We start from the raw sequence: 144,179 nt of genomic DNA on the forward strand, positions 1-144,179 counted from the left end.
CTGTATACAACCAGAGATATAAAAAATTGTGCTCTATATGTATAATATGAATTGTAATGCATTCTGTTGTCATATATAACAAATTTAAATAAAAACAAATTTTAAAAAACAGCATACTTCAGAGACACAGCCACATCAATGTTTATTGCAGCACAATTCACAATAGCTAAACTGTGGAACCAAACTAGATGCTCTTCAGTAGATGAATGGATAAAGAAAATGTGGTATATATACACAATGGAATATTATTCAGTAATGAAAGAGAATAAAATCATGGCATTTGCAAGTAAATGGATGAAGCTGGAGAATATAATGCTAAGTGAAGCAAGCCAATCCTAAAACCCAAATGCCAAATGTTTTCTCTTTTATAAGGAGGCTGATTCATAGTGGAGTTGGGAGTGGGGGGCATGGCAAGATTAGACAAACTGTAGATAGGGCAAAGGGGAAGGAGGGGGAGGGAAGGAGCAAGGGGGTAAAAAAAGATGGTGGAATGAAATGGACATTACTATCCTAAGTACATGTATGAAAAAGACACATATGGTGTGAATATATTTTGTATACAAGCAGAGAGATGAAAAATTATGCTCTACATATGTAATATGAATTGTAAAGCATTCTGCTGTCATATATAACAAATTAGAATAAATTTTTTTTTAAAAAAAGATTGCATCTGTTTAAAAAAAGAGATTCTAAAAAAAATCAAGCAAAAATATCCAAAATGAGGAATCAATAAACCAAATTAAAAATTCAATAGAAATCATCACCAACAGACTATGACAAGTTGGAGTTTCAGGCAATGAAAACAAAATATACAATCTTGAAAATAATGACCATGGAGAAAAGATGTCTGAGACCATAACAGAAATTCTAAGAAATATGGGACAACGGGTAAAGACCAAACTTAAGATTTATCAGAGTAGATGAAGGCTTGGAGACACAAACCAAAGGAATGCACAATCTTTTTAATGAAATAATATTAAAAACTTTCCCAAAGTTTGTGGAACCAACAAACTTGGTTTCATAAACTTTAAGAAACTTTTCCCCAAACTTTAAGAATAAAATGGAAAATCAAATACAAGAGGCTTACAGGACCCCAAATATACAAAATTACAACAGACTCACACCCAGGCACATTATTATGAAAATGCCTAATATACAGAATAAGAATAAAATTTTAAAGGCTACAAAGAATAATGAGAGGTCATATTTAGAGAGAAACTAATCTGGATCTCAGCTGATTTATCAACCCATATTCTCAAAGCTAGAAAGTCTTGGAAAAATATAGGGAAGCACTGAAAGAAAATGAATACCAGCTAAGAATACTATACCCAGCAAAATTAAGTGTTCAGAATTGATGATGAAATAAAACTTTCACGATAAACAAAAGTTAAAAGAATTCACAACTAGAAAACCTGCACTACAAAACATACTCTGATAAATATTTCATGAAGAAGAAATGAAAAATAAAAGTGAAAACCAGCAAAGGGAGGAATTACAATAAAAGAATAGTCAATCTAAGAAGAAAATAAATCAAAAGGAGTCACAGGGAATAAAAATCATTTCTCAATAATAACATTGGATGTAAATGGCCTAAACTCTTTAATCAAAAGACATAGACTGGCAGATTAGATTAGAATAGAAAACAACCCAACAACATGCTATCTCCAGGAGACATCTCATAGACAAAGGCATCCACAGACTGAAGTTAAAAGGATGGGAAACATTTCATTCTCATGGATCTCATAAACAAGCAGGGGTTTCTATTATTATGTAAATCGAACTTCAAGCCAAAGTTAATCAGAAGGGACAAAGAAGGACATTTCATACTGCTTAAGGGAATTCTACATCAAAAAGACATGACAATCATAAATATTTATGCCCCAAACAATGGAGCATCTACATAATCAAACAAACTCTTCTCAATTTCAAGAACCAAAAAGACCACAACACAATAATACTGGGTGACTTTAACACACCTCTCTCACCACTAGATAGATCCTTCAAACAAAAACTAAATAAAGAAATTAAGGAACTAAAAATGCAATTAATAATTTAGACTTAACAGCCATTTATAGACTTATTTCATTGATCAATGACAAAATACACATTCTTCTTAGCAGCACATGGATCCTTCCCTAAAATAGACCATATCCTAGGTCACAAAGCAACTTGTAGCAAATACAAAAAAAAAAAAAAGAATAGAGATAATACCTTGCATTCTATCAGATTATAATATAGTAAAATCAGAAATAAATGATAAATCAAAAAATAGGAGCTATCCAAACACCTGAGAGACTAAATAATATGCTATTGAATAAACAATAAATAGCAGAAGAAATCAGGGATGAAATTTTTAAAATACTTAGAGGTAAATGAGAAATCAACAAAACTTATCAAAATCTTTGGGACACTATGAAGGCAGTTCTAAGAGGAAAGTTGATTGCATTGAACTCATTTATTAAAAGAATACAAAATCAAGAAATAAATAACCTAACAATATATCTCAAAGCCCTAGAGAAAGAAGAACAAATCAGCATCAAAAGCAGTAGAAGATAGGCAATAATTAAAATCAGAGCCAAAATCAATGAAATTAATTTTTTTTTTAAATTCAGGAAAAAAAAAGTTGGTTCTTTGAAAAAGTAAATAAAATTGATAAACCCTTAGCCAAAAAAGAGAGAGAAAAAACTCAAATTACTAAAATTCATAATGAAAAAAGAAATATTACAATGGAAACTACTGAAATACAGATGATAATCAGAAACAATTTTGAAAATTTATAGTCCAGGAAAATAGAAAATCTTGAAAACATCAACAAATTTCTAGAGATGTATGACCTACCCAAATTGAATCAGGAAGACATAGAAAATTTAAACATATCAATTTCAAGCAATGAAATTGAAGATGCCGTCAAAAGTCTAACAACAAAGAAAAGCCCAGAACCAGACAGATTCTCAGCAGAATTCTACCACACCTTCAAAGAAGAACTAACACCAATCCTCCTCAAATTATTCCAGGAAATACAAAAGGAAAGAACCCTTTCAAATTCATTCTATGAAGCAAGTAGCACCCTGATACCAAAACCAAACAAAGACATATCAAGGAAAAAAAAAAGTTTAGACCAATATCCCTGATAAACATAGATGCAAAAAAATTTAATAAAATACTAGCAAATCACAAGCAAAAACATATTAAAAAGATAATGCACCATGATCAAGTGGGGTTCATCCCAAGGATGCAAGATTGGTTCAACATATGGAAATCAATAAATGTAACTCATCACATCAACAGTCTTAAAGAAAAGGATCACATGATTATCTCAATAGATGCAGAAAAAGAATTTGACATAATATGGCACACCTTCATGTTCAAAACACTAGAAAAACTAGAGACAGTAGGAACATACATTGTAAAATTTATATATGTATAGCTTTTATGAATATATGTAAAATTTATATATGCTAAACCCAAGGCCAATATCATTCCAAATGGAGATAAATTGGAAGAATTACCTTTAAAAATTGGAAAAAGACAGGGATGTTCGCTTTCACCACTTCTATACAACATAGTCCTTGAAATTCTAGCCCAAGCAATTAGAAGAAATTAAAGGGATAAAAATAGGAAAAAAAAAAAAACTCTAACTATCCCTATTTGCCAATGACATGATTCTATATTTAGAAGACCCAAAAAACTCAACTAGAAAACTTCTTGAACTCATAAATGAATTCAGAAAATTAGCAGGATGTAAAATCAACACCTCAAAAATCAATTGCATTCCTACACATCAATGATGAATCAACTGAAGGAGAAATTAGGAAACTGTCCCATTCACAAAAAAAAAAAAAAAAACTGTCCCATTCTCAAAAAAGAAAAAAAAGAAAGAAAAAAATTTTGGAAAACAATCTAACAAAAGAGTTGAAAGACTGAAAGACCTGTACAATGAAAACTACAAAACACTTTTAAAAAGAAATTAAAGATGACCTTAGAAAATGGAATGATCACCTGTGTTCTTAGATAGGCAGAATTAATATTGTCAAATTGGCCATGCTACCAAAAGCACTATACAGATTTAATGCAATTCCTATTAAAATTACATTGACACTGAAGAGAAGATGGCGGCGGGAAGTGAGTAAGCCGCTCCGTGCTCCGCGCCGCCGCGCCCGCAGCGTATGTTGCCGCGTCTTAAAAAATGAAGTAAAGATCATTAAAGGAGATCTGTCGACAAAGACTCAGCACCGTGTCAAGAAAGGGGCCTAGGTGGAGTGAATCCGCCACGACTCCAGCCAAGGTAGAGTGAGTCCATCACGACTTCAGCGCGAGCAGTAAGGCTGCAGCCCCTGAGCTGCCTGGCTCCCTCGGCCCCTTCTCCTTCTCCTCTCTGCCTTTCCGCTTTGCTTCTCCCCCGACGTCTCTCCTCCCATGCTCAGTCCCTAAATCTAGATCTCAATTTCTTTCCCCCACCCTGCCCGCTCTCCCGCATGTCCAGTACCCAGCCCGCGCGGGCCCCGAGGCGCTGCGTCCCCTCCCCCAGCCCGCACCCCCTCCCCAGGGGTCCCGAAGGCCACAGCTGGGCCGCCACCGCTTCCCGCGGAGCACCATAGAGCAGACTCTTCACCGCGCGAGTGAGCTGCCAAGTAAAATGGAACAGCTGATAAGATGAGTGACAATTTAAAATCTAAGTGATCCAACATGGCAGCGGACGCGGAGAGATCAAGTCTCTAACCCCTTCAGCTGCGCGAGCATAGGGAGAAGTAAACTGTCAAAATACTGTTCGCTCAGGACCACTAGGCACTGTTGAGCTGAAGGGGATCCCGGGCGAACAGTCTGCCCCTCTCAGAACACACCGAGCCCGGATTGGGCTGCATTCTAGTTCTGGTTCGCCTGCTTCTAGTGACTCAGCACTAATGATCCCGCTGAAATAACTAGTCGGCCCACCTGAACTCACAGAGGTAAAAGCCAACTGAGCACGATAGTCAGACCCAGGGTATCCCTCTGCTGACAACAGAGGGCCCTTGCACCAGCTACCAGGGGAGTTGCTACCTGAGGGCAAACAAATTCGCTGGGGGTCCTCAGCCCCAAGCCCTACAAACATAGGGTCTGAGGGAGGCAAACAGAAAGGGTGTGCCCAGGCATCCATGGAAACAGGGCTCCCAGGAGCAGCAGACCCGGCGTGTAGCCAGTATTGTGGTGAGCGTCACAGGTGAGCGGGGCCTGGCTTGAGGAACCACAAGAGAAGGCCCTAGGCACTCAGGATTGGAGAACTGCACAGTCTGGGAAGAAGAGCTGAGGCACACTGATTGGTTCCCACCCATCAAGAAGAGAAGCCTGGCCCAGTGGGCATAGCTCCACCTACTGGAAGAGAAGTTAATTGAGCTCTATGACTGCATTTATTATTATTATTTTTTTAATGATTATTATTGGTATTTTTTTAAAATTTTATTTTCACTTTTTATTGTTGATGTTGTTGTTGTTCTTCAACTTTCTTATTAATGGTTTCAATTTTTTAAATTCTTTTTATTCTATTATTATTACTATTATTTTTTAAACTTTAATTTCCATTTGTTTATTATCATTATATTCTTTTTTTGTTTTAAATTTTTATTTTTTCGTTTTTTCCTTCTTTCTTTTCACTTTTTTTCTTCTGTCTTTTCATTTCTTTTCAATTTTCTTATTCCCCCTTTCTTGAATTCTACCTGCCTAACTCACTCTCTTTAGTGACTTCTTCCCTTCCCTTCTAATACCTCTCCTCCCAAGCATCAAATAAATTTATAAGAGTAAACAGTAACACAGCAGTCAAACAGAACAAGAAGTATCATGAGCATAAAAAAGCAAGAAAGAAAAGGAGTACAAACAATGAAGGACAGTATAAATATTCAGGAGGACCTGGAGTCATCAGAAAAATGGCCATATAAAGAACTCAAGGAACACCTTAGACAGATGGAAAAGAACCTTAAAGATCACATTGAAAATGAATTACATAAACAGATAAAAGAAGAAGTTAAGCATCTTTATCAGGAGATAGAGATTATAAAAAAAATCAAACAATAATTCTAGAAATGAAGGAAACGATAAACCAAATTAAAAACTCAATCGAGAGTATCACTAACAAAGTGGAGCAAGTAGAAGCCAGAACGTCAGATAATGAAGACAAAATATATCATCTTGAAAAGAGTCTAGCCAACTCAGATAGGCTGGTAAAAAAATCACAAAAAAAACATCCAAGAGATTTGGGATAACTTAAAAAAACCAAACTTACGAGTGATCGGGATAGAGGAAGGCACAGAGATTCATACCAAGGGAATGAGTAACCTGCTGAATGAAATAATTACAGAAAACTTTCCAGAAATAAAAAAGGAAACAGATATACAAATTGTAGATGCATACAGGACACCGAGCACACAAAATCACAGTAGACCAACGCCAAGACACATTGTTATGAAGATATCCAATATACAGAACAAAGAGAAAATATTAAAAGCTACAAGAGAAAAGAGGCAGATTACATTTAGTGGTAAACCAATAAGGTTAACAACGGATTTTTTATCACAGACGCTGAAAGCGAGAAAATCCTGGAACAACGTATTTCAAACACTGAAAGACAATGGATGCCAACCAAGAATTCTGTATCCAGCAAAATTAAGCTTCAGATATGACAACGAAATAAAAATCTTTCATGATAAACAAAAGCTAAAAGAATTTGTAGCCAGAAAACCAGCATTGCAAAGCATCTTGAGCAAAACTCTACGCGAGGAAGAAATGAAAAACAATAACCAAAACCATCAGCGAGAAATGCCTCGGTAAACACAGAGGACGGGGGAAAGCTAATCATGGAGAAACAAACTAAATTAGAAAAAAAAAGAGATAAATAATCAAACATGGCAGGAAGTACAAACCATATATCAATAGTAACTCTAAACGTTAATGGCTTAAACTCTCCAATAAAGCGACATAGGCTGGTATCATGGATTAAAAAAACAAATCCAACAATATGCTGCCTCCAGGAGACACATCTGATTGGAAAAGACATACACAGGGTCAAGGTAAAAGGTTGGGAAAAAATATACCACGCACACGGTCCTCGTAAGCAAGCAGGGGTGGCCATTCTCATATCGAATAAAATCAACTTCAAGACTAAGTTAATCAAAAGGAATAAGGAAGGACATTATATACTGTTAAAAGGAACCATTCACCAACAAGACATAACAATTATCAATATTTATGCACCAAATAATGGCGCTGCGACGTTCATAAAACAAACTCTCCTCAAGTTCAAGAATCAAATAGACCACAACACAATAATCATGGGTGACTTCAACACACCTCTCTCACCATTGGACAGATCCTCCAAACAAAAGTTGAATAAAGAAACTATTGACCTCAATATCACAATCAATAACCTAGACTTAACTGACATATATAGAATATATCAACCATCATCAAGTGGATATACTTTTTTCTCAGCAGCACATGGATCCTTCTCAAAAATAGACCATATATTATGCCATAGGGCAACCCTCAGTAATTATAAAGGGGTTAAGATAATACCATGCATTTTATCAGATCATAATGGAATGAAACTGGAAATCAATGATAAAAGAAGGAAGGAAAAATCCTACATCGCATGGAAAATGAACAATACGTTACTGAATGATCAATGGGTTACAGAAGACATAAAGGAGGAAATCAAAAAATTCTTAGAGATAAATGAAAATACAGACACAACATATCAGAATCTATGGGACACAATGAAAGCAGTTTTAAGAGGGAAATTCATCGCCTGGAGGTCATTCCTCAAAAAAAGGAAAAACCAACAAATAAATGAGCTCACACTTCATCTCAAAGCCCTAGAAAAGGAAGAGCAAAACAACAGCAAATGTAGCAGAAGGCAAGAATTAATTAAAATCAGAGCAGAAATCAATGAAATTGAAACAAAAGAAACTATTGAAAAAATTAACAAAACAAAAAGTTGGTTCTTTGAAAAAATAAACAAGATCGACAGACCCTTAGCCATGCTAACGAAGAGAAGAAGAGAGAGAACTCAAATTACTAACATACGAGATGAAAAAGGCAATATCACAACAGATGCTACAGAAATACAGAAGACAATTAGAAATTACTTTGAAAACCTATATTCCAATAAAATAGAAGATAGTGAAGACATTGATAAATTTCTTAGGTCATATGATTTGCCCAGACTGAGTCAGGAGGATACACACAATTTGAACAGACCAATTTCAATGGATGAAATAGAAGAAGCAATCAAAAGACTACCAACCAAGAAAAGCCCAGGACCAGATGGGTACACAGCGGAGTTTTACAAAACCTTTAAAGAAGAATTAATACTAATACTTTTCAAATTATTTCAGGAAATAGAAAAAGAAGGAGCTCTACCAAATTCATTCTATGAGGCCAACATCACCCTGATTCCGAAACCAGACAAAGACACCTCAAAGAAAGAAAACTACAGACCAATATCTCTAATGAACCTAGATGCAAAAATCCTCAATAAAATTCTGGCGAATCGGATACAAAGGCACATCAAAAAAATTGTGCACCATGATCAAGTAGGATTCATCCCTGGGATGCAAGGATGGTTCAATATACGGAAATCAATAAATGTTATTCACCACATCAATAGACTTAAAGATAAGAACCATATGATCATCTCGATAGACGCAGAAAAAGCATTCGACAAAGTACAGCATCCCTTTATGTTCAAAACATTAGAAAAACTAGGGATAACAGGAACTTACCTCAACATTGTAAAAGCTATCTATGCTAAGCCTCAGGCTAGCATCATTCTGAATGGAGAAAAATTGAAGGCATTCCCTCTAAAATCTGGAACAAGACAGGGATGCCCCCTATCACCACTTCTATTCAATATAGTTCTCGAAACACTGGCCAGAGCAATTAGACAGACAAAAGAAATTAAAGGCATAAAAATAGGAAAAGAAGAACTTAAATTATCCCTATTTGCGGATGACATGATTCTATACCTAGAAGACCCAAAAGGGTCTACAAAAAAACTACTAGAACTAATAAATGAATTCAGCAAAGTGGCAGGATATAAAATCAACACACATAAATCAAAGGCATTTCTGTATATCAGTGACAAAACTTCTGAAACGGAAATGAGGAAAAACACTCCATTCACAATATCCTCAAAAAAAATAAAATACTTGGGAATCAACCTAACAAAAGAGGTGAAAGACCTATACAATGAAAACTACAGAACCCTAAAGAGAGAAATAGAAGAGGATCTTAGAAGATGGAAAAATATACCTTGTTCATGGATAGGCAGAACTAACATCATCAAAATGGCAATATTACCAAAAGTTCTCTATAGGTTTAATGCAATGCCAATCAAAATCCCAATGGCATTTCTTGTAGAAATAGATAAAGCAATCGTGAAATTCATATGGAAAAATAAAAGACCCAGAATAGCAAAAGCAATTCTAAACAGGAAGTGTGAATCAGGTGGTATAGCGATACCAAATTTCAAACTATATTACAGAGCAATAGTGACAAAAACAGCATGGTACTGGTACCAAAACAGGCGGGTGGACCAATGGTATAGAATAGAGGACACAGAGACTAATCCTCAAAGTTACAACTATCTTATATTTGATAAAGGGGCTAAAAGCATGCAGTGGAGGAAGGATAGCATCTTCAACAAATGGTGTTGGGAAAACTGGAAATCCATATGCAACAAAATGAAACTGAATCCCTTTCTCTCGCCATGCACAAAAGTTAACTCAAAATGGATCAAGGAGCTTGATATCAAATCAGAGACTCTGCGTCTGATAGAAGAAAAAGTTGGCTCCGATCTACATATTGTGGGGTCGGGCTCCAAATTCCTTAATAGGACACTATAGCACAAGAGTTAATAACAAGAATCAACAAATGGGACTTACTTAAACTAAAAAGTTTTTTCTCAGCAAGAGAAACAATAAGAGAGGTAAATAGGGAGCCTACATCCTGGGAACAAATTTTTACTCCTCACACTTCAGATAGAGCCCTAATATCCAGAGTATACAAATAACTCAAAAAATTAGACAATAAGATAACAAATAACCCAATCAACAAATGGGCCAAGGACCTGAACAGACACTTCTCAGAGGAGGACATACAATCAATCAACAAGTACATGAAAAAATGCTCACCATCTCTAGCAGTCAGAGAAATGCAAATCAAAACCACCCTAAGATACCATCTCACTCCAGTAAGATTGGCAGCCACTATGAAGTCAAACAACAACAAGTGCTGGCGAGGATGTGGAGAAAAGGGTACACTTGTACATTGCTGGTGGGACTGCAAATTGGTGCGGCCAATTTGGAAAGCAGTTTGGAGATTCCTGGGAAAGCTGGGAATGGAACCACCATTTGACCCTGCTATTGCCCTTCTTGGACTATTCCCTGAAGACCTTAAAAGAGCATGCTACAGGGATACTGCCACATCGATGTTCATAGCAGCACAATTCACAATAGCTAGACTGTGGAACCAACCCAGATGCCCTTCAATAGATGAATGGATAAAAAAAAATGTGGCATCTATACACAATGGAGTACTATGCAGCAATAAAAAATTACAAAATCATAGAATTTGCAGGGAAATGGATGGCACTAGAGCAGATTATGCTTAGTGAAGCTAGCCAATCCCTAAAAAACAAATACCAAATGTCTTCTTTGATATAATGAGAGCAACTATGAACAGAGCAGGGAGGAAGAGCAAGAAGAAAAGATTAACATTAAACGGAGACATGAGATGGGAGGGAAAGGGAGAGAAAAGGGAAATTGCGTGGAAATGAAGGGATACCCTCATTGCTATACAAAATTACATATAAGAGGTTGTGAGGGGAATGGGAAAATAAACAAGGAGAGAAATGAATTACAATAGATGGGGTAGAGAGAGAAGATGGGAGGGGAGGGGAGGGGGGATAGTAGGGGATAGGAAAGGTAGCAGAATACAACAATTACTAATAGGTCATTATGTAAAATTGTGGATGTGTAACCAATATGATTCTGCAATCTGCATTTGGGGTAAAATTGGGGGTTCATAACCCACTTCAATCTAATGTATGAAATATGATATGTCAAGAGCTTTGTAATGTTGTGAACAACCAATAAAAAAAAGAAAAATAAATAAAACTTCACATGAATCTCAAGGGACCCCAAATAATCAGAACAATTTTGAAAAAGAACAAAGTTGGAAGTCCTCCTGATTTCAAAACTTACTACAAAGCTACAGCAATCAAAAATAGTGTGATAACAGCATAAAAACAAACACATAGACCAATGTAGTTAAATAACAGGTTCAGGCTTAAGCCCTCACATATATAATCAAGTGATTTTTAACCCGTGTGCCAAGACCATTTGATGAGGATAAAGGCAGTCCTATCAAGGAGTGGTGCTGGGAAAACTGGATATCCACATGCCAATGAAGTCGGATCCTTGATTTACACCATATACAAAATTAACTCAAATGCATCAAAGACCTATATGTAAGAATGGAAACTAAAAAACTTTTAGAAGAAAATGAGGAAGCTCCATGTCATTGAATTTGACAATGATTTGATGGACATAAAAACAGAAACACAGGTGACAAAATAAAAAATAAATTGAACTACATCAAAATTTAAAGTTTTGTGGTATCCAGGACACTGTCAACTGAATGAAAAGCAGCCCACGGGATGGGAGAACATGTTTGCAAACCCATGTATTTGATAAAGGATAGATATCTGAAATACATAAACTGCTCCTACAACTCCACAACGACAACGACAAAAAAATTCAATTAAAAGTTGCCAAAGGACATGAATATACATTTCTCCAAACAAATGAACATCACGAGAGTTTCCAATCTGGTTAGTGAGAGCAGGCACTATTCCCATCTCTGGGTAACCATGGGGCACTGATTACTATTCCCATCTCTGGGTAACCATGGGGCACTGATTACTATTCCCATCTCTGGGTAACCATGGGGCACTGATTACTATAACCGTTTCATGTGGTTCTTTCCCCAGTCTTTGGCATTTTTCTTAGACATAAACTCAAAAGCAATTCACTAAATATTGGAGAACCACCCTCCATACTCTCTGGAGTATGCTCCCTCTCTCTATGTAGGTCTCTCCTCTCAAGTACTATGCTCTGTAAATTCCATCCATCTTGGTTTCTTTGGTCTCTCAGCTCTGTCTCTTCAACTCACAGAGTCCACCAGGCTCACCTAGGGTCTCTCTCTCCTTTCTCCATGGCCTGGAAACTCTCTAGGCCATGAACTGACCACCAAATGGTTTATCTCATTTCTTTCCTGGCTCTCAGGGCGTACAGTCCTTCATTGCCTGATTCCCACTGTCTTAAAAACTGTCATATGCTGGGATCCTAATTAGAATAAGATGTACTACACGTTTGTACAAATATGTCAGAATATACTGCACTGTCATGTATAACTAAAAAGAACAAATAAAAACTGTCACTTCATATATTTTGTCTTTACTTTTTTTTTCAGGTAGGAATATAAATCCAGGCCCTGTCACTTCATCTTGTCCAGAGACAGAGTTCTACCCCTGAGTCTTTACATTATGAATAAAAAAGGGTCCCCCTTACCCCACATGGGAAAAAAATGTCATTTTAGTAGGAGCTTTTCTTTCTCTTGGTGACATTTCAAAAGAAATGTGTGTCCAAGCATGTTACGGGATCTCCATATGGGGGAACTTTATCTGGGCTTGGGGACTGACTATTAGTGGCATGAAAGAAAAGCTTTATATAAATTGATGCTGTGTGAAAAAACAATATCCAAAGAGCCAGTAGTCAGCAGCCCCACTGTTCAAAAATAGTGGGGAGCTGATTGCCCACATCTGACCACTCTTAGTTCCACAGAAGAAATTGCATCTCCTGCATGGAGAAGTTAAGACTTTTACCCTGTGACAGACAGCAGGCCATTCATCCCTATAGCCCTGGTGTTGAATCATAGAAATCAACTAATCCTTGCAGACAAGTAAATTCAACCTTTTTTGCTTTTATAGAAAATGTCACAAAATGTCAACAGAGACTCACATATCGTGATGTCAAAAAATTCCGTGAAGCCCTAGTGCTTGTAACAATGCTTAAGAGGACTCTACAAAAGATGGGTAAATCAGAGAGGATCAGATATAGACTTCAGCTGGGTGTGGTGGGGCACACCTGTAATCCCAGTGGCTCAGGAGGCTGGAGGATCACAATTTCAAAGCCAACCTCAGCAAAAGATGCTAAGAAAAATCAGTTAGACCCTGTCTTTAAATAAAATACAAATTAGGGCTGGGGATATGACTCAGTGGTCAAGTGCCCTTGAGTTCAATCCCCAGTACCCCTCCCAATATATATATATATATATATATATATATATATATATATATATGACTTAATTTACATTATTCCATACTTTAATCCAAGCAGCTCATTTTCATACACTGAGAATATTTCATCTGAAAAATCACTGATTTGATCCAGCTTGCTTCAATCTTCAAAAATCAAAACTCCCAAAAGACTTACCAAGGTCACCCAGCAAAGTTCAGCATGCAACCAGGGATCAGAACCCAGATATCCTGTGTCATGACATGATACTCACATCTGGGCCACAGAAGGATGCTGCGGAGTGGAACAGAGAAGCAGGGTTAAGGGAATCCCTGATTCCTGCAGCAAGGCAAAACAGATGTCATAGATTCATCATAAGGAGTCAATAAGCAACTGAATGCAGGACGCTTTGTTGAGAGTAAGATGCTGTGAAAACTTCAGGCACTTATTTTTGATTGTTATTGTTAATATGTTTACCACCAAACTGGTCTGACAATTCCAACCAGGTTGGTTGTCAGTCTAATGAACATGGCACTCTGACAGCTCCACCACTAGCATTTTAAAACATGGTCTTGACGTTGGTTCTTTGTATAACAGCTTCATCTGGTGATAGTTCTGTCTCCTAAATGGCTTCAAAGATTCTCTAGACAATTTTCAAGGTAGAGTCTTTCCCAAGGGTCATCTTATGGGAAGCAAGGGGAACTGAGAAGGGAGAGATCCTGCATGTTTCAACGGATGCAGGAGTCCTGGAGAGAGGGCTGAGTTTCCTTTTGACGGCTCTTGGAGCATTAAGAGACACCTTGCTTATTTCAAGCCATCCCAGAACTATTAAAAAAAAAAAAAAAAGGCCACAGAGCAAAGCTCTACAGGTACCAAAAGACAGGTTTTATGTGCTCTCTGATCACTTTGCAATTAAATTAGAAATCAATGGGGAAAAAAATCAGTCCTTTATGATAAAGACAATTGTGGGAGCACATACTTGTACAATTCCAGAACTCAGCCCCAAAGATTTGGTTGAGTCCTTGGTTGAGTGGTTATTGATGAAAAGATGTAACATTTCAACTTATTTGTGTTTGTTGGCAGAAAACTTTCAGCCATGTTATGAGCCCTCCTTGGACTGTAAAAAGAAAAAAAAAACTCAGCAATGATCTGATTTTTTTTTAAATTGTAATCTACACCAAATGTCTTTATTTTTATTTTTTATAGACATTACTTTTTTACAGCAGTTTTAGGTTCACAGAAAAATTGAGCAGAATCTTTTTTTTATTGGTTGTTCAAAACATTACAAAGCTCTTGACATATCATATTTCATACATTAGAGAATCTTTTTAAAATACAAAGCACATTGAAAGTCAAATAAGCCTCAATGCTAGACCCAGTGAAAATTACCAGATATACAATTCAATCATCTATATGTCATTCCCTTCCTCACTCAACAAATGTGGAGGGAGAGCACTGCACTGCAAGGTGGAAGACTCACATGTGCCCATAGTGGATAAAAGAGGCCACATTGCTATTTGCACTACAATAGAATCCTGAGGCTGTGGAATTTGGGCACTGAAGCAACCACCCCATTACAGGGGCCCAGTTGAAACCTACATGTAAAGAGTGTGTAGTGCCTTCTGACATACGCTCAATCTGGAGTTATGGAGGTCTGGGCACTCAGGTACACTGATGGTGGGGGCTTCCTTCCCATGGGCAAATCATCAGGCCGTATGAGCACACCCACTGAGCAAACCTTGGCTACGGTAAAGATGTTCTCAGTTCATCAATCGTCAACACTGGGACAATCCTGAATGACACCCCCACACATACCTGGAGACTCCTGTCTGAACCATATCTAAGTCAGCAGAGAGGTGATAAAATGGAAAAGGTTCTGTCTTGATCAGCTTTCTCTTGCTGTTACAAAACACCTGAGATTGAATTCTAAAGGAAAGAAGTTTATCTAGCACACACTTTTGGAGGCTAGAAGTCTAAGATCAAGTAGCCACTTCTGGCAAAGACCTTACTTATCAACTGCATCATAGTGTGGCATAAAAGTAGAATGGTGAGTAGGCATGAGTAAAAAAGAGAAAACATAATAGGTTACCTCACTTTGTAACAACTCATTCTCGTGATAACTAATCAGGTCTCATTCAAGCAAGAACTCACTCACTCCCTTGAGAATTAACCCAGTCCCAAAGACAGCATTAATCCCTTCAGAAGGGCAGAGACCCGTGATCAAATCACTTCTTTTTTGTTTGGCTTCTTTTTTATTATTATTAATTTATTTTAATTTATATATGACAGTAGAATGTATTACAATTCATATTACACATATAGCACAATTTTTCATATCACTGGTTGTATACAAAGTATGTTCACACCAATCTGAGTCTTCGTACATGTACTTTGGATAATGCTGACCATCACATTCCACCATCATTTCTAATCCCGTGCCCCCTCTGTTCCCTTCCCACCCCTCTGCCCTATCTAGAGTTTGTCTCTTCCTCCCATATTCCCCCTCCCTACCCCACTATGAACCAGCCTCCTTATATTAGAGAAAACATTCCGCATTTGTTTTTTGGGGGATTGGCTAACTTCACTTAGCATTATCTCCTCCAACGCCATCCATTACCTGCAAATGCCATGATTTTATTCTCTTTTATTGCTGAGTAATATTCCATTGTGTGTAAATGCCACATTTTTTTTATCCATTCATCTATCAAGTCACTTCTTAATGGTCCTGCTGCCTCTTGATACTGTTACATTGGGGACCACATTTCAACAGTTCAAGATCTTGCTCCCCAGGTGAAGCACAGGGGGAGGTATCTAAAGGAGCTGCTGTTCTCTGCTAGAGATGGTGGACAGTCTAAGGGTCAGTGCCTGGAAGGAGAAAGCATGACACCTGGTGGAGACCAGGAGCCCAACAGCCAGAATCCAGCTCAGACATATCCCAGGTGTCCAGGAGCTGCTGCATTGACCCCACGATGCCCAGCAGGTATATGGCAGGAAGCAATGCCAGCCATGGGGATTTGACATAAGCACAAGTGAGGGACCCTCTTAGATTCACCAAAAATACTGGAGGAAACTTTAAGGAAGCCAACATCCTGCAAGAATAGTTGGAGGAAGATCTCTTGGCCTTGGGGTCACTCTTAATAGCAACTGTCCCAACAGATGTGGCAACTGATGGAATGTAGCTTAGTGTAATCATGTTGTTAACATTGGAGCCGGACTCCTCTTGAGATCCCACTGTGCTGTTTATGCCACATCACTACCATAGTGGCCCTGAATGTCAATGTCTGTCTGTCCAGGGGTGATAAATCAACCACTCTTTGGGGTGTTCTGAGAACTGAGTGAGATACAATATCAAGGACTTAGGACCCAGCATAAAGTGTTCAATAAGTAGCAGCCTGAGGTTTCCATCATTAGCCAGTGAAATTGTGGTCACTCTGAAAAATATTAATGGTCAAAGACACATTGCAGGTTGGGAATGAAGGGAACATGCCTGCTGCTTGGATGAGGTCAAAATGGTCCTTCACAGCCAGGTCTTGAAGGCTGAATTGAGTTCACCTAAGCAGGTGAAGAGGGAAAGATAATTCCAGGAAAAGTCCAGCCGGCAGGAATCAGCACGGACCTTCAGGGAGCTCCCATGTGACCAGGTTAGGAGACGGCAGGTAGGAAGGCTTCTAACCATGGATGCAAAATGCAGAAGTCAGGACTGAGCCTCTGCTCATATGTGGGGAGAACTATGGGCTTCTTCTTCCAGGTGCTGCTTAAAAACAAGTTGTTTTCCTTTTCAATACAGGCAACTTGTTTAACATATAGCCTGGACATTGGTTTGAGCTCCATATTACACAACCTCTCCAAGATTTCTGTCCATTCCCAGATATCTGTAATTTCAGGGTTCCTTCCCATTCTGCATTCTTGCTCCTGAGGAATTGGCTTCATTCATTGTGTTAGTCAGTATTCCCTCACTATAACACGTACCAAAGATAATAAACTTATAAAGAAAAAAGGTTTATTTTGGCTCAATTTTGGAGGTTCCAGCCATGAGCAAGTGACCTCCTTGTTTTGAACCTGAGATGAATAAGTACTTCACAGTGGAGCCTGAGGCAGAGCAAAATCGCTTCCTTCATAGGCAGAAAGAGGAAGAAGAAGAGACTAGGGTCCTACAATCCCCTTTAAACACCTCTCCTCTTCAAGTTTCCACCCCTTGTCAATAGCACCACTCTGAGGTCCAAGCCTTTAACATACAGGGAGCTTTGGGGAATATTCTACATCCAAATGATGGCACTCATTCACTCTTTTTATTACTATTATTGAACAAATATTATTAAATTCCTATTATATACCAGGCAACATTCTAAGAGTATTAATTAAAGAATAAAAATGTCCTCCCTCGTGGTGCTTACAATCTAGGTGGGAATGGGGAGACACGCACACATATAAAACACACTGAATATATAAAGTATATATTAAATGCATATGGTTATATGAAGAAAAAAATAGTCAAATAGTGAGGGTGAATGTACAGAAAATGAAGCCCCCTCCCCATTCCACCTCGTCACCTTGTCACCTCTCCTATGCAAAGCCTGTGTTCTCTACCCTCCTTTGCCTGCTTTATCCTCCTTTGGTGATATGATCCTACGTGAACATGTTCCATACCTACTGGAATATTGAGCTCAGTTACTCAGGGATCATGAATGTCTCACAAGGATTCCAAGAAAACACCTTCTCCATAAAAACATGGGCACTTAAATTATTTACAACACTGAAGGGTTTGCTGAGCGCAAACATCACATTATTGTTGATGTTTGAGCTGAAAAGATTACTAAATGATTCCTGTTTTCCAATATGATTGTTAAAACCTGATAAGTCAGCTTATTTTTGTTAACAAAATTGCTGGATTCCTCCAGCTACGTGATATTTAACTGAATTAACAGAGATTAGAAGCAAAAAAAAAAAAAAAATTGGACTCAAGAAGTAACTGGGCTCACAACAAGTTTCTATTAACAGAATAATTAAAGTGGGTTTTGATGGTTTTAGGAAGTGTGGCCCCATCTGGGTGTACAAACAAGGGCTTTGGGGTCATGGGAGAACTAATAATAGTCCCCTTGGCCGTACCTTGCCATAGAGCCTTCACACACCGGGTGACTGACAGAGTGTATTGTTCAGCCCTCAGAAAAATATTTTTGTTTTGAAACTTGCTACACTGTTTTTAGTCTGTGGAGTGATGTTAATAGAAACAGGCTCTTTTCCACCACCTTCATATTTTAAGGTTTCCCAAAATATTTCTTATGGAAAATCCAGGGGAATCAAACAACAAAATAACATCAACTTTCTCCTGCCAATGATTATAAAAAGAATGGACCTTAAATTCTGTTCTCCTTGATTACTTTTCTGGAATAATGCTTGATCAGATATGCTTTGAACCAGTCAGTTCATACAATTTTCTATGAATTTGGAGGATGTTATGGGGAAAAAAAAACATTTAAAATATAGATATAAAACCAAAAAGTGAGCAGCATGACTTTTTACTACCACATGGGCAAGGTTTAACAAGACCCCCAGGGACTATTTAATTATCTTGAAGGATGCACCTACATTTGATCTTTTACTTACTATTACTTGAGGTTAGGTACTGTGAAATTAATTGCACAGTATTTTGGAGATCTGGTATAGATGTAGAAAAATAATCCCAACTATTACAGCTTTATTGCCCTACAGGACATTAATTAGTCAGTGCTGTCTCCAACTGCACACTTATGTCAAGATTTTTTGGGGGGTGGGGTATTGAAACCCTATTCCTCTATTTCCTTTCAATTAAGGTTTTGCACTGAGTTTCTTACTAATAGGCAGCTAATCCTTAACATTCATTTTCTCTTTGTAGGAGTCTTGTTTTTAACTTTTAGGAAACTGCTCTCGCACAGGAATGACAAATTACAAAGACGCAGCCCATGCGTCAGGCAGAGACAGTGCTAACCTTTACCGGAGCCTGTGTCCATGGAGAGCAATGGAAGTTAAGAAATCCCACCCCCCCCACACCCTTTCATTCCTGGAGACAGTGTACTGCAAACAAACCAACCAAAAACCCTCCCCATGCAGCTTGGATAAGACACACTGAGGTCTCCTGTTTCCCTGTGACAAGCTCAGACGCAGACACTGGTCTCCGTGGCCAATTTAGACAAAACTCCTGCAGATTTGAATAATCAAATATGAGGTAAGTTTCTTTCTTTCCCTCAGTCTGCAACAGCAGCACATTGTGGGCAGCCCCTTCTGGAGGTTTCTGCCAGAGGAAGGGGAGGGAGGAGAGGAATTGTCTGGCCATTTCCTGTTCAACTGTCTTATCGCTGCCATCTGTTCATCCCTTTCCCACATTGGTTCTCCCTAGCTTAGCCTACTCCTCCCTGTCAACGAAAATTCCTTTCTGCCTATCTGACCTAGGAGAGTCTTGTAGATCCCAAGATTTACAAGAAATCTCAAGTCTGAGCTTTGTTCCAGTAGCAGTCGTCTCCCTCCCTTATTGCAGTACTGTGGTCTCTTCCAGTGAAATTTCTCTTTACCTAAGTCCTGATACGTTCCTGTCGGATCCCATTCTGACAATACAGAAAGAGAAAGGACCAACCTGACGCTTCCACCATAGCCTCCTCCTCCTCTCTGCCTTGAGACTCCCCAGGATCCAGACCTGGGCTCACCTGACTCCCAACCTACTTGCCATGTGCCTGATTTCCTTCAAGGATAATGCAATGCTACTGGTAAAACAGACTTCTATCACTTGTCCTCCACCCATACTCAGTGGCATTCTCTAGGACCTTATGACCCAAAATGTGGTTCATGAACCGAAACCTCAAGGAAACCCATCAACTTGTCAGAATTCAGAACCCCTCCTGGGCCCTACTCCAGAGTTCCATGATCAGAATCTGCAATTTAGCAAGGTTTTGGGGAGACGCATGTGTGCATTCAAGTGTGAGAAGTGCTGCTATGGAACACAGGAGCAGTGACCCAGGTAAGGGCCCAAAGCCTTGCTCTCTCAGGGCTCTGTATCCAAGGGCAATGTGCCCCAGTGCAAGGTATACTGGGCTTCTGATGCTTAGAGAGGCAGAGCCAAGTCTGAACACACCTTTTTACTTAAACGCCTTTTTATATGCAAATAAACTTCCCCATTTAAACAGCCATCTCTTTTATAGGCACAGTTCTTTTTATTTTTAGGAGAGATCATCACTGGGTTGCCTTTAGACAACTTTGGTTAATCTCTGCAAAATTTGTTCCTTGCAAAGAGAATCTTGAACTCCCCCAAAGCATTAAAAAGATACCATGCAGCTGCTTCCCAGGTTAAAGTCTTGACGGTTGGATTCACAATATTGTGCTCTGGTTCTTCATATTGTTCCTGAGCTAAGAATGACAGCCAGGATCTGCAGCCCAGACCTGCCAAACTGTAGGTGAGCAATCCTCCTTCACTGGGCTCATTTGCCTTTTTGCTTTCATTTCCTCCTCTCCAGCTTGGCCTGAACAAGGGATTTGTGCCTGTAGGAAGAAGTTGTAGAGAAAAGGATCATCAGTACAGCCCACCCTAGTTGCCTCTGTGTCTCCAAGTGACCAGGGGCCTGGACCCTGAGCAGGATTCTTGGAAGGGGAGCCAGTGGAATGATGGGATGACCAGAATAGACAGTGGGATTCCATTCCAACTCTGCCAATGGCTGATTGTGTGATGTCCTTTAACCTCTGGCCTTCGATGGACTTGTCTAAAAGATATTCTAGTGAGATGGTTCAAAATCTGAGTGTGCGTCAGTCTCCTGATGGGGACATATTAAAACCCACATGGATGGACCCAATCCAGAGTTTCACATTCAGTAGATCTGAGCCAAAGTCTGAGAATGGGCATTTCCAAGTTCACAGGTAATGCTGAAGGTCAGGAGAACTCCATTTTGAGGACTCTGTTCTCAGCCAGTCTGTTCATGGAACCCCTAGGGGATTCCATGGAACTTCCCGGGAGGTTCCCTTCTGAACAGGACAATTGTTTAGCTGTCAACGTGGAGAACTGAGCAGCAGCCCCTGCATCCCTTGAGAATGGGGAAAGGCAGATTCTCAGCCCCCACACCAGATGCCCTGGACCAGAACCTAGGTACAGGTACGGAATTGTGCTCTAACAAGCACTGGGGATAATTCCAGTGCATTTCTCACTGGAGAACCCCTGGGTTGGGAGAGGAACAATAGTTTCCTCACACCAAACTAGAACCAGATCCTCTCCTGGGAATACTCAATGTGAACTTTGACCCCAAATAGTCACTTCCCCCACGTCCCTTCCTCAGACCACGTGAGCCTGAAACACAGTTTAAGTGATCTTCTAATAAAACCAGCTCGGCCCTATTGCTTCATGGAGACTCCTCTTTGGATGAAAAGAAGAACCCTGTCTTTAGAAATGCCTTTTCAGGGACTCAAAGATTCAGAATCTTTGGACCTGAAGCTACATCACCTGGATAGGAAGAGACAGCTGGGTGATGGTGGATTAGAAGGACTCAGAGAAGTTGTGTGTGGACAGCATTTCTCACCTCTTTGGTGCATCAAGCTGGAGCTATCAGATATTTATTAGAAGTTGTTACCTGGAGAAAGATGGTTCATCAATTTGCTGTTATTTATCAACTGAAACAAAAAGACTCTACCATGGCTAAAAGGCCACTTGCCAGATCCATGCAGGCAGAGGCCTATGTACTCTGTAGAGCTCCCCGGGAGTTCCACTGTCAGACTAAGGTGGGGGCAAGGAAACCTGTGCTCTGCCAGCAGCCCTGGGTTAAGAGTCTCACTGGATGGCCCTGCCCTTGACTTCATCTCTTTAAGCCTCAGCATTCTTGTCTATTCTCCCCACCAGCCTGGGGACAGGCATCCTTCCTTCCTATTTACTATCAGCTGCCCAGTCCTGAGAAATGCTGGGCACGTTGTAGGTGCTCAGTTTCTTGAATAAATTGGATGGCTTGGGACAACAATCAGATGTGACTCACGGGGTATTTTAAAAGACTAAATGGGAAAAAGCATGAAAATTTATGACCATGCTTTCTGGCAAACAGTTGGCACTTATTAGTGTTAGCTATTGTTATTATTCTACATTACCATGTATGAGGTTGTCTCATATTGAATCCCACTGATATCTGTGGATATATCAGGGGTCAATGATAGACCCAGCTTGTACAAATCTGAAAAACTCAGTCAAAGGAAAATGCATCCAGATTTATATTTCCATAAAACATAACAGGAACTGCTATCAGATAGACAGTAACTCAATGAAACAAGGCAGAGGAAATGGAATCCTTGACCGCCCCCCGGTGGCCCTGGTGAGGTAACCCACATGGTTACCCTCAAATCTGGGCCATATACCCATCTGTCCTGCATGGCACATGCTACCTGAAAGGTGTCTGAGTTGTGTCCATAGATGAAAGCCCTTCTTCTGGGGTCACTGGCTGCCATCCAGAGAATGGGGCTTCCAGATAGTACTGTGCCAATGGGATTTTGCACATGAAAAATGGATTTCCAATCTAAAGGAGAGGTTTAGGAAAGCTACCAAAGTGTCATGGAGTCACCTGCCCATTCTTGGCACACACCTGACAGATGCCTTTCTGTGGTTGAACATCTCTATCCTTTGCATAACACCAGGTTCCTGTCATGCCACTTTTAAATCCATGACAATGGATTTAAAATGATCAAGCAGATCATCCCAGTGCAGCCTCCAGAGGTATTATTAGGGTATTATTGGTATTATTAGGGTATTATTGATCTCCACTCCTCTGTTGGACAAAGCAATTTTTTTAAAAAAAATTCAGAACAAATGAGTTTATCATTTAGCACCAGATAGTTATTTACCCAAAATATATGCTTGGGTAGAGTTTGAATGGGGCAGGGGTTGGGGAATGGGATTAGGAAAACATGTCTGCTCCAGTCCCATTCAGAAGCAATCTTATCCATATCTCTGCCATACTCAAACCAACTGATAGGAAGAAAACAGGTTTCTGGAACTAGATGGATGTGCATTCAGTTGTTGTCTTTACCATAGTGTTCTAGCTGTGTGACACTGGACAAGCTGATGGCTGTCCCAGCCATGGCATTTCTCACCTATGAGAGAACCATAATGGCTAATCCTGTGTAGGATATGCATGGAATGAATGTATGCGTCCTTCCAAAATTCACATTTAGAAACCTAATCCCCAAGTTGATGGTATTAGAGGTGAGGTCATTAATACACAGCATGAAATCGGAGTCCTCATGCATGGGATTTGTGGCATTATAAAAGAGACTCCAGAGAGCTCTGGTTCTCTTTTTCCATAATGTGAAGGTACAGGGAGAAGACAACATCCATAGGCTAGGAAGAAGGCCCTCACCAGACAGGGATTTTGCCAGTGCCTTGATATTGGAATTCCTAACTCCTAAAACTATGAGAGATAAACGTTTGTTAAAGTCACCCAATCTATGATAACTGATCATAGCAGCCAAAATGGACTAAGACAGGAATTAGCACTGCAAAGTGGAAGTGCTGTGAAAAATACCCAAAAATGTGGAAGTGACTTTGGAATTTGGTAATGGGAAGATGTTGAAAGAGACTTGAATGTGCATGTTAGAAGCAGCCAAGATTTAGGAGAGTGAGGAGAGTTTTTAAAAGTGATTCTAGTGAAAACTCAGAAAGAAAAGAGTTGAGTTGCAGAGAAGGCTTGAATCTTCTTAGAGAGCATCTAAGTAACTATGAACAGAGTATTGGAAGAAATGTGAATGATAAGGGGTATTCTGGTGAGGTCTCAGACAGAAATGAGGATTGTGTTTTGGGAAACTAGAAAAAAGACAACCGTGGTATAAGGTGGCAAAGAATTTGGTTGAGTGGTGTTCATGTTCTAGTGTTTTGTGGAAGGTAGAATTTGAGTGATGAAATCAGATATTTAACTGATGAAATCTCTAAGCAAAGTGTTGAAAGAGTGGCATGGTTCCTCTTGATTGTTTATCACAAATGCAAGAAGGAAGAAATGACTTCAGGATGAAGCAAAAAAGAAACTAGGCTCTCAAGATTTGGAAAATTCTCAGGCTATCCATATTGCAAAAAAAATGAGAAAGTATAACCAGAAAAGAATACTAAGAGGGTGGCCAAGTGACTCTTTGATGGAGAGATAATATGGATGGGAGCTGCAGACTTAATCAGCTACTCCAGCAAGGAAAGAAGGAAGGTCACCTGACTTAAAGATCATAGAGCTAATTGGCTCCAAAAATGTTTCAATATTGGGGAAGAATTGCCTCAAAGGAGATTCAGAGATTAAGGCTGCCTCCTCAGCTTCTAAGGGGAGGTGCCTTGACTCACCTTCAATAAGCCAGATGACCTTTGCCCTGGGGACAGAAAAAGCACAGCCCCAGTGGTTCTGGGAGGTAAAACATCAAGCAAAAAGAATTATTCTCTGAGCTTAAGATCTCATAAAACCTGCTTTGATGAGTATTAGACATTCTGAGAACCATTATTACTATTTTTCTTTCCTATTTTTCCCTTTTAAAGTGGAGATATCTATCCTACGGCTGTCCCATGTTGTATTTTGAAAGCACAAAACTAGTTTAGTCTGACAGGTTTATAGGTGAAGAGGGGTTTTGCCCCAAGACAAATCATGCCATGAGCCTCATCCGTATCTGATTTAGATATTTGGATGAGACTCTAGAACTCCAGCCAAAGACACTAGAATTGATATTGGAATGAGTTAAGACTTCAGAGGCTGTTAGGGTGGAAGTAATGCATTTTGTACACAGGAACATGAATTTGGGAAGGAAAAGGTACAGAGGTAGAATGATATAAACTGAATTTTGGGGTCTTTTTAAATTCATATATTTAAACCCTATCCCCCAGTGTGATAGTATTAGGAGGTCTGCCTTTAGGAGCTGATTAGATCATAAAGATGGAGCCCTTATGAGTGGGATTAATTTTGTGATTTAATGTTATATCACACAAAAGAGTCCAAAGAGAGCTCCCTGCCCTTCGATCATGTGATAACATAGTAAGAAGGTGGCGATCTGAAAACCAGGAGGTGGCTCCCACCAGAGATAGGAATCAGCCAGCACCTTGACCCTGGACTTCCCAACCTCCAGAACCATGAGAAGTAAATGTTCATTGTTTAAGCCAGCTAGCCTATAGTAATTTATTATAGCAGCCTGAACTGACTGAGAGAGCATCTTAGTGAGGTTTAAATGACACATGAGTGTGAAATTCTTAGTTTTTTATCAATAAATTGAAGAAAAATTTTAGGCCCAAATCTTCACCATGTCAAGCCTAGGATCTGATTTCCTTAACAAGACTCCTAAAGCACAAGAAGCAAAATCAAAATCAATTAATGGTATGGATTCAAATTTAAAAGCTTCTTCTCCCCAAAGGAAACAATTAATAACGTGAGGAGCGACCCTCAGATTGGAAGAAAATCTTTACCACATGCAACTCCAATAAAGCCTTAATCTTTAGGATATACAAAGAACTCAAAAAAAACTTAACACCAAAAAACAAATAACCCAATCAGTAAATGGGCTAAGGAACTGAACAGACACTTCACAGAAGAAGAAATACAATTGATCAACAAATATATGAAAAATTGTTCAACATCTCTAGCAATTAGAGAAATGCAAATCAAAACTACTCTAAGATTTCATCTCACTCCTGTCAGAATGTTAATCATCAAGAATACAGGCAACAAAAAATGTTGGCGAGGATGTGGTGAAAAAGGTACACTCATACATTGCTGGTGGAGTCTCACCAAATTGGTGCAACCATTATGGAAAGCAGGATGGAGATTCCTCAGAAAACTGGTAATGGAACCACCATTTGACCCAGTTATCCCACTCCTTGGTTTATACCCAAAGGACTTAAAATCAGCATACTATAGTGACACAACCATGTCAATGTTTATAGCAGCTCAATTCACAATAGCTAGGCCATGGAACCAACTGAGGTGTTCCTCAGTAGATGAATGGATAAAGAAAATGTGGTATATAATACTCAATGGAATATTACTCAGCTTTAAAGAAAAGTGAAATTATGGCATTTCCCAGTAAATGGTTGGAGTTAGAGAATATCATGCTAAGCAAAATAAGCCAATCCCACAAAACCAAAGACCCAATGTTTTCTCTAATATGCAGACGCTAATTCATAATAAGGTTGAGGGGCACAGAGTTGAATAGTCTTACCTTAGATTAGGTAGAGGGAAGTGATGGGGAGGGGAGGGGAGGGGTGTGGGGATAGGAAAGATAGTAGAATGAAACAGACATTATTACTGTATATATATATGTGACCGCATGACCAATATGATTCTGCAACATAAACAGACATTATTACTGTATATATATATATATATATATATATATATATATATATATATATATATGACTGCATGACCAATATGATTCTGCAACATGTGCACTCAGAAAAATGAGAAATTATATCCCATCTATGAGTGACATATCAAAGTGCATAAATGCATTCTAAACAAATTAAAAAATTTTTAAAAAGGATTATGAGTACTGATGAAGTTCTGAACTGTGAGAAGAAAGAGGGTCATGGTGCCTTGCTCTTGCAGCTTTAAAGAAGCAGGGGCTTTCTATGCCAGAGAACATGCTAAGCCATACAAGAAGACCGTGCTTGTTCAGTACAAGGGAATCCATCCCCACAATCTCCACCTAGAAGTCCTCAGCCCTTCCTCCACCCTCAAGGACTATTTTAATCTCCTCTCTGATTTTTCTGTTTCCCTCTTCCCACTTACAGTTTATTCCTCCTTCTTCCTATTATTCAGAGTGATCTTTTATATTAACAAACTAGATTATGTCATTCCTCCAGTTGAAGACCTCCAAATCATTCTTCCTAGTGGACTTATAATAAAATCCAAACTCTTCTCCATGGTCTCTAAGGCTGCATGTGATCTGACCTCTGCTGCCCTCAACAGCCTCCTCTCACACCCTCCTCTCTCATTCACTAAACACACTGAGGTCATCTGGCCCTGGGCTTTGCCCTGGCTGTCAGGGATGCCCCTCAACACTGTCACATACTGAGCTCCTTCTCACCCTTCTGAGAGCCTGTTTTTGGATAGGTCTTTCTAGAGTACTTGGCCCATTCTCTCACTGGCTGAGACCCCTCAGTCTCCTCTGTCTTTGCTCAACATCTTCTTCCTCAGTGCGAGCGGACCATGGAGACTCAGTCCTCATAAATGCTGTGCGTGAGGAGGGAACTTGACTTCCTGGGGAAGACAGGGGGGATCAAGGCATCCTTGTTCCTCCCCTAAACCTGACTTCTGGTACTGCTCACCCACTCCAGACTCTCCCAGTCCCCAACCCCAACCAAAGCACTCACACTGTCCTGGGACCCAACCTGTGCTGACTTATAAACTGACTCAACCTCAGGTGTCAACAGATGGTCATTGGTGGGTAGGTCTTCCTTTCCAGATAACATCTGAATTTCACAGGAGGTCTTTGGGATCTTGAGTTAAAAGCATATCATAATGTGGGGGGGGAAAAAAGAAGTGGGTCACATTAGATTGGGTAGAGAGAAGAGATGGGAGGGGAGGGGAGGGGAAGAGGGGAATGGAAGGACAGCAGAATAAAATAGACATTATTATTGCTGTGGGTATGTGCGTGAACGCATGACCAAAGTGATTCTGCAACCTGTGCACTCAGAGAAATGAGAAATTATATCCCATCTGATTTGAGTGTATGCTATGTCAAGATCATTATACTGTCATGTGTAACTAATTAAAACAAATAAATAAATAAATAAAAACCTTTAACAGTAAAAAAAAAAAAAGCATATCATAGGGAGCAAGGGAGAATTTCAGGCCTTTCTCCTCTGAATGGAGTTTGGCATAGAGGATATCCAGTGCTTTTTAACATGGATCTACAAATGATTCCCACTTTATGGCCATCAGAGTTCAATTTGCTCAACTGACCAGTCACCCATTCCCACTTGAGACCATCCCTGAGATCCAGGCCCAGATTCCAGCTCTGTCCTTGATCTACTTTGTGCCCTTGGAGTTGCTCCAGAACTCAACTTCTTTCATGTGACCTACAAGAGCCAGATATTGCTTTCTGGTGCTTGAAACTCCAGACTGAAGAAATAATGGAACTTGTGCTACAAAGAAATTGTTAAGTTCCCAAGAGATGATGACCATCCCTGTTGACATTTCAAAAAAAGTGACAATACATCAAAGATGTGCCCACCCTAGGAATTGGGTTCTCATTTTATCTTTCATTTTGTTTATTTACTTATGTCTTGGCCTAGGACATTCCATGAAGTCTGGAGTGATGACATTCATGCTGAAAGGATGGCGTTAGTTTGGAATTCATGCTGGCAGGGTAAATAGAAAACACTTCACTATTTGATTATCTAGCAAGAAATTAATGGCTATCCATAAAATGTCTAATAAAATGATCTGTTTGTTCTAGAAACTGCAGGAACAATCCTTTGTTTGCTTTCCCCACCCTGTGCTCATACTCCTCAGTGTGAGATGATTAATTGGCTAAACGTCATTGTAAAACCACCAGCCTCCTCCTTTGACACCATGAAAGCCCTGCAGAACCAAAATAATGCACATACCATGATGAACAGTTAGTTGCCTTGAGGAAAAGTGAAATTATTTTCTGTGTATTGCATTGATTCCTCCTGTTTTCCTTTTGGTCGGTAGCCTAGGAGTACTCCAAATGTTGCTTGAAGAACTGAGGATAGAGCCATGGTAAAGACCTTCCGCTTGGTGGAAGAGATATCTCCCACCAACTTCTTCCTAAGATGGTGGGATGAGATGAACATCATTACCCTAGGTACATGTATGACTGTACATGTGGTGCAATTCTACATCATGTACAACCAGAGAAATGAAAATTGTGTACAACGAATTGAAATGCATACTGCTATCATGTATAACTAATTAGAACAATTTTAAAAAGAGTACAAAAAAAAAAGAACCATGAAAAGATCCAAAGTACAACCACATGTGGTAATTGAGTCCATTCATAGAGGGATTAGAAGAAGGTTCCCCAGAGCTCCCACATACTGGGAAGCTCAAAGCCCTTCCCAGACAATCCACTTCACACCTTTACTTCTTCCCAATCTTCATTCCTTTTCTGGCTCTAATGGAGTTATTTAATACCCAACTTTAATTGAAAAGCTGTTTTCAGTTGATTATGCATGTATTATTAATTATAATAATCAATTTTATTTTGTTCACTATATCTAAGATTTCACATATAAATTACAATTTCACATGTAAATTATTGAGATATTTTATACTCTTGTGCCATATGCTAAATCTTCAAAAGCCAGTGTGTTTCACACATTTACACCATGTCTCAATACTCACTAGCAACACTTCAAGTACTTAATAGCCACATGACTGGTGGCTACTGAACTGGACACAACAGTTCTAGGTAACAGAAAATACTCAAAAAGCTTTGAAAGAGTAACTATGCAAAAACAATAAGAAAATAGCAAATCACATACCTACTGTTCATGAACATAGACCCTCAACAAAATATTGGCCAAGGAATTCATTCAATACAGAAAATAACCTAATAAGTCAAGTCAAAATTGTCATATTTCAGGAATCCAAGGGTGGTTTGATATTAGAAAGTACACATATGTGCAAATATATAAAGACAGATGATATATATATGTGCATACTAGATTATGAAGGGAGAGAAGTATACTATTAACGGTTTTTTCTCTGATGATTTGGGGATGAATTGTACTTTTTACATATTAAAAAGCAATATTAGGGCTGGGGATGTGGCTCAAGTGGTAGCGCGCTCGCCTGGCATGCGTACAGCCTGGGTTCGATCCTCAGCACCACATACAAACAAAGATGTTGTGTCCGCCAAAAACTAAAAAATAAATATTAAAAAAAATTCTCTCTCTCTCTCCCTCTCTATCTTAAAAAAAAAAAAAAAAAGCAATATTAGCTCAGTAGTATGAGTGAGCATGAGTGAGGCCCTGGGTTTGAGTCTCAGCACCATGTAAAAACAAATAAAATAAAATAAACTTTAAATTCCAAAAAAAAAAAAAGCAACAAAACTATTTACACAGCAGGCAACAGGAGGAGAAAAGGATAGCACAAGTTCCAAAATTAAAAATAAAAATAAAGAACTAAGAATCAGAGGAAAATAAAATAATTGTTAAAGAATAATTGTTTAACCTTCTATAAAAAATATTATTCTAGAAATGCATATAGTATATGTATTTTCTTATCTACAAAAAAAAATACTGCTGACCTCAGAAAAAAATGAACTATTGAAATGAACAAGTTACCATGGAAAAATTGAGAACGTTATAAAGACATGAATCTATTCCCTAGTTCCAGATAATTTCTATTAAATCTAATAAGACTTTGGAATTTAGGTAGCTAAATTCTAACACCATTTCAAAGTTTAGATAATTCTAACACCATTTAAAGTTTTAGACCATCCTTGTTCCTCCCCTAAACCAGCTGAGCACATATTTGGTACGTACAAGTATGGTTCAATCCCCACCACAACAAATAAATAAAATTGTAGATAAATAAAAGGAAAAATCTCCATAATTACTTTTATTTAGCATATAGATACACACTCCTGAGAAAAGACAAAAAGAAAACATGAAGTGTTCTTCCTTGTAATTATTCATAGAAATATCATAAGTGAAATAGTAATAAACACTATTAGGGAATACATTAAGGAAACAAAAGCCCGCCACGGATGGTCTATTCTAGAAATGCAAGAATCGGCCACATCCTAAAACCAATAGCCATTCACATGACTTTCTGGACATCTGGCTTCAGTTAGTTCCCTGGAGGCAGAGTCTGAGATGGGGTTTTTGAGGCAGAAAATTGATCCAGAAAAGGTGTCAGGAAGCAGGAATGGAAGGGGAAGAAAGGAGCAAACAGGAAGTTCCCTAGAGTCTGATGTTGTTGACATCACTGGGAGCAGAAGCACAGATTGCCACACACTGTCTGTTTCACCCGCAGGCCAGCGACTGACTTGCTATGACTTTTACAGCCATGAGGATATGTCTGTTCCCCCTCCAAGAGATCTCTAGGTGGGCCAAAAGGCCCCCATGGGTTGAGGGCTGTTTCTGGAGTAGGTGGCTTTGAGCCATCTGCAGCTCCAATTATAGCAGCTGGTAAATGAGGGCACCCACCTTAAAAGGGGACCTGAGGTGGGAACTCCAACGGCAGATTCTACTAAGTCAAGAAAGAGATAGATGCTTGATTAAATTTTAAATTAATACATAATTTATTAAAGATGCAACGCTTTAAAAACCCTATTTTCCTCCTTAAACTTTAATTTTGACTTATCAATTATTATTCAGTTAATAGTTTTTGTAAAATTTGTGTACATTCACTAGACTTTCATTTCCTCTTTGGTTAATGTTTAGGTAGCTTCAGATGAACTGCTAAATTTCTTTCAACAGCAAATACTTTTGTAAGGTTTGTTTCAATGACGTATTTCTGTGAAACAAACTACCCCAAAACTTGACATAATAGACCCCTGTTATCCATGGGGGATACATTCCAAGATTCCCAGTGGATGCCTGAAACTAGAGACAGTACCAAACTCTATATATACTGGGTTTTTTTCTACATATAAATGCCTATGATAAGGTATTTAGAAGTAATTAACAACAACTAATAATAAAATAGAACAATTATAACCATATGCTATAATAAAAGTTATCTAAAACTTCTGAATTATTTCTGGAATTTTCCATTTAATATTTTCAGACCACAGTTGACCACAAATAACTGAAACCATGGAATGCAAAACCTCAGATAAGGGGAGACTGCGGTAATGAATAGTTATTTCTACAATTCTGTGGGTTGGCCATCTGAGAGTTCTATTGCTGGTCTCCTCTGGGCTTATTTGTACAGTTGTATTGTTGACATCTTGACTGGCCCCACTCACAAGTCTGGCAGGTAGTACTGGTTTGGGCTCTCACTTTCCCTCCATGTGGGCACTCCAGCAGGCTAGCTTGGGTTTCTGCACTATATGGAGGTCTCAGTTTCCAAGACAGGGAGGCAGACACTTCAAAGTGACTGAGGTATATAGGGTTCAGCCACTTTCTATTAGTCAAAGTTAGTCATGAGTCCAGCTCAGATTCACAGAAGTAAAGAAATTATCTTCATTTGTTGATAAAAGGAACAGCAATGTCACATTGCCAAAGGGAGGTCCTCACAGATAGTAGTCATTTATTTGGGGGACGAAAACATTTAAAAATCACATTATCTAATTATATCTCTTTCACTTCTTAAACTACATTTTTAAGTGAAATATATATCGCATGCCTGTTGAAGCATGCTATAAACCTCAGCAAAATTTCCTAAGCATTTGTGATAGGCAGAATAATGTTCTCCCCAAGGAGATCTATATCTTAATCCCAGAACCTGGGAATCGGTAGGTTAGGTGGAAAGGGGGAATGAAGTGGCACAAGAAACTAAGTTTCCTGAACAAGTGACCATAAAATAAGGAGATTACCCTGAATTATCTAGGTGGGATCAATATGAATCACAAGAGTTCCTAAATATGGAAGAAACAGCAGACATGAGATGGGAAGCAGACTCAGAGAGACGCTCTTTCACTGGCTTTGAAGATGGCCCAGGGGCTACAGACAAGGAAACCAGAGCCACTCTAGAAGCCAGAAAAGTCAAGGAAACAGATTGTTCCTAGAGCTTCCAGAGAGAGAGATGTCCTGTCAACACTTTGACTTTAGCCCAAGGCGGCCCACATTGGCCTCCTGAACAACAAAAGTGGAAGATAACACATTTCGGTTGTATTAAGCCACTAAGTTTGTGATAATTTATAATGGTGGCCATCAAAAACTATTATAGTCCTTAAGCAATCCTTTTAAATCTAATAAATCAAACTCAGAACTATAGAAAATCAATGGCCTTCTTAAGTTTTGTGATACTGATTTATCATCTTTATAATGTTCCTACAAATATTTATCAACTTAAAAGCCATAAGTCTAAAATCAATTTCACATTTCACATTTAAACCACAGCCTGCTGTGTCAAGTAGGCCACATTTCATTTTACAAGACCAAAATGCAAACCCTGAGATTGTCCTAATGGTAAGGAAACATTTTCTTAAATTCAGTCTCCCCTATTCCCCCAGGAACCCCTGCCTGGAAGTCCTGGCCAGCTCTGCCTTGATTCCCTCTGGTGCACAGGACTCTGCTATTCACTTCTCATTCATTTATGGGGCTGATATTACCAGCTCCCATCTACGCTGCAAGAACCCAGAAGTCAAGAATTCTGATTTACACCCTTCCATTCCTTTCAGCATTCTGTCTGAAAGGAATGTCTTTCGTTCTGTCTGAAAGCAATGTAGGCTTGATAGCTGCTTGCTGGTTGATCAGTCATTCGTAAGGAATTATCAATTATCTCAGTTACCAGTATAGTTATTCACAAATGTTAGATTATTCTCTAAATACTACTTTGTGGTTTTACAAAGGAAAACCTGAGGCAATATTGTGGGCCCTGATGCTCACTTCCCTCCCTCCTAATGAAATCACAATTGTTTGGGGTTCTATACTCCCTTCACCTGGGGAGGAAGATCCACCCAGCTCCAGGGCTGGTCCAATGATCCAAGTTCAGTCTTGAGAATCCCACCTCCTCTTTACCACTGAATATCTCATGCATCTAAACCATGGCCAATTAATGCACAGCATCTCCCATGTGGTTGGTCTAAGTGGGCCATGACTTAATTTGGCCAATTCATCTGAAAGAAGAGTTCAGTATTCCATGGCTAGGAGACAAATCCTCTTTCCTACTGGCTATGAAAAAGAAAGTCTTAGGTCTTATTGTGGTTGGTGGCCATCTTCTGACAAAGAGGGGAACTGGACCCAGAGCAAATCCAACAAAGAAGGGAGAGATAGGCAGGATTCACATAGATGTGAAGACCAGTCCTAACCCCACCTCACTGGGGCCATCTTACACTTGAACTCCTCTGGTGTGAACAAAAAGAGGTTAGGAAATTTCCCTCTTTCACAAAAGAAATAAGGGCATGTATGACTCTAGGAAGGACCTCTCAAGGCCCTCATCCTGATCTAGGACACGGGTCTTCCGAACCTAATCTCCTACATTCTCCCCTCCCATAAATTGCCTTAGACTTTTGAGATGAATGCCACTGTATTTTAACTTGTGTCCTCTCAGGTGGCCAGTGTGCTAATAAAATAGTCAGGAATTGTCATTTACCTTATATTGGTAAAAATTCTAAACATTTTCCAAAGGGCAAGACCCTCGTTGCCATTGGGAAGAACAGATACCACAGGTTGGAGGAATGCAAAGAATATAAGAATAGTCCTGCTGTCCTTTTCCCTTGAAGAAAAAGGACACTTTGTCCAAGTCTTAAAATCTATTTTAAAGAACTCTTCCCTTTCACAACTGGCCCCACATTTAGCAAAAAGCAGGAAGACTAAGCCTCACTCATGATCTCAGACAATGTCATCACCTCAGTTTTTCGTCAGAGGACTGACTTTACTAAGTGCTCGTGGGGATCACAGTGTTCTTGATTTCCCCTCGCCAGGACAAGGCTTGTTTCAGAGGAAGCCACAAAGAAATGAGTTAATGCTGATATCAGATATTCATAAAGGCAATATCTCCCTGTTCTGAAACCCCAAATGCTCTGTGCCTCCTCTGTAGTGAACAGGTGCTCAGGAAATGCCTCACAGGCCCTAACAGACCATAGCAGATGCACAGCTCATGCTGAAATATAGGGCTCATCCATCCCAGATGACCAGTACTGTGAGCTGCAGTAACACCAACCTCACCATCCAGGCTGTGTGCCTGCTGCCCCAAGTCATGCTCAACACTCTCCAAGCTGAACTGAATGGAGTGCTACTCTTCATTGTTCTCAGTTGACCCCAGACCCCATATCCAACTCCACCTGCAACTACAGGGGCCAAAATCATCTGATGTGTCTTCCCCAACTATCTTGCAACTATAGATAGCCAGCAGACAGGAAGGGAATTCTTCTGGGGACTTCCTTGGCCTTCTAGAACTAATTCATTCATATTCTCTCTCTCTCTCTCTCTCTCTCTCTCTCTCTCATCCCAATGATGCTGGCACAAGGGGGAGCAATCATATTGTAACTGAGCTGCAAACTTGCAAACAGAACCCTCAGGTTGGAGAAAGCCATGTCCTAAGAAGGTGACCTGAAACTTTTCCTGATCTAGACAGCTCACTTAAAGAATTTTTTAGGAAGTAAATTATGAGTGTCTTTGAGCAATCAGTGTTAATTTGGGATTATTTGTATGTAATTGCAGGAGGCTATACATTTTTGTTTAGGTGGCTCATTGTCCTTCCACTGTGGGACTCTTACTGGCACTGGGTGGTCCTCAATACATGTTTGTCAAATGAATGGCCTTGTGGGCCTATTACCCTAGCCTCTCTGCCTGGGCACTTGTCCATGCTGCTTAGGGTTGGAAGTCTTCCAAGCTCACATCAAATGTATCTCCTGGTCCCCGTGTGTCCCTTGTACACACTTACCCTCCTAAAAACCCTTCAGGACTCAGAGTCTCTGCATTGCCCACTCTCAGATGTGCTATAGGGACATTGCACAAGCTGTATCTAAACCTGCTCATCTTCCATTGTTCCTACTCCATCTCCCAGAGCTTTGACAAGGCACATACCCTGTTCAACACTTGGACAGTGAGTAGGTGGTGAGTGACACAATTGCACACACCAGAACATGGTAAATCTGACAACTCCCTCCACCAGGGATCTTTCAGTTTTTTCAATCTGCCTAAATAGCAAAGTCAAGTGGAGTTTCAATTTTCAAAAATGAAGATCAGAAAAATAACTTTAACTGAGCGGTCTTGACCTGTTTCAGTAACTCTCCAGGAGAACAGAGGATGGTAGCTGTTTGGAGACAAGGCTTTAAAAGAGGTAATTAAATTAAAATGGGGTGTAAGTGTGGGGCCCAAGCCCATAGTACTGGTATCTTTATAAAAAGGGATTAAGATACAGACTCACACAGACCGACATAGGAAGACCATGGGAAGTCATGGGAAGACCATGGGAATTCATAGGAAGAACATGCCATCTTTAAGCAGAGAAGATAGGCCTCAGGAGAAACCAACAGTGTGGGTACCTTGATTTTGCACTTCTAGCCTCCAGAATCATAAGGAAATAATTTTCTGTAGTTTAAGCCATCCAGTTCAGTACTTTGTTGTGGCAACCTGGATTAACAAAGGCAGCTCCCTATAGCCCCTGCCATCTAGAGAGGGATAGAAGGAGGAGGAGAGGAGCTAGGGAGGAGATCTGGGGGTTAAGGCCACCTATAGGGGGCACATCAATCTAAGAAGTCCATATACAGTGCTGCCTTGAACTGGGCTTTCACGACTGGATGGCAGCAATACCCTTCCTCTACTATCCTGCAAGTTATGGCTTGAGTGAATCTCTCATGCAAAAAAAATAAATAAATAAATGGTAGTGCCTAAATCTAAGATGCCTCCCAACCTAAAGAATATAGACCTAAAAAGCACTACTAATCCCTTTTTAGAACAAGGAAGGAACTAGGAGGGAAGGAGGATGAAGAAAGGCCAAGAAGGAGGGGAATGGGAAACATTCTCCCTTGCTGTACCCTGCCAAGCCATGGAGACATGGAAGTCCAGTCACTTTAAATTGAGAGACAAAACACGGTAGAAGAACTAGATGCCCACTGAGGCTTTAGGAGGCCCACATCTCTCCTTACTTCCCTCAGAAAAAAAAACTCCACTAAAGCAAGAGTCCCACACAGACATCTGACTCACACTGGGTCATAGCAAGGATCCAGTACCACCAAGCCCCATGCCAGCCTGTGAGGTGCTCAGCAATCTCTTTTCTCTGGTCTCCACAAGATGGTGAAATGAGCTACTTACTCAACTGCACACTGATGGGCTAAATATGCATGGGGCCCACCATTGAGACTGACTTCCTGGTTGCACAACCTCTAAGCAAGACAACAGCTTTGCCTTGATAGATGAGGCCAAAGCTGAACTTACCCCTTCCCCCCCCCCCAAAAAAAAAGCAGCTGAAGGTGACTCAGGGCTTGCTGGGAAGAGCCACCATCCTGCCCATGTGGGTGCTGAGGTGTCACACACAACTGTCTTGTGTCTAATCAGCTCAGAGCTCACCAAAGCCTGTCTTCTCCCCATTGGTATCAGGGACCTCAGGAGTATCCCAGAAATTCAGTATCCCAGTGTCATTCAGTCACAGATTGCATCCCTTTGCTGCAAGAGGCTCTGTACTAAAGTGTCTTGACCATGGAACTGAACTGCCTAGAACAATCGCATGGTCCTCTTAATCCTCTGGGAAGAGCAGAGCACGCATCTCCCAGCCTTAGGCTGCAATTCCTTGGTGGAAACTTTCATGCTTCAGTTTCCCTCTTGTGAAATGGTAATAACAACAAATGATACAATAACAGCACCTCATGGCGTTTTGTGTAGATTAAAATAACACATAGAAAATCCTTAGACCAGTCCTAGGTTATATAACAAATCATTAGCTATTGTTTGATTAGCTATTATCATTCAAAATAAATGCATATTTCTCCAAAGAAAGAGGATATACAATCAATCAACAAGTACATGAAAAAATGCTCACCATCTCTAGCAGTCAGAGAAATGCAAATCAAAACCACCCTAAGATACCATCTTACTCCAGTAAGATTGGCAGCCACTATGAAGTCAAACAACAACAAATGCTGGCGAGGATGTGGAGAAAAGGGTACACTTGTACATTGCTGATGGGACTGCAAATTGGTGCGGCTAATTTGGAAAGCAGTTTGGAGATTCCTGGGAAAGCTGGGAATGGAACCACCATTTGACCCTGCTATTGCCCTTCTTGGACTATTCCCTGAAGACCTTAAAAGAGCATGCTACAGGGATACTGCCACATCGATGTTCATAGCAGCACAATTCACAATAGCTAGACTGTGGAACCAACCCAGATGCCCTTCAATAGATGAATGGATAAAAAAAAATGTGGCATCTATACACAATGGAGTACTATGCAGCAATAAAAAATGACAAAATCATAGAATTTGCAGGGAAATGGATGGCACTAGAGCAGATTATGCTTAGTGAAGCTAGCCAATCCCTAAAAAACAAATACCAAATGTCTTCTTTGATATAATGAGAGCAACTATGAACAGAGCAGGGAGGAAGAGCAGGAAAAAAAGATTAACATTAAACAGAGACATGAGATGGGAGGGAAAGGGAGAGAAAAGGGAAATTGCATGGAAATGAAGGGAGACCCTCATTGCTATACAAAATTACATATAAGAGGTTGTAAGGGGAATGGGAAAATAAACAAGGAGAGAAATGAATTACAGTAGATGGGGTAGAGAGAGAAGATGGGAGGGGAGGGGAGGGGGGATAGTAGGGGATAGGAAAGGTAGCAGAATACAACAATTACTAATAGGGCATTATGTAAAATTGTGGATGTGTAACCGATGTGATTCTGCAATCTGCATTTGGGGTAAAATTGGGGGTTCATAACCCACTTAAATCTAATGTATGAAATATGATATGTCAAGAGCTTTGTAATGTTGTGAACAACCAATAAAAAAAAGAAAGAAAGAAAGAAAGAAAGAAAGAAAGAAGAATGGAAGAAAGAAGGATGGAAGGGAGGGAGGGAGGGAGAAAAAGAGGTAGTGCTTTAATAAATCAATAAAACCACAGATGCCATATAATGGTAAGGAGTTTGATGAGGAATACTTGGTGAACATATCTAGTTTTTTAAGGTTGAAAACACAGAAGGCAAGTCACTTCCTGTGACTAGGAATAGGCTGTCCTACCCTGGAACCCAACATCCTATCTCTGGGAGTCTGGACCATAAACTTAACATTCAGAGATGGGGCCATATCCTGGCCACCATGGCTGCCTAGATGAGAGGTCAGAACTGCCTACTCAACTTTTTCTCAAATTCCTTCTCTCCCATAAGTTCCCTTTCTGTTTTAACTGCCTTGTGCGGGTATTTTTTTTTTCATAGAAACAAAGAATAACCTGATGTGAATCCTTAACATTCCTTTATATTTTTAAGTGCTTTCTCCTTCCACTTGCATCAGTGTATGTGCAACAGAAATGTGGTAGTAATCCACAGGCTGGGAGCCAAGTTCACACTTTAGCAAAATCGTCCCTTCTCCAGATGCCCCTTTCTGAGGCTTTCAGCCCCGCTCTTACAGAGTGGATTATAAGACTGAAACCAAGTTTTCTCAACATAAAACAATTGTCCTATGGGAGACTAGAACATGGAGAATGTTTTTATCAGCATGCTAGCCTCAAAAATAGCATTTAGATGACATAATTAACTACTAAAAAATGAAATAAAATAATGAGGTTCAATCATTTTTCCAGATATTTTCCCACTCAGCAAGAATCCAGGATGTACTTTCCAAGCCCCTTTCCTCTGAAATGTGTATATTTTTGAAGGAAATGCAGCCCACTTCTTGCTTATTCATGATTCACACAAAATTCTCTTAGGGAATATTTACTTGAGGTCCAAAACAACCTTCATTTGTTTATGATTTTAAAGAAACTCCCAGAACTTAAAAACAGGAAGTCCTAGTTGGCCCAGTAGATATGGATTTGTGTTCTACATGTTTTTGGTGATTTGGGAATTCAGCACCCATGGTGAGATAAGAAGGGCTTTTCCAATTCACAGAGGTGTGTTGACCACCTTGGACCTGGGAGACAAGCTCTGAATTTATTCAAGTTAGGGACAGCTCAGTCTGTGTTTCCGAGGACAGTTATCTGCAGGAGGGTAAGGAAGGGCCAAAGCCTTCTTAAAATATCAGCGTTGACCCAGTGTCCCTACCAAGGTTTTTCCTGCAATTCCTACATCCCCTCCCCTGAGCTTGAGTAGGAAGGGATAGGACATTTGGGGATCAGCTCTTGCAAAACTAGGGAAATGTTTCATTACAGCAAAGCAGGAGATTATTCTATGCTGGCAGGATGTCCTGTCCCACTGCCAAGTAAAATGTGCAGACCAGAGAAGAGGTAACAAGATGGCCATGTGGGACTCGTGGGAAGGGAGGGGCAATTAGAGGCAGCGAGTTTCATCTTCTGCTTCTGCCATCTTCTAGCATAAGATCCTAAACCTTTCAAAGTTCAGTTCCATTATCTGTAAAATGGGAATAATTTATCTTTCTTATAAAGAGATAAGAATCGGAAACGTACATCTAATAAACCAAGCTCAGTACCTGGTGACCCATAAATAGGTACCTTTGGCGGAGGAAAAGTCTGAAAGCAACTTCCTTGTCAATGTGACAATGGTAGTCATGATTTCTGTGGTGGTCTGAATGTTTATGTTCCCTCAAAATCATATGTTAAAACCTAGTCCCCAAAATGATGGTATTTGGAGGTGGGACATTTGGGAACACATTAGGTTATGAAGGTGGGGTGCTTGTGTTTGGGATTAGTGCCTGCTATGGTTTGAATATAGTGCGTCCTTCTGAAACTCATGTTGAAATTTGCTTGACATTGTGGCAGTGTTAGGAGGTGGGGGCCTTTCAGAGGTAACTAGATCACTAAGAGGGATTAATGTCTGTGCCTCTTCCACACATGCCCTTTCCCCCTCCCAATTTCCAACATGTTATAGAGCAACATGAACCATCATCAGTAACCAGGCTGATGCTCTTAGATTTCTCAGCCTTTAAAAATATGAAGCAAAATAAACTTCTATTTTTAATAAGCTACCCAGTTTTAGGTATACTAAATGGAACAGAAAATGGACTAAGAAAATGCCCTTATAAAGGAGACTCCAGAGATACTCTTTACCCTTTCCACCATGTAAGGAAATGCTGTCTATAAACCAGGAAGTGGGCCTTCACCAGACACCAAATCTGCCAGCACCTTGATCTTAAAATTTCCAGCCTTCAGAACTGTGAGGAATAAATTTCTGATGTTTATAAGCCAGTCTATGACATTTTGTTAGAGCAGCCCACAAGGACTAAGACATCTGCCCTGAGAGTGTTATGGAGTTTCTGGATTAGTTTTCAGAAGATACTAGTGTGCACGTGGGGCCTCAGGCCATAAAGACAGCCCAAGGTATATTCCTATAAGCCCTAAGCTTGTCTCAGTGCTCTCCAAGTTGGGTGCATGATCCCAAGATGGTGCAAGACAATCCAACAAGGTATGGGAAGGATATGCAGACTGTTCTCTATGTTCATTTCACTGGAATATAATAAAGACTGTTTTCTGATACTGGGTGTAAGCATGAGCTCTCTCCAGTCCAGTGTTGCAGTTTTGGAAGTCCATACACTATCCTGAGGTAAGAGAGGGAATTCCCCAGCAACTACAGGAAATCCTGAGACCCCTCCCAACAACTTGCGTGCACCTGGTTGCATGAATCGACTTACATAAAAGAATCTTTGCATCACTCTGCTAGTGACTCCCTATATATCTGATGTACTCAGGCCACTAGGTGCATGGTTATATTTTACAAAAATACAGCTACTTCTTTGGTTGATCTGTTTCCTGCAAACAAGGGCTAGTCATGACACGTAACTCAACAGAATTTCTAAAACTGCTATCTCAAGATAAAGGTAACTTTTAGTACTGCATGAGAAAGGAACAACTTCTCAAAGTAACTCACCCTAAATAGAAATTGAAAATTCATTTTGGGGGCTTTTATAAACCTTATGCAGTTTTGTCACCAACAAAAATATGTCATGTATTTAAAAAAAAAAAAAACCTCTGTTCATATACTGAAGAAACTTGCAAACAGAATATTCTAACCTGTTTTAAATGCTCCCAGAGTGCTTTGGTGTATATTGAAGGTGATTGTTTTAAAATGTTTTTTAAGGGCTGGGGATGTGGCTCAAGCGGTAGCGCGCTCGCCTGGCATGCGTGCGGCCCGGGTTCGATCCTCAGCACCACATACCAACAAAGATGTTGTGTCCGCCGAGAACTAAAAAATAAATATTAAAAACAATCCTCAAAAAAAATAAAATATTTTTTAATGTATATTTTTTTAGTTGTTGATAAACTTTTATTTTTATTTGTTTATATGCAGTGCTGAGAATAAAACCTATTACCTCACACGTGCAAGGCAAGTGCACTACTGCTGAGTCATGGCCCCAGCCCTGTTTTTAAATATTTGTTTAAATATATAAGATGTGAGAAAAAGTGACATCAAAAACAGTTGAAAGTTTAATAGGCACTTTTTTTTTGGGGGGGGGCAGGGCTGGGAATGGAACCAGGGCCTCTGGCATGATAGACAAGTGGTCTGCCACTGAGTTATATCACTAGTCCCTAATAGTTTTAATTAAATAGTGTAAATTAATAGTTTCATTCAGTCCCTAAATGTTTCAACTCAATACTGTATTGTTGGTGAATGGGACCAAAAACATGGATGTTGATTTAGAAAGTATGGCCAACATGCTCCCCTTGGGTCCCTTGGGAACCTCTTGTGTCAGATGGGGTCCTCTCCAGCCAAGGAAGCCTTTAAATTTAGATCCCAAACTTGGTAGCTCAAACTGCTGCAGGTGTGGACCAAGATTTACAAAACCAATGAAGTAAGGTCAACCATATTACTAATACTCTAATACTATTTTAGTAAAGGAAAAAGATTGCATCTGTAATTAAACCAATTTAAAAATTATTTATTTCAACTCTTTTATTTTTCTTTATTAGTTTGATGTATATTCTATTATCAGAATATCATACTTCAGTGTCATGGGTATAGAATACGTACAGATGGTTCTCCACCTACAGGATGGTTACACACCAATAACCCAGGCAGAAGTTGAAATATTGAGCAGGGTGTGGTGGTGTACACCTGTAATCCCAGAAATTCAGGAGGCTGAGGCAGGACTGTAAATTCAAGACCTGCCTCAACATTTAATTTAAGGATGATTTAAGGATGATTCAAAGTGTAGAGGCGGCTGTGGGTAGGTTACATATGAGTCCTATTTTATATAAGGGACTTGAGCATCCATAGATTACATAGCCAAGCGGGATCCTAGAACTAATCCCTGGAGACAGCAAAGGACAACAGTAAAACAAATGTTCCACTTAGTAAAACATGTGAGGTCCACTTAGGCATCCTCAGATGAGTAGATGAGTGAACTAGCAAATGACTGAAGGTGAATAGATGCCCAGGCTCCCTGTCCCACTGTAGGACAGCACTAGAGTGGGTGTTGTCTAGCTCTATTCACAAACACCCCATCCCACATTGTCTGTTCCTCCCCATCTCACTCCCCCAGCCCCCACCTCCCAAAGGCCATGTGTGGGTCTGTTTCGGAATGACCAAATAGACACATGGCAGCAGATTCCATGGACACAGTCTTCCAACCCATGGTGCACCATGGTGTGGTCTGTGCAGACTGGGTGCTTGCTTGTTCTCCTAAAAACTGAAGAATGTGCTGTGTTATATTACAGTTCTTTGCATCATATTTTTTGGAAGCATGTGTTTCAGAGCTGGGAGAGTGAGATTTCCATTGGCTCAAGGCCAGGTACCATTTCAGAATTATCCACCTGTGTTCCCTGCATCCAAGCCACCAGTTCCAGAATGTGCTGGGCAGGAAGGACTAGTCTGACCCCCTCAGGAAATGTCTCCACCTTATCCAGGAGATGGAACTTCCTGCCACCCAATGCCACAGACTGTGGCACCACTGTGTTTTCAACTTTGTTCCTTTGGGACTTGCTACAACAGTATTGCCATAGAACAGTCCTCACTCCAAAGGAAGGAAGAATTTGGGCATGCTCTTAAGATTTCTGATCCAAGACATTGGCCTATTCATACCCTGGACCACCTGGGACTTGTTTAGTCAACTTCCCAAACACCCTTCCTGGTTCAACTCCCAGACTAGGTGTCTTCTCCTTTCCTGTAAATAAAGAAGGTCTTGGGAATTTAGGGTGAGATACCAGTCATGTCAACCTGCTCTGACCAGCACTTCCTGCCTCTGCCATCTTTCCCACCTCTGTCCTTCCTGTTACATGCCAGTCAGCCCAGATGTTAGACCAATTCTGACTCCAGTATTTCCTTCAAAGCTTCCACTACATCCCTTTCACCACAATCTTCCTTCAAGTTTCATGGCCAACCTCTACACTTGGACTCCCTGCCTCCCTATGCCTACTCCCAGTCAGCCCAGTCCTCTACAACTACAAGATCCTCCTAAACCACCTGTCCAGTGGACCAGCTATGGGACTTGCTCAGGTGCTCAGAGTCCCCACTGGGAGCCACAGAACAGAGATTCAGCATGGCATGGTGCACAGGGCTCCATTAGCCTGCCCAGTATCCTCTGGCCAAATCTCTTTTCTCCTCCTATCCAGCCCCACTGGATTCCTGGCATCCACCAAACACATCTTCATTACAAAAAGTTGTCTAAAACATGCCTGCCTGAAGCTCCTTACGTCCTTTAGAGGGGAAGCAATGTGATGATCCTCAAAAAAAATGTCCACATACTCTTCAATAATTAAGAGTATGGAAGCTAATGCACCTCCCCTTGAGCGGACTGTACTTAGAGACTCAACTTGGAACACAGAACATGGCAGAAGAGATGACGTGTCATCTCTGAGACTATGACTTCCACCTCAGGTATTCCTTCTCCTCCTCTTCCTCTCTTTCCTCTCCCCATCTCCTTTCTCTTTATCACTCACTGGGGGAAAACAGCTGCCATGTCTTATGAACACCCCTAAAAAGAGTCTCCATTCATGTAAAGAGGAACCAGAACCTTCTCCCATGGCCACCTAAATAAGCTTGAAAGTGGATCCCCAGGGTCTTTGGATGGTTTCAGCCCAGGCTTACAGTGTGAGTCCAGCCTCATCCAAGACCCTGATCTAGGACCACCCAACCATGCTGCTTCCAAATTCCTGGTACTCAGAAACTGTTATAAGATAATAAATGTTGGTTGGCTTAAGCTAGTAAGTTTTGGGGGGATTTGTTACACAACATTAGAAAACTAATTTGTTTGTCTCACATTTACTGTTGATGAAGGACCAGGCTCTATGAGACCCAATGCTAACTTGTTGAATGTTGATAACTTTAAAAAGGTTTCTGCTAGTAGAGCTGATAAACTCAAAGATAGGTTTTTATTGACCTATATTAACCAGTTTTATAGCTAATTTTATCGTCTTGTCCCATCATTCTGTTATCCGCTAACTATTTTTCACATCTTTGAAACCAGTGTTATCCGCTTGGTTCCCTTATGAATGAGCTAAACAAATATTTGACACTAAAATATTTGAGCAAGAATCATGCCCTTCTAACTTTTTACAGTTACCCTTCACATCCTGTATCTTGCACTTTTGTAGTGTAGCATCTGCAGACAAAACACCCTTCCTGGTTTCAAACTTACTTACCATACAAAATCCACTCTGTTCCTATCTAGGGAGGCCTTACCTGACTCCTCAAAGAAACCGCCTTTTCTTCCCCATGTTCCCATGGCACTTTGCTCATGATGTTTCTAGAAAATTCATCCGATGATTTGCATCATGCCCCTGGCCAACCCCAGCATTTGACTTCCCTTCAGGCCTTTGCTTAGGATATGAGAGCAGGTGTTTTAGTCAGCTTGTTCACTGCTGTGACTAAATGACCCAATCAGCCCAGCTGTAGAGGAGGAAGAGTTTATTTGAGGGCTCTTGGTTTCAGAGATCTTAGTCCATAGAAGGCTGCCTCCATTCCTTGGGGCTCCAGGTGAGGCAGAACATCATGGCAGAAGAGTGTGGCAGAGGGAAGCAGCTCACATGTTGATCGAAAGCAGAGAGAGGGTCCACTGGCCAGATACAAATACAGACCCAAAGCCATGCCCTAATTCCCATCTCTTCCAGCCATACCCTGCCACTTCAGTTACCACGCAATTAATCCCTAGCAGGGGATTAAATCACTGATTGGGTTAAGACTCTTATAACCCAATCATTCCTCCTCTGAACCTTCTTGCAAAATCTCACATGTGAGTTTTGGGGGGACACCTCACATCCAAACCATAACAGCAGGTGGAAGAAGCCACATCCTCAGAAGAGGCTGGGTGTGGTCCTGAGACCTTTTAATATAAGAGGAGTCGTTTTCCCAGGAGTCATCCACCCACATGCTGAACCAAAGAGGAAAAATGAAGGTGCAGCTTAGGAGGAAGATGTGGCTGAAAAACTGGAGATAGGAGAGTGTGTTTAAAAAAAAAAATTTAAGGAGGAAGAAAAATGCCCCAGTCACAGAGGCAGAGAGGGGGGCAGCTATGAAGAGAGGCAGGGGGCAAAGAGGTGAGGCCAGGCCAATCAGGAAAGCCCCTGCCTGTGACCCTATCATATCTGCCTCTTAAATATCTCTGGGTGGAACCAACATGATTTTAATGAGGCATTATGTTAGTCAGGTTTCCATTGCTGAAAAAATAACTGAGAAAATCAACTTAAAAGTAGGAAAGATCTGTTTTGACTCATGGTTTCAGCCCATGGTTGCTTGGCTATGTTGCTTTAGGCTTGTGGTAAGGCAGCACACCACGGCAGAGAGCATGTAGCAGAGAAATCTGTTCACTTCATGGTGACCCAGAAGCAAACACAGAGACAGGAAGGATCCAAGGGTCTCAATGTCCCCTCAAGGGCATACCCCATGACCTAACTTTCTTCCCCTGAGCCCCATCTCCTAAAGTTCCCACCACCTCCCTAGTGCCACATGCTGAGCATCAAGCCTTCAACACATACACCTTGTAAAACATTTTCCTTAAAATGTCAAATAAAGCATTACTTTTACTCTTTGGCACGTCTAAACACATGCCCTTCCATTTTAGTCAGTTTTTCGCCACTATGACCAAAAGACCTGACAAGAACACTTTTAGAGAAGGTAAAGTTTATTTGGGTCTCAGTTTGCATAGATGACGGACTTCATTGCTCAGGGCCCAAGGTCAGACAGAACCTCATGGAGGAAAAGTGTAGCAGAAGAAAGCTGCTCAGGACATGACAATATGGAAGCAAAGAGAGGGAGTCCTGTTCCACAAAGACAAAAATATATACCACCAAAGGCACACTCCCAGGGACAACCCCACCAACCACACCCTACCTGCCTACAGTTACCACCCAGGTAATCCCTATCTGCAGATTAATGTACTGATTAGATTAAGGCTCCCATAATCCAATTATTTTACCTCTAAACTTTCTTGCATTGTCTCTCACATGAGCTTCTGGGGGACAACTCATATATAAACCATAACACCATCTGCTATAAATTTTATTGTCCTAAAGTTTCCACAAAGCTACAAGAACATATGTATCAGTTAACTTTTGCTGCACAACAGAACACCCCAAAGCTTACTGGCTATATAAGCTTCCCATCACTATTAAAACAAATTGACTGACTAAAGAGACCACACATTTATTCTTTCATAGCTTCAAAAGTCCTAAGTCCAAAATGAGTCTTGCGGGGCTCAAGTCAAGGTGTTTTCAGGCTGGTTTCTTTTGAGACTCCAGGGTAAAACCCATCCCTAGCCTTTTCCAGGTTCTAGAGCCTTCTGGAACTCATTGGAGCACCACTCCAATCTCTGTTTCATCCCAATTACTCCTTGTCTTCTATCTGACCTGCCTGTGTTTCTCATGCTTACATTGGGCCCACATAGATATTCCAGAATACCTTCTCCAGCTTGAAATCCTTAATGACTTTTACAAAGTTCCCTTCACCATGTAAGTAGATTCGGGGGGTATGCATTATTCAGCCCACAATCTAATTTAGAACATGGATATCTATTCCTCTTGTGATTTGAGCATTTTTTTAATCCCAGGACTAACTCATGGGTCTGCTGTCAGCTGCTGGGTCAGCTGGGGCTGGCTGGTCTTGGGTGGCCTCAGTGTGAACAGTTCCTCTCTACTGTTGGGGTCTCATCCTCTAACAGGCTAGGACAGGGAGGTCAGTTCAGATTCAAGGCAAGAGAAAATGAGCTGAACTGCAAGTCACATTGCAAAAGTCATGACACAGGGAGGAGTGAAGCATTGCAGCCATTTTGCAATATTGCCACAGAAAATGCCACGACACTGCAAAATCATTAATCTACTGAACATGAAGATGTGTCATGGGTTTAGCTTACAAATAGGCAAACACGCCCAGGAACATAAACTATCAAAGACCCCCAAATGAGCCCCCACCCTCTCTGTAAGAACTCTCTGTTCCTGGCCACCACATGTCACATTCAGTCTACAGTCAATACCTGGTATCAGGCAGGAACATGAACCGGCAAGTGGTTTCTGCTCCTCTCCTCCTAATCCAGCCTATCTCACCATCAAGGTCCAAACTAAACCAACATCAGGAAACCCAATCACATCCCCCCAAGGATGCTAATCACCCTCTCCTCTATACAGGGATGTGTACCTGCATATTAACCACTGTCCAGATCCAAAGTAGCTTTTACAGGAGCCTGAGCTCAGTGCAGCACAGAGGAATCTGCACACTCCATCTCCAACAGCGACACCATGTGGCAGGAACAGGAATGGCAGTTATGATATGAGCAGATTTAGGTCTTTGTGCACTGGGGTATGGAATGAAGACTTGCTCTCTTTTGTCATAAGCCTTATGATGGCTCAAGGAAGACATACTGTCCTTCCTATATTCAGACATCATGCAAATAATGACAATAAAATGTAGTAGGTGGAAGATAAATGGCAAGACCATATTTGATTACCCTGATAATATACCTTATATTGTGTGAACTGGTTACCCTGATAATATACCTTATAATTGCTTCCTGCACAGCACCCAAGGGTGCTCTTCCACTGAGCTATATCCCAGGTCCTTTTTATTTTATTTTGAGACAAGGTCTCTTTAAGTTGCCTAGACTGACTTTGAATTCCTGCCTCAACCTCCTAAGTCCCTGGGATTAAAAATCTGTTGTTATCTTTTTACGTTGATGTAATTTCAAGCATGAAAGATTATTAGAATAGAACAAGATAGTACAAGTACATATATACTTGTATATATACATAATCATGTATACATATAACAATTCAAGATAGTATAATAATGTGTGAGTATATTAATCTTGAAATGTTTGAGATAGTATGTTGAAAAATGTCCCCTAATTTATATATAGTTTATATATAGTATATAGTTCCTAAGAACAAAGACAAGTATTATTATCAAAATTAGAAAATTTACATTGAGGTAATATCATTACCTAATCCACAGTCTGTATTTAAATTCCACCAATTGTCCCCTTTAATGTCCTTTTTTGGCAATATTTTTCCAATAAATATAACTTTTTAAATTATTTAATGACCAAATACATAAGTACAGTTGACAGAATATTATAAGCCACAAATTAACAAATCAAACCTGTACAGAAATGCAAAGGAATAAGGAATTGTATGAATTGTGTAACCTGTGGGAAAGGATATGAGAATTAGAATGAAAATGTCCAGGAATTTTACCTGTGGTGAATTCAATGGTGAACCGCTAATAAACACCTCTTCAGTACCAAACCTTTCTTGTAAGTATGAAGTGTCTCCAGGCAATAGAGCAGGATTCCAGGCAAACTTACAGCAGACGCCATTCCAGAAGAGCCACACCTATCCATGTTAACCACAGGACACGAACAAGTAGAGAACAAGACAACCAAATAGCACATCAGCATCACGTGCCATTGCCCGTGTTTGCTCCAATGCAAAAGCAAGCTTCCAGCACTTTTCTGCTGCTGTCAAGAGAAAGCCAGCAGAGAATGGAGGTGAGGAGGTAGCCTGGCTGTTTCTAGGGTGCCCCAGAGGAAGGAGAGTGTGTCTCTCACTCTACACAGAAAACATGTTCTTTCTTGATTTGCCACCTACAGCAAATCTCACTATGTGCCTTGTGAATATGATGTCATTACTCAAAGATAAAAATGGGATATGCGGGGATGGCTGTCTTTGCCCAGGAACAGTGTTGGTGCCAGATTATGTAACCCCTCCCATGACATTCCATCAAATATAGAAAAAAAAATCACTCATAAATATGTCCACCAAGGGTTAGAGAGATTGCAACTTAAAATTATGCTGATTTGGTGGGAGAACCCATCAGGCCCAAGATGTCTCTATTGTTCATGATATATGATTTCTGTCTTCCTGTAAGTTCCCCAACCGAGACATTGTAATTAAAATCCCCTCATACTAAACTACTGTTTGTAAAATTCAGAGCATGGGTTGCAATCATCAGTGAATTGTATAGAGCCCTTTGGTCAAATTTTAATAGATCTGAAACAAAATAGCATCATTGGTGACCCTGTACTTTCAAGAAATTTTAGAATCTCACTGGATTAAAATCACTTGTGAGACACACTGCAACTCCAGGGTCTGACACAGTAGGTATTTTTATTAATGTGCTTAATGTGTACTAATTCCAGAAAAGAAAAAAAAATGTATACACTGAGTCACATACTTCCAAAATCTCTGATCAAAAAGTACTGTTTTGTCTTAGGAGTTCATGTCATTCTATAAGAATCAGGTCTGGCTATTGATATAATGTTAGTGTGATGAGAAATATATGAACTCTCTCAGCAGTTGCAAAAGGAGAGGTATGCACAATGACTTCTTCTGGAAGTCAAAAAACAAAGTGTTGTGATTTGTAGGTCCGAGTTAGCATATTTGCCAAACCTAGATGTTATGTTTCCAATGAGTCTGAATGTGGGTTCGTCAAGGTTCCCAGAGAACAACAAATAGGATGTATGTATTTACAGATTCATGTCAAGGAATTGGCTCATATGATTATGGAAGCTGACAAATCCCAAGATCTGCAGAGTAAATGGGCAGGATGGAGACCTAGGGGAGCCAAAAGTGTACTTCCAGTCCAAAAGCCTGCAGGCTTGAAATCCAAAAAGAGCCAATGCTTCCGTTTGAGTTCTGAGACATTGAAAAGTTGTTGTCCACATTTGAAGAGCATCAGACAAGAAGAATTCTCTTGCTTGGGGGAGGGTCAGCCTTTTTGGCCCTCTCAGGCCTTCAACTGATTGGAAAAGGCAGTCTGCTTTACTCCGTGCACTCTCAGTTGAAAAGCCCTCACAGAAGCATTCAGAACAATGCTTGACCAAACATCTGGATATCTTTTGGCCCAGTTAATTCACAAAATTAAACTTCCCAGAGTAGAACCAAATACTTTTGTTTAATCTAAATCAACTTGAGTTAGTCAGCTTTTCGTTGCTGTGACAAATACTTGAGAAAAACACTTAGAGGAGGAAAGATTTATGTTGGCTTATTGTTTCATAGGTTCAGTCCATGGTCAGCCTGCTCCATGGCTCTGGGCCTGAGTGAGGCAAAACATAATGGCAAAAAGTTGTAGAGAAGGAAAGCTTTTCAGCTAATGGAAGCTAGGAAGCAGAAAGAGTGAAAGGAAGAAGAAATACCCTTCCAGTGCACAACCCCACTGACCTCCTTCCAACTAGGTCCAAACTTCTATAGCTTCCAACCACCCAATAGTCCATTTAAGTGGACTATTTAATTATTAATCCATCAAATGCATTAATACACTGATGAGGTTAAGAGCCCTCATGGTCTAATAATTTCCTAAAGCCCCACCTCTGCATTGGAGCCCCATCTTCCCATTACTGTATTGGAGACCAAGGCTTTAGAACATGAGGCTTTGGGGGACATTCCAGATCCAAACAGAACACCAGTAATGATTTATCATTTAATTTACACAATATGTACCCAATTGTCTCCAGAAAGCATGACTGTCCTACCAAAATGAGATCAAAGAGATGTGGGGCCAACACCTCAGAAAGTTATTTCAGAACACTGTGCAAAAGGTAACCACATCCTGGAGTCTTATGGTCCTGTAAAGGGTCTTTGGTGAGAAGCAGCACACATTCAATGTCCAAATGGAGGAAAAATGGTAGTGCTTTTTTTAAAAAAATGCTTACCTGTGTCCTGCCTAGAGAGAACTGAACTTGGGCAAGGACATAAAATTCTTATCTACATACTCAGAAAAAAGAACTAGGAGTTCTTCCTCATCGATAACTCTTATTCTTATCATTATCCTATCCATTCTTTTTGTTACTATTGGCACTGTGAAGAACACTGTGCATTTTCCCATTTCCTCCCTGAAATATCATCTTGTTTACTCCTTGAGAAAAATCCCTGTGAGGTGGGTAGTATCGACATACCACTTATTGGGAGCTTTCAGAACTTGGGTTTCCTATCCAAAGACATAGTGGCAGTTCCAGAATTCTAATGCATTCCGGTCAACAAGAATAATCCCACAGAACTGCAAGTTAGTACAATCACTTTAGAAAGCAGTCTGGAGAGTCCTTAAAAGATTAGGAATGGAACCACCATATGACCCAGCTATCCACTCCTTGGTATTTATCCAAAAGAACTAAAATCAGTATACATTAGTGATATAGGCACATCAATATTTATAATGGCACAAATTGCAATAGACAATATATGACCCAGTTTTGGTGCCTATCAGCAGACAACTGGGTAAGAAAAATGTGGTGATTCATTAAGTAGAACACAACAGAGTTTTACTCAGTCCTAAAGAAGAATGAGAGTATGTCATTTGATAGTAAGTAGATGGAACTGAAGAACATTGTTCTAAATGAAATAAGCCAAACTCAGAAAGTCAAGGGTGGAATGGAAGAAAGAGACACAGAGACAGAGACAAAAATAAAAAATAGATTCTCATGGAAAGAGAAGAGTGACCAAGAGAGTAGAAGGAAGGGGGTCAAGACAGAAAGAGCAAAGGAAGTCCTTGGAAAGAAATGGAGAACAAAATCTACCAAATTATACTATGTCCATTCATACACCTATGAATATACCACAATGAATCATGCTTATATGTAAACATAATGCACTAATCAAAATAATATAATAATAAAATAATAATAATAATAATAATAGAAGGGAGAGCAATACAGTAGAGCAAGCAGATTGGGGGAAGCAAGGAGGGGAGAGGAAAGGGCAAATACAGTGGAATGAGCTAGATTAAATTACATGCATGTACAAATATGGCATAAAGAATCCCACTATTATATATAATTATATGCACCAACAAAAAAATTCAAAAGAAAGCACCCCCAACCAACTCCTGCTTTCCCACCTAAAACACTGCCTAGAATGGGAAGAAAAATCACTCTATTTTATTTTTCCATTTGAACGTGGATCAGTGATGTGGTCTGTGAGACAAATTTGCTAGGAACCAATAACTAACTAGTCTTGGCAGTTGGTGCCTGTAGTTCTCTGCTCCCCTCTCAGAGCTGAGTACCCAAGGTGACTCAGAAGACATCAGCTCATTGCAAAATGAGCCAAGTTCTTTCCTCAAGCTGGTTTGGGAGAAAGCCAAAGTTGTGTTTCAAATCATTTTCTTTCAATAACAAACCTTATTTATCCTTAAGTCGAGGTGTTTATTGTGAGGAAATAAGCTGTGTGGGTGAAAACAGAAGCTATTGTGTTCCCACATCAAATTCTAATTACACCTCTTTATGCGGTTGGCCTTGGCCAGAGGTTCCACAAGCCTGGGCCAGCACAGCCCAGCCAGAGCTGCTTGGAGGAAACCTTCTGAGTAAGTCTATTGGAGTCAGGTATTCCTGTGCATACAGTTTGAAGGATTCTAACAGACCTCCCTGTCTTTTTTTTTTTTTTTAATGTGGTGCTGAGGATGGAACCCAGGGCCTTGCACATGCTAGGTGATCACTCTACCACTGAGCCACAACCCCAGCCCCCAGACCTCCCCATCTTTATACTTTTCTTATTTTGTTTTGTTTTTGTTTTATTTGGTTCCTGTTGTAATGCATTAGCTGAGTCTTCTCGACATCTAGACAAATCACAATGATAATGCTATTATCAAACCTCAAAGTAGCTGCCCGACTTTTGCCTCCAACTTTCAAAAACAAAAACAACATAAGATAATTCCCCAAACTGGGAGCAAATTAAATATTCCTAAGGCAAATTCAATATTATTAATGCAATTTAAAAGATTAAAAAGTCCAGGTCTTATCCTGGTGCTTTGGTTTCATTTCTGATTCTGATTCTATTGGATCTGGGTCCTGGCATTTAAACCTAACCTTTCTCTATTCTCTAAAATAGTTTATCTCTCTCACTTAATCTTTATACCTTCACCATATCCTTCAAAAAGCTTCTGACAGTTCACACTAAAAATATACATCAAAATGGTGAAATATACAAAAGTATAATCATGTCCCTTGTCCCAGCATAAATAAACACACAAAGAATAGATAATCAAAATAATGAAAACATGGTTATTCTTTCTAATAAGAATTCTTAATTGCTCTATTAATTACTTAATATGACATTTCAAGACTTAGGAGAGGAAATCTACCAAGTTCCACACTAACAAAATGTTGGAGATATGATAGGCAAGTTTGAATTTTCATATACTTCTGGAAGCACATCTCTGAAATGCAAGCCGGGAATGTCTAGTAAAAATGAAAACTTAAGAGAAAGTGAGGGGGAAGGGAAAAAAAACAAGGGAGAGAAATGAATTACAGTAGATGGGGTAGAGAGAGAAGATGGGATGGGAGGGGAGGGGAGGGGAGGGGGGATAGTAGAGGATAGGAAAGGCCGCAGAATACAACAGTCACTAGTATGGCACTATGTAAAAACGTGGATGTGTAACCGATGTGATTCTGCAATCTGTATACAGGGTAAAAATGGGAGTTCATAACCCACTTGAATCAAATGTATGAAATATGATATGTCAAGAGCTTTGTAATGTTTTGAACAACCAATAATAAAAAATATCAATTATAGCATTAAATTTTGAAAAGAAAAAAAATGAAAACTGAGCTTACCCCAGGACCCAGCAACCCTATTCTGGATACTCTAAAAACTCAGTCTCTGAGATGCATGCACAAAAACATAAGCCTCTGATGTGTTTTTCTAAAGGACTACTTGGAACAAGTAAAAACCTGAAATGACCTAAATATCCACCAATAGTGAAATGAACAATGTGTGATATATCCATAGAGTAGAATGCTATATATTAATTAAAATCAACATGTTCTTCACATGTTATCAACAAGGATAAATCTTAAAAAGCAAATGGTGTTTGGGGGAGAGAAGAAGGAGACTTGTTGTTTAATGGGCATAAAGTTTAAGTTTGAGAAGAAAAGTTCTGAAGATGGTCAGTGGTAATGGTTGTACAACAATGTGAATTACAGAATACTACAGAACTAGATAATCAAAGGTGCTGGAATGGTAAATTATATATTATTCCAAGACATATATTTATCATATGTATGTATATTTTACTCTAAGATGGAAATGCTAATTAACCTGATTTGATCATACACATTGTATACATTGATTAAATCATAATACTTTACCCCATAAATAAGTATACATATGCCAATTAAAATTTAAAATTTCAAAAAAGATTTAAGGATTTTTGAAACACAAAATTTTATTTATTAATAATTTAAGGAGGAGAACATGGCCGCCGCAGAGAGCGGCTGAAATGCCTGTTCTTCAGGCCAGGCGAGCGGGAGACTGATGCTGCTTGTCGAGCCCTGTCCTCCAATGGCTGGACCGTGGCCTTGAGCGCCTGGGTCGCCTGTTGGCCGCTGCACCTTCAGGCAGAGCCTGCTCTGGGGTCGTTCTGCATCCCCCTGCGAGGGGACCCGTGCTCCGGAGGAGGGGGCCGGAGAGCCGCAGCTGCAGCCACCTGGGCCCTGGGGCTGGGCACCTGCCGAGGAGCGGCGCAGGCCATGGGAGTGCTGCTACAGTCGCGGACGAGCACGGCGCCCGTGAGCGCGGTGCCCGTGAGCGCGGAGCAGAGGCGGCGGCAACAACGGCAGATCTATCCATGCTAATGGAAATGTAACTGGAACTGACTCTGATGATAAAATCAAGGACCATCAGACAAGATCATGCACTAGGAAACTTTGCTTCCAAATGAAGGCACCAACATTTAGAATTTCTGCTTATTCTAAGAGGTAAAAGCCAACCGAGCCTTCATAGGCAGTGGCCACAGGATTGAAACGGGGCTTGGGAGAGACAGTCAGGACCCACCCGTTGCATTGGTCACCAGGCAAAGGGAACCAACGGGCACCATTTGCATGGGATACCACCATGGCAGAGAACTGATGTCACGGGCGGAGGAGATAACTTCATTGAAACCAGTGGTGACAGGTGTGTAATCCCCTAGCCATCCCTCTGCACACATCGGGGAAACCTTAAGGGCCCCTCCCAGCTCTCCCGTAAGGGCCCCTCCCAGCTCTCCCTTGAGCCCAATAGCCGGCTACCGCTCCCACCAGTGCTGAAAACTGAGGTCTCTTGCACCAGCTACCGGGGGCGTGGCTACCGGAGGGCAAGCAAATTCACTGGGAGTTCTCAGCCCCAAGCTCTACAAACTTAGGGTCTGAGGGAGGCAAACAGGGAGAGTGTGCCCAGTCGTTCATGAAAACAGGGCTCCTGGGAGCAGCAGACCTGGCGTGTACCCAGTATTGTGGTGAGCGGCACCTGTGAGAGGGGCCTGGCTTGAGGAAACACAAGAGAAGGCCCTAGACACGCAGGATTGGAGACCCACCCAGTCTGGGAGGAAGAGTTGCTGCACAGTGATTGGTTCCCACCTACTGAGAGGAGAAGCTTGGCCCAGTGGGCACAGCTCCACCTACTGGAAGAGAAGTTAATCGAACTCTATGACTGCATTTATTATTATTTTTTTTTAATTTGGGTATTTTTCTTTCATTTTCATTTTTGTTGTTGTTGTTCTTTAATATTTTTTAATATTTTTAATTTTTTTAATGTTTTTATTTTATTATTATTATTATTATTTTAAATTTTAATTTTCATTTTTTATTATCATTATTATTTTTTTAATTTTTCTTTCTTTATTTATTTTCTATTTTTTTTCTTTTGTCTTTTCATTTCTTTTCAATTTTCTTATTCCCCCTTCCTTGAATTCTACCTGCCTACTCTCATTCTCTTTAGTGACTTCTTCCCTTCCCTTCTAATATCTTTCCTCCCAAGCATCAAATAAATTTATAAGAGTAAACAGTAACTCAGCAGTCAAACAGAACAAGAAGTAACATGAGCAGGATAAAAAAGCAAGGAAGAAAATGAGTACAAACAATGAAGGACAGCCTAAATATTCAGGAGGACCTAGAGTCATCAGAAAAATGGTCATATAAAGAACTCAAGGAACACCTTAGACAGAAGGAATGGAACCTTAAAGAGGATATGAGACAGCAAATCCAAACAGTGAAAGAACACATTGAAAATGAATTACATAAACAGATAAAAGAAGAATTTAAGCATCTTTATCAGGAGATAGAGATAATTTAAAAAATCAAACAATAATTCTAGAAATGAAGGAAATGATAAACCAAATTAAAAACTCAATTGAGAGTATCACTAACAGAGTGGAGCAAGTAGAAGCCAGAATGTCAGATAATGAAGACAAAATATATCATCTTGAAAAGAGCCTAGCCAACTCAGAAAGGCTTGTAAAAAATCACAAGAAAAACATCCAAGAGATATGGGATAACATAAAAAAAAAAAAAACTGGGGCTGAGGATGTGGCTCAAGCTGTAGCACGCTCGCCTGGCATACGTGCGGCCCGAGTTCGATCCTCAGCACCACATACAAAGATGTTGTGTCCGCCGATAACTAAAAAATAAACATTAAAAAATTCTCTCTCTCTCTCCTCTCTCTACTCTATCTTTGAAAAAAAAAAAACTTATGAGTCATCGGGATAGAGGAAGGTACAGAGATTCAAACCAAGGGAATGAGTAACCTGCTGAATGAAATAATTACAGAAAACTTTCCAGAGATAAAAAAGGAAACAGATATACAAATTGTAGATGCATACAGGACACCGAGCACACAAAATCACAGTATACCAATGCCAAGACACATTGTTATGAAGATAGCCAATATACAGAACAAAGAGAAAATATTAAAAGCTACAAGAGAAAGGAGGCAGATTATATTCAGGGGTAAACCAATAAGGTTAACAAAAGATTTTTCATCACAAACGCTGAAAGCGAGAAGATCCTGGAACAACATATTTCAAACACTGAAAGACAATGGATGCCAACCAAGAATTCTGTATCCAGCAAAATTAAGCTTCAGGTATGACAACGAAATAAAAATCTTTCATGATAAACAAAAGCTAAAAGAATTTGCAGCCAGAAAACCAGCATTGCAAAGCATCTTGAGCAAAACACTACACAAGGAAGAAATGAAAAACAACAACCAAAACCATAAGTGGGAAGTGACTCGGTAATGACAGAGGGTGGGGGGGGGGAAGCAAATCATGGAGAAACAAACTAAATTTTAAAAAAAAAGATAAATAATCAAACATGGCTGGCAGTACAAACCATATATCAATAGTAACTCAAAACGTTAATGGCGACATAGGCTGGTAACATGGATTAAAAAAACAAATCCAACAATATGTTGCATCCAGGAGACACATCTGATTGGAAAAGACATACACAGGCTCAAGGTAAAAGGTTGGGAAAAAATATACCACGCACATGGTCCTCATAAGCAAGCAGGGGTGGCCATCCTCATATCGAATAAAATCGACTTCAAGACTAAGGTAATCAAAAGGGATAAGGAAGGACACTATATACTGTTAAAAGGAACCATTCACCAACAAGACATAACAATTATCAATATTTATGCACCAAATAATGGTGCTGCGACATTCATAAAACAAATTCTCCTCAAGTTCAAGAATCAAATAGACCACAACACAATAATTATGGGTGACTTCAACACACCTCTCTCACCATTGGACAGATCCTCCAAACAAAAGTTGAATAAAGAAACTATAGAACTCAATATCACAATAAATAACCTAGACTTAACTGACATATACAGAATATATCAACCATCATCAAATGGATATACTTTTTTCTCAGCAGCACATGGATCCTTCTCAAAAAGAGACCATATATTATGCCATAGGGCAACCCTCAGTAAATATAAAGGGGTGGATATAATACCATGCATTTTACCTGATCATAATGCAATGAAACTGGAAATCAATGATAAAAGAAGGAAGGAAAAATCCTACATCACATGGAAAATGAACAATATGTTACTGAATGATCAATGGGTTACAGAAGACATAAAGGAGGAAATCAAAAAATTCTTAGAGATAAATGAAAATACAGACACAACATATCGGAATCTATGGGACACAATGAAAGCAGTTTTAAGAGGAAAATTCATCGCCTGGTGGTCATTCCTCAAAAAAAGAAAAAACCAACAAATAAATGAGCTCACACTTCATCTCAAAGCCCTAGAAAAGGAAGAGCAAAACAACAGCAAATGTAGCAGAAGGCAAGAAATAATTAAAATCAGAGCGGAAATCAATAAAATTGAAACAAAAGAAACTATTGAAAAAATTAACAAAACTAAAAGTTGGTTCTTGGAAAAAATAAATAAGATGGACAGACCTTTAGCCATGCTAACGAAGAGAAGAAGAGAGAGAACTCAAATTAGTAACATACGGGATGAAAAAGGCAATATCACAACAGATGATACAGAAATACAGAAGACAATTAGAAATTATTTTGAAAACCTATATTCCAATAAAATAGAAGATAGTGAAGACATCGATAAATTTCTTAAGTCATATGATTTGCCCAGACTGAGTCAGGAGGATACACACAATTTAAACAGACCAATATCAATGGATGAAATTGAAAAAGCCATCAAAAGACTACCAACCAAGAAAAGCCCAGGACCGGATGGGTATACAGCAGAGTTTTACAAAACTTTCAAAGAAGAATTAATATCAATACTTTTCAAGTTATTTCAGGAAAAAGAAAAAGAGAGAGCTCTTCCAAATTCATTCTATGAGGCCAACATCACCCTGATTCTGAAACCAGACAAAGACACCTCAAAGAAAGAAAACTACAGACCAATATCTCTGACGAACCTAGATGCAAAAATCCTCAATAAAATTCTGGCGAATCGGATACAAAGGCACATCAAAAAAATTGGGCACCATGATCAAGTAGGATTCATCCCTGGGATGCAAGGATGGTTCAATATACGGAAATCAATAAATGTTATTCACCACATCAATAGACTTAAAGATAAGAACCATATGATCATCTCGATAGATGCAGAGAAAGCATTCAAGAAAGTACAGCATCCCTTTATGTTCAAAACATTAGAAAAACTAGGGATAACAGGAACTTAACCTTGACATTGTAAAAGCTATCTATGCTAAGCCTCAGGCTAGCATCATTCTGAATGGACAAAAGTTGAAGGCATTCCCTCTAAAATCCAGAACAAGACAGGGATGCCCTCTATCACCACTTCTATTCAATATAGTTCTCGAAACACTGGCCAGAGCAATTAGACGAAAGAAATTAAAGGCATAAAAATTGGAAAACAAGAACTTAAATTATCACTATTTGCAGATGACATGATTCTATACCTAGAAGACCCAAAAAGGTCTACAAAGAAACTACTAGAACTAATAAATGAATTCAGCAAAGTGGCAGGATATAAAATCAACGCGCATAAATCAAAGGCATTTCTGTATATCAGCGACAAACCTTCTGAAACGGAAATGAGGAAAAACACTCCATTCACAATATCCTCAAAAAAAATAAAATACTTGGGAATCAACCTAACAAAAAACGTGAAAGATTTATACAATGAAAACTACAGAACCCTAAAGAGAGAAGTAGAAGAAGATTTTAGAAGATGGAAAAATATACCCTGTTCATGGTTAGGCAGAACTAACATTATCAAAATGGCGATATTACCAAAAGTTCTCTATAGGTTTAATGCAATGCCAATCAAAATCCCAACGGCATTTCTTGTAGAAATAGATAAAGCAATCATGAAATTCATATGGAAAAATAAAAGACCCAGAATAGCAAATGCAATTCTAAGCAGGAAGTGTGAATCAGGCGGTATAGCGATACCAGATTTCAAACTATATTACAGAGCAATAGTGACAAAAACAGCATGGTACTGGTACCAGAACAGGCGGGTGGACCAATGGTATAGAACAGAGGACACAGAGACTAATCCACAAAGTTACAACTATCTTATATTTGATAAAGGGGCTAAAAGCATGCAATGGAGGAAGGATAGCATCTTCAACAAATGGTGTTGGGAAAACTGGAAATCCATATGCAACAAAATGAAACTGAATCCCTTTCTCTCGCCATGCACAAAAGTTAACTCAAAATGGATCAAGGAGCTTGATATCAAATCAGAGACTCTGCGTCTGATAGAAGAAAAAGTTGGCTCCGATCTACATATTGTGGGGTCGGGCTCCAAATTCCTTAATAGGACACCCATAGCACAAGAGTTAATAACAAGAATCAACAAATGGGACTTAATTAAACTTAAAAGTTTTTTCTCAGCAAGAGAAACAATAAGAGAGGTAAATAGGGAGCCTACATCATGGAAACAAATTTTTACTCCTCACACTTCAGATAGAGCCCTAATATCCAGAGTATACAAATAACTCAAAAATTTAGACAATAAGATAACAAATAACCCAATCAACAAATGGGCCAAGGACCTGAACAGACACTTCTCAAAGGAGGACATACAATCAATCAACAAGTACATGAAAAAATGCTCATCATCTCTAGCAGTCAGAGAAATGCAAACCAAATAAGATACCATCTCACCCCAGTAAGATTGGCAGCCACTATGAAGTCAAACAACAACAAGTGCTGGTGAGGATGTGGAAAAAAGGGTACACTTGTACATTGCTGGTGGGACTGCAAATTGGTGCGGCCAATTTGGAAAGCAGTTTGGAGATTCCTGGGAAAGCTGGGAAGAGAACCACCATTTGACCCTACTATTGTCCTTCTCAGACTATTCCCTGAAGACCTTAAAAGAGGATGCTACAGGGATACTGCCACATTGATGTTCATAGCAGCACAATTCACAACAGCTAGACTATGGAACTAACCCAGATGCCCTTCAATAGATGAATGGATAAAAAAAATGTGGCATCTATACACAATGGAGTACTATGCAGCAACAAAAATGACAAAATCATAGAATTTGCAGGGAAATGGATGGCACTAAAGCAGATTATGCTTAGTGAAGTAGCCAATCCCTAAAAAAACAAATACCAAATGTCTTCTTTGATATAATGAGAGCAACTATGAACAGAGGAGGGAGGAAGTGTAGGAAGAAAAGAGTAACATTAAACAGAGACATGAGATGGGAGGGAAAGGGAGAGAAAAGGGAAATTGCATGGAAATAAAGGGAGACCCTCATTGCTATACAAAATTACATATAAGAGGTTGTGAGGGGAGTGGGAAAATAAACAAGGAGAGAAATGAATTACAGTAGATGGGGTAGAGAGAGAAGATGGGAGGGGAGGGGAGGGGGGATAGTAGGGGATAGGAAAGGTAGCAGAATACAACAATTACTAATAGGGCATTATGTAAAATTGTGGATGTGTAACCGACATGATTCTGCAATCTGCATTTGGGGTAAAATTGGCGGTTCATAACCCACTTCAATCTAATGTATGAAATATGATATGTCAAGAGCTTTGTAATGTTGTGAACAACCAATAAAAATAAATAAATAAATAAATAAATAACCAGGCTGTCTGATTCGCGCGGCCTGCCCCGGGGCTACAGAAGGCGTGGCGCCGCAGAGAAGGGATTAACTGGTAAGCAGGGGGATAAGTGGCTGCGACACGGTGGTATCCCACCAGCCAAGCCCGCACTGACCCCCGGGCTGAGTTCGGGATTGCAGACAGGGAAGGAAGCGGTACAGTCCCATCCCCCACAAGGGACACTCCACTAAGGCAACCAGCGGCCACCATCTTGGAGAGGAGAGCTGAAGTATCAACCGCCACTCTCCGACAGATTGCAACAACAAAACAGGTGTGTGTCACTCAGTTCAGCCCCCATACATAGGGGGATTTCGCATAAAATCTCTTCTAGACTTTCAGGGGAATGGAGTTTCACAGTGAGCCTGCATAAAGACTAAAGGAGAACTAGAGGCACCTGACCTTCAACCCCCCCTCCCATCAGCAGCCAAAACAAAACCTGTCTAGCCAGCGCTGGGGGAGGGGCAAGCAGAAAAAATCAAAACCATAGAGTGCCGGGGATCCCAAAAGCCAACGGTGTGACCCCGGATAGCCAGGCTGTTTGACTCGCGCAGCCTGCCCCGGGGCTACAGAAGGCGTGGCGCCACAGAGAAGGGATTAACTAGTAAGCAGGGAGATAAGTGGCTGAGACACGGTGGTATCCCAACAGCCAAGCCCACACTGACCCCCGGGCTGAGTTCAGGATTGCAGACGGGGAAGGAAGCGGTACAGTCCCATCTCCCACAAGGGACACTCCACTAAGGCAACCAGGGGCCACCATCTTGGAGAGCTGAAGTATCCACCGCCACTCTCCGACAGATTGCAACAACAAAACAGGAGAAACCAAGACTAGCAGGAGAAACCAGGAGACTATAAGCAAGGCCCTCGCGACTGGGCAGGTGTAAACTGCAGGCCCGCCAGCGACAGTTCACCCACTGCCCACGTAACTGGGAGGTAGGAGAACACCCACCCGCTGGCGACTGATCACCTGCCCGCGGCCTGTGATACTGGGTGGCTGGAGACTGCCCACCTGCCGCGACCGGGAGCTGAAACCAAACAGAGACAGTCCAGTCACACCCCCCCATTAGGGCACCGGGCAAGGAGACTGGGGCCCGTCATAGCAGAGTAGTGTCATCACTGGAGCTCGGACGTCGGAATTCCTTCCCAGCGGAATCCACGTTAGCAGGCATAGTTTAACAACACAAAGGAGAGACATCAGAGTAATACAGAAACAAAACAAATCTATAGAAGAGAGCAGAAACACGACAATCAAAAAGAGCTGGAAAGTAACATGGACAACATGAGAAAACAAGGGAAAAAAGGATTACAAACAATGCAAGACTACTCAATTCTACAGGAGGACATAGAAACATCAGAAACAGGGATAGGGAAAGAACTCAAGGCATACCTAACTCGAATGGAAAGGAATATTAGAGAAGACATGAGACAGCAAGTCCAAGAAATAAAAGTATATTTTGAAAATGAATTAAACAAATTCAAATAGCAAAGAACGAGCTCTACCAGGAGATAGAGATCTTAAAAAAAATCAAACAATAATCCTAGAATTGCAGGAAACTATAAACCAAATTAAAAACTCAAACGAGAATATTACAAATAGACTTGATCAAGTAGAAGTAAGAACATCAGATAATGAAGACAATGTTTGTCAACTTGAAAAGAATATAGTCAACACAGAAAAGATGCTTAAATCCCACGAGCAATCTACTCAAGAGATATGGGATGTCATAAAAAAACCAAATCTGAGAGTCATAGGGATAGAAGAAGGCACAGAGATTCAAACCAAAGGAATGGACAGCATATTAAATGAAATAATTCTAGAAAACTTCCCAGAGATGAAAGATGGAATGGATTGCCAAATCCTGGAAGCCTACAGGACCCCAAACATACAAAACCGTAATAGACCAACTCCAAGACATATAATTATGAAGATAGCCAACATACAGAACAAGGAGAGAATATTAAAAGCTACGAGAGAAAAGAGGCAGATTACATTCAGGGGTAAACCAATTAGGTTAATGACCGATTTCTCATCACAAACTTTGAAAGCGAGAAGATCCTGGAATAATGTATTTCAAACGCTGAAAAATAATGGATTCCAACCAAGAATACTATATCCAGCAAAATTGAGCTTCAAATTTGACAATGAAATTAAAATCTTTCACGATAAACAAAAGCTAAAAGAATTTGCAGCAAGAAAACCAGCTCTGCAAAGCATTTTCAACAAAACACTACAAGAAGAGGAATTGAAAAATAGTGCCCAAAACTAACAGCAGGAGGTATCTCAGTAAAGGGGGAGGAAAATAACCAAAAAGCAAAACTAGCCAAACTAAAATAAATAAATAAAGAAGCATGACTGGAAGTACAAATCATATCTCAATTGTAACCTTAAATGTTAATGGCCTAAACTCACCAATCAAGAGACATAGGCTAGTAACCTGGATCAAAAAAACAAATCCAACAATATGGTGCCTTCAGGAGACTCATATGATAGGAAAAGACATACACAGGCTGAAGGTAAAAGGTTGGGAAAAATCATACCACTCACATGGCCCTCGGAAGCAAGCAGGAGTGGCCATACTCATCGAATAAAATCAACTTCAAACCTAAGTTAATCAAGAAGGATAAAGAAGGTCACTATATAATGTTAAAAGGAACCATCCACCAACAAGACATAACAATCATCAATTTGTATGCACCAAACAATGGAGCTGCAACGTTCATAAAACAAACTCTCCTCAAGTTCAAGAGTCAAATAGACCACAACACAATAATTATGGGTGACATCAACACACCGCTCTCGCCATTAGACAGATCCTCTAGACAAAAGCTGAATAAAGAAACTATAGAACTCAACAGCACAATCAATAACCTAGACTTAACCGACATATATAGAATATATCAACCATCATCAATTGGATACACATTCTTCTCAGCAGCACATGGATCCTACTCAAAGATAGACCATATATTATGCCATAAGGCAACCCTTAGTAAATATAAAGGCGTGGAGATAATACCATGCACCATATCTGATCATAATGGAATGAAATTGGAAATCAATGATAAAAGAAGGAAGGAAAAATCCTACATCACATGGAAAATGAACAATATGTTATTGAATGATCAATGGGTTACAGAAGACATAAAGGAGGAGATGAAAAAATTCTTAGAATCAAATGATAACACAGACACAACATACCGGAATCTATGGGACACAATGAAAGCAGTTTTAAGAGGGAAATTCATTTCTTGGAGTTCTTAACTCAAAAAAAGAAAAAACCAAAAAATAAATGAACTCACGCAACACCTCAAAAACCTAGAAAAGGAAGAGCAAAACAACAGCAAATGTAGTAGAACACAAGAAATAATTAAAATTAGAGCAGAAATCAACGAAATTGAAACAAAAGAAACCATTGAAAAAATTGATAAAACTAAAAGTTGGTTCTTTGAAAAAATAAATAAGATAGACAAGCCCTTAGCCATGCTAACGAAAAGAAGAAGAGAGAGAACTCAAATTACTAACATACGGGATGAAAAAGGCAATATCACAACAGACACTACAGAAATACAGAAGATAATTAAAAAGTATTTTGAAACCCTATATTCCAATAAAATAGAAGATAATGAAGATATCGATAAATTTCTTAAGGCAGATGATTTGCCCAGATTGAGACAGGAAGACACACACAATTTAAACAGACCAATAACAAAAGAAGAAATAGAAGAAGCCATCAAAAGACTACCAACCAAGAAAAGCCCTGGACCGGATGGGTATACAGCGGAGTTCTACAAAACTTTCAAAGAAGAATTAATACCAATACTTTTCAAGCTATTTCAAGAAATAGAAAAAGAAGGAGCTCTTCCAAATTCATTCTATGAGGCCAACATCACTTTGATCCCAAAACCAGACAAAGATACTTCAAAGAAAGAAAACTATAGACCAATATCTCTAATGAACTTGGATGCAAAAATTCTCAATAAAATTCTGGCGAATCGAATACAAAAACATATCAGAAAACTTGTGCACCATGATCAAGTAGGATTCATTCCTGGGATGCAAGGATGGTTCAATATACGGAAATCAATAAATGCTATTCACCACATCAATAGACTTAAAGACAAGAACCACATGATCATCTTGATGGATGCAGAAAAAGCATTTGACAAAGTACAGCATCCCTTTATGTTCAAAACACTAGAAAAACTAGGGATAACAGGAACTTACCTCAACATTGTAAAAGCTATCTATGCTAAACCTCAGGCTAGCATCATCCTAAACGGAGAAAAACTGAAGGCATTCCCTCTAAAATCTGGAACAAGACAGGGATGCCCTCTATCACCACTTCTATTCAATTTAGTTCTCGAAGTACTAGCCAGAGCAATTAGACAGACAAAAGAAATTAAAGGCATAAAAATAGGAAAAGAAGAAATTAAACTATCGCTATTTGCGGATGACATGATAATATACTTAACAGACCCAAAAGAGTCCACAAAGAAGCTGCTAGAGTTAATAAATGAATTCAGCAAAGTGGCAGGTTATAAAATCAACACACATAAATCAAAGGCATTTCTGTATATCAGCAACAAAACCTCTGAAATGGAAATGAGGAAAAACACTCCATTCACAATATCCTCAAAGAAAATAAGATACTTGGGAATCAACCTAACAAAAGAGGTGAAAGATTTATACAATGAAAACTACAGAACCCTAAAGAGAGAAATAGAAGAGGATCTTAGAAGATGGAAAAATTTACCCTGTTCAGGGATAAGCAGAACTAACATCATCAAAATGGCGATATTACCCAAAGTTCTCTACAGGTTTAATGCGATGCCAATCAAAATCCCAACGGCATTTCTTGTAGAAATAGACAAAGCAATCATGAAATTCATATGGAAAAACAAAAGACCCAGAATAGCAAAAGCAATTCTAAGCAGGAAGTGTGAATCTGGAGGTATAGCGATACCAGAGGTCAAACTGTACTACAAAGCAATAGTAACAAAACCAGCATGGTACTGGTACCAAAACAGGCAGGTGGACCAATGGTACAGAATAGAAGACACAGAGACTAATCCACAAAGTTACAACTATCTTATATTTGATAAAGGAGCTAAAAGCATGCAATGGAGGAAGGATAGCATCTTCAACAAATGGTGCTGGGGAAATTGGAAATCCATATGCAACAAAATGAAATTGAATCCCTTTCTCTCACCATCCACAAAAATTAACTCAAAATGGATCAGGGAGCTAGATATCAAATCAGAGACACTGCATCTGATAGAAGAAAAAGTTGGCTCCGATCTACATATTGTGGGGTCGGGCTCCAAATTCCTTAATAGGACACCCATAGCCCAAGAGTTAACAACAAGAATAAACAAATGGGACTTACTTAAACTAAAAAGTTTTTTCTCAGCAAAAGAAACAATAAAAGAGGTAAATAGAGAGCCTACATCCTGGGAACAAATTTTTACCCCCCACACCTCCAATAGAGCCCTAATATACAGAATGTACAAAGAACTCAAAAAATTAGACAATAAGATAACAAATAACCCAATTAACAAATGGGCCAAGGACCTGAACAGACACTTCTCAGAGGAGGACATACAATCAATCAACAAGTACATGAAAAAATGCTCACCATCTCTAGCAATCAGAGAAATGCAAATCAAAACCACCCTAAGATACCATCTCACTCCAGTAAGATTGGCAGCCATTCTGAAGTCAAACAACAACAAGTGCTGGCGAGGATGTGGGGAAAAGGGTACACTTGTACATTGTTGGTGGGACTGCAAATTGGTGCAACCAATTTGGAAAGCAGTATGGAGATTCCTGGGAAAGCTGGGAATGGATCCACCATTTGACCCAGCTATCGCACTTCTCGGACTATTCCCTGAGGACCTTAAAAAAGCGCTCTATAGGGATACGGCTGCATCAATGATTATAGCGGCACAATTCACAATAGCTAGACTGTGGAACCAATCTAGATGCCCCTCAATAGATGAATGGATAAAAAAAAATGTGGCATCTATACACAATGGAGTATTATGCAGCACTAAGAAATGACAAAATCATAGAATTTGCAGGGAAATGGATGGCATTAGAGCAGATTATGCTAAGCGAAGCTAGCCAAGCCCTAAAAAACAAATGCCAAATGTCTGCTTTGATATAAAGAGAACAACTAAGAACAGAACAGGAAGGAAGAGCATGAGGAAAAGACTACAGTAAACAAAGACGAATGGGGGGAGAGAAACGGAGAGAGAAGGGAAAGCACGTGGAAATAGTAGGAGACCTTCAATGATACATAAAATTATAAGAGGTTATGAGGGGCAAGGGGGAGGGAAAAAAGGGAGAGAATTGGACAACAGCAGGGGAGGTAGAGAGGGAAGATGGGAGGGGAGGGAAGGGGAGGGGGGATAGTAGGGGATAGGAAAGGTAGCAGAATACAACAGTCACTAATATGGCATTATGTAAAAATGTGAATATGTAACAGATGTGATTCTGCAATCTGTATTTGGGGTGAAAATGGGAGTTCAAAACACAATTTGAGTCAAATGTATGAAAGATGATATATCATGAGCTATGTAATGCTTTCAATAATCAATAAAAAAAATAAAAAAAGAAACAATGAGGGAACTTGTAAACAAAAAAAAATTAAAAAAAAATAAACAGACCAATTTCAATGGATGAAATAGAAGAAGCACTCAAAAGACTACCAACCAAGAAAAGCCCAGGACCGGATGGGTATACAGCAGAGTTTTACAAAACCTTTAAAGAAGACTTAATACCAATACTTTTCAAGTTATTTCAGGAAATAGAAAAAGAGGGAGCTCTGCCAAATTCATTCTATGAGGCCAACATCACCCTGATTCTGAAACCAGACAAAGACACCTCAAAGAAAGAAAACTACAGACCAATATCTCTGATGAACCTAGATGCAAAAATCCTCAATAAAATTCTGGCGAATCGGATACAAAGGCACATCAAAAAAATTGTGCACCATGATCAAGTAGGATTCATCCCTGGGATGCAAGGATGGTTCAATATACGGAAATCAATAAATGTTATTCACCACATCAATAGACCTAAAGATAAGAACCATATGAACATCTCGATAGATGCAGAAAAAGCATCGACAAAGTACAGCATCCCTTTATGTTCAAAACATTAGAAAAACTAGGGATAACAGGAACTTACCTCACCATTGTAAAAGCTATCTATGCTAAGCCTCAGGCTAGCATCATTCTGAATGGAGAAAAATTGAAGGCATTCCCTCTAAAATCTGGAACAAGACAGGGATGCCCCCTATCACCACTTCTATTCAATATAGTTCTTGAAACACTGGCCAGAGCAATTAGACAGATGAAAGAAATTAAAGGCATAAAAATAGGAAAAGAAGAACTTAAATTATCACTATTTGTGGATGATATGATAATATATCTAACAGACCCAAAAGGGTCTACAAAGAAACTGCTAGAGTTAATAAATGAATTCAGCAAAGTGGCAGGATATAAAATCAACACGCATAAATCAAAGGCATTTCTGTATATCAGTGACAAAACTTCTGAAACGGAAATAAGGAAAAACACTCCATTCACAATATCCTCAAAGAAAATAAGATACTTGGGAATCAACCTAACAAAAGAGGTGAAAGATTTATACAATGAAAACTACAGAACCCTAAAAAGAGAAGTAGAAGAAGATCTTAGAAGATGGAAAAATATACCCTGTTCATGGATAGGCAGAACTAACATCATCAAAATGGCGATATTACCAAAAGTTCTCTACAGGTTTAATGCAATGCCAATCAAAATCCCAATGGCATTGCTTGTAGAAATAGATAAAGCAATCATGAAATTCATATGGAAAAATAAAAGGCCCAGAATAGCAAAAGCAATTCTAAGCAGGAAGTGTGAATCAGGCGGTATAGCGATACCAGAGGTCAAACTATATTACAGAGCAATAGTAACAAAAACAGCATGGTACTGGTACCAAAACAGGCAGGTGGACCAATGGTACAGGATAGAGGACACAGAGACTAATCCACAAAATTACAACTATCTTATATTTGATAAAGGAGCTAAAAGCATGCAATGGAAAAAGGATAGCATCTTCAACAAATGGTGTTTGGAAAACTGGAAATCCATATGCAACAAAATGAAACTGAATCCCCTCCTCTCGCCATGCACAAAAGTTAACTCAAAGTGGATCAAGGAGCTAGATATCAAATCAGAGACTCTGCGTCTGATAGAAGAAAAAGTTGGCTCTGATCTACATATTGTGGGGTCAGGCTCCAAATTCCTTAATAGGACACCCATAGCACAAGAGTTAATAACAAGAATCAACAAATGGGACTTTCTTAAACTGAAAAGTTTTTTCTCAGCAAGAGAAACAATAAGAGAGGTAAATAGGGAGCCTACATTATGGGAACAAATTTTTACTCCTCACACTTCAGATAGAGCCCTAATATCCAGAGTATACAAAGAACTCAAAAAATTAGACAATAAGATAACAAATAACCCAATCAACAAATGGGCCAAGGACATGAACAAACACTTCACAGAGGAGGACATACAATCAATCAACAAGTACATGAAAAAATGCTCACCATCTCTAGCAGTCAAGGAAATGCAAATCAAAACCACCCTAAGATACCACCTCACCCCAGTAAGATTGGCAGCCATGACGAAGTCAAACAACAATGAGTGCTGGCGAGGATGTGGGGGAAAGGGTACTCTTGTACACTGCTGGTGGGACTGCAAACGGGTGCGGCCAATTTGGAAAGCAATATGGAGATTCCTGGGAAAGCTGGGAATGGAACCACCATTTGACCCAGCTATTGCCCTTCTCGGACTATTTCTTAAAACCTTAAAAGAGCACACTACAGGGATACTGCCACATCGATGTTCATAGCAGCACAATTCACAATTGCTAGACTGTGGAATCAACCCAGATGCCCTTCAATAGATGAATGGATAAAAAAAATGTGGCATTTATACACCATGGAGTATTACGTAGCACTAAAAAATGACAAAATTACGGAATTTGCAGGAAAATGGATGGCACTAGAGCAGATTATGCTTAGTGAAGCTAGCCAATCCCTAAAAAACAAATACCAAATGTCTTCTTTGATATAATGAGAGCAACTAAGAACAGAACAGGGAGGAAGAGCAGGAAGAAAAGTTTAACATTAAACAGAGACATGAGGCGGGAGGGAAAGGGAGAAAAAAAGGGAAATCACATGGAAATGGAGGGAGACCCTCATTGTTATACAAAATTACATATAAGAGGTTATGAGGGGAATGGGATAACAAACATGGAGGGAAATGAATTACAGTAGATGGGGTAGAGAGAGAAGATGGGAGGGGAGGGGAGGGGGGATAGTAGAGGATAGGAAAGGTAGCAGAATACAACAGTCACTAATATGGCAGTATGTAAAAATGTGATGTGTAACCGATGTGATTCTGCAATCTGTATTTGGGGTAAAAATGGGAGTTCATAACCCACTTGATTCTAATGTATGAAATATGATTTGTCAAGAGCTTTGTAATGTTGTGAACAACCAATAAAAAAAAGAAAGAAAAAAAATTTTAAAAAAAAGAGGTTGTGAGGGGAATGGGAAAATAAACAAGGAGAGAAATGAATTACAGTAGATGGGGTAGAGAGAGAAGATGGGAGGGGAGGGGAGGGGAGGGGGGATAGTAGGGGATAGGAAAGGTAGCAGAATACAACAATTTCTAATAGGGCATTATGTAAAATTGTGGATGTGTAACCGACGTGATTCTGCAATCTGCATTTGGCGTAAAAATGGGAGTTCATAACCCACTTGAATCTAATGTATGAAATATGATATGTCAAGAGCTTTGTAATGTTGTGAACAACCAAGAAAAAAAAGAAATAATAATAATAATAATAATAATAATAATAATAATAATTTAATATATCTTTCTGTATATTTTAAATATTTCACTCAATCAATTAAAGAGAAATTGACTTTTCCCTACAAAATAAAACCAAAATCAGGCAAGCAGACATCTTTTAAACCATGGGTTGTCTGAGAATTGGACCCATTTGCTTACTTGAATGCAATGTACATGGTCCCTCACTGCTTCTTGCCTTCACCAGATGGAGCCCTGTGTGGGAGGAAGTAGACGACAGAAGTTGAGCCCACCAGGCATTGCCCAGAGGGCAAAGAAAACTGATGGACAGGATGTGAGGGAAGCACAACAGGCTAAAGGAGAAGGAGGAACTGATGAGCCCAGGCAGCTGGCTCCTCTGTGCCTGGCCATCCTGGGGGCAGCCTGTCCTCCTCAGCAGAGCTGAAATGGAGTTGTGACTCTTTGCTGCTTTCCCTGCTCACCTTCAATCACTGAAGGACCACCTGCATGATTCACCAGCCACCAAAGGACATGGATTTCAGTGAATATAGCCAGGAAACCGTCTAAAAATGAAGCCATGATAAATTAAAGATGCAAGTGGCCATTCCTCTTATTGGAAAGATCCTTCTTTAGTTGCTGTCAGGTAAACATCTACATTGGGCTAGAGAAGGCAAAGAGGAGTCCTCAGTGCCCATCAGGACACCAGACCTAATATTGCCCAGTCTGAGAGCTGCCACAGCATTCCACAGCACCCAGTGGCCTCCCAGTCTTCCCTCTGCAGCCCTCCACCCTCAGCTTCCATACTTTCTCTCATGCCTGGTTGTAGAAGCAGGTGACTGAGTGACTGCAGAAGTCCCCTACCTACCAGTGAAACAGGCACAGAGGCCAGCCTGCCCTCTTTTCCACTTGGGTTAACCTGGCATCCTTGTTAGATAGCTCACAACCTGATCCAGGGTCAGCTCATTTCTATAATAAGAAGGTACTTTGAGCTTTGCAAGCTATTTAGTCTGTCTCAGTTGCTCAGGTCTACCGCTTCTTATGCAATATACAAATGGTTATCACCGTGTTCCAATAAAACTTTATTATACACATTAAACTTGGTACCTCATAATTTTTGTGTCATGTGATATTGATCTTTTGACTTTTTTTCCCCAATCTAAAAAGAATTTTTTAAACCTATACAAAAACAAGTAGCCAGACAGATTTTCTCCAAGAGCCCCAGTTTGCCAACCTCTGGTCTAAATACCCAAAAGGATAATTGAAGCCAACCTCACAAGATGCCACCCCAAGGCACGTGAGCTTTGGTAGGAGTGACTCTGCCAACAAGAAAGAGGAAAGTAGAAAGAAGAGAAATGTTAACTTTTCCCTTAAAAACCATCTACTCCTCTATGTCCAGGCTACTGGCTCACACTCCAAACAAGAGCAGCAACTGCAGCAGAAGCTGCCAAATCCCCACATTAACTACTCACTTTGCCGATGCTTCCCAGAGCCCTCATGGAGTTATTCATTTGGTCCTGCCCACAGGTGACAAAGTAGGTACTGAAGAGAAGACAGGCAGAGACATGATAATGAACTTGCCCAAGACCACAGACAGCATTTGAACACAGCCAGCCTGGTCTCAGGCTCTGTCCTCCCCACTGCCAGGTGAACATTTCAGGAGGCTCCTGTTTAGGAGTATGGTATTGTCCTCAGTGACCCTGTGAGCCAAACTGGGTCACACACATGGGCAACTGTCTTTTTTCCCCTCCTGTCCTCAAGCCTCTAGTCAAGTATCACTTCTACCGTGGACCTTATGACCCTGTACAGAAGGGGACTGATATTTCTCTCCTGAAAAGGACCAGGGACCCCCACCCCACTGCCTGCTTGGCCTTTTACCTCTGCACTGTGACACCTTTATAAGAACAACCTCAGAACAGGGCCAGCAGAACAAGTGTTACAGAACCACATGACCAAGGGGCCTTTGTCCTAGATTTACAAAGAACCAAGCAGATCTGTGTGAACAGTGAATGACACAGGACCACAAGACTCTTTCTTGAAGACTGACGAGAATGACCAGAACAACAACCCTCTTTCTCTTACAATGCATTTCCCTGGAAATCGGAATCCTGATTTTTTTGGAATATTAATTTTGCTGAGCTTAGCCTTGACTATCCAGATGATATGTCACTATTTATTCTTCTCAAAAATACGACTTTAAAGCTTCATGGAACTGTCCAGGGTGAGACAATAAAGTGTGGCCCAGCCAGGACTGCAGCCCAGAGGTCCCTGGTCATCCTTGTGCAGCCAAGCTCCTGCCTTAAAGACGACGCCTACCTGGCCCCAGCACTCTAGGCCCACACCTGGAGGGCCCACCGGGGACAGGATTTAAAGCAGCCTTCTGCCGTGGGGAGGAACCAGGTCCAGGAGAAAAGGACGAGAGAGCTGGAGCCGCGCTGGGTTTCAGGGGGTCTCATTGCAGTGGCACCCCTTCTCCCAGCCCTTTATGTATGGGCAAGAAGATGACCCCCCAAACCTCCCTTGCTGTCACCTCCCATGTCAAGTCAGCTGCTAAGGCCCATCAATGTTCACTCCTAGATGCGCCTCAAATCCACCCACATTTCCCTTCTCCCTCAGCTGTCATCCAAGTCCAAACCACCATTCTGCCCAGACCAACGCAGCAGCCTCCTAACTAGACCTTTCATGTCCCCTCCTGACTCCAGGCTCCACTTGGAGACCAGAGCCATCTTAACACATAAATGGGGGGACAGTGACACCTCCCTTAAAAACTCTAGAAAAATGAAAATGTCCTGGCCTTTTCTCCATGTGTTTGTATAGGGTGTGACCCTACCCAGGACACTGCCCTGTCTCCTGCTGGCTCCTCCTTCTCCCCAGGTCTCCACGTGGCCACTCCCCTCAAGGAAGCTCCTTCCATCCCTTAATCCCTTGGTCAGTCTCTTTACAGACTTTCCACTTGCCTTGATAGCACTTATCCATTCCTGTCGCCCTTCAGAGTCCAGCCTCAAGAGGAGGAAAATGTCAGTGCTCAACTTGGTCCTCTGGCCCATTCAGGTGGCTCCTGGCCTCAAGTTTGCATTTCTGTGCCTGGTAGTTTTCTCTAGAGTGGCAGATCTGCACCCACACATGCATGCACACAGCCACCACCTGGAAGCACTTGGAAATTGCTGTAGTGAGCAGCAGCCCTCTCCAGTGTAAGTGCACAAACCCTGGGCTCCCTCGCCCTTGAAAGGACAGTGCTAACTCGTGTGTGTGTGTGTGTGTGTGTGTGTGTGTCTTCTCCAAAAGTTTCCTCCCAGGACTGAGCTATAGTTGCCACAGAGCCACATGCTAAGTAACACACCAGTGACTCACCATCTCCTCCCCCACCGCCCCCCCACCCCACGCTTCCCCTTTTCTTACCTGTGCTTTCTGGCATCACCTCCCAGGTAAATGGCTTAGTGCTAATTCAAAATCAGATTCTCAGAGTACACTCACACCCTGGTGCCTAGCTCAGTGACAGGCACAGAGGGCCAGAGGGAGAGTTTTTGAGTTGCCAACACCAGCCTCTGGTCACTGCTAGTGAGAGTTGGTGGAGTGTCCCTTCTTCCCATTGGTCCCTCAGTGACCAACCTCAGGCCCTGGAGAAATAACCACAAGCCTCTGTTCGCTGAAATGGTCTCTCTCTCATCCTACTCTCTTTTGATTGCCACTTCTCATTTCCTCTTCGAAATCAAATCTCTATGCTGGTTATAAATAAACAGGCTCATACAGTCTGCTAATCAGCCATGAGCAGTCTTGTTTGGAAGGAATTCTAATTGCTCTTGAATTAATCAAATGAAGGTCAATGAAATTTTCACAACAGTTGTGTAAAGGAGAAATTCTAAAACAATGAATATGAATAAAAGCCCAATTCCACCAGGTTTATGTGTGTCATCACCTCCAGTAATAGTGCTATTGTTCCATTCTACAGACTGGGAGACAGGATTCCAGCAAAGCTGGGGCATCTGTCCAGGTCCCTCACAGAGATTTGGCCCATGTCCCTTACCACCATGCTCATGTCTCTTGTTTTTTATGTCATCATTCACTAAGAATCAGGGTGTTATGGTTTATATATGAAGTGTCCCCACTCATGCATGAGGCAGTGCAGAGGTAAAATGGTTAGATTATGAGAGCTGCAATCAGTGGCCTCATTCACTGATATGGATTCGCTGGGTAATAACTGTAAGCTGGAGGTAGGAGGTGACTGACACGTGCCTTTGGAGTTTCTATTTTGTCCCTAGTGAGCATAGCTCTTTCTCTCTGCTTCTTTTTTTTTTAAATTTTACCCCCAATACTTTTTATTTTTTTTCTTTTTTTTTTTATTGGTTGTTCACAACATTACAAAGCTCTTGACATATCATATTTCATACATTAGATTGAAGTGAGTTATGAACTCCCAATTTTACCCCAAATGCAGATTGCAGAATCACGTCGGTTACACATCCACATCTCTCTGCTTCTTGATTGCCATGTCCTGAGCTGCTTTCCACCACCATGCCCTTCCACCATGATGCTCTGCCTGACCTCAAGCCAGAGCTATGGATTCAGCTGACTATAAACTGTTCAGAGGTTCTTCTGAAACTATGAGTGAAAATAAACCTCTCCTGAACTGAACAAGCACTTCGCTGAAGAAGAAATACAAATGGTCAAAAATATGTGAAAAAATGTTCAACTTCCCTAGCAATTAAAGAAATGCAAATTAAAATTACACTGAGATTTCATCTAACTCTAGTCAGAATGGCAATTATAAAGAATACAAGTAACAATAAATGTTGGCAAGGATGTGGGGAGAAAGGTATTCTTATACGTTGCTGGTGGGACTGCAAATTGGTGCAACCACTCTGGAAAGCAGTATGGAGATTCCTTAGAAAACTTGGAATAGAACCACCATTTGATCCAGTTTCCCACTCTTCAGTATATATCTAATGGACTTAAAATCAACATACTACAATGTTACAGTCACATCATTGTTTATAGCAACTCAACTCACAATAACAAAGCTATGGAACCAGCCTAGGTATCCTTCAACAGATGAATGGATAAAGAAAATGTGGTATATATACACAATGGAATATTTCTCAGTTGTAAAGAATGAAATTATGGGGCTGGGGATGTGGCTCAAGCGGTAGCGCGCTTGCCTGGCATGCGTGCGGCCCGGGTTCGATCCTCAGCACCACATACCAACAAAGATGTTGTGTCCGCCAAGAACTAAAAAATAAATATTAAAAAAAAATTCTCTCTCTCTCTCTCTCTCTCTCTCTCTCTTTAAAAAAAAAAGAATGAAATTATGGCATTTGCTGATAAGTGGGTGGACCTAGAGTCTATGATGCTAAGTGAAATAAGGCAGTCCCGAAAGACCAAAAGCCAAATGTTCTCTGATATGTGAATGCTAACCCATACAAGGGAGGGTGGGGAGGGAAGAATAGTAGAATTACTCAGACATTATTTTCCTAGCCTTGTATTTTCATACACAACCAGCATAACTCTGCATCATGTACAACCACAAGAATAGAATCCTAATTAGAATGATATACTCCATGTATGTATAATATGCCAAAACACATTCTACTTTCATGTATACCTAAAAAGAACAAATAAAATAGAAAACTTTAAAAGAACTAATTTACTCTAAGTGTAGAATCCTAAAATCTTCTTAAATCACTTCACATCCCAACATTAATTTTCCTTTTGACATGAATAAATGCATCTAAATTTCTTCATTGTTCTATAGGTATTGAAATGACAGAAATAGTTCTAACAAAAACTAACAATGGCATTGTATTTAGAAAAAAACATATTTTCTGTTGGTTCCTAAGTAAATAAATAACCTTTCTTACTCTTAAGTTGTTCTCGTTGGGTTGTTTGGTCACAGCAACACAAAGCTGACTAAAACGTGGGGGATAAAAATGTTTTCTACAAGACTGCTAGAAGCATGAAGTTATGTGTCTAGCAGAATGTTAGAGGAGGTTGAGAGCATCTCTGTATAACAAAATCATCAATTCATTACCCAGAACAATTGGAGGATGGGGACTCAGCACAGTGAACTACCAGCCCAAATGAAAAGGCATTCAGAAGTCACATGCAGCCACATGGTTGCTCCAAGCTGGGAATGTTTGCTGATTAAGGATTTCAGAAATGGCCCATCCTTTAAATCTCCACTCACTGATAACACTGAGCACACTGCCTTCTGCAACTCTGGGAGCTTCTCCCTCCTGCTGCTCCTTTCAGGCCTTCCCCTTTTAAAAAGATTTTGGTTATCATTTGCAAAATTAGTCCCAGGGTCAGGACTTCCAATTCAGTCAGGAATGTTTGGGCTCCACCCCTTGGCAAAGGACATGGAAGTGGCCTCTGGTCCACCCAACCCTGGGCTGTTCAGGGGGATCTGCTGATTCTGCAGTTGCTCTCTCAGGGCTGGCAGAGGCTAGGTGTGCATCAATGACACTTAGCACAGCAGATCACATTTTATGGGACACATGCACATTTTTAATTTATCCACAGCACATTTTCCAATTTTTTTTCTAATGCTTATGAGTAAAATTTTCTCTGTAAAGTTTTCATTTCAAAAGTTGTTTTGTTTTTTTCTTAGTCACTGGAATGGATGGAATTTTCACTGATAGTCAGCACTTCTCATGGTGCAGAGTGATGGGCAGTGACCCTTTTAATGGAAATATCAAGTTTTGTTCCTGCTCAGGCACTAAAAATGTGGTTCTAGTTTCTAGTACATCTTGATCATAGAAACAAAAACAGATATATTGTTAGGAAACACAGAAGGATGACTATAGTCTGCGATTTATATAGTTTTCAACTATATATGTACAGCAAACAATATATATATATATATATATATATATATATATATACATATATATGCAGTATATATAGGATGTTTTCTTTTTTTTCTTTCTTTTTTTTGAGACAAGGATTCTCTACATTATAAAAGTTAATCTTAAAGTACTGAGCTTAAGTGATCCTCTTGCCTTAGTAACTAGGATCACAGCTGTTCATCACCATGCCCATCTATATATTTTATAGAAGGGAGGAACTAGAAAGTTCCCAACACAAAGAAATGATAAACGTTTAAGGAGATGGTAAACTGATTATCCTGATTTGAGCATTTATTTATATATTTTAGGCAGTGCTGGGGATCAAACCCAGAGTATGCAAGGCAAACACTCTACCACTACTCCCCCAGTCCTGAATTGAGCATTATACATTATATGCATTATGGAATTATCAAACTATAACCCATCGTATATGATTTAAATAATAATAATTTTGAATAAAAATTTTAAATATCAAAAATTATTTTTAAAAATAACAAGTAGATGTATCACCAGCATTTCTAACACAGCCTGCCTAGGTAAAATCTATAGAGGTCAGGGGTCTAAAACTGCTTTTTGAAACCATAATAGTTCCCATAATTTAAAGACTGACTCCCCCTGCCAAAAAGGTCCATTTATTAATACTTTGTGGTGATTTCTGACTTTCATGAAAGCTGAAGTCACAAGACCTGTGTGCTTCTTCAGTCTCAGTCAGTTAAGCAACATCTGGGTGGTCCTGAGCTTCACAGTCTCCCGCCTCACAGGGAGGATGAGTAGACATATGTCTGGCAGCTGTGGATGTTCAGAGAAGATTCTGATCTATCAGAAGAGGGAGCTGCTTAACATTGTCAGATGGATCTGGAAGGCCCTAACTCCAGGTTCATGCTCTGAGTTCCAGGCCCCATGGTGAAGGAATGAGGGGATTTCCCTGACCTCAGAAATGATAGAGGAGCCTCTGGGCAGGGATACTAGTTCCAGATGCCCCCCAGGACCCTGTGAGCGTCCTCTCCTTGTGCCTGGCCCCTGCCCTTCCCTTGTAGTCTAGGCCATGCACAGCACCCCTCACTCAAAGGCCCAAGGTGCTGTGTCATCAGCCTAGATGGCTAGGGCTAGCCATGGATGATGACACCTTTTAAAAAGGATAGTACAGCCTGCCATGGTAGCACATGCTTGTAATCCTAGCAAATCAGGAGGCTGTGGCAGGAGGATTGCAATAAAGCCAGCCTCGGTAACTTAGCAAGACTCTGCCTCAAAATAAAAAGGGATAGGGATGTAGCTCCAGTGTTAAAGCAACCCTGGGCCCAATCCCCAGTACTGTATACATGTGTATATAAGTATGTAACTTCTCAAAACTAGCTTCCAGAAATATTAATTATATTACAAAGGGAGGTATTTTTCTCCCCAAAGATATATCCAAGTATTATCATTGAATCCAAATATCATTACTGAAAATACCAACATTCCCCCTTCTTTGAAAGGCTGTGTCATCCATTGTCTTGGGTATGTATAGGCTCAAGCCACATTCTCTTTGCTCTCTCTCCTCCAGTGTCATTTCCACTTTTTGAATCAACACCTGTCTTTCATGGTGCTGATGTGTTCGTCTTCGTCCTTTGAGAATGCTATCCATCTGCTGGCTGTGCTTGCCTAGGCTGATGGCAGGACTCAAGAGAGAGGTGCAGGGTGAACCTCCCAGACACAGGCTTTCCTGGTGTTCTGCCCTCCTGGCTGCTGTACATGCAACCTTGAATCCAGTCTTCAGCTTCTCCCTGCTCTCCCCCTCCCTTCTCTCTCTCTCTCTCTCTCTCTCTCTCTCTCTCTCTCTCTCTCTCTCTCTCTTCTCTTCTCTTCTCTTCTCTCTCTCTCTCTCTCTCTCTCTCTCTCTCTTGAACACATCTTCACCACCCAGTTAGGACAACTGCTGCTCCTTGTTTTATTCTGTCTAATGGATTTGACTTTGAAATCTAATCAAAGTCACGTAGACTTAACTTGAGCTTGTTTATGCAGTTGACGCTGTATGATGAACCTACGAGTCTCAATTCTATCATCAAATGGGCCCTGAACATATGACTGCCCCTCAATACCCATCACTAAGTTCTTGATTCTGGCCTCTGCTGAATTCCTAGCTTGTTCTAAAACCCCTGGCCCTAGCTCTGTTAGTCTTCCAGCCTGCTAATCTGCCCTCTGCCAATCCATTGTGAACTCAGCACTCACTTCTAGTCATGCCTTCATGATCATCTGTTTACCTTCATTTTCTTATTAAAAATCTCACCTACTCTAAGAAGCATTACCACTCCAAGTGTGAGAAAATCATATCTTCAGGAAGTTTGGCAACTCACTTGAAGCAAATACAGGATTTACACTCCACTCCAGCAACCTACAAAGCCTGAATCACTGTGGAAGCTGCCAGGAAAATACCAATCTTTGCACATTGACAATTCCCATTATGGAAGAGACATGTAAATTAAGGGACATACCAAAATATGAGTTAGATGTCAAAAACAGCCTCATAGCTAACTACTACTTCCCATTAGGTATTAACTCTACAGAAAATCATTATAAATGGTACAAGGACAGGATTGCTAACTGTGTGTTTGGTGATGACTCCCCAGGGCCCAGAATAATACCTAGCACATACTGGGGAGATGGTGGTCAAATGATACAAACTTTCAGCTATAATATGATTAAGTTCTGAGACTCTAATATAACATGGTGACTGGAGTTAACAATATTTTATTATTTACCTGATATTTGACAAGGGAGCAGATTTTGACTGCCTGTCCAACACACACAAAAAAAAATAACTATGAGTGATGATAGAAACATCATTTGATTTGACCATAGTAAACAGTATATGACATATACACATATTAAATCATCACATTGTACTCCTTGAATATATACTTATTTTGTCAAATATTTAAAAATAAAAGAGCATATTCCAGCACTTCATGTGTATGTGTAGGTGGTCTAGCCAGTGTTATTCCACTGGTTGTAGAGCAAGAGTGAGATCCCTGTATGTGGAGATATTAAAGCACCAACTGGAAATGGTTCAACAGAAATCCCAGCTCTTTATGAGTGGGTAGGCTGATCAGCATTCCTAAGCCCACTCCATAGACTTTGCCTGTCTGGCCCAATCAACACCCTTTGGGAAACTTTGCAAAAGTACAAAGGTCCATGCCCAGTCTCAGAAATGCTGATGCATAGTTTTGGGGAAGAGCCAGTAGTGCTGACAAATGCAAACAGAAAAATCCAGACATGTAGTGTCTGCTTATTTCCATAGTGTAAATGCTCCACTGTAGCCAACCTCAGGCTACCAGTAAAATGCCATCATTATATAGTAACCTACAGCATAGACATGATAGGTGACATTAACCTTAAGAGCATAGATGTAGAAAATATAAAATTGTCTGAAACAACACTTTGTATAGTTATTACCTGTGCTCTAATAGGATTTATTTCTTTGTAAGTTTATATAATTGATCTTCTCAAAATGGCTATGTTTAACCACTGGCTTTCATGGACAGGTCTGTGCTGGCTCCCCCATCTCCCAGATGAGCCTCAAAACAGGCTTCAAACACAGCCCACCCCACTCTACACTTTGGACACTGAATCTGAGAGAGTTTGACAGGCCCTTTTAACTTTGAGCCATGGGGCTTCTATATTTCACAAAAAAAAAAGAGAGAGAGAGACAAAAAAGTCTTGGTTTAAAGTAGTGAGTCGCCTCCTCCCATGGCCATTTGGGAATTTTGAGCTCCATAGGACAGTTTTCCTGTAACCAAGGCTGCCTCTTGAAGCATGCATTTCTTTGCATTGTTCCCGGTAGCTTTCATATCTTTCCCTGATCATGAAAGGAAGAGTCTAAAAATAATCACACATCAAGAAAGTAAGTTTAAATTCCTGTGGGCAAAGGGAAAGCTAAAAGGGAATCTGGAGTAAGACTGTATGAAATCATGGGCTCTGATTTACAAACTGTCCTGTCCCAGCAGGGAAACAAGTGTCTGCAGGAGGTCTGTAAATTAATGAAGGAAAGAGAGACATCCCAACCAGAAAGTCAGGGGACAGAAGGGAGAAAAGCAAGAAGGAAGGGAGGAAGGAAGGATGTCAGACAGATGGGAAGGAAGTCAGGAAGGAAGGGAGGAAGGGCGGCAGGTAGCCAGGAAGTCAGTCAGTCAGGAAGGACTTCCTTAGGAGCTTCAGTACATTCTGAGAAATAATGACTAGATCAGTTAAGAAATAATACTAGATCAGTTTTGCCCTACACAAACAAAAAAATAAACTTTTTTAAAATGATACCACAGTTTCTTGGTTCTGAGCACTTTACATGTATTCTCCTCAATCTCTCACAATATCCCCACGAGCCAGGACTCCTCATTCCAATTTTTTTTTTCAGCCTGAGCTCAGAAATACCTCACAGGTTGCCCAAGATCACACAGCTGACAGTTGGCCAAGACAAACCTCAAGTGAGTGCCTCTTTCTCTTCCTCTGCACTTCCTTCCCACTCCTGCTCACACCCCAGCTCTGCTGGAACTGAGGTCCTAGTGGAGAGAAAGGGGAAACCCCACAAATAGGCAGCACATCCCCGTATGCTAAGTGCTGAGGACAAAATTCAACAACAGGAATGGAGATGGGAGTCGGGATGGTAAAGTAGGGGACACAAACTCACATAGGTAGACATGTCCCCCTCGGGATGGGGAGCTCGTTTCCTTCCTACCCCTTGAAGGGGAGCTGTACTCTGTGAGTCACTTACAAAGAACAGAATATGAGGAGGGAAAACTGGTGGCTTTGCAGGGGCCGCCTGTACCCAGTGATGCTGGTGATCAAGCTCAGTGAAGTCGGATGGGTGTCAATGTGCCCCTGAGTCTGGGATGAGAAGACACTAGACCTCCATGCTGTTCTCACCAAACCTACAATTACAAGGGAATCTCAGAGGACCCAGAGGGGGGTACTCTGGGGATGCCTGCTAAGGAAACTAGTTAGGGCCTCCGGCTGACTCTTGAGGTCACTGATAAACCCTTCCTTGCAGTTAGGTATTCTCAGATTTTAAACCACAGCCACTGGTGATAGGGTTTCAGCCCAGCTTGGTTTACGCTGTGTGAGCCTAAAGGCCTGGGTCCTTCAGAGAATGGGTCTGTGGGCACAGGCTGGAAGTGTAGCATTCCTATCACTTTTCCAGGGCTGTGGAATCAGCCATTTAAGTCCCCTCCAGGGCTCAAGCTCTGCAGAGAAAACTGCTTGGCTTGGAGCCCAGGATCCTGCTTCTCCAAGGCTTGCTCTCTTCATTCTGCCTATGCAGAGAGCCCTGTGATGCTCCTCTGAGCCTCTGATAACTCCCAAATCCAGGCAGCTTACTCTGTTCTGTAGAGGGAAGTGGTTGAATGTTGCTAAAGTTTGAATCTGAAATGTCCCCAAAGACCCCTGTGATAAAGACTTGGTCCCCAGCTTGGTACCACTAGGAAGAACCTTTAAGAAAGAGATGTGGCCTACTGGGAGACCTTTGGGTGTGCCCTAAAAAAGAATAGCAGGTTGCCAGTTCCATGTATTCTTTCTATCTTCCTTCCAGCCATAAGGTGAATGCTTTTGCTCCACCGTGTGCCTGCACCTTGACACACTGCCTCACCATTGGTGCAGAAGAGATGGGGCCAAGAGACCATGGACTGAAGCCTCCAAAACTGTGAGTCAAAATAAACCTTTCCTCTTTATAAACTGATAATTTCAGGGTTTTGTTACAAAAGTAGAGAGCTGACTAAAAAGTGCTTCTTATTTATGAACTTCCCAGTACATAGGAAGGGCAATGAGATAGATTAGTAGAAACTTGCAATATCAACTCTGGACTAGGCCAAATAGCAAGTGCTATCATAATGCAGCTGTTAAGAAGGAAAGTTTATGTCTGAAGTATCCAAACAGTCCTAGCACTCAGACAAGGTGGTTTCCAGTGTTTGCTCTATGTGTTCACTGTCACAAATTTAGATGGCTCAAGACAACAGAAATGTATTCTTTCACAGTTCTGGAGAACCCCAAAGTCCAAAATTGACAGGTCCATGCTCTCTCCAGAAGTTCTAGGGAGGATATTCCCTTGCCTCTTCTAGCTCTTGGTGACCCCAGGTATTCCTTGGTTTGTGGTGGCATTATTCTAGTCTCTGCCTTCATCTTCATAGGATGTTCTTCTGTGTGTGGGTGTCACTTTTCCTCTTACTACTCTTACAACATTACTACTGCATTAGGGGCCCAACCTACTCCATTATGACTTTACCTTAACTGTTTACATCTGCAATGACTCTATGTGAATGTGGTCTTGTTTGGTCACATTGTGAATTCCAAAACATGAGTTTTGGAAGGTTGCTCCTGAATCTAATAGAGTACGGGATTTTCATCTGTTGTAAGAGCAGCTTGCTCCTAGCAGGAAGTGATGAGATGCCCCAGTACAAAGTGACACAACCACAAAGACTTTGGGGTCAGATCCCCAGGCTCCAACCTAAGTCCTGACACTCAGTATTATTTAACATGTCCCACTTACTTAGTCCCTCTAAACCTCAGTAACTGCCTCTTAAGATTTAGGATATCATAATGCTTAGGAAATGATGATCCTTTTAAATGCTCAATTCATGGAAAACCTGATTCCAATCCTATCCCATCTCAAGCTAGGAAAAAAAACTAAATAAAAATGTCCAGGAGCCCATGTCCTCATACAATTCATTCTGCATTTGCCATTAATAACAAGAGCAACTCAGGAAAATAGATTCAACAGTTCAGCCCCAGAAGGTTTATTTCAGACCTTTCCATTCCTTTCTTTCCAACAGCTCATCTTTCCCATTTGCAGCAGGTCCTGCAATGTCACTCATCGTTGATAAGATTCTGGATGGCCTCACTGACCCTGGGAGCATTGACACAATGGACACAGAAACAGATGCTTTCATCACCTCTGAAACCTGACAAAGGTCCAGAGGAGATGGGCGCAGTCCCTTCTGCTTCCTCCAGACCCTTCCCTCCCTCCTGGCTGAAGTTCCATGAGCACCACACCTACCAAAAAGGAAGAAGCTCCATTTCCATTCAGGGCTCTGAGAGATGCCCTTTCTCACCCACCTGGAGGCAAGTGTCCCAGTGTCAGTCCAAGGAAATACAGGTCACTCTTCTCTTAAATAGCAAAAGTGTCATGTAGACAGAAACCCACACAGTTGCCTAAATGCACAGCATCCTCTACATGAACTGGTATTTCCTAGTGTCCACATTAAGGATACTCCACATAAGGAGTCACAAGTTTAACATTTTCTAATACTTTTTAGCAGACACCTTGCTCATCTGGGTCTACCACGCGGCCTGCGCAGTGGTTTCATTAATGAGGTTCTAGGCATAAAGTTAGTTAGAAGAGATCGAAATAAAACACACAGACCAGTTACCTTATTTATATTGCTAGGTCCGAGACGGCTCACCTCTCTGGTTCCCACCTCTAGCCGCCCAGCAGGGCAGCGAGGATTACTCAGGGCTAGCAGGAGAGAGAGAGAGTGAACACGCCTGGAGTAGCCCTTTATTGGGGAACAAGAGATTCAGGGGAGAATTCCATCCAATGAAGGTTGAGGGGGGGGGGCTGCACTCCAAGGTCAGGGTCAGTGATTGGGTCCCCGGGGTCAGTGGTCAGGCACACCCCCACACGGATGGGCTCTCTCATCAGGAAAGGGTCGGGAAAGCTTCGACAGAGCCAAAGCGCCTCAGGCCCTTAACAGGAGTCACCCAATCACGTGTCAGAATGGCTTCCCACATCTGGGTCCTCCTACAGTTCCATAATCGTAAGTCTGCCAGCATTTCCATTCCCATCCTGCAGGTGAGAAACTTCAGGCGCAGAGCAGTTACCCAGTAAGATTGAAGCCAAGACTGATCCAGGCTCAGGGCCCCTATAAAGATCCTGTGCTACCTAAAAAGAACTTTTTTTCCTGCCTGGTTTGTTCTGAAGGCAATGCAGCCACCCACCCCCAGGAGATGGGCTTTAGTTTCTGGCTGACCTCACAGGATCACTCCACAGGTTGCCACAACTTTTTATGGCTATCCATGCACATATATTTGCATTTGAGGACCAAGGAACAGTGTAGTCCAGAACAGGAAGAACTGGAAACTTGGAGCAGATAGACCAAATGTGAAGTTAATTGGGGCTGGGGATGTGGCTCAACCGGTAGCGCGCTCGCCTGGCATGCGTGCGGCCCGGGTTCGATCCTCAGCACCACATACCAACAAAGATGTTGTGTCCGCCGAGAACTAAAATAAAAAATAAACAAATAAATTCTCTCTCTCTCTCCCCCTCTCCTCTCTCTTAAAAAAAAAAAAAAAAAAGTTAATCAGTGCTGTCTTGGGCAAAATCCCAAAGTTTTCAGTCTCAATCCATTCATTGTCATACCTGCCTGGCTCCATGGTGCAAAGACAAAAGTAGCATTTATATAGCCCACAGTCATACCTCCCACTGTGAACCATATAAGCAGTACTATTATTTTCCCATTAAACACTCCAAAAGCTTCTTTTAGAGGAGAAAAGATCACATCACCAATTAGACTGAGGCTGATCTGAATTTAAGCAATTTCTGTTGGTTTCAAGGCTCAGTATCTGATAACTGCCCACACCTGAGTTACTGAAGTTCAAAAAGAGGGAAATAACCTTCCTTTTGGGGATGAACCCAAAGCGGAACTCTGAATAGACCGTATATCTTTCAATAACTCACAATAGATTGGACGTTTCTCTTCAAGTCCTACAATTTATTTTCAATGAAGCCTCAGTGCTTTTAAAGCTCCTTGTTAAACCATTATTACTTTAGATATATGGAAAATTCACTTGCAAGCAGAGCAGTTTCGACAGTTTGTCATTTGCATCAGGAAGTGACTCAACTTCCTCTAGACCCCAGGCAGTCTCACCTGGGAAGAGGAAAATGATTTGCTAGGATCAGGGGAACCAGCCAGATGTAGTATAATTCACTCCCTAATGGAATATATACTGATGGCTACAGGATAGGAATTTCCAGGGCAAGGGATTCCTATAAGAGCCCAGCACAATGAATGACCCAGACCAAAAATCCCTATGTATTCTAGAGTAAAGTCACAAAATATTTACATCAAAGACGAAGGGTCATGTGACATCAGACTTCTCCATAGCCACAGTGGAAGCCATAGACATATATCAGTATCTTCTCATTAAGTAATTTCCAACCTATAATTCTATACCCAGCTGTCTTACTCCATTTGGGCTGCAATAAAAAAAATATCTTAAAGTAGGTAATTTATAAACAACAGTAATTTATTTTTCACAGTTCTGGAGGCTGTGAAGTTCAAGATCAAGCCAATAGATTAGGTCCCTGGTGAGGCTTCCTAGATATCCATCTCCTCATTGTGTCCTTGTATAACAGACAAGATGAATAAGCTCCCTCAAGTCTCTTTTTATAAGAGTACTAGTCTCATTTATGAGGACAGAGCCCTCATGACTAATCATCTCCCAAAGTCCACCCATTTTAATAGCACTGAAGTAAAGAATTCAACAACTGAATTTTGGGAGAACATTCAAAGTGTAGCATCATCCAGAGAAATATGGGAATAGACTATAATCACTTTCAAATGTGCAAGATATCAGAAATTTTCCTTCCTTTCTCTCATTCTCAAGAAGGTACTTGAGTTTGTACTCCATAAGACTGAGAGAATGACTCAAAGAATGTGGAAACATAGAATTTCAGAAGCAGAGAATTCCCTGCAGGAACTCCAGGTAAAGGTGCCAGGATGGCAGTGATACAGGGGATCTGGACTTTGGTCTTCAGTGGAAGAGTCAAAATTAAAAGACCATCTGGAGACTGGGGTTGTAGCTCAGTGGTAGAGCGCTTGCCTAGTATGTGTGTGAGGCACTGGATTCAATCCTCAGTACTACATTAAAAAATAAAATAAAGGTTTAAAAAAATACAATCTGGTATAAATATCTTAAGTAACTAGAGAAGAGTTTGAAAATACATTATCAGTTTGAAAAGTCCTAAGCGAAATAAGGCAATCCCACAAAACCAAAGGCCAAATGTTTTCTCTAATATGCGGATGCTAATTCACAATTAGGCGAGGGGCACTAGGGAAGAATAGTGTTACCTTAGATTAGGTAGAGGGAAGTGATGGGAGGAGAGAGGAGAAGGTGTGGGGATAGGAAAGATAGTAGAATGAAACAGACATTATTATGCATATATGTGACTACATGACCAATATGATTCTGCAACATGTACACTCAGAAAAGTGAGAAATTATATCCCATCTATGTATGACATATCCAAGTGCATAAATGCATTCTACTGTCACATATAACTAATTAAAACAAATAAAAATTTAAAAAAGCAAACCCCCCAAAAAAAGTACAAACAAAAACAATTATGAACTCCAAGAAAAACAAAAAGTTATATTGGGGTAGGGAAAGCAATCATAGTACACTGTGGACTCACAGAATACAGGACTTAACTGTTGTGACACAGTCATAAAACATAAACCCTGAATAGGGACTTCACCAAAACTGCAATATGACTATGCTGAGAAGAAAGTTGGATGAAAATGTAGCCACATATCATCCTTGTGTGCCTTTGTGTGTGATATATGTGTGGGTGCAAATGTGTATTTGTGTGTTAGAGAAAGAGAGAGAGAGAGAGAAGGAGGAGGAGGCGGTGGAGGAGGAGGAGGAGGAGGAGGAGAAGGCGACGGAGGAGGATAGAATCAAAGGTTAACATCAGCCCTGGGTTGATAAAAGTTCACCTCAGAAAAAGACCTCAGAGCGTCTCTTGTCTGCTTCCTGGAGATAACAAAAGTCTGGTTAATAAGGATACAGTATCCACCTGGTTTGCTCAGGAATCCCTGATCTCTAGGGCTGACCTGAAGTGGAGAGGCTGTGACCTGACCCTCAACTTGGGACCTGTGATACCAGGCTGATATAAAAGATTGAGGGGAAACCAAATATGTGGCCTTTCTGTCCAGGTAACCCTACTCACTATGACTCTTCTCTGTGACAGCTATACAAATCTCATGTGGAAAGAAAGCTACTGGGCTCCTAAAGGTGAAGATGCTGGACGTGCTGCTTTCCCCATCCTGCATTCTGGGAGTAAGGCAATGTGGTCAGAGATAAAAAGAAGCCTATTGCTTATGGTGAGTTGAGCACCAGCTCCACTCCATCACCACTGCCATCCTGGTAAGCATCGGGTCAAGTCCCCATCTTTATAAAGAAACTCAATGACAATGCCTAAGACAGAAAAAAATTAAGATGTAAATCAGAATATAAATACATAATTGAAATGAAGAACCAGTTGGAAGTGAGGGGATTTGCCACTGCCAGGGAGCTAGAAATGGGGCACAGGCAGGAAGAGGGAGGGCTGGTTAAAGGGTCATGCCTTGAGAGGAATTTGATTTTTTAAATAATATGTATCATAAACTTGATAAATGCAAATAGAACATTTTAAAGACTTTTTTGAAAGACAAAAAAAGAGTTATGTAAAAATATTGCAACTTTGAGTTCATGAGGCTTCAAGTGGCTTTTTAATCTCTTCTAATTTTCAGTGATTATTTGGCATTTTCTAATAAATGCTTTTCATTCTTCAGCAATACAAATTAAAGCTGTAGGACTGAAGAAAGGAAAAAAAACAGAGATAGGTCTTTGTCAACATTCTTCATTAGGCAAATGTTCCAAACAAATTTCAAAGCCTCTTTGTAACTAGATTTATCTTTCTAAATACACTTAATTCTGCAGTGTGCCATGGTGAATTTCTAAAATGACTATGCCTTTTTTGATTACCATTATAATTATTATTGGAAGACGATTCTATAATAGCCAGCTCTGTATTCTGTCAGTTACTGTGCTAAATTCTTAAATCATTTTACACAAACTTTAGCAGCAGCCTTTTGAGAATGATACCTTTTTTACCCCCATTTTACACTGAGATATTCAAAACCCAAAGAGATGAGTTCATTTGTGAAGCCCCATAAGCTGGAGACAGCAGGCCAGGACACAGAGGGGACACAGACTACCTCTTGGTTTATGCTCCTCTGCCTCTACTTTGATATTTTTAACTAAAAATGCTAAGAATGAATCCCAGTCATCACTATTTCCATCCTTACACGCTTTTTGAGGCCAAATCATAACCCAGAACTGAGCTACATGCTAGAGTAATGCAAGGTTTTTAATGGGTTGCCTGTCCCTGAAGGTTTGAAGATAGGTATATTGGTGTACTTGGGCTTCCAAAATAAAGTACTCATAGACTGAATGGTTTAAAATAGAAATTTATTCTCTCTGTTCTGGAGGCCAGCAGGATTGGTTTCTCCTAAAGTCTCTTCTGTTGGCTTGAAGATAACCGTCTTCCCCTTGTGTGTTCATATGGTCTTCTCTTGTCTGAGTCCGTGTCCTAAGCTCTTCTTATTAGGATACCAGTTACATTGGATTAAGGCCCACCTGTATGATCTCATTTTAATAACTTCATCATCTCTTTAAAGGATTTATTTCCAAATATAATCACATACTAAGCTACTAGGGCTCTAACACATGAGCTTTAGGGGACACAATTCAACCTGTAACACGAGAGCTTTTTCACAGTAAACATGTATGTTGTGTGGGAACCTCAAATGGGCTCATAAACTGCAATGGAAACATACAGATACTGAGATTCATGCCTGCTAGTTGTCAGCTCCTGATCCCAACTGCCTGGAGATCCATGTAGTCTCAGACATTCAAGCATTTTTCAAGTTGAATCAGGGCACATGATCTCAGGAAGTCCATATAACCTTATCCCTTGTCACTGAGCACCTAGCAAGTGCAGCAAGTGGATGAGGCTCCAATCTGCCCATGTGCATAGTCAGAAGTGACTAGAAAAGTTGGCCTGAGGGTGGCTTCCAAGCCAGGTACTCAGGTCTGAGTTCTGTGGCCCATCAGGTCTCCTATAGGAGCTAACAATATCTCAGACCCTTGCTGGAGTAAAGGAACTTGCACAGCCTCAGACCCCATGCCGAGGCAATCTTTCACCTGCCAATCTAACCCTTCCTCACCATGGCTTAATAGCCCATCCCTGTTCCTCTTGTCATTCTGGTCCATGTAGACCTTGAGTAGGTTGTAAAAGAACAGTACTCTTAACCCAAATTCTTATTTTCAACTCAAAAAGGTAGCTGGGACGGGGTTGAAGATCCACTAGAACTTTATAAATTTTCTCTGGATTCCTAAGTACCAAGAAGCAAAGGGCAGTTGCCCCTGAGGCCAGGATTTAAGCACTTTCCTCAGCATCCACACCAGTGCCTTTTTAATGAGATAACGCCTCAAAGTGAGATCACCCCAGCAACACTGACATCCCCTGGGAAGTTGTTAAATATGTGAACTCTGGGTCACCCTGACCCTCTGTATCTGACACTGGGCGCGGCACAGCCATCTGTGCTTAACAAACACTCCAGGGCTCTAAAATAACTAACATTTGAGAAATGATGTTGAACTGAGAAGAGTTTGGAAGATCTGAATTTCTCTGTTTTGCAACAACACAGCCATAGATGCCTCCCATGGTAGAACTTCACACAGTGGGCAGAAACCAAAATTTGCAGGGTTCAGTGCTTACAAAGCACAGAGAAACAGCATTTTATTTATTTCTAACAGTAAACACAGAGGTAGCTCTCTTGGCCCTTGAAATGCAGAGACTCAAACTAGTTTGCCAGAGGCCATGCCCAAAGGAGGTTGAACCCAGGAAAAGGGAGGCTAACCACCAGGCTTCTCCTGTTGCACTGTCCTGTGGAGACCAGTGCACCAAAAACTTTAATACTCACACAAACATTACCTGGGGAGCTTATTGAGGGGGGGATTCTGAGGCAGTGGGTCTGACCAGTTCCCATGTAGCCTAGGCTGCCATCTGCAGACCTAGATAGCAGCCATTCTCCACTTGATTGTGCCAGTGCAGAGCACCCCTGAGCTTAGGCTACACCCCAATCAACTAAATCAGAAATTCCAAAGAAAATTCTACTCTCTTTATTTGAGTTTGAACATCTGAATGACAGTAAGATCTTTGGGTGCCCCAGAAAGCAGATCCTGATACAGGGACTTTATCATGGGAACCATTCAGGAGGCCTACTGGGAAGGCCCAGACAAAGGATTTGGAAAATAATTGAGAGAGGAGAGGAAGCACTCTGATGAGGGCTGCCCCTGGCAAAAGGTCCCTCCACAGGGGACCCAGAGGAATCAGGCATATTGGGCCCCGGAAATCTCTGCTGAGCTCTGGAGTGGGACAAGGGGCTATGGCAGGAAGACAGCAGTTCCTCAGCACTCACTGCTGCAGATCCACTGCATTGCTATGTCAACCTAGAAGGAGCTTCAGTCATCATCTTGTCTCACCCTACCCCACCCATGATCAGGGAGTGCAGTAGGGTGGACAGGTGGAATAGGCAGTAGGTAGAGTAGGTAGTCCCGCTCCTGACTTTTAGATGCTAAGCCACAGCAAGTGCACCCAGCCTGCACGTAGGGAAGTCAGGATGTAAACTCTGCTTCCCTGAGTCTTGGATGGGGTTTTTGCAGACCTTAAACTTGGGATAGATTCCCCAAAGGCATCCTGTCCACCCACCAATGTTTTGTATAAAGAAAAAATATAATCTTTTCCTCTGTAATATTTTATCAGCAGGAATTGCTCAACAGGAAGCTCATTGTCCCCTGACGTTGGGTTACTTGTACTTCGATTCCGGCACCCAGGGTGTTAATTCAACATCATGTCATTCAAGATCATTGGCCTGCCCTCCATGACTTCCTTCTGGCTGCAGGGAATGTGTCACACACTGTCACTCCCAACAAGCCTCTTGCTAGAGCTAGACTGAGCTTTCTCTGAGCAGGACTGTAGTTTTCTTAGAAACTCTGAATTTCAGGGCCATTCTAAAAAATGTGAGAGGGCTCAGCACATCCCTGGACATACAGCAGCCAAAGGGGTTGTGAAGACATTGGCCTGGAAAGAAGAGTACTAAGACATCACCTCCAGTCATTCACCAGTCGGCCAACTTAGCTTAGGCCAGCAGCTGTCTACATATTCATTCATTCAAATAGTCATCTCTTGGTGTCCAACGGAGGTTTGTTCTAGAAGTCCCTGCCTATGCTCAAATCCCTTATATAAAATGGTATAGTATTTGCATATAACCCATGCACAATCTACCAAATCCTTTTAAAATCTCTAGCTTACTTATAATACCTAATTGCTAGGAGCCACAAGCAAATACACGATGTATGGCACCTTTGGTTGTAAAGTGACGCCAGCTAGCCACTGAGATGATTATGTTAAGATTTACATTCATATGGAAATTGGACTCCCGCTGTTCACCTTGGCCTGCTTCGGGATTCATGTTACGGGACTCATGGAGAGTTCCCATTGGTTGGGGAAGGATAGTAGGAGGGAATTCCGGGGGAGGTCCGGGGGACCCCCGGTTCCGGGGGACGCGCGGTTCCGGTCAGACGCCCACGTGGGAGGACCGGTTTTGGCTTGCTGGCGCTGAGAGTGTTGGCGGCTTTTTCAAAATAAAGTTTTGTTCCTGCTTGAGTGGCTCGTGATTCTGTGCCCAGCCAAGACTGCGGCACCTAATCCCATGTAAATGCTGGATAAATAGTCATCGCACTATAATGTTCAGGAAATAATGACAAGAATAAAAAGTCTGTATGTGTTCAGTATAGACACAATTTTGTTTTTGGAAATTTTCAATCTGTGATTGGTTGAATCTGCAGATGAAGAGCCCACAGATATAGAGGGCCTACTGGGAAGGCCTGTACTGGGACTGTTCTGGAAATGAGAAAGGGAAAAATGACAGGGTCCCTGCTTCTAGGACACTTATATTCTCGTAAGGGGAGACAAGTACAAACAAATAGGCACATAAACCAGAAAAGCATCAGGTATTAATTTATACATGTATTAGCTTTCTATCACTGTGACAAAATACCTGATATAAAAAATTATAAGAAATTATTTATTATGGTTTAGTGTCAGAGATTTCAGTGCATAGTTGGTTGGCCCCATTGTTTTGGGGCCTGTGGTAAGGCAGCACATCATGGCAGGAGTGCATGGTGGAAAGAGCTGTTCACCTTGTGGCAACTGAAAAATAAAAAGAGAGACAGGAAAGGACTATGGTACCAATATCACTGTAAGGGCATACCACCAATGTCCTTCCTATTTCCTTTTCACTAGACCTCACCTTTTAAAGGTTCCACCGTCTATCTCCTAGTAGCACCATAGACTGGAGACCAATCCTTTAATACATGGGCCTTTGAGGGCATTCAAGATCCAAACTACAGCAATACCCATGTAGGAAACTGACATAGGGTTGGAGATGAGTGCTAAGGCTAGGGAAGACAGTCAGCAGATAGCGTCTTCCCATAGAAAGGTCCTTCTCAATAATAATAACTGCATTTAACTCTCAAAGCAACTGCCTTATTAGTAAGATTGAGGTCTGGTCCTTAATCAGGGCACTGCACTGCCTTTCTTTCTTCCTTTCTTTCTTTCTTTCTTTCTTTCTTTCTTCCTTTCTTCTTTCTTTCTTTCTTTCTTTCTTTTTAAATAAGGATGTTTTAACAATTTTTTTAGATATTGATGAACCTTTATTTTATTCATTTATTTATATACGGTGCTGAAAATTGAACCCAGAGCCTCATACATGCTAGGCAAGCACTCTACCACAGAGTCACAACCCCAGCCCACTGCATTGCCTTTCTGAGACTCAGTTTCCTCACTGACAACCTGTAAAGAGAAGCGATATTCACCTTTAAGGGTTTGCAGTAAAAATCAAACATATCCCATCATTAGGTACAATTATAAATCACCAATCAAAAAATATGGAAAGAAAAATAATGGTTAAGGGCTGGGGCTGTGGCTCAGTGGTAGAGCGCTCGACTAGCATGTGTGAGGCCCTGGGTTCAATTCTTAGTACTACATATAAATACATAAATTTTTAAAAAAGGAAAAAAATGGTTAATTTTGTATGATAACAATTTCACTTAATAAAAAAATTAAATAAAAAAAGAAAATCTCAAACATAAAGAAGACATTATGAAGGTCTGAGGGGCAGAGGGCCTCTGCTCAGCATGGAAGTTGCGGGGGTGAGGATTAGAAGGTAAATTCACCAGTCCTGCACTGCTCTGGACTGGCTGTGTTGTCCCCGCTGAGTTCTTACTTTACTGAACACACAGTATGACCATGGGTATGACCATGACAATCCAAAGCAGGAACACACCTTCAGATCATTCAGGTGGGAGTCCTCATCTGTCCCACATCCTGCCTATGTGCCTTAGGAAGCCCCTCGGGAGGCAGTGTTTGAGTGTACGGGAGGCTTTTTGTCTCTTCTTTCTTTGTTTTCTTTTTCTTCCTAAGGAGGATTGAGAAAACATTTCCCTGGTCTCCAGCTGTGGAGTTATGGTTGAAGTGAGAGTGAACAGGAATTAGGGACGATGTGTATTCTGCTCAGCTCTACACCATTTCCCAGCCTATAAACCTTGTGCCATGCAGTCAAGAAGAAAACAAAATATACCAGCCTCAAATCCTATTGGCAGACAGAGTCCCCAAGGTCCAGAGACAAATAGTTCTTAGCCCCAGGGCCTCTATTCTGCAAAACTCATGATCTATCCCTGGTATTTCCTCAGCAGTATGGTTCTGCCCTTTAACAACTATTTGGGGAAAGGACATGAATTAAGTGTGAACCATCAAAGTCTCATTCATGGGCTTGTTTTGAAGTGTCGTGTGTTTTCTGCTATCAGGACTGAATACCATTTATATCAGTAGTAAAACACTGCTGGAATAACAACATGGTTGAGTTATCATCATGTCTCCATTCCAAAGACCTGAAGTATCATGCTTGAGCCACCACTGGGGGGTGTGAACTGGGTTTACTCTCCAGGCTGCCTGCACACTGAAAATCACTGCTGTTTTAGCTGTTTTATGGTTTGAATTGTCCCCCAAAGTTCATGTGTTATTAATCTCCAATGCAACAGTGTTGGGAGGCAAGGTCTGTTAAGAGTTAATTAAGTCATGAGGGCAGCTGCCCTTGTGAATAAAGTCATTATCACAGAACTGAGTTATCATGAGAATGAATTTGTTATGAAGGGGAGTTTGGCCACTGTGTTAGTCAGCTTTCTGTTACTGTAGCAAACACTTAAACTAAATTGACTTAAAGGAGGAAATGTTTATTTTTTGTTCACAATTCTGGAGGTTTGGGTCCATGGTCAGTTGGCATGTTGCCTTTGGGCCTGTAGCAAGGCAGCACATTACAACAGGAGCACTCAAATAAAAGAGCTACTCACCTCCGGGTGGTTGGGATGCTAAGAGAGAGAGGAAGAGACTGCAGTCCCACAATCCCCTTCAAGGGCACACCCCCAGCAACTGAACTTCCTCCCACTAGGCTCCACCTCTTAAAGGTCCCACTACCTCCCAACAGCACCACAGACCGGGGTTTAAGGCCTTTGACGGTTAATAAGTGAGTCTTCTGGGATTGAAGCCAGGTCATTCTTGGTCCAGTGACAGGATTAGGCCCTTCCATGTACCATTAGGGGTATCTTCTAAAGGTGTGAAAAGAAATCACAGGCAAACGTGAGCAAAAAGGAGAACAGTGCAGAGAAAATGCATGCCCTCACATACACACATACCTGACACACACCCCATCTGCCAACCAGGTCTATAATCCTACTCGGGTCACTCAACCATTCTGAGACTTTATTAAAATCCAGTCAACTTCTCTTGATGGTTCTTGATGGAGTTTTAATGAATGCCCTAGGGTAATTCTTACCACAATGTGAGTTTGAAAAACACAGCCTTAGAGCCTCTAAAATTCTATGGATTACAAACTAAACACCCATGGTAACCCATAGTTTCAGGTGAAAATAGATTCCTCTTAGATATTGTGTACTAAGATTTTGTACCCTGTTTCATACAGGGCAATGCTAAAGGTTAAGGACAATGCTAAAGCTTGAGGGTTCTTACCCTTTAATGTACACAGGTATTACCTAGAGATATTCCAAAATGCAGATTCTGATTCAGAGGTTCTAGGGAAGTCTGACATTCTGCATTTCTTACATGCTTCTGTGTGATGTCAGTGCTGCTGTTCCAGAGACCCCATCTTGCATAGTGAGGATGTAAAGAACCCCTTTTCCCTTTCCTTGTGTGTGGCACACAGGTGAACTGAGACATTGATCCCCTTTGTCCTTGAGGCATCCAGGCAGTTAGCCCGAGGGTGCCAGGGCAAGCACCTTCATTTGCCCCAGTCATCACCATTATTTAGGCCATAAGTATCTTTTTCTTTGTGTATCATGACATAAGAGTTAGAAGCTCTGCAAAGACCTGTAGTTCTTAACACTAATAGGATACAGACTCCAGTGAAAGCAATGGGATCCCTTGCCCTAGAAATATGACACACATGTTCAGAAGGTCTTTCCTTTCATTTGAAGAAGTCTTTGACTGTCATTCATGGGTCATTCAGATAAAGGTTAGTACTAGGCCTGTAATGTGTTTTCAACTAGATTATTTGTTTGGGGAACCCTATGAGCACATTCACTCATGGCCCACTACATCCCAAGCCTCATTTTTTTAGAGGTAACACATCTCCATATTTTCAGGGATAATACCATTTCATCAAAAAAGAATGGAAAGAAACTAAAAGTGATGCAAATTTTGGTTGTATCATGTTTCTATATATGTAGTTTATAAATGTGGGTTGTTTTTATAGTCTTTTAAGGCATATAAGCACCAATAATTTAAATCTACTTTGAGGTTTGTATACATTCAAATAAAATAGCTTAAGACAAAACCAGAAAAGAACAAAGACTCTCTTTTTTTTTTTTCCTTTAAAGAGGATTTGAAGAAAATCTAAATTTGAGAAACATAGACCTACAAGCCTAGTATACACAGGGTACCTCAAATATTCTCCCCAGCTGACTCACTGCAGGGTCAACTGCCACGTAGCAGATTCCACTTCTACTTACACCAAGGTGTTGAGCCTTTCCAGGGGCCAGACCTAGCAGCTGGATCTTGTCACCACATGTTCCATCTATTTGAGCATAGAGGGCCAGCTGTGTGATGTTGCCTGAGGGTTGTGATATAAAGGGTCCAGCTGTAGCTGTCCCCCACATCTCTCCTATTGGCCTCTGGTTTCACCAGACGTATCCAACATTAGTATCTCTTCTGTAGCAGAGAAAATCACCACGCTCAAGGAAACATGGAGGACAAGGAATGAGGAGAACGGAGAATGGAATTCACTCTGCACGCCAAACACATGCAATCCTCCAGTTACCACTATGATTCCCATTTTATAGACTCGAAGGCTGAGGCTCAGGCAAGTTAAATTTTTCTACCAGTGAATAGAGAGCTGGAATTAGAACTCACCATTCACAGCTCCTTCTATGGTGTCACTGCAACAACTCCAGAGCACTGTTTCCTAGAAAAACCCTGACCCATTGGAGAGAGGAAAAGAGGTTTTGAGGGGAAAGAAAGAATACTAGGAATATGAGGGAGGAAATTCTTAGAACACAGAAATGTCTCAAAGAGGGGGACAGAGGGGACAGAGCAGAAGGATGATATGCGAAACACAGAGTAACTTGTTCATTGAGAGGACTCAGGGAGGGTTTCTCCTGATAACTTCCACAAACATCAATAAGGTTTGATAATTATTTAGGCACTTAAACTGAGATCCATAACAGGTGTAATGTAGTGCTCAGCTATATATGTAAGCCTGTTCATCCATCCATGATTTCTCCTGATACCTGCCATAGACATTGGTAACATTTGCTAATTATTTAGGCACTTATACTGAAGTCCCTAAAAGTCTTAATGTGGTGCTCAACTGTATATGTTTTCTATTCATCCATTCATCCATCCATCCACCCATGAAGCCTCAGGAGGATAGAGAATTTGTCTGTTTTGCTTCCTGCTATATCCTAGTATCTAAACCAGGGCTTAGAGTGGGGCAGTAATCATCAGCCTTTAAGGCTGTCTATTCTGCTGGGATCTTCAAGCAAACTATAAAACTTCTCATGAAATGATCATCATCCCCCACTTGAGTGAACATTGGATTTCCCCAAATGTCGATGTTTTAAGACTCAAGACTGAGCATTTGGAATGGGCAGGAGGAGCCAAATGTGGCAGCTCCCAGGTTTCTGTCAGATTGCCAACTAGGCCTATGCTGGTATTTGTTGCTTGCAGGGTACTCCTCTGGCAAGACCCATTCAGATTTCTGTCTGTTGTAAGCAAGCTATGCCATTAACACAGACTGGACATGCTTTCCCCAACTGGTCTTTTCCCAATGTGAGAACAACAATAAATTCATCAACTTCATCACTTTCATTGGCATTAAACTGCCAAATGCTCATGAGCAGGACAATCACAGGTTCTTTTATTCCATTTGAATCTTAATTTCTAATATCTATAATACTCAAGTCATATACTTTACACAAGGATACTTGGCTACAGAACAGCTAAAAAAGGGTTAACAGTGGCTACAGGGTTTCAAGAGCCCACACTGAAAGCAAAAGCAGAGAGCAGACACAAATGCAGAAGAATGGTCAGATAAGATTACAAGCCAGTTGAAGAACTAATTCAGGGTGCAGAATTTAAGGACCAGGTCTGGAGGGCAATTTTGAAGTAGTCTGCCACAAGCAGGGAGATAAAGCTGAGCTAAAGCCCTGGGGACAGAGTCAGGAATTTGTCACCTGAAGCCTTTTTTTTTTTTTTTTTTTTTTGGTGACACATTTACCATATAATCTGATAAGAGGACAGGTCCCTGTGTGCTGCCCTACCACCCTCTTAGCTGACTGTCATCTCTTTAGTTGAGGGGTTACATGATTTGGTGGTCTGACATATCTAATAAGCTCACAGGCCTGAGTTCTCTGATGTGTTTCTGATTTAATTTGTTAAGTTCACAGGTGGTCATTTTGTATTAGCATGATTGATTTATTTTTCAGGTTGTGCCTTGTGATTGTGCTATGCAGCTGGGATTATTCTTTTCAATAAGTTCTGTATGTCCAACACCTGGTGGTTATTCACTTGCTCAGACAAATTACCAAGTTTTCTGTCTTAGCCCTTGCATTCAAAGTGGAGTAGCTCTGGGTAAATTGCTGACTTATAAAATAGAGTAACCCAGGGCTAGGTACTACTGTTTTATACAATACAAAGTAACTGAGTGTCCCAGCTCTGGCTGCTGTGATATCTTATTTCAGTTTGAACACAGCTGGCTTCCAGCTTCTCACTGTTGGCATCATCCAGTATGATGCTGTGAAACATATTTGGTATTTGTCCTCATTTCCCGGCATATATCTAAAATTCCTAGACTCTCTGAAGTGATAAGTGTCTGTTTGTATGCTAATAAGTTGGTGGGTGGCTGGCAGCCCCTAGGTAGCTTCAGGAATGGGGCTTGTCTCAAAGTCCCCTCCCTAACCTCTGAGGAACCAATGACCAAGGACATAATCATGAATATGTAATGAAATCTTCATAAAAACCCAAAGGACAGGGTTCAGACAGCTGCTAGACAGCTGAACCCATGGAGACTCTGGAAGGTGAATGAGAACTCATGCACTTTCCAGCAGTGGGGTGAACCCCAACTCCATGGGGACAGAAGCCCCTGTGCTCAGGATTCTTACAGACCTTTCCCTATGTGTCTCTTCATCTGGCTTCATATTTGTATCCTTACAAATGCAGATTTCTGTGAGTTTCTCTGGCAAATTAATCAAACCTGAAGAGGGGGTGATGGGAACCCCAACTGTAGCTATTTCCAGATAAACAGTGGCAGAAGTGAATTATATCAGAGGACACCCAGCTGCAGAATTGTTTGCTTGCTGCTAGGGAGAAATAACATGCCATTTGGGATCACAGAAATCTTTTATGTTGATTGTGGTGTAGAGGCAGAAGGAGAACAGGTGCAATGTTTTTCCCAGCATGTCCTGCCCTGTTATTGAGATCTGTCAATATCTGGTTTCTTTCCAAGTTCAGCTTTGCTCTTACTTGAAGCCCCGAGTGTTAGTTAGCTTTTCATTGCTGTGACTAAAATACCTAACAAGCACTACTTAGAGGAGGGAAAGTTTATTTTGGCTCACAGTTTTAGAAGTTCAGTAATGGGCTTACTCCATTGCTCTGGGCTCAAGATAAAGCAGAACATCCTGGTAAAAGGGTGTGTCAGAGAGAAGCTTCTCCATTCATGGCAGCCAGGAAGCAGAAAGAGAAGAGGAAAGGGTCATAAAGATGAACCCATTCAGAGAATGCCACCAGTGACCCAATTCCTCCAGCCTACAATTCACCTGCCTACAATTATCATCCACTTAAATCTATTCAAACTAGGTGGACTGGTTAGGATGGACTGATCACAGTCCAATAATTTTCCCTCCAAACACTCCTGCATTAACACAGGAGCTTTTAGGAGACACCTTATATCCAAACCATAACACCCTGCAAGTCCCCAACTTGGGATCAGCCTCCCTAGCTTTAGACATGTTAAAAATGTAGGCAAACCCCCTTCCATCTCTACACCCAGCCAGGACAATGGAATGGGAGTGAACGGGCTCCAGACTGAGATACTTTTTAATATATTTCCTTACTTATGCATTCTTTCTGTCTTCTCCCTTACCTCCAGACCTGTCATTTTTGTTACTGTCCCTGTTTTCTGTTTAGCTGCTTCAAGGAGTCTACTGTGGACCTAGAAACCAAACTATTGGATCTGTGACAACTGTATGTAAAACAAGAGTCAGTGGGGTCTGATGGACAGCCTGGCAGGCTCTTCTAGAATGAATATGGATGCTGCTCCATGTACAATGGGCTGATGTTCTGATAAACTCATCATATGTTGAAAATATCATTAAGTGGAAAATGCATTTAAGATACTTATATCAATCATCATAGCTTAGCCATACAGTGCACTGTAGAGTGACAGTTGATTCCCCTTGTGAACCCGTGGCTGACTCCTGCACTGTCACTGCTCAGCACTGCAACAGAGGATTGATTGGACCCCATATCACCAGCCTGGAAAAAGATCAAACTTAAAAATTAAAAAAGCACAGATCCTACTGAATGCATGCTGTTTTACAGCATTGTAAAGTCAAAAAAATCCTAAGTCAAACCATCCTAAGTTAGGGACCATCTATACATCAATGCCTGAAATTGAGACAACTATACGGTAATCCAAAAGACTTTTTTACTGACTTCTTAGGTCTCAGCCTTGCTCAGGATACCAAAGGTTTACCAATAAGTGCCCAGCAGTAAAATGGAACTTCCACGACTATTTCTCCTGATATTCAAACAAGCACTTGACACCATTTCTATGTTAGCTTGAAAGGAATAGATAATGGAATAGTATTCTCTTAAGAGAAAAAAATTCCAACACTGCATTTTTTTTATTTATTTATTTTTTTTAGTTCTCGGCGGACACAACATCTTTGTTGGTATGTGGTGCTGAGGATCGAACCCGGGCTGCACGCATGCCAGGCAAGCGCGCTACCGCTTGAGCCACATCCCCAGCCCTCCAACACTGTATTAATGGAAAATTATATAAAAGATAATTGGCATTTCTGATTTATATTTTTATGGAAATCATAACTCTCCTAAAGAAACTAATGGCGGTGGCTCAGAGGTAGAGTGCTTGCCTAGCATATGTGAGGCACTGGCTTCAATCCTCAGCACCACATAAAAATAAAATAAAGGTATTGTGTTACCTACAACTAAAAAGTAAATGTTAAAAAAAAAGAAAGAAACTAATGGCGGACTGGGGTTGTGGCTCAGTGGTAGAGAACTAGACTTGCATGTGTGAAGCTCTGGGTTCGATCCTCAGCATCACATAAAAATAAATAAATAATGGTATTGTGTCCATCTACAACTAACTATATAGATATTATATTATATTATATATATGTATGTATATATATATATTTTTTTAAAAAAAAAAGGAAGAAACTAATGGCATTTTATTTTTCCATTTATCACTTTTGCAACTGTATTCTCTGCATCTGCAGTGCCTATCATCTTGTTTAAGTCCCAAAAGTATAATTAATTAGAATTAATTAGATGAATCCTCTCTAATTCAACTTGTATTTGCAGAAGGTATTTTGTTTAGTTTGGTTTTATTTTGCTTGGTTTTTCTCAGAGTTGAGCCAAATCTCAAGAATAGGTGGCAAAACTCCAAAGCCAAAAAATACCTGAAAGATAATATTAAATTTAAAACAAAAAAATGTGCTGTGATGCTTTAAACACAATTTTGCTAATAGCTCCCATTCCGATTTCATTATCTTTTACCTTAATTACCCAAGGAGCTACAGAATCTATTAAAGTTCGACAAATTTCTCATTTGCCACAGTGTCCAATTTGATCTAACTCCTAGGCAAACACCAAAATCATTTTGTTCTAAGGAATATTTAATAAGTATATGCTTAAAATGGAAATAAAGTAACATTTCCCAAATAATATTCTTCAGTTTTCTGATAAGGGAAAAGAGCCCTTTCATTCGAACTGGTCTTGAGTATCTTGGTTTGGTCAGAAAATTAGGTGCACCAGTGGACCCCCTGACCTGCAACTGAATCACCAGCTTATACCTTTGTCTTTTCCCAAAGAGATGAAGCTTCCAGATCAGGATTCAGTGGCCTATTTAAAAGAATGGCCTGTGAAATTTTATTTTAAAACTATCAAAAGAGTTGTGAGTCTATATGGGACCCATCTCCTTAGATCCCAGACAAATCCTAAACTGAAACTGGGTTGATGAAAGGGCTAGAAAACAACTCCATAGCCACAGAGAAATAGAAGGAAGGTACAAAGGAAAGAAGGAAGAGAGGGAGGTGGAATGGAGGAGAAAAAACATCTACCTTCTCTCTCTTGAACTTTATCACTGAGGATTCATATTGGAAAAAGAAAGAAATTCTTGTTGATTCTCTAGGACTTAAATATCCTAGGTATTCAGGTACTTGATATGCATAGAATGGATTTGAGTTTGGGTTTTAATTATGGGGGCAGCAGTGAACTGTGAAAAGAAAACTATAATAATGTGATAAAATTTTTGTTATGAAATTTTGGAAGGAAATACCTTAAGCTGTATTCCCACAGAACAGATGTTGAGACAAGAATTGGGGCAAGTTGGTGAGTTGGGAGGCCGTCCCCAGAAGCAGAAGGGATCCCAAGCAGGGAGGATTGACCTCCAACACAAGGTGCCTGGGTGTAGAGGTAACACTGTGGACAGCCAGGACGGGTCCACCAGGACTACCTAGAAGCAGACACCCAGGTGTCTACTCACCAGCTCCCACCCCTCCCTCACTGCAATGAAAACAAGCAAATCAGACAGAGCCTCCAGGCTGAGCGCTGTTGGAAGCCATTATTGTGTTGGCAACTGCTGGGGATTTTCAGGGTGGGTCAGGGATCTGGGCATGACAGCATCTGCCTGACAAGTAACTTGGATATTGCTTCTGAACCCAAAATTCTCAAATTTTGGCCCTGTTTTTCTCCTGGAATCCTCTATGTTCAGTACGGTGTTGGATGTACAGAATTTCTTAGTAACATCGATAATGTGTTAAAGTGGAACTAATCCTGACCTGTGCCTGGTGGTCTTTGATAACCATGATTTCCTTTCCCCACTTCATGACTGGGCATATTGCAGATCTGTGCTGGAATCAGGGTCTTCTGGGAGGACAGGAACCTCTGCCCATTCCTCCTTTCTGCTTCCCCTATCCACCCTGTTCTTAGGGGGAGTCTATGGCACATGCAGCATCACTGGATTTTTTTAATTCTTCCAAAGAAATGAGAGGGCATGGTACCTGTTTTCAGAGGGTTTAGACCTCTGGAGAGAAACGAAGCTGAGGGAGAGCGGGGGAAAGGGTCTGCTCTTCCAAGGGGACTAGGAATCTTCATGAAGGCCAGAGTTTGGGAAAACCAGGGAGATATTTCCATGGCTGTGTTAGACCACACTAACCCTTCAGAAGTTAGAAATTAATGACAATATCATGCTGATAACCTGGTTTTCACTGAGTTGCCCGCTATTCCAGGTCTTTGGTCATGGGAGGGCATGTGGGGTCCTCCACAGGCTTTTTCTTCCTGGGCTTTGTGAATAAGATGACTTCCTGGGGGATTTCTTTGATATCCCCTCTCAGTAGCACCCAGGGCCTGAAAGACTTGACTCAGATCTCTAACTCAGGACCCCCACTTTAGGCACCTCAGGTCCAAAGAAGAAAGTTCAGGATGGCTCACCTGAGCCTCTACAACACCCTAGCCTAAAATAGCTGAGGGGTCCCCCAGAGTGGCCATGTGCTGGTTAATAGGCCAGGCTTAAGTGACCTGTGAGTGGGTAGGTGACTGGCCCACATTCCTCTATGCTGGGCTAAGGCTTCAAACCTAAGACCAGGGGGCTGCTGGGGAATCCCCTGCCCATCCCTGACCTGGGCTGGTTTTCCTCCCACTGGCTGTTTAATGCCTCCCTCCAACCCCAATGGCCCACTCTTGTTCTTTAGTGATGATCTTATGGGTCTACCACAAGAAAGAAAAAGCCCTCTCTTTCTCTTCCTTCCTCCATAGGCTCCATGGACTACCTCTCACCTGGGACTTACCATAAAGATGCCAAACATCAGACCCTTACATTCTCCCAGGAGTCCCCAAGTACTCGGAATGTTAGCTGCCACCATCACATTCACTAGTGTACCTACCCTTTACTGGAACCAAATTCCTTTCCACTCCTAGTACAATAGTGCTTCCTCTTCTCTCCAACTCACGGAGCATGTAGTGGTGGAACAAGAGCTCTTAGCTCCCTGGCTCTCTTTGAAGACTCTACAGGTACAGAGAGATTCTGACCAGCCTTATTCTATATTATGGTCTGGATATGAGGTTTCCCAGAAAAACTCATATGTGAGATAATATAGGATTGTTCAGAGATGAGATGATTAGATTATGAGAGCTGTAATTTAATCATCAAATGGATTAACCCATTTGATGGATTAATAATTTGACTGAATTAATGATGCTAACTATGGGAAGGCAGGGTGTAACTAGAGGAACCAAGTCACTGGGGGTATGTCTTTGGCTAGCAGACTCCCCCACCCCCTCTCCCTCTCCCTCTTCTTCCTAGCTGTCATGAACTAAGTAACTTTCCTCCACCATACACTTCCAACATGATGTTCTGCCTCAGCCTGGGCCCAGAGTTAAGGAGTTAGCCTACCATAGATAATAGGCTCTGAAACCATGAACCAAAATAAATTTTGCCTTCTCTAAGTTGTTCTTGTCAGATATATTGGTTACAGCAACACAAAACTGACTAAAACACTCTATAATAACCAGGAGTCCTTTAGTTCTCACAAGACAAAAAGTCAATCTCCTAGCAGAATAGAAGAGACACATTGGTATGTTCCCTAGCACACAGTGTCTTGCACACATACATCCAAAATGCATATTTCTTAATAATGTATGAATAAAGAAATTAATTTGATTTAGTAGCTGTTAATAACAAATAACCTTTAACCAGCCTCATTAATTTGTAACTGTGTGTTCTATCTTTAGATCTTTCTCTAAAATGATGCTTTCCTTAAATGTATCTGAGAAATCACTGTGTCTTATGAATTTTATTTCACTTATAAAAGGTATGAGTAAGTGGAAATTAGGACTCTTTAAGATAAAAATGGCACAAGCTCAGTAAAAATTTAGAGGAAAAAATGTATTGGCTCTCCCAATGGCAAGTCCACAGTTTGAAAAATAGGGCTCATTAGGATGCCTCCCAAAGATGCCTGAGGGAAGGAGACTATTATCAGATTGGCAGTGTTAGTCACATGCCCTGTGGTGGAGAGGGCAGGCTCCTTGGTTGATCACCCCCCTATGGAATCAGGAGAGGGACAACAAAGCACAAATGTCCACCCCTGGTGAAAACCTGACCCAAAGTGTATGTGTGTGCATGTTTGTGTGTCCTTGTCAGGCTCCATGTTTATTTGATAACAAAATAATTATTCCTTTCAAATCATTTTGATGTGTTTCTAAAGGGGAAAAAAAAGATTCAAAGGTTTTTGAAAGGACCATGTCCAAAGTGATGTCAGCAAAATAACACATAGATGGGCAATAAGAGTTTTCCTAAGTGCAAAGAAGACTAATGAGTCCCTATCTTTTAACACTCATCCTAGCCAGCTGCTAAAATGGAGAGGGTGGTCTGTCACTCCACAAGCAACAGAGAGCTGAAGAAAACCAGGGATAATTTTGGCATCACTGGAATAAATTTCCAGACATTAATCACCTCCAACTTCAGCACACATCCACACAGCATCCTTATCTCAAGGAAAATCCTCACACCAGCTCTCTCTCTCTCTCTTTAGGGACACAGTCAACCAGAAAAATCAGCTGTGGCCATTACTAAAGGTCTAACAGTAAATAAAGCCTAGCTAGCACTTTGTATCAGAAAACAGGGATTTATTTTACCAACTAGATTCAATGGCTTGAGTATGTCTCCTGAGAGGCTGTTTGGTTTAGGAAATTGAGAAGAAAACCAGAGAGAGAACAAGAAATAGAGAAACACAGGAAATACATTGCTAGGTATTACTGAACCTTGTGACTACTCCAATGACTGTCTCTAGATACAGCTTTTATTAGTAAAAGAATAGTTTTTCCTGCCCCATTCACACAGAATAAATACCAAGCAACATTTATAAAGAATACCATATTGTACATATTGCATAACATGATATGTACAATAATATCTATTGACATAGGTAAATGTTCCTTATATAATTTTAAAATGAAAAACAGCTCACAATGTTCTATAATATGTAAAAATCTGAATACTTATCATTCTGGAATCATTAATAAATTTTGCCTTTTCCAGGCTATCTTTATTTAATATGTATTATTTTAGCAATTTAAAATATAATTTTATAAGTTACAGAAGGACAAAGCCTGTGTACTTTCCCAGTGTCAGAATATTGACTGTCTTCAATATTGACTCTCAGCCAGGCTATCATGATGATGTCTCCAAAATTCAGCTCCTGTAGATGCATGCAGACTTCTATTGCAAAGGAAGTAGCAGCCTGGTCCTGGAGCTACCTTAGTGTGCAGGGAAAGTCACTAGTCATCTTTTCTAGGACTGGTTTATGGTCTAAGGCAGATGAGAAATATTTTTGAATAAAACTAAGAAGAATGGATATCACTAAGCACCCAGAAAGATGCAGAATTTGGAAAATGAATTAATTCCATGTAAGGTCTTAACCCTTCTCCTCTCCTATTTTTCTTTAGAAAATTAAAAATAATAATAATACCATATTAAAGGGGCACAAAGTTATTAACATCCTCCAACCACCAGGACCCCATGTATCTCAATCCTTCCTTTGGAACAGTGGTTTTTCTACCAAGAGGACAATGTTAAGGGGGCAACAATGATGCTATGGTTTGAGTGTATCCCCCAGAGTTTATGTGTTGGAAACTTTATTCCTCGATACAGCTGTGTTGGGAGGTGGGGCTTAGTGGGAGGTGTTCGGATCATGGATTGGAGCCCTTGTGGATGGTTTTCTCTCAGGACTGGATTGGTTACCTGGAGAGTGGATAGTTACTCTCTCAGGCTTCCTTTCTTACCATGAATCCCTACCATTCTCTGGCATAAGTTGAAACAGCATAAGGCCCTCACCAGCTGTAGCCACCTGACCTCTATTTGTCAGCAATCAGAACAATGAGCCAAAATAAGTCTCCTTATAAATTACCAGCCTCGGGTAGTCTGATATAGCAACAGAAAACAAAGACAATGGTACAAATTAAAAGATATTTGCTTAGGTAAGATTCCATAGAAGTCATACCCAAGACAAAGGATGGTGAATAATGAAGGGACTTCTAATGGGGAAAGCAGAACAGATCATTTCAGATGATGTCACACAAACCATGGCTCCAGCCTCATCCTACAAGGCACTGAACAGGGAGTTTCATTTCAGACTTATCTGAACTCCAGGCCCAGGGGCTGGGCTGGGCTCCCATAGTCAGGCTTTGCTCAGGGACTGGGGAGGATGGAGGCCAGGGAGCAGAAATACTCAGATATGAGCTCTGTGCTGGGCAGAAAATAGTAGCTTGGTACAGATAGGGATGTCAAAAGCAAGTGAGGCCAGCAGTGGGGACCTGGAAACACTAAGGGAATCAGAAGGCTTGAGGCTGAATGCCAGCACTACCCACAACTGGAACTCAGCAGCTTAGTGCAGACCCTGGCTCCAGGAGGAGTTTCGGTGAATCAAAAGACCAGTAAATAAGTTCTCCTCAAGCCTGCACTGTGGTCACACTGGTCAGTAGGAGATGAACAAAGAGGAAGGCAACCCCACAGTCTCAGATCCTGCTCTGAAGTCCCAGTCAAGGAACCCCAGTGGGGAAAGAGCTCCTGGCCTAGGATCCCAGAGTTGAGAGCTTCTCAGCAGGACACCATCCTGACTCCCCAGCAAATCTACATGCCCCAAGAGAATTCCCCTTTCAGCTTTACTGGGGTCTTTCTTTGGAAAAGCAGCTGGTGAGGACTGGGGCTGGGCAGGGTAGTACCTGTTTGTAATCCCAGCAGCTTGGGAGAATGAGGCAAGAGGAACACAACTTTGAGGTCAGCCTCAGCAATTTGGTGAGGCCCTAAGTGACTCAATAAAATTGTGTCTCCAAATTTAAAAAAAAAAAAAAATTTAAGGGCTCAGGATGTAGCTCAGTGGTAATGTACCCTGGGTTCAATCCCCAGTACCAAAAAGAGCATCGGGGAGAAAGGATGAGAGCCTTGGCATCAAATTTGCATTGAATTAAACCATTTAATCTCTCTGAACTGTATTTCTGTAGTGAGCGAATAGGGACCCTGCATTTCAGGACATGGCTGCAAATAAAAATGCATATGTGCAGGTCATAGAAGGATTATTACAATTCTTAGTCCTTATATTATTCCCTGGGCACGACCTGAGAGAGGAAGTCCCATATGTCAACTCTGACATCCTGGATCTCTGATATAAGGAAACCACACTGGGTACCTCTTGGAAGGAGTTTGTTCTCTTGGATTCTAGCAGAGAGCTGCTGACTGCCTTCCATGTCCAAGACACTATCCCTGCCACCAGGCTGCTCTGCAAGGCCAGACCTCAAAACCTCCCCTCACAGACTCTCTGCATACTCTTCACACTCCCAAGTGTCTTTAGCTGGGATGGGTCTGGTCATCCTCCAGACCTTGAAAGCCCTCTCAGTCTTTTGTTCTGGTCTCCTTAGATCAGTGGCATTGTGTTGCCTACATAGCCCTGGTCTGTCTCCAATTTACAACCAAAGAAGAGAAAACTCCATACATGGATGGAAAGGTAGAACTGTATAGGTTCCTAGAGTTGGAACTGACTGTGGGCAAAGAAAAAAAAAATGCTTTTGACAGTCTTAATAATAGGAATCAGTTAAGCTGTGCTGCAGAAACAAATAACTGCAACATCTCAGGGACTTAAAATAAAGAGGGGTTATTTTCTTCCCACTCAGAGACTGCTGCACACTAAGTCAGCTCCTTGGGACAGCTGTCCTCTAGGCAGCAACCCAGCAATTCAGGGGCATTAATGCAGTGGCTCTGCAATGTCCACATGAGGACTTCTCTAAGGCTGCCATGATTGGAGAAAGAAACAGAAAAGCCTAAGCAAAGTCATGCCTTTGTATGACTTCCCTCCACATTTACATGCTTTCATTCATACAGAGGGGCTTCCTGCTTTGTTTCCTTATGCCCAGGAAGAAAAAGGAGAATTGGATACGAGAAGCACTTGTAAAATCTATATTCCACGTATATTAGTCCATTTTTGTGTTGTTTCAACAAAATACCGGATGCTGGGAAGCTTATCAAGAAAAGAGGTTCATTTATCTCACAACTTTGAAAGTCATGAGCATGCCATGAGCGTCTTCTTGGCTTCTGATAAGGGCCGCATGCTAAATCAACTCATGGCAGATGGCATTACATAATGTAAGAGTAAGAAAAGTAAGGGGATTCATGCAGAAGAATCCATACCACCAGGGGTAACCTTGCATTGCAACAAACTGTTCTCGTGGCACCTCATCTAGTCCTTTGAGACCGACTCACTTCCATTAGGTCGAACTCAATTCCTTGAGAAAGGCATTAATCTAGTCATGAGGGCGCAGCATGTATGACCACATTATCTCTTGAAACACCTATCTCTTATCAATATTCTTACATTAGAATTCAAATTTAAACATAAGTTTTGGCAGAGAAAAAATGCCTAAACCATTATACCCAGAAAGAAACGGAAAATTCAATTATCCATGAGCATTTGAAAGACTGGTATGTTTGTTTTCCTCAAATAAAACTTTACATACAACACCAAAGTGGGTGGGTTTTATTTATTTATTTATTTATTTATTTATTTATTTATTTATTTACCAGGGATTGAACCCAAGGGGGCTTTGCCACTGAGCCACATTTCTGGCCCTTTTTAATATTCTATATAGAGACAGGCTCTCTCTGAGTTGCTTAGGGCTTGGCTAAGTTGCTGAGGCTGGCTTGAACTCGAGATCCTCCTGTCTCAGCCTCCCTAGCCACTGGGATTACAGTCATGCACCACTGCACCTGGTGCTTCTGTTTTAGGCAGGGGGGAACCTCCTTATAGCCGCTTTTTTCATCCATCCTTAAAAGAACATCCTCAGCCCTTTGTCTCTACAGAGCAGAGGGCTCAGTCCAAGGACAGCTGAAACCCATCCCCACTATATACATTCAGAACAGACCAGCAAAGCTCAGGGGCCCCTGGCCATGGCACAGTGCTTCACTGGCAAGAGAAGGCTTGGAACCATTCCAAAATATTCACATGCTCTAGGACTGATGGTAACATTTTTAAAAGGACAACAAAGTTGATGAAATCATCCCCCATCGCATACTTCAGACAGCACACCATGCAATGTGATCACCCAATTCTATTTAGATTTTGATGCAGAGCAAGGAAAGAGAATACTGCAATACATCCATATCTTGAAAGGCCTTTGAAGTCCTCATTAGTACCCCAAAAAAGTTTCAAATTCGATTGATCTTCGAAAATGTCAAAAGGAAGTGCTTGATAACAAGGGTCAGGGTGTTAAGTAAAGAGAAAGGAATTAATCTCCATTCATTAAGAGGATGCCAAAGTGACCTTTAAACTACATCAAAGTCGTCTCATTGAAGAAAAGGAGTTTGTTTTGAAGGTCCCTCACACCCACAGCTTTCCCCACACTCCCCCTTACTGGCTCCAGCCTAAGGAACATTCCCTCCTCCCTTTGTCCCTTCTCTAAGGACAAGGCATTTATCCAGAGAACGTCAAACTTCTGGCCAGACTAGGTCACTCAGCAATAAATGCCCCTCTCTATCTCCTACCCAGCCCTCCTCTTGCTGGGAAAGCCTTAGGTCTTGTGAATTCCACTAGCTGTGCTCTCCTTCCATTGCCTTAATCCCTAACTGGCCTCTGGACACCTCGTCCTACTATGTGGAGAGAAGAAATGTCCAACTTGAGTTTCCTCATCTCTCTCCCATCATTTATTACACTACACCCCCCTCAATCCCACCTGTCCTGATCCCTCCTCCCATCCTCTCCTGGACCTCTCCTGCAATTCCCTAACACACAGCCTCATTTCTTGCAATAGTAGGCATTAGAGCCTTTCTCCAAAGCACTGTGCACCTAGAACCTCTTCCCTTCTAAGCCCTCTGTCTGGGTCCCAAACAGCCTTAAGCATCTCGAGGTGTGTCCTGAACTTTTCTACCTTCACAGATGCTTCTGCCTCACCCTGTCCTGAGAAGGGCATGGTGCACTGTGAGAGCCTACCATCCTTCTGATTTCTAACTAAGGTTCCCTCTCCTCTGCAGGTCCCACCACAGCACATCTGTCCACCCTCCCTGCTGGCACCATGCCTTATACTATATTTTGTGACTGTTCCTTCTCTCCTCTGTCCTATTGGACTGAATGTGCATCTTCATCATCTTGCCTCCCACAGAGGATGAGTTTGCTTAACAAACACACAAACACATATATATATATATACATACTTATACATGCACATACAGACATATGAATACACACATACATATGTAGCTATGTGTGTACACCTGTTAGCATGAGAAAATCCATGTGTACATGCATACATAAATAGATGTATGCACACCTACACCTAAAATACATGAATACACATTCTTATAATGCACACACACATAAGCACATATACAAATACATACATGCATATACATAAATACACACATATAATCCTACTCTCCCCCACTGTCCTAGCTCTTCATGTGGAAAAGTCTCAAGCAATGTGTTTTCAAAAAAGCAATTGAAAAATTACTCAGCCATAAAATACATATTTAACACTGTTTGCAAAATACATTCACGAGATTTTCTGTCTACAGCTAGCATGCTAGACACATGTTTTATTGAGCTACTCCAAAGTGAGATTACTATATGTGAAAAATAGTTACTAGATTTGGAGACTACTACAAAAAAAGAACATAAAATGTGTCATTTTTCTTGACTATATGTTGAATGATATTTTACATGTATTAGATCAAAGAAAATATAAAGATTAATGTCATATCTTTATGCTTTTCTTTTTTAATGTGGCTACTAAAGAAATATAAAGTTACACATATGGTTCATATGATATTTCTTTTAAATAGCACTGCTGTTATAAGCAGGAGCCAGTAAACTATGGTCCCCTGCCCGGAGGCTTTCTGGAACCCAGCCATGCCCCTTCGTTTGCACGTTGACTAAGGATGCATTGAGTAGGTGCAACTGAGACCATCTGGCTGCAAAGCCAAAAATATTTACTCGCTGGCTTTTTATGAAACAGCTGACCCTAGCCCTGGAGTTATACAGTGTGACTGAGTGGGTGGATGTGCTGCTTCTTGGAACAAAATAGAAATTCATCTCTCTAATCCAGGAAGCTGTGAGAAATTCAATTCTAGTTGAACAGAAAACTCCCTGTTGAAAATTTGTGTTAAATTTGTTAGTTACCTTTAGTAGTTCAAAAGTACATTTCCTTGATAACTCAATTATCAAATGCAATGTTACTACAGTCAATAATTTGATCATTAGATTAGCATTGTTAGAAAATATAGGATCCTGGGTAGACTCCAACTCTCTTACTGGTAGTGTTTAACTTTATTTTTCACAGCATTTTGGTAGCAGGAGAGAAGGAACTTTCAGTGGCACCTACCACATGCTGGGGCCCTGATTGTGGAGTTGGGGATATGGGCATGTATTCTGCCACTTCATCTCATCCCTGTTTTTTTGAAATTGAGTAGATTTGAAAAATCTAGATTTTTTGTTTCAATTGTAGAACAAAACTCTGTTGCACTGTTATTAAACAAGATTCTAGAACGAGTTTTGTGTGGGTGGAAGAAAACATGCAGGAGCTTTTCTTAGACTTCTCAGTAAAGATCCCCTGGAATCAGCCAACGTAGACATTCTCCTGGAAGACTGGATGTCTCACCTTCCAGAGGTTCTTCTCCACAAGGCAGCTTCTCTACCTTCATAAACTAAGGGCATGCAGCTTGCTGTTGACCCTCCCAGCTCCTACTAAGTTGAATGAGTGTTGCCAGGAGCTCAGAAAAGGACAGAAGGGGGAAGGAAAAAGGCTTTGCTATAGATTCTCTCTGCACTATAAGAGGGAATACAATTAGAGCAGGGAAGGGAGGGCCAGAGATGCATGACCTAAAGTGAACAAGAGGTCACCCAGTTCCAGAAAGTCCTTGGCAAGAGGCAGAGCAGCTTGCTAAACCCGGCTGCAAACTATTGTTCAGCTGAGGAAACCATCTGTTGCTAACTTGGGAACAAGCTCTAACATGAAAGTACACTGTAGCCCATCCAAACAATCTGGGCCACTCTGGAAACACACTACTGTGTTTAACCAGGCCACTTGACCTCCTGTCTTCTGAATTATGGGAGGGAAGTGCTTGTCATGGTCTTTTATTGCATCTTCAGCACATTTCTCTTCCATGGAACTTGCTTCCAAACCACAGATAGAGTTAGCTGAGATTTACCCCCAAAAAGTGAGACTGTCACATGGCCAGCATCCAGGGAGTCTGGGATTGGAGGAATGGACGGGTGTGCCAGGAGCCAAGCATCCTCAGGCCACATGTTCAAGTGTCCTACCAGTGAATACCTAATACTGGATTTGAAGCTAACATTCCAAGCTCCTGCTTGATATCTGGTGCTCCTCTTTCTCCTCCCCCTTCCAGCCTACACTTGTTCCTTTGGGAAGCAAAACTGATCCACTGGGTGGCAATGCAAGGCACCCTCATTCCTCTTTGAATATCCAGTTAAATCCCCAGGACTAGAGCTACAATTGGGGACTCCATGGAACATGTTGGAAAGCAAAAGGATATTTCTGAACCATAAACAAATGGCTTGACTTTTTGGAGAAAAGAAACCTGCAATGATGGAAATGGCCTTTGTTCCTTGAAAACTCCATTCCTTTCCCTAGGTTAAGAGGTAAAGACTTGTGCCCTGGCCAGTAGATTTACATGTTCCCCAGCAAGTCCATTTATGTTACCAAGGAAAAAATCTAAACAAACCTTCCCCCTTCACTTGCTCTTAGTTGACTCAAGGAAATCATGCATTTTTGAGGTCACACAGCTGGGCAATACTTATTAATCTCCCACTAACTTTGCTGTAGCTACTACCTCTGATGTGTGTGGGGATTATTGATGGTAACAGTTGCTTAGGTGACTTTTCAGGGACTTGTAGGCCAGTTTTGTTGAAAGAAATGACTCTTCTTTAGGCCTACAGATGTCCAATGGGTGAATGAAATGGAACAAAAAGGCTTTTGGCAGGCTGGGGTTGTGGCTCAGAGGTAGAGTGCTTTCCTAGCATGCATGAGGCACTAGGTTCGATCCTCAGTACCACATAAAAATAAAGGGGTTGTGTCCACCTACAACTAAAATAAATAAATGAATAAATAAGCCTTTGGCATCTCTGCCTTCATATTATTCTTTCTCATTGGCTACCTCAAGCTCTGGGTAAGATTTCTACTCATTCTGCTTGTAGACACATTCAACATTTGAGAAATGTTTTACATATCTTTTTTTTTTTATTGTTGATTGTTCAAAACATTACATAGTTCTTGATATATCATATTTCACACTTTGATTCAAGTGGGTTATGAATTCCCATTTTTACCCCGTATACAGATTGCAGAATCACATCAGTTACACTTCCATTGATTTACATATTGCCATACTAGTGTCTGTTGTATTCTGCTGCCTTTCCTATCCTCTACTATCCCCCCTCCCCTCCCCTCCCCTCCCCTCTTCTCTCTCTACCCCCTCTACTGTAATTCATTTCTCCCCCTTGTATTATTGAGAAATGTTTTAAATGGAGCTATAATACAGGGTTAACCTGGCCTAGGCTTTTCTAGGCTCTCTCCCCTCCCACCATGACCAGAAATCCAGATGAAAGGAGGTCAGAGGTGGCACCTGAGTTCCTAGATCAGGTCATGTATTCCAAGAAGTTCTCTAATAGTGAATCACTGAATAAACTCAGGTTGTCAGCATTCAGCATTCAATTCATTTTTTACTTTGCAACAACCAATGAAAAAAGATCCAGCTTTAGAGGTCTCTTCTGCCAAGGGAGATGGACAAATTTTTGGTAACATTTCCAGTGTGCTTCAGTTGGTTCTCAACTGAGGGCCTGGAACACATGTTTGATGCAGTATTTATCCTCCATGGCTGCAGGCCAGCAGTGTCCCCACTCTGCCCACTGCCCTCCCTTATGCTCCCCTGGCTCAGTCCATGGGCCTCTCTGCTGTCCACTACAGCCCCTTGGCTTCATATACTTTCTGTATGCCTATGACTCCCAATTGTACCTTTAGCCTGCTCACCCAGAACTCTGCACAAGTGCATCTACCTGCCTGCTCAGAGACCTCTCTCAGGGATCTGTTAGCAATTCAGACTCAAACAGGAGGCTGAACTCTCCTGACTTTTCCTCATACCACTAACCTGGTCTCCCTACAACTTTCCCTAACCCAGAGTAAATGGCAACTCCAGAGTCACCAAAGGTTTGAAACCATCTTACAACAACTTTGCCCACTGTTATAGCCCGGCTGCCTACGGCCATGCCTGGCAGATGTGTTTGTGAATGAAAGTAGAGATGAACTTTTAACAAGATATTCCCCTAGGGGCTCTGCACTGGAGTAACTTAAAGACACTCTGATTGTGAGCACAGAATCCACAAGAGAAGCATGATTTACCTTCTTAAATGTTATTTCTTTAAAGCAAACAAAAAACTGCCTCACCTTAAATTGAGGCCAATATAGTTTAAGTGGATTCCACAACTATTGATTGGACACTGTTTGTTATGTATGAGGCAGTGTGCCATGTGTTGAAAATACAAATAAAAAAGGAAAAGAAAGGATTTCCTAAACTGTCTCCTGGTGGCCTCTTGCTGTAACATCCAACACATCTGAAGGGAAAGCTTGATGTGGTTAGTTTGCTATGTAACACCCAGAAACTTAGATGTGGGGGGAAAAAGTCTTATTTATTTTTTTTCTTCTAAATTTTAACTTCATTTGTCTTCTAATGGGTGATGCATTTATGTGGTAGAACACACATAAAGTTCAAAGAGTACACAGTGAAAATAAAGACCCTCTCAGTCTCCCAATCATCCAGTGATCTTCCCTGGAGGCAGCCCAGTGCAACCTTTTCCTTATCAATCCTTCCAGATATTTCTATTCAAGTATAAGCCAATATATATTTTTTATTTTCTTAAATATTTATAAGTCTGACTTCAATCTCCCATCTCACTTAGCTGGCAAAAAAGTCATTGTCATTGGTATTGGGGCTTACCCATCACCTTGTGGTCACAGAAAAGACAATGGTGGGTGATCGTCACACTGGTTCCCAGGTGGGTGATCTCTGACCTTTAGCACATCATGGTCTTCCTCACCATCAAGACTCCCTTCAGTGCCTTGACACCTCCAGAGCCCTGGCCTCCAGCTGGAACCATGGCCACCTTTCCCCATTCTGGGACCCTAGTCCTCAGGGTTAACTTCTTCAGGATGCCAAAGCCACCTTCCTTTCTGAGTAGGGTGCCCATATGCTTTTTCCTCCAAACTGTTAGAGGTTTTGGGAGTGATCAAGGTGCTACCAATAATCACTGTCAGGATTAGGACCAGGGTAATGCAGGACAGATGCCTGGGGTACAACATTTAAGCAGATATTAATTCTCTGGGTAGCACACAAAAGCACATTGTCATTTTCACAGCCTAGAGAGGGAGTGCCTTCCTAAATGTTGTGCCCTAGGTATCTGTTGCCTCACCCCAGTCCTGTCCTAAGATGTGGCTTGCCTTGGCCATTCTAAGAGTAAACCCCTCCACATTTCAAACCCTTGACAGGAATGAGAGCCTGCTCTTAGCACTCCCAAGACTCCTCCCCAGACAGGTAGAAGCAGCAATTCTCCTCTTTCTGACCATCAACAACTCTGTACTCTCCCTAACAGAAGCCACATCAGAAAGGAGATGGCCTTCAAGTCCCTGACCTGATGGAGTAAAACTCAGCCTCCCTGTGGATCTGGGAGAGGGATGATCAGAAAGTGGAGATAGAAATTAATATCCATTTGTATTAGCTGCCCTGTCCACTCTGGAAGTGAGGGGGTCTGGGTCTGTGTACCATGAAGATGGCAAGTACCAACCCCAGCATAGAGTACGTGACATCTTGGGTGTATGGGACACTCACAGGCAAAACAAGCAAGAAGCAGATATGGTGCTGAGGCCCCCTTCTGGAGTGAAGGCAGTTCCCAGCCCACTTCCCTGTCTCTCAGCGAAAGGTGGTCCCTCTGGGACACCCTGCTGTTTTGTCCAGCCAGAGTGGTTTTGCCCAGTTCTGTCATCTTAGAATGGAGAGTATGTTTGTGAAACGGGTTCGTGGTGCACTGGTTTGTTTGAGTCCAGTGAGACAGGACACACTTACACATGGTAGAGTACATGAAGTGGGCTCATAACTTCCATGAGATAAGCAGACAGGGAAAACAGAAACCTAGAATCCATTTCAAGCCAGTCCCCAAGGCTTAGGAAGCCTTCCCAGAAAGGCTGGAGCCTTGATTGTATGTGTTCCACTTTCACCACACCGATGAGGGACCCCAGAAAGCAGCCCATGAGGGTTTCCTACCTTAGGAGTCACAGGCCCACAGGCCTGAACCACTTAACCACATGCTACTTCTAGGGGGAACTGAACAGAACCTGGGCTGCCCTGGTCAGTTGCTCCCTATACCCAATGGTGTGTTCCTAGAATGCTTTATGGTTTTCTTGAGAACTTCAAGTGAGAACGTGGGAAAAACTTCGTGGGTCCAAGGCCACCTAGTAAATTGTCCTATAAATTCCCTCCCTCGCTTTGGTAAAAGGAGTTGTGATTCTTCTCCAAAGATGTAAACAAGATAACTCTTTGGTGACTTCCGGTGACTAATAGCACAAAACACTACCATGACATAAAGCTATTCCCCAGATTCTCCTACAGGAGAGCTGTAAGGGACTTAAGAGCCCTTGGTAGCTTAGTTTACCTGGAAAATATCTTTCCTTGATGGTCTGACCACCCTAGAACCCCAGACTTCTTCCACTCTTGCTTTCAAGAGGCTCTGCCCTCCCATCTATGGAAAGTCCCCAAACTCATCATTTCTTGTTAATTCCCATGTATCTTTTGGGCTCAGCATAAATAAACTTCTTTCCTCCAGGAAGCCTTCCCTGTGTTGAAGGGCTATTGTTATAGCTGTGTCTATTCTAGCCAGCTCTTGGCCCCTGTTTTGGCATGTCCTTCAAACTTCATGGCTCCTCCAGACATACACTAAGGGTATGATACTGTGCCATAGGCTTCAAGCATGCACATCACCTAATCAGAGTTATTGCCTTTTATGGCTCTCTCAGAATATTGGGGGTAGAGGCAGATCAAGCCACCCACATGTCTTCAACAAAAGTCACAGCAAGCTAGGCACCATGGTGCATGCCTATAATCCCTACATCTTGGAAGTTTGAGGCAGAAGGATTGCAAATTCAAAGGCAGCCTCAGCAACTTAGTGAGATCCTAAGGACTTAATGAGATCCTGTCTCAAATAAAAAATAAAATGGGCTGGATATGTGGCTTAGTGGTCAAGTGCCCCGGGGTTCAATACCTGGTACCAAAAAAAAAAAAAAAAAAAAAAAACCAGCAAACATAGCCAGTTCCTTTGAAGTGTGGTTACCAGCATGTATAGTATGTATATCCCTGCTGTTGCGCTCAGTTGTGATGGATTTGAGTAAGAAGCTTCTGGTTGGTTAGACAGGATGCTGTGACATGAGTTTATCATGTGCTGCCAACATGGGAAGTAGGGCCTCGGGGTCAGGAGGCTCCACATGAATGCATTAATGCTGCCTTGTGGGAGTGAGATTTGTTCATCACAAAGGCAAAGTTACCATGAGAATGAGTTGAAACAAATTGATACTACCTCAGTTTTTTGTCTTTTCTTGGGCTCCTGCTTGCCCTTCCATTTTCTGCTATAAACTAGAGCAGCACAGGGCCTTCATCAGAAGCCAACAAGATGCCAATGACATGATCTTGGACTTCCTATCCTCCAGAACCATAAACCCAAATGAACCTCTAGGCCAGGCATGGTGGCACATAGTTGTAATCCCAGCAACTTGGGGGGCTTAGAGAGAAAGACTGAAAGTTCCAGGCCAGCTTGGGAAACTTAGTAGGACTTTGTTTCAAAAGAAAAAATAAAAGGGGTAGGGATGTAGCTCCATGGTAAAGTACCATGGATTCAATCCCTAGCACCTAAATAAATAAATAAACCTCAATTCTTTAAAAATCCCCGAGTCTCAGGTATTCTGCTATAGTTACAGAAAACAGACTAAAACACAAAGTAACCACTGAATGCTGGGGTCACTGGACAAAGAAGCCACACCCTGGGGCTAGGGTTGTGGCTCAGTGATGGAGCACTTGCCTTGCACGTGTGAGGCACTGGGTTTGATCCTCAGCACCACATAAAATACAAATAAAATAAAGGTACTGTGTCCATCTGCAAATTAAAAAAACAGAAGCCACATGCTGCCCAACCACAGAATGTCTTTAGCTGCGTTGCCATCTGTATCAAAGTATTGCTTTCATTATTAACAATGGAGACTTCACTATCCCCAGATAATATGATAGAATTGGTCTTTTTTGGATGCCTTTCCCATGAGCATGTGCCTGTGAAAACTGATATTCCCAAGGACTGGGCAAAACATGAGAATAGAAAACTTGCATACAAGAAATAATACATCCTTTAGCTAGCATAGAGCAAAAGAAGCAGAGGCGATAAAACAAGCCCACCTACCAGAAGTTTAGAACAATCTTACCAGACCAGCCAGGTGCTGAAAAGTGCCTCCCAACCTGTCATACCTGGTTTCATCCACAGCATCATTTATGTTTTAGCTTCTGTTTGACTTTGGCTGGGAGATAATGAAATGTTTGCTAATCCAGTGACAGAGAACCTCAGAGGAAAAATGTTCAAAAGAATGAAGGGTACACTAGATAAGGGAATTCCAAGGAGCACAGACACATGCAACTAACAGGAGCAGACACTAAAGACCCATCCTGCCTGTGTTTAATGAAGGCCTTTTCCTGATGCAAACAAATATAGGTGGCTTAAAAGGCTTTAATTCAAGAGCTAATGAGTTGGCATCCCTGTAAATGCTAAGGTGACCATGCACACATTGGATGAAGCCGAGGTGAGGCTGAGAAAGGCACACATTCCCCACTCGCTGTTACACATAGACTTTGGGGATGATGGTTGGGAAGGTAGGTAGCACATCTGAAAGGTTTCAGTGCCAAATGCCCACGTATTTGATGTCACCCCAGAGACTTTTGGAAAGGTCGAGATGCTTGCAGAAAAGGAACATGAAGCAGATGAAATGCCTTTTCTGCTTGGAGAGGGAGAGAAAGATTGGGGCTTCGGAGAGGTTGCCTGGCTCTAAGATGAGCCAGAGGAAGGCTGGTGTGAGCTAGGAGTCCACCTAATAACATGATCTGGGAGAGACTGTGTCAGAGCTCACTGAGAACATAAAGCCATTTCTACAATGCTGGGCTGAGAAGGCTGGGAAGCCAGCACCACCTGACCCCAAGTTTATCCCATAGGTCCCTGGTCATGGTTTATCTGCTGTCACTCAGGCAGCACAGTGCAAGGGACAAAAGCACATATGGAAACAAGGTTGGCTGAATCTGGTCAGAACTCTTAGTACTAGCAGACCCTTGAACATCTAGAGGAGTGGGTCAGAGGTGGGCTCCGCCTTGATTCCAAGCACTTTCTCCACAAGTAAAGTTCTCTTGCCCAAAGAGAGAAGAGATGCTGATTCCAACTTTCACCCAAAAAGCGAAGACATACAGAGGCAGGGATCTGGGAGGGAAGCTGTTCACTCTTGGCAGCTAATACAAAGCCACATGTGACAAATGTTCACCTGTGCCAGAAGCGCAGGCTCAGGTCATCCCTCAGCACTCTTCATTCTCACAGGTGTGGTTCCAAATTCCCTTGGATTTGGACCTCCCCAGAGAATTAGCACAACTGTGTCACAGAAAACACCAGGCAAACTCAACGTGCTGGAAGCAGGACTAATGAAGAGTGGCCAAGGGGATCAAGAGAACCTGAGTAGGCCCTCAGCTTTCAGTCTCTTCCCATGATGCTGGGCATGGTGATGTAGTCAGAAGACCTGTGCCCAGAATAAAACTGGATTTCTTCACTCCCAGGCACCCTCCCTGAAACTGTCCTGGAGAAGATTGGGGTAAAGCCCCTGGCAAGGTGAAATTGAGCCTCTGTGATGGAGCCATCATGGTAGAAGGTAGGTAGAAGGGTTCCCCCACTTCTCTTGGAATGGTCATCTCTTTGGTGTGGCCATCCCCAGGGATTAACATCACTCATGCCCCCAAGCTGGTTCCCCACAGCCCCCACCCATCTGGATAAACTAATCAGGTTGAAGAGTCCAGAACCCAATGCTCAGGGCAGGTGTTAGGTGTGGTGGAGTGTGACACTAGGACTGATGACTTGGAAGGGAAGGGCACTTATATTCAGAGAATCTGGAAGCAGGGAGAGAGCAGCTAGCCAAGGTGCCCTGAGGACAGGCTAGTCATACCCAGACCTTAGTCCCAGCTATTCCCAGCCAGGAGGTATTATACCACTGGGGCCCCAGATGGGGGTGGGGGGCTGGGTTCCTGGGGCAGAGCTAAGGAAGAGGTAGATCATGTGACAACTTAAGAAGGAGCCAGATGTTGGGACTGTTCTCTTGGCACTAAATTGGAGCGATGGTAATGGCGTCCAGAGGCCAGCCAGGCTGCAGGAAATAATAATTTTTTCCTTCATGAGCAGGTACTTTTTAGAAGCACATGCTGAGGAAAATTAATAACAATAATCTACAGTGATAGATTACTAACTCCCTGAGAAATGAGGTACGTTTAAGTATAATATAAAAGAACTCCACTGAGTTTCAAGGCAGACATGGAAATCTTTTTTTTTATTTTTTTTATTGGTTGTTCACAACATTACAAAGCTCTTGACATATCATATTTCATACATTAGAATCAAGTGGGTTATGAACTCCCATTTTTACCCCAAATACAGATTGCAGAATCACATCGGTTACACATCACATTTTTACATACTGCCATATTAGTGACTGTTGTATTCTGCTACCTTTCCTATCCTCTACTATCCCCCCTCCCCTCCCCTCCCATCTTCTCTCCCTACCCCATCTACTGTAATTCATTTCCCTCCACGTTTGTTATCCCATTTCCCCATAACCTCTTATATGGAATTTTGTATAACAATGAGGGGCTCCCTCCATTTCCATGTGATTTCCCTTTTTTTCTCCCTTTCCCTCCCACCTCATGTCTCTGTTTAATGTTAATCTTTTCTTCCTGCTCTTCCTCCCTGTTCTGTTCTTAGTTGCTCTCATTATATGAAAGAAGACATTTGGTATTTGTTTTTTAGGGATTGGCTAGCTTCACTAAGCATAATCTGCTCTAGTGCCATCCATTTCCCTGCAAATTCCGTGATTTTGTCATTTTTTAGTGCTGCGTAATACTCCATGGTGTATAAATGCCACATTTTTTTTATCCATTCATCTATTGAAGGGCATCTGGGTTGATTCCACAGTCTAGCAATTGTGAATTGTGCTGCTATGAACATCGATGTGGCAGTATCCCTGTAGTGTGCTCTTTTAAGGTTTTCAGGAAATAGTCCGAGAAGGGCAATAGCTGGGTCAAATGGTGGTTCCATTCCCAGCTTTCCCAGGAATCTCCAAACTGCTTTCCAAATTGGCCGCACCAATTTGCAGTCCCACCAGCAATGTACAAGTGTACCCTTTTCTCCACATCCTCACCAGCACTTGTTGTTGTTTGACTTCATAATGGCTGCCAATCTTACTGGAGTGAGATGGTATCTTAGGGTGGTTTTGATTTGCATTTCTCTGACTGCTAGAGATGGTGAGCATTTTTTCATGTACTTGTTGATTGATTGTATATCCTCCTCTGAGAAGTGTCTCTTCAGGTCTTTGGCCCATTTGTTGATTGGGTTATTTGTTATCTTATTGTCTAATTTTTTGAGTTCTTTGTATACTCTGGATGTTAGGGCTCTATCTGAAGTGTGAGGAGTAAAAATTTGTTCCCAGGATGTAGGCTCCCTATTTACCTCTCCTATTGTTTCTCTTGCTGAGAAAAAACTTTTTAGTTTAAGTAAGTCCCATTTGTTGATTCTTGTTATTAACTCTTGTGCTATGGGTGTCCTATTAAGGAATTTGGAGCCTGACCCCACAATATGTAGATCGGAGCCAACTTTTTCTTCTATCAGACGCAGAGTCTCTGATTTGATATCAAGCTCCTTGATCCATTTTGAGTTAACTTTTGTGCATGGCGAGAGAAAGGGATTCAGTTTCATTTTGTTGCATATGGATTTCCAGTTTTCCCAACACCATTTGTTGAAGATGCTCTCCTTCCTCCATTGCATGCTTTTAGCCCCTTTATCAAATATAAGATAGTTGTAACTTTGTGGATTAGTCTCTGTGTCCTCTATTCTATACCATTGGTCCACCCGCCTGTTTTGGTACCAGTACCATGCTGTTTTTGTCACTATTGCTCTGTAATATAGTTTGAAGTCTGGTATTGATATACCACCTGATTCACACTTCCTGTTTAGAATTGCTTTTGCTATTCTGGGTCTTTTATTTTTCCATATGAATTTCATGATTGCTTTATCTATTTCTACAAGCAATGCCATTGGGATTTTGACTGGCATTGCATTAAACCTATAGAGAACTTTTGGTAATATCGCCATTTTGATGATGTTAGTTCTGCCTATCCATGAACAAGGTATATTTTTCCATCTTCTAAGATCCTCTTCTATTTCTCTCTTTAGGGTTCTGTAGTTTTCATTGTATAGGTCTTTCACCTCTTTTGTTAGGTTGATTCCCAAGTATTTTATTTTTTTTGAGGATATTGTGAATGGAGTGTTTTTCCTCATTTCCATTTCAGAAGGTTTGTCGCTGATATACAGAAATGCCTTTGATTTATGCGTGTTGATTTCATATCCTGCCACTTTGCTGAATTCATTTATTAGTTCTAGTAGTTTCTTTGTAGACCCTTTTGGGTCTTCTAGGTATAGAATCATGTCATCTGCAAATAGTGATAATTTAAGTTCTTCTTTTCCAATTTTTATGCCTTTAATTTCTTTCATCTGTCTAATTGCTCTGGCCAGTGTTTCGAGAACTATATTGAATAGAAGTGGTGATAGAGGGCATCCCTGTCTTGTTCCGGATTTTAGAGGGAATGCCTTTAACTTTTGTCCATTCAGAATGATGCTAGCCTGAGGCTTAGCATAGATAGCTTTTACAATGTTGAGGTAAGTTCCTGTTATCCCTAGTTTTTCTAATGTTTTGAACATAAAGGGATGCTGTACTTTGTCGAATGCTTTTTCTGCATCTATCGAGATGATCATATGGTTCTTATCTTTAAGTCTATTGATGTGGTGAATAACATTTATTGATTTCCGTATATTGAACCATCCTTGCATCCCAGGGATGAAACCTACTTCATCATGGTGCACAATTTTTTTGATGTGCCTTTGTATCCGATTCGCCAGAATTTTATTGAGGATTTTTGCATCTAGGTTCATCAGAGATATTGGTCTGTAGTTTTCTTTCTTTGAGGTGTCTTTGTCTGGTTTCGGAATCAGGGTGATGTTGGCCTCATAGAATGAATTTGGCAGAGCTCCCTCTTTTTCTATTTCCTGAAATAACTTGAAAAGTATTGGTATTAATTCTTCTTTAAAGGTTTTGTAAAACTCCGCTGTATACCCATCTGGTCCTGGGCTTTTCTTGGTTGGAAGTCTTTTGATTGCTTCTTCTATTTCATCTATTGATATTGGTCTGTTTAAGTTGTGAGTATCCTCCTGACTCAGTCTGGGCAAATCATATGACTTAAGGGATTTATCGATGTCTTCATTATCTTCTATTTTATTGGAATATAGGTTTTCAAAATAATTTCTAATTGTCTTCTGTATTTCTGTAACATCTGTTGTAATATTGCCTTTTTCATCCCGTATGTTAGTAATTTGAGTTCTCTCTCTTCTTCTCTTCGTTAGCATGGCTAGGGGTCTGTCGATATTATTTATTTTTTCAAAGAACCAACTTTTTGTTTTGTTAATTTTTTCAATAGTTTCTTTTGTTTCAATTTCATTGATTTCTGCTCTGATTTTAATTAATTCTTGCCTTCTGCTACATTTGCTGTTGTTTTGCTCTTCCTTTTCTAGGGCTTTGAGATGAAGTGTGAGCTCATTTATTTGTTGGTTTTTCCTTTTTTTGAGGAATGACCTCCAGGCGATGAATTTTCCTCTTAAAACTGCTTTCATTGTGTCCCATAGATTCCGATATGTTGTGTCTGTATTTTCATTTATCTCTAAGAATTTTTTGATTTCCTCCTTTATGTCTTCTGTAACCCATTGATCATTCAGTAATGTATTGTTCATTGTCCATGTGATGTAGTATTTTTCCTTCCTTTTTTTATCATTGATTTCCAGTTTCATTCCATTATGATCTGATAAAGTGCATGGTATTATCTCTACCCCTTTATATTTACTGAGGGTTGCCCTATGGCATAATATATGATCTATTTTTGAGAAGGATCCATGTGCTGCTGAGAAAAAAGTATATCCACTTGATGATGGTTGATATATTCTATATATGTCAGTTAAGTCTAGGTTATTGATTGTGGTATTGAGTTCTATAGTTTCTTTATTCAACTTTTGTTTGGAGGATCTGTCCAATGGTGAGAGAGGTGTGTTGAAGTCACCCATAATTATTGTGTTGTGGTCTATTTGATTCTTGAACTTGAGGAGAGTTTGTTTTATGAACGTCGCAGCGCCATTATTTGGTGCATAAATATTGATAATTGTTATGTCTTGTTGGTGAATGGTTCCTTTTAACAGTATATAATGTCCTTCCTTATCCCTTTTGATTAACTTAGTCTTGAAGTCGATTTTATTCGATATGAGAATGGCCACCCCTGCTTGCTTACGTGGACCGTGTGCGTGGTATATTTTTTCCCAACCTTTTACCTTGAGCCTGTGTATGTCTTTTCCAATCAGATGTGTCTTCTAGAGGCAGCATATTGTTGGATTTGTTTTTTTAATCCATGTTACCAGCCTATGTCGCTTTATTGGAGAGTTTAAGCCATTAACGTTTAGAGTTACTATTGATATATGGTTTGTACTTCCTGCCATGTTTGATTATTTATCTCTTTTTTTTCTAATTTAGTTTGTTTCTCCATGATTAGCTTTCCCCCCATCCTCTGTCTTTACCGAGGCACTTCCCGCTGATGGTTTTGGTTATTGTTTTTCATTTCTTCCTCGTGTAGAGTTTTGCTCAAGACGCTTTGCAATGCTGGTTTTCTGGCTACAAATTTTTTAGCTTTTGTTTATCATGAAAGATTTTTATTTCGTTGTCATATCTGAAGCTTAATTTTGCTGGATACAGAATTCTTGGTTGGCATCCATTGTCTTTCAGTGTTTGAAATACGTTGTTCCAGGATTTTCTCGCTTTCAGCGTCTGTGATGAAAAATCCGTTGTTAACCTTATTGGTTTACCCCTAAATGTAATCTGCCTCTTTTATCTTGTAGCTTTTAATATTTTCTCTTTGTTCTGTATATTGGATATCTTCATAACAATGTGTCTTGGCGTTGGTCTACTGTGATTTTGTGTGCTCGGTGTCCTGTATGCATCTACAATTTGTATATCTGTTTCCTTTTTTATTTCTGGAAAGTTTTCTGTAATTATTTCATTCAGCAGGTTACTCATTCCCTTGGCATGAATCTCTGTGCCTTCCTCTATCCCGATTACTCGTAAGTTTGGTTTTTTTAAGTTATCCCAAATCTCTTGGATATTTTTCTCGTGATTTTTTACCAGCCTATCTGAGTTGGCTAGACTCTTTTCAAGATGATATATTTTGTCTTCATTATCTGACGTTCTGGTTTCTACTTGCTCCACTCTGTTAGTGATACTCTCGATTGAGTTTTTAATTTGGTTTATCGTTTCCTTCATTTCTAGAATTATTGTTTGATTTTTTTTTATAATCTCTATCTCCTGATAAAGATGCTTAACTTCTTCTTTTATCTGTTTATGTAATTCAGTTTCAATGTGATCTTTAAGGTTGCTTTCCATCTGTCTAAGGTGTTCCTTGAGTTCTTTATATGGCCATTTTTCTGATGACTCCAGGTCCTCCTGAATATTTAGGCTGTCCTTCATTGTTTGTACTCCTTTTCTTCCTTGCTTTTTTATGCTCATGATACTTCTTGTTCTGTTTGACTGCTGAGTTACTGTTTACTCATAAATTTATTTGATGCTTGGGAGGAGAGGTATTAGAAGGGAAGGGAAGAAGTCACTAAAGAGAGTGAGTGTAGGCAGGTGGAATTCAAGAAAGGGGGAATAAGAAAATTGAAAAGAAATGAAAAGACAAAAGAAAAAAAGTGAAAAGAAACAAAGAAAAAATGAAAAAATAAAAATTTAAAACCAAAAAAAAATTATAATGATAATAAACAAATGGAAATTAAAGTTTAAAAAATAATAGTAATAATAATAGAATAAAAAGAATTAAAAAAATTGAAACCATTAATAAGAAAGTTGAAGAGCAACAACAACATCAACAACAAAAAGTGAAAATAAAATTTAAAAAAATACCAATAGTAATCATTAAAATAATAATAATAATAATAATAATAATAATAATAATAATATTAAATGCAGTCATAGAGCTCAATTAACTTCTCTTCCAGTAGGTGGGAACTGAGCCAGGCTTCTCTTCTTGATAGGTGGGAACCAATCACTGTGCCTCAGCTCTTCTTCCCAGACTGTGCGGGTCTCCAATCCTGAGTGCCTAGGGCCTTCTCTTGTGGTTCCTCAAGCCAGGCCCCACTCACCTGTGAAGCTCGCCACAATACTGGCTACACGCCGGGTCTGCTGCTCCTGGGAGCCCTGTTTCCATGGATGCCTGGGCACACCCTTTCTGTTTGCCTCCCTCAGACCCTACGTTTGTAGGGCTTGGGGCTGAGGACCCCCAGCGAATTTGTTTGCCCTCAGGTAGCAACTCCCCTAGTAGCTGGTGCAAGGGACCTCTGTTGTCAGCAGAGGGATACCCTGGGTCTGACTATCGTGCTCAGTTGGCTTTTACCTCTGTCAGTTCAGGTGGGCCGACTAGTTATTGCAGCGGGATCATTAGTGCTGAGTCCCTAGAAGCAGGCGAACCAGAACTAGAATGCAGCCCAATCCGGGCTCGGTGTGTTCTGAGAAGGGCAGACTGTTCACCCGGGATCCCCTTCAGCTCAACAGTGCCTAGTGGTCCTGAGCGAACAGTATTTTGGCAGTTTACTTCTCCCTATGCTCGCGCAGCTGAAGGGGTTAGAGACTTGATCTCTCCGCGTCTGCCGCCATGTTGGATCACTTAGATTTTAAATTTTCTCTCATCTTATCAGCTGTTCCATTTAACTCGGCAGCTCACTCGTGCGGTGAAGAGTCTGCTCTATGGTGCTCCGCGGGAGGGCGGCAGCGGCGGCGCGTTGGCGGCCCAGCTGTGGCCTTCGGGACCCCGGGGAGGGGGTGCGGGCTGGGGGAGGGGAGGCAGCGCCTCGGGGCCGCGCGGGCCGGGTACCGGACACGCGGGAGAGCGGGCGGGGTGGGGGAAAGAAATTGAGATCTAGATTTAGGGACTGAGCGTGGGAGGAGAGACAGCTGGGGAGAAGCAAAGCGGAAAGGCGGAGAGGAGAAGGAGAAGGGGCCGAGGGAGCCGGGCAGCTCAGGGGCTGCAGCCTTACTGCTCGTGCTGAAGTCGTGATGGACTCACTCCACCTTGGCTGGAGTCGTGGCGGATTCACTCCACCTAGGCCCCTTTCTTGACACGGTGCTGGGTCTTTGTCGACAGATCTCCTTTAATGATCTTTACCTCATCTTTTCAGAAGAGGCGGCGCGGAGCACGGAGCGGCTTACTCACTTCCCGCCGCCATCTTCCCCTCTCTAGACATGGAAATCTTGAACGGGTAGTTAATGGCACTTCTGTGGACCACATGAAATCACAGTGTAGAGAACAGGTGCTTATATGCATATGGAAGTATGCGCATGTGCACACTCATATGAGCACATGGATAAACACATGTGTTCTGTGAGCAGTTGCAAACCCCACAGTATTTTCCAAAGTGGCTCCCTGTTCTCATGAAGAGAACCCAATGTTACATCAAGTGCTCCCCATCTCTATGACTACTAAGTGCCTAGTGACAACTTAGAGGATGGGGAGGGGTGAAGGGCCCATCACTTTGTGTTTTTACTTTGAAAAAGTAATATGTCTTTGAATCAAAAAATCTCTCCCAGAGTTGGGAGGTGTAGTTCAATGGTAGGGTGCTTACCTAACATGAGTGAGGCCCTGAGTTCAATTCCTATGCTGAAAACAAACAAAAACCTCCTAGTCATCATTTCAAATGGTGTCTATCCTTTTCTCAGACATGTTTCCATGGCAAGAGCCCTGTCTTGGATGCCAGCTGCCTCTCATTTAACTAATATAAAATTATACCTAAATTAGACATTATGCTTAAAAATACTTTATAACCTACTTGAGTCATAACAGTCAGTCCTTTTTTTTTCTTTTTGTACCAAGGATTGAACCCAGGGGTGCTTAACCACTGAGCCACATCCCCAGCCCTTTTTTTATATTTTATTTAGAGGCAGGGTCTCACTGAGTTGCTAAGTGCTTTGCTAAGTTGTTGAGGCTGGCCTCGAACTCGCAATGCTCCTGCGTCAGCTTCCCAAGTCTCTGGGATTACATGTCTGAGAAGCTAGTATTGATAATATGCAGAATTGGCAATCATGGCTACCCATGCTTTGCCATGAAAGGCATGGACAGACTCAGTGCAAAACTTTCCCTACTGCCACACTGTGGGACCTGGAGTTCCACCATCAAGATTGGCTTCCTAACATTTACACTGTTGGTGTGATTGTAAATTAATACAATTACTATGGAAATCAGCCTCAAAAGACTAGGTATGTAACCACCATTCGACCCAGCTATACCACTCCTCTGTGTTTATCCTGAAGAATTAAAGTTATTATACTACAGCCATACGTGCATACTCATGTTCATAGCAGCACAATTCACAACAGCCAAATCATGAAACAAGCCTAGGTGTTCATCAGTAGATAAACAGATAAAGAATATGTGGTAAATATACACAATGGAGCTGTATATATTTATGAGTTAATGGAGTTTATGGAGTTTGCAAGAAAATGAATGGAACTAGAGGCCATCATGTTATGCAAAATAAACCAAACTCAGAAGGTCAAGGGTCATATGTTTTCTCTCATATCTGGAAGCTAGAAAGGAAAAAGGAAAAGAAAGGTATGGGGAGGAACTCATAAAAATCAAAGGGAGATCAGTAGAGGAAAGGGACCAAGGGGTGGGAGGCGGGAGGTGCTAGGAGTGGCATTGGCCAAATTATATTGTTTTATTGTGTGCATGTACAAATATATCACAACAAATCCTATCATTATATACAACTATAATGCACCAATAAAAAATGGAAGAGAAGGGCTGGGGATGTGGCTCAAGCGGTAGCGCGCTCGCCTGGCATGCGTGTGGCCCGGGTTCGATCCTCAGCACCACATACCAACAAAGATGTTGTGTCCACCGAGAACTAAAAAAAGTAAATATTAAAAAGTCTCTCTCTCTCTCTCTCTCTCTCTCTCTCTCTCTCTCTCTCTCTCTCCTCTCTCACTCTCTCTTTAAAAAAAATGGAAGAGAAAAAAGGGCTGGGGATGTACACAGTGAAGTACACCTGGGTTCAAATCCAGAGTACTAAAAAAACAAAACAAAAAAAAACAAAAAAAAATGTTTCCTAAAAAGCTCGAAGGATGAACTTTATAACCCTAGTCAATCCTAGTCAATGCCACATGAAGGTACTTCCTCACCCCCAGTGTGTGTGTGTGGGGGGGGGCTTCAGAGACAAACAAAGCAAAGCAAGAGACCACTTTCCACCTCTGTGTTCAGGAGGGCTCCACGCTTGGTTAAGAGAGAAGAAGAAGGATCACCATGACCTATAACACATGACTTTTGATATTTAAACAGAAGCTAAAGATTATGACTGACTTAATTTTGGTTTACTTTAGGACACGAAAACACTCCTTATATTGTTTCCTGGGCCTTTCATTCTTAGTCTTTATACACACACAGCATATACAAAAACATATATAAAGATATGTAAGCAGTTATGTGCATACACACTATAGCATATACATAAGTACATGTGTGTACATACACTTATAAAATATTGTATACGCATAGACAAGTATATATATATATATATGTGTGTGTGAACATACTATGAACATATGTATATGACCATGGACACTCTTGAGCATATATGTATACACATACACAAGCATATATAAATATGTGTGTTACACATATATGTAAGTTTATATTGGTATATGCACTATAGCATATTAGGTATATAAGTGCACACACATGCACACACATATACATACATGTATATAATTTTAAAAGATCATAAAGATAAAGAAATAAAAATTCAGGGGGGGGGTATGCCAGCCCAAAGACATACCACCGTGAGTGGCAGAGTCTAGACTCAGGCCCCTGGGGCCAATCCCAGGACAGAATCCATGGGAGTCACCAGCTCCACGGCAACTCTCTGGTGCTGGCTGTCTTTGGAGAGGGCAATGTGGTGGCTCTCTTCACTTGACATTCTTCTGTGACATCAGATGCTGAAGGCTTTAGGGTCTCCTAAGGTGCATAAGCAGGTGCTGAGAGTGAAAAACATTCTAGGAATCAGAGTTGGGGGCAGGTGGCAGAGATAAAGGTCCCATATATTCTAAAGTATCCCCTCAGAACCACAATTTGCAAGCTGTTATGGGCCACACATATTTTAGTAGAAGAATAGAAGAACTTGTCATTCTGAAAGCCCCAGGCCCGACTCAGGAAGAATGTGAGCCAGGCAATGATGTGGCTTACTTACATAGGAAGTGACCCTGTGTATCACCAGAGGACCTAGACCATGTGGGCTAGAACTGAGACTACCCAATCAGTAACACTGAAAAGGGTTGGGGAGGATCTGAGCACGGTATCCCCCAGAACTGCCTTAGGATGAGAATTGCTAAAAATATGATATATTGCTAATATTTTCTAAAACACAAACAGAACACAGATCCCCAGGCCCAGCTGGCCCCACCAGGATTCCCAGGGGAGAGAAGCCCTATGACCTGCATGTTGAACAATCCAGATACTGTCATCCCCAGAGAAGTATGGAAAACACGACTTGGCTCAACCCTCATTGTCCTTCCTCCCCACCTGCCCTGTTTTGTTTCCAGTCCAGAAGTACTACTGGCTCCATAAGTGGGGGAGACTGGTCCAAATCCTGGCACCTCTGTGTACACATCGGGTGGCCTCAGTTACATTTCACCTCATTAAGCCTCAATTTCTATATCTGTGAAACAGAAAGAGGAAGGCTGACCCAAGCCTGGTTTTTAGATGCCCCATGGGAAGAGTTCATATAAATAGTAGTAATGCTATTGCTAATGGTGTTAGTCAGTTCCAATAGGCTGAGAAGAGAAAGCATTAACACCCAGCCTGGAGCCCATGCCTGGGCCAATCTCTACTCGACTGGGGGACTTGCCAGACCTCTTGTGCAGCACAAATGCCAGCAAGCTGACAAATGATAATGGGAACTACCAGGACTACCAGCAATGTGCAGTTCTGCTGTTCTCAAAATTAACAGTATCAGAGGCTGGGGATATAGCTCAGCTGCTCGAGTGCTTGCCCCTCATGCACAAGGCCCTAGGTTCAATCCCCAGCAACAATATCAATTACAATAACCTGCATTTCTTCATAGTAATTTTGTTTCAACTCTTCTATAATAACCTAGTACCAGTAAACACCACACCTACAAACATGTGGGGGCTAGTCCACCCTGACCTTAGCATCTTTAAAACTTACAATGTACTCAACCTCATATTCATCTGTTCTCTGAAAACCAGGATGGGTCACACCTACTCCTGGGTAAACATTACTCCAAACATAGTGACTGATATTGTTTATTATTACCTCTCAGTTCTGAACTGGTGGGGCTCAGCTGAACAGTTCTTACTCAGGGCCTCTTTAGAGACTTTAGTCCGGTGATGCCTGGGGCTGGAGGTACAACCAGGCTGAATGCCCAAGATGGTTATTATGGGCAGAATTGTGTCCAGAATTTGTATGTTTGAGCACCTTTGATAGTGACTTCATTTGGAAATTGGGTCTTTGCACCTGTAATTAGTAAGGAAGGCCCTAATCCAATGATTGGTGTCCTCATAAAAAGGGGGGAAATTGGACACAGAGACACACACAGGGAGAAGATCACATAAGATGAAGGCAGAGGTTAGGGTAATGCAGCAGAAGCCAAGAAACACCAGATTCCAAAAATCCAAAGCTGGAGGAGGGACCTGGACTCTTCCTCAGAGTCCTCAGAAGGAGCCAACTCTGCCAGCAGCTGTCCTGGACTTCTAGCCTCTGAAGCTCTGAGGCCATACATTTCCCTCTCTTGAGCCAACCAGCCTGAGGCACTTTTTAACAGCCTCCCTAGCACACTATCACAGTGGCTCACTCCCAGGCTGACAGCTGATGCTGAAGCTCAGACAGGGCTGCTGACACAGGTGCCCATGCATGGCCTTTCCATGTGACTCGAGCTTCTTGCAGCCTGAGGGCTGGGCTGTGGGAGTGAGTATCCCAGGAGGAAAAGCACTGAGTGTGAGCTGGCTGGAAACCGCGAGGCTTCTCGTGGTCGTGTCAGAAGTCGTGCAGCATCTCCCTGCTGCAACTTGCTGAACCGTGAGTCCCCAAGGCCAGACCAGATTGGAGAGAAAGGGATTAGACACCACCTCTCAGTGGTCAGAATAGCAAGGGACTTTCATCCCCCTGGAACCCACCATGACAAGCTGGTAACAAAAAAGCCATACATTTATGTGTGCATCTGTGGTGTGAAATAAGTGTTCTTATTGGCAGAAAACAGGAGAGAGATCAAAGGGGACAGCAGGAATCTACTCCTCCCATGAGGAGAGTCCACATGTGGGATTTAAACAAGTCTATCCCCAAGGGATAGAGCAACAAGGGCAACTATTTTAAGAAAAACATCCAGAGACATGAACTACAATAGAAGGAACTCCATGGACTAAAATGCAGCCTCATAGGAATAGCATTAAATAGGAATTAACCATAGAAACAGTGAAAGAGACAAAAATCTCCACAGCATTAGCATGCATTAGGGACTGCTATATAGAACACTAACAAATTGGGGGGTACTCCGTGAGATTCCAATGTTTTCATTCAATCCTTGAGTCTTGCACACTCACATCTCTATGGAGACCAGAAGGAAGAGGAACATATGGCTGCTCACCCACACCTACTGTTCCTGAGCTGGCCCATCATAAAACACAGGTGACGTGTAGATCCTGTTGCCTTGGGGTTGATGTGCTAGGGGTGGGGGGATAATTTGCAATGTCAGAGATTCCATGATGTGCTTCAGCAAGACACAAATCTGGAGCTCAGTCTTCCAGTGAATATTAAAAGACCTCTTTGTCTCCACTTATAGGGCAGAGGAGGAAAGCATGCTCCAACGAACTCACCCACCACAGCAGTGGCATTCAACAGTGGCAAGATAAAATGCCTGAAAAACCTCCAATTCATCATCCTACTTACCCTAAAAGAGCAAAATAGGGCTAGGGTTGTGGCTCAGCGGTAGAGTGCTTATCTAGCATGTGCAAAGCCCTGGGTTCAATCATCAGCACCACATAAAAATAAATAAATAAAATAAAAGTATTGTGTCCAACTATAAATTAAAAAAAAAAAAACAGCAAAACATTACGTTCCATGTGGGATGATGGAGAGGGAGCTTAAGGAAAAATGGACTGAGAATAGTTTCCCCAAGATGCTTCAGCAAGTCAAAACAGGAAGTCACTGCTAAACCCACAAAATCACTGCAAAGAGCACTATCCACCACAGGACCATGTCTCTGGTCCAAATGTAGAAAAAGGTACTGTATTTACAGCTCTGGTAAGAAGCAGGTTTCTAGAACTAATCAAGGGAAAGAGTAACTATCCCTTTCCACTTTGCAAAGCAGTGATTTGGGTAGAATCTTTCTCTGGAGATGCATCTCTCAAAGAGTACTCTGCTTTTCGTTCCACAGATTTTCCTGGTCAAGGCTCAGGTTTAGAAAGTCATATAGGAGCTTTGAGATCCAGATCCTCACTTATTTTATTCATTTATTTGTTTGTTTACTTATTTATTTTTTATTTAGATTAACATTATTACCTGTATGGATTGATGGGTTTCACTGTGACATTTCCACACATGTATATATCATCTATCCCTATGCCCTCTTTGGTCTTTCCTTCTCTCCTTCCTGCAGGTCCCCTTATCCTTCCCTAACAGTCCCTCTTCTACTTTCAGGTTATATTTTATTGTTTTGTTTTTTTTTTCTTTTTTAGTTTCCACCTATGAGATGAAACATACAATACTTATCTCTCTGTGTCTGATTTATTTCACTAAGCATGATGACCTCTAGTTCCACCCATTTTCCTGTAAATGACATAATTTCATCCTTCTTTATGGCTGAATAATACTCCATTGTGTATACATACCATATTTTCTTTATCCATTTATCTGTTGATTGGCATCTAGGCTTGTTAATATCATATCTTGGTTATCATGAATAGTGCTGCAATAAGCACAGGTATGCAGGTGTCTCTTTTGGATGCTGACTCTATATTCTCTACCTGTAAGATTTGTGATATTGAGTTGGTTGTTTACCTTCTCTGAGGAGAGACAATGGCATCTATCTCATAAATTGTTAAAAGAATAAAAAATAACAAAAACCCTTCACACATCTCATATTAAGTAGCTAATAATAATTTTTAGATGTTCTGAGGCTTCTTGTATTATAAAACTGAGAATGTCAAAGTCAATTAACTGGATACATACATCAAAGACTATATATGAAATTAGGGGATATAAATAAACCCCATTATATAACATGTCGAAAGGGGATAGCCTCCAGTTCCACATAAGCAGATTTTCTAAACCGCAGATCCAAAATCTTCAGAAAAAAAAAAATTACATCTGTACTGAATACATAGTTTTCTTGACATTATTCCCTAAACAATATAGTATAACATCTATTTGCACATCATTTACATTTTATGATGTATTATATTAATCTAGAGATGGTTTAAAGTATGGAGGACTGCATAGGTGATATGTAAATACTACATCATTTTATATAAGGGACTTAGGCATCTGAAGATTTTGATATCTGAAGGGGTACTAGAACCAGTTTCCTGAGGATACAAGGAGACCACAGAATACATATTTTTATACATATCTGACTTGTTTTACCATCTTTTTTACCAAAGTCACTGACAGGTAAAGTCAAGAGATAGAAGATATGAAAGCCCTTTAAACCTTGGACTTACCTAGATGAAAGACATAGGACACCAAGGCCCAGGTCTCAGATTATCTCATCTGACATCCAGGGATTCCTTAAAAAAAAAAAAAAAAACACCTGGCAGTTCAACATCTCCACTTCAAAATATTTTTCCAGGGACCTACTTGCATCTTCACTCTCAAAAACATTTACTACACGAGAATGACATAGAACATTCAGTAACAGATTAGAAATATTTTTTTTATTGGTTGTTCACAACATTACAAAGCTCTTGACATATCATATTTCATACATTAGATTGAAGTGGGTTATGAACCCCCAATTTTTACCCCAAATGCAGATTGCAGAATCACGTCGGTTACACATCTACAATTTTACATAATGCCCTATTAGTAATTGTTGTATTCTGCTACCTTTCCTATCCCCTACTATCCCCCCTCCCCTCCCCTCCCATCTTCTCTCTCTACCCCATCTACTGTAATTCATTTCTCTCCTTGTTTATTTTTCCATTCCCCTCACAACCTCTTATATGTAATTTTGTATAGCAATGAGGGTCTCCCTTCATTTCCATGCAATTTCCCTTTTCTCTCCTTTTCCCTCCCATCTCATGTCTCTGTTTAATGTTAATCTTTTTTTCCTGCTCTTCCTCCCTGCTCTGTTCATAGTTGCTCTCATTATATCAAAGAAGACATTTGGTATTTGTTTTTTTAGGGATTGGCTAGCTTCACTAAGCATAATCTGCTCTAGTGCCATCCATTTCCCTGCAAATTCCATGATTTTGTCATTTTTTAGTGCTGCGTAATACTCCAACAGATCAGAAATATATTGTCCTGGGGCTGGGATGTGGCTCAAGTGGTAGCGCGCTTGCCTGGCATGCGTGCGGCCCGGGTTCGATCCTCAGCACCACATACAAAGATGTTGTGTCTGCCGAAAACTAAAAAATAAATATTAAAGTTCTTGAAAAAAAAAAAGAACACACTGATAAACTGGTAATCATCAAAAGTAACACACTTGGGGTTGGGAATTGTGGGTCAATGGTAGAGCGCTTGCCTAACACGTGTGAGGCCCTGAGTGTTCAATCCTCAGCACCACATTAAAAACTAAATAAATAAGTAAAATAAAGTTATAAAAAATATTTAAAAAAAAAAAAAGAAATATATTGTCCTTTTCTTCAGCAGTGGCCAGTGATGGGGAAGCTGATATGGACAAATTTGATCCAGGAAGGGAGCAATGGGGAAGCCCATAACTGACCCAATTGAGCTCAAAAACAAACCCAGAGCTTGAAGATCAGCTTGTCTGGGACCCCTTAGCTCTAAGACATGACCAAAATGTGGTAGCCATGGAGATATGCTGCTCAAATCTCTCTCCAAGAGAAATGATGTTCATCCCTAGCTGTTACACTTTTAGATCCACAGAAACATTCCATGACCTTGCGCACCCCAAGTTGCTCCTATATCATGCCTGAGCATGGCAGGGTACCATAGCCAGGCCCTCCTTCCCCATCTAGTGACCAACTGTGTTCCAGGACTCCCTGCAGGAATGGCTAAACATTTCTCTTAGTGTCACTATCTTAAAAGCTTCCTACTCAACCTTCTCTTACTCTCTCTTTTCACAGAAGTCAAACTGCAAGCAGATTGCTCCCTCAATCCCTTCTCCTTGACAGGCAAGCAGTTCCCCAGCAAATCTCCCACAAGTCAGATTTGTCATCTGCTTCTCAAATTGACATCATCCAGATTCGCCTTGAGCAAGAGCCATTTTATGATGTATTATATTAATCTAGAGATGGTTTAAAGTATGAGGACTGCATAGGTCCTCCCAAGAGACTCCCAAGGAAGTCTGTTCTGCTTCAGTGTGATTAAAAGTTTCTTTATTGGATCATCATGATGCTGACAGACAATGAATTTCTACTCAGATGATTCCAAATAGGAGAGAGAGACATTCAGGTTTGAGGAAACAAACCTGAATGACAAGGGACTCTGGTTCCCGGTGCTAGAGGAACAGGGCTGTTTGGTGTTGTTGCAGTCCAATGAGACTGGTGCCATGCAGGGTGCAGCCACTGTCGGGCAGGATGCTGAAATAGGGAAAGAAGTGTCACATACCCCTCCCTTCCTGCTCCCTGGCCTCTCCCTGGCCTTTCTACAGACTGAACCCAGCAGGAAGCCAGAGGCATGGAAGTACAATCTGCAGAAGGAGGACAGCAGCAGTAGGGACAGCATCTCATTCACCAGACATTTTCTGTCTCTTCCCTTGGTACCACTAGTGAGATACTGGTTACGTCCCTCATTGCTATTCTCATTTTATACCCTTACATGACTCTCTCTAGTCCTGACTTTTACATTTCAGCTTCAGTATTTTCCCAGTCCCCTCTGGATTCAGAAATGATCTAAACCTCCCCCTCCAACACTCCTCTCAGGATACACCCTAACTCAAGCCAGAATAAGCCCCTGCCACACTAAGGGTGTGCCAAGGACCTGGATCCTAAAATCACCCTTCTGCATGCATACTGTACCTTGGGTGAAAATACTTGGGCAACTCAACATGTTTACCAAACTCCAGAACTCTATGAACCTCATGTGCATAGCTACTGATCCTAAAAAATCCAGGACTACCAGAGCCCACCTATTTCCGTAGTGGTTTCTGGTATACAGGTCAGCCTGTGCTGGGAGCCCCGGTTCCCCCCAGAAATCTCTGAGTCAGTTATCTGGTTTCTGTATATCAGAAACCATAAAACTATTCTTCTCTCCCCTATACCAAATTGACACAGCTCTATGACCAGACACATAGCACTATCTGTCCAATTTAGTGCTTTGAAACCATAATAGGGTCCAAAAATATTCACCATTAAATTTTAAGACACCAAATATATGAAATATACCAAGATTCAAATTTATCCCACAAGTCTCCAGGAAGTTGATCGCCTAACCATTGTATTCCTATGGAATGGCCACATGCCGCCTAAGGCCTGGATTTTTATCGGCAGTAGCAGCTTCACTGATGCACAGGTGCAAACGTGCTGCCAACCGCTCACTCACATGAAAGCTAGGGCGCTCCTGACAGAATGGGAATAAAGGACAACTGGCCCTCCACCGTTTCCTCCTCAGTGCCCTTGGTCAGAAGTGCTACATCCCAGACACTGGGACACTTACACAGGAGAATCAGGGGCTTAAAGTAACGGCAAGTTTTTTTTTTATTCTGAAAGATATATTACAACATGAGAGGAAACCTTAAAAAAACGATGAACAGAATTCTCTGAAAGTTATTTTCCAGATATATATGTGCCACAAAAGGAAAGAACACCTCCAATCAGTTATTTAATCCCACACGGAGATATATGGATCTTCCAGGAGCCATGAGTAGGGTGAGGAGGAACGAGAACCTCCCCGACTCAACTGGCAAAAGATATATCAGCCTCCCCATGGATACTGCAGGGAGAAATAACTGACTCAGAGATTTCTGGGGGGTACCAGGGCTTCCAGCACAGGCTGACCTGTATACCAGAATCCACTGTAAGAATGGTCCAGCCTGCATTTAATGCCTGCCAGGACGGGGAACTCAGTCTTCCTGTGTTGTTGAGCAGAGGGTCTACAGAGTGCCTTCTCAAGCCCGGCCTTACCCTGTGTGGGTGTTGAACTGTGGACTCTGTGGCTGCCCTTCTTTGGAACTACATGGCAAGGTTGAATATAGCATAAGCCTTACAATCTTGGGAAACACAAAGGGTAAGAAAAAACTCTTGTTAGTGTTCTGAGGACAGAAAAAAAGAACTCCTATAAGACTTAGATGAGATGCCCCCATTTACCTAGCATAAGGTCAGACCCAGCCCCTCCAATTCCCATTCCTTACCTCAGAAACCATAAGCTGATTAATCAAACAACAGGCTTGTTAACCAAACTTTGACTGAGTGTCTCTCCCTCTGAGCCAGCTCACAGCCCCTCCTGAGGACATTCTCGGACCTACCACCTGCTCACAATCATGCCAGCTCCACCCCTTGTCCCACTTCCCACCTGGCTCTTCCAGGCTGTGTTCACCCCTCCCAATAAAGGAAATTCTTTCCTAACCCTGGTGACACCGAAAGACCTTAGGGTTGGAGTGTTCGATATTGCTTCTCCCCCTGCGATGAACTTTTCCCATGATGTCTCTCCTTAACAAGGCCAGATTTTCTCCACATGGCACTGCCAGTACTGGCAGTAATGACACCCTCGTGGCTACTGTGAACAAACACCTGTCATGAGCAGACCCTCCTGTGAGAACTAGCTACATTACCTCTGTGATCTGCACAGTATTTTTACCAAAGAGAAAGACAAAGGACAGAGAGAGAGAGAGAGAGAGAGAGAGAGAGAGAGAGAGAGAGAGAGAGACTGACTGACTGACTCCAAGGCACCAAGTCACAGACAAGTAAATGAGGAAGCATAGAAGCCAACTCAAGTCCCTAGGAGACAAAATCTCCCCATCTTCCAGCTGTAGTTCACAATCCTCTCTCCTGAGTTTCACACCTTGTTTCTCATCACTGTTTCCCACACACACACACACACACACACACACACACTCAAAACCCCACAGCTAAGTGTAGAGCGTCTACTGGGCTTGCAGAAGATTCTGCCCAAGTGACTCCTGGAAGATTCCTCTTTTTTTTTTTTTTTTTTAAAGAGAGAGTGAGAAAGGAGAGAGAGAGAGAGAGAGAGAGAGAGAGAGAGAGAGAGAGAGAGAGAGCGCACTACCGCTTGAGCCACATCCCCAGCCCCGGAAGATTCCTCTTGCTGGAACTCAGATGTAGTCTCCTGAATCAGACAGAAGGTATAGAATTTCCTTCCATTTAGGAA

Source organism: Spermophilus citellus, assembly GCF_964194105.1.
Source record: "Spermophilus citellus genome assembly, chromosome: 4".
NCBI classification, from domain to species: Eukaryota; Metazoa; Chordata; class Mammalia; order Rodentia; family Sciuridae; genus Spermophilus; species Spermophilus citellus.